This window comes from Lepidochelys kempii, chromosome 4 (assembly GCF_965140285.1).
Source record: "Lepidochelys kempii isolate rLepKem1 chromosome 4, rLepKem1.hap1, whole genome shotgun sequence".
Classification (NCBI taxonomy): domain Eukaryota; kingdom Metazoa; phylum Chordata; order Testudines; family Cheloniidae; genus Lepidochelys; species Lepidochelys kempii.
Genome location: NC_136383.1, coordinates 35,033,233 through 35,177,411, shown reverse-complemented (window position 1 = coordinate 35,177,411; position 144,179 = coordinate 35,033,233). Strand labels below are relative to the sequence as shown.

At 42.1% G+C, this 144,179-nt stretch overlaps 1 protein-coding gene and 1 long non-coding RNA gene across 4 annotated transcripts; one reads left to right on the top strand and one right to left on the bottom strand.

Moving 5' to 3' along the window:
* Window positions 1-29,537: 29,537 nt before the first annotated feature.
* On the bottom strand, window positions 29,538-84,458 carry LOC140910320 (uncharacterized). Of its 2 annotated transcripts, none has more exons than XR_012158533.1 (3): window positions 84,004-84,458; window positions 31,707-31,938; window positions 29,538-30,394 (listed from the first exon to the last, which is right to left on the bottom strand). It is a non-coding gene; the product is annotated as an uncharacterized LOC140910320 (long non-coding RNA). The 2 variants fall into 2 exon arrangements; XR_013635685.1 differs by lacking the exon at window positions 84,004-84,458 and adding an exon at window positions 38,801-39,256.
* Window positions 84,459-84,688: 230 nt separating this feature from the next.
* Window positions 84,689-139,027, top strand: ARSJ (arylsulfatase family member J). 2 transcript variants are annotated; one of them, XM_073340972.2, is made up of 2 exons: window positions 84,689-85,969; window positions 136,494-139,027. In XM_073340972.2, the coding sequence occupies exons 1-2, from the start codon at window positions 85,602-85,604 to the stop codon at window positions 137,887-137,889; spliced, it is 1,764 nt and encodes a 587-aa protein (XP_073197073.1). In that variant the 5' UTR covers window positions 84,689-85,601; the 3' UTR covers window positions 137,890-139,027. The 2 variants fall into 2 exon arrangements, with proteins under 2 accessions (XP_073197073.1, XP_073197074.1); XM_073340973.2 differs by lacking the exon at window positions 84,689-85,969 and adding an exon at window positions 106,992-107,030.
* The last annotated feature ends 5,152 nt before the right edge of the window (window positions 139,028-144,179 follow it).

Genomic DNA, 144,179 nt, shown 5'->3' with positions numbered 1-144,179 from the left:
ATGACTTAGGTCACAACTAAAATGGAGGCATCCGCAGGTCTAAAACGGAGATGAGGAGAATAAATTCAGAAAGGAAAAAGAACATCCAGACTCAACCACCTTTGAACCATTCACTCATCCCTAGAACCAAATTCATAGATAGGCTCTCTCTGGGAGACAGAAAGATGGAGCTGATGTAGCCATACATTACTGGGTGGCTGATTTTTCTTGGATGGAAAACCTCTTCCATGACTTCCCAGGGACAACTGAGAAGCCACCTTGCCTCCTGAGTGGAGCTGGCTGTAATACAAGAATTCCATTTCACAAACAAATGAAAAAGGGGTTGGAATGTCTTGGAAAAACTATGGGTGGAGGGTGAGAGACTCACCCCAGGACAGCCAATAGGCTAGTGGTTAGAGAATTCACCTGGAATATAGGAGAGCCATGTTCAAGTTCTTGCTCTGAATTAAGTAGACCAGGGACTTGAACCTTCACTTCCCAACTACCAGGCCAATGTTCTAACCACTAGGATACTGGCTAATCTGGGGTAAGTTTGTCCCTCTGGCTTTGACCAGAAATGACACTCTCGACCTGAGAAACCTTCCTGACAGTAGTTTCGTCAAAAATAATATACTTCTACAAAATTTCATTTCCCATGAATTGGCATTTCCAAAAAAAAAAAAGTTGAGTCTGAGAATTCTCCACCAACCCTACTCTTGAACTGGTGGTAAAGAGTTTTCTTTGGTTTCTAGGGATGGCCACCCTTAAAAACAGCTGCACAAACTCTGCACTTTTAAAGAGGGACTGACTGACAGACAGATTCTCTTTCCCTTGTTGGCAACACCTTTTGGGGAATTGGAGGGGGGATTTACCCCACACACACACGTTTGGAACAAAAAAGTCCCGGACACTCTTGGCTGAACCCTACGTCTTCTGGCCTTGTGTACCTAAAGCTCTTGGGCAAAACTATACAAACTTTGCATTTTAAATCTAGGCATATGAATCCATATTTAGAGTTACCTAACTTTTTGAGGCTCTGAGCAATACAACTGGTCAGACAAAATCACCAAAAAATGAAACCTTGACAAAAAGAAAGCATACTGCACTGGTGGGTTTGGGGACCTGCCCATCATTCATATTTTGTGATAAATTAAAAATACTTAGGAATTTTTAACAAGAATTTGGGATGGTTGATCCTGATCATACCTGAACTCTTAACTGTGGAGTGTTCACACATCACCAGTCTTATCCCCTCTTTTTCCCTGACGTCCTCCACACTTAGATCAGAATGAGGCATATGAGGATAAGGCTCCCATTGTGCCCTTCCTGTACTAGTCCTGACATGAGAAAAAAGGGGAAAGTTGCAAAACTGTCCTTTTCCAGTTCAGTTCCCCAAAACACCGTTTAGTCCAGGCTAATGCTCCTCCTCAGGTTCATAGCATGGGCGGGGGAGAGAAGGAAAAGAGGCACCACCAGCAAGAGTTTCAACTAGAGGGCAGATCTTCTGCTGGTGTAAATCAGCTTAGCTCCATTGACTTCAATAGAGGTACAATGGTTTGCATGAGCCTGTGTTAGTGGTAACCTGAGCCTAGTTTCTGGCCTTTCCTTAGGTTTTGGGTTTGTTTGGGGGATTTTTTTCGGGGGGGGGGTTCGGGGGGAGGTGCTGTTTATTTTGGTAATATAGTTTTTTCACATTTAAATTCTTTAGCACATTTTTTGGTTGGTTTGTTTTTTTTAAACAACTTAATTCACTCTTGGGCAAATGTGTATTTAGGTGGGTTTTTTTAGTGTCGTATTTACCTGAGAAAGACCAAAATGGATTGAAAAGAGCTGTTGTGTAAATATGTGTTCTAATAGTTTAAAACCACCTCCTATTTACCCAAGAGATTGGAATGCCTCTCAAGCGTCAGTTCTGGTCTGTGCAGTAAATGTGTCTCGGCAGCATTTTAATGTTTTATTATTTTTTTTAGAAACTTCTATTAAACTAATAAACCAGCATGCTTATAGGATGTGTAAGGTGTGTATTAAAATACAACAAAAACTACTCAGCAAAATTTTATATTATGACTATTTAAAATGTTTCTGTTTATAATATGCCAGGAGTAATCCAAATATTTAATCTGGGGTAAATTTCATTTGTTTTAAGTCCCAAACTATTTTTAATTATAAGAGCAAAAAACACCCAAGTAATTCTTGCATACATACTCCCAGAGCCTGAGTCACCACTGTGTCCTAAAGATTTCTGCCAGTGCAACTCCATTTGCTGATGTACCATGATGGTGAATCAGACTGTGACATTTTTGTACTTAACTTGCTTAATTTTTGTGTTAAATTTCAAAGAGCTCAGCACCCATGTAGGCATCTAGCTTCTCTTGTGGGTTCTGAACATATATTTAAATCTGGCCCTCTCTACAGTTTTGCATATATTCCTACTTTTTGGTGCTTACTACCATCTAAGATTGTTTACAGGTAAATCATACAAATCTAGACCCTGATTCAGGAAGGTAATTTAGCATATGCATAACTTTTAAACCCAGTGGAACTACTTTCATGCTCCAAGTTATATACTGCAGTTGAACCAAGACTAACGATGTGTTGTTTTTTTTTATTTACCTTAACATTATGAGCCAAAGTATTTTGTCAGCAACAAATTTTTGTGGTTAAATTATAATCCTTCTAAAAGCTTCTTTAGTGGAAACTAACTTTAAAGGTGCTCTGATCTTGTTTGTAATCACTTTTAAAGGAGCTTCCTAAAACAAGCAGTAGATTTATGGAGTGAACATTTTATCCTGTGGACAAATTTAATTTTGGTGAGTGCTTGGAGATGAAAAAACACTATTGGCATAGGCCAAAATTTGAAAGTGGGTGCCTAAACTCAGGAACCTACATTTATATTTGGGAATAACCACATGCACTAAATGGTTTATTGAGTTGTGCACATGACTTCAGAAGGTAGCTGCAGGTGCTCAATGCTTCTGGGATTCAGGCAACTATTTTATAAGATACCTAAATATAAAATTTTAGGCACTCCAAGTTTGAACTTGTTGCCTCTGGGTTTCACTATAGTTCTGTACACAGACATGACTACATAAAGTCTCCCAGAGTAGATATAGGGTTTTGGTTTTTTAAAGCACAAAATACAATAACCCTTTTGCGCACACAAGATATAAGATGAAAACCCAAAAGAAATATGAGTTTCACACCCAGCAGCAGAAACACAGCTACTGTAATATCCCTGAGTGTTTCCTGTTTTGTAGACAATTATCTTGTAGGGAGCTTATTTGAGGAGGTTTGCTGAAATAAATCATGAGTCATGGCCATTTTTCAGAATTACTGTATTTGGGGATTATCAGAATGAAAGAGTGCAGTATCCTGCTGAAAAGTAGATCAAAATGTGCAAGGGATTTCTTCCTTTTTTTTTTTTTTTTTTTTTTGCTATAACTTATTTGTTCTCTTCCTAAAGACATGCTTGCTTCTGGCTGGGCTTTCCTCATATAGCAGAGGTTAACTGTGCCTCAGTTAACAGCAAACTGTGCTTTGTGTATCATGTCATGCTGATGAGCATCATAGTATATGATGCTCTTTATAGTTGCTTGTCTTCCTCTACTTAGTCTTACTATATGATTTTACTTTTTTTTTTTTTCCAAGCAGGAAATCCACTTCAGACTTTTTGTCCTAAAAGTCCATTCTTGTCTGGCACATTTTCAATACAACCCTTTGAACTCCCATCATACCCTCTGCTTGGAGAGAGTGAAATCCTGGCCCACCATAATAAATTAACTTTAATTTAATTCAATAGATCCTAAAGATACTTAAACTTAATTCAATTAAGTCTCCCAAGGATATGCAGGAAATTGCCATATCTGTCACAATGAGCACCTAACAATCCCCACTGAAATCATTTGGACTTGTGAATGCTCAGCACTTTGGAAAATCAGGCCCCATTTATTGAGGAGCCAGAATGTGTATTTTGGAGCCTAAGGTTAGATGCCCATTTCTGAAAATCTTAGCCTGAAACTAACTATAGGAGAAGAATTTATATTGATCTCAGTTGAAACTACCTTAACATCTCTGAGAATCAATGTATCCATGTTTTAATGGAGTATAAATATTTATCTTCCTCACAAAGTGCTGTGAGGCTTAATTCAACTAATGTTCATCAAGCACCCTGAAACCATCTGATGAAATCTTCCACAGAAGTTTCAAACTTTATTATCATATTTTAATATTTTTGTTGCTGCTGTTCTTTTGTTGTGGAAAGCCCATCATAACAATGCTGGATTCATTGAATGATGGACTTGCACATTGGTAGAAGCCTAGAGCAAAGCAGGATTTTATAAAAAGACATGGCTTTTGTGGGTCCTTTTGCCCTTTTGCAGCTACTTTGGCTCAAGTAACAGTTTTCTCCCTTATGATCCTTTTGCTATATCCTGCTGTGAAGCCATATATTATATTTTTGATATATTGATATGTTACTAGGAAAATAATACTTAAATCGTGCTTTTCAACTGAGTCTCAATAATAATAATAACACAGTAGAACCTTGGAGTTATGAACACCTTGGGAACAGAGGTTGTTCCTAACTCTGAAATGTTTGTAACTCTGAACAAAATGTTATGGTTGTTCTTTCAAAAGTTTACAGCTGAACATTGACTTAATACAGATTCGAAACTTTACTATACAGAAGTGAAATGCTGCTTTTAAACATCTTAATTTAAATGCAACAAGCACAGTGATAATTTCCTTTCTTTGTCAAATCTTTTTTTAATTTTTCCCTTTATTTTTTCAGTAGTTTACATATAACACAGTACTGTACTGTATTTGTTTGATTCGGGGGGCAGAGGGTTGTTTGTTTTGGTCTCTCTGCTGCTGCCTGATTGCACACTTCAAATTCAAAATGAGGTGTATAGTTGACTGGTCAGTTTGTAACTCTGTTGTTCATAACTCTGAGGTTTTACAGTAGTAATAATACCTAGCTCTTACATGGAGTGTAGTTGTAACTGTGTTGGTCCCAGCTCTGTGTGGCTCAAAAGCTTCTCTCTTTCACCAACAGAAGTTGGTCCAATAAAAGCTATTACCTCACCCACTTTGTCTCTCTAGCTCTTTTATATGGTACTTTTCATGAATAGATCTCAAATCACTTACAGATATTAATTTAGTCTTACAACAATTTGTGAGGCAGGTAAGTGTTTTATAGGATACATGAGCATAGAGAGCTTGAATGACTTGTCTAAAATTACAGACTAAGTCTGTGGCAGAGCTGGGAATGGAATCCACATCTCCTGTCTCTGTCCATTGAACGAACCAATATTTATATCCAGTACAAATACCCACAAATGCTGAAACTAAAATATTTCTGTTAGTGAGATAAAAACATATTTAAAGGAATGTTAATAACTGAGTGGTCTACTATTCTCTTTCCCATTATTTTATCAAAACCATCTCATCTTTTTTTACAAATGTAGCTTGTTGGCAGACTCTCCATTTTTACAAACCACAAGTTTATTTTCAGGGGAGTGGAGGGCAGGCTCCCTTTCTTTTGGAGATCTTAATAAACCTTGTTTAAGCATCAACATATCATGGAAACCACAGGTAGAACAACTCTGAAGTGGTGGTGATTCTCCACTCCACCTTCTACTGCCAGGTTGTATTGATGTTGCATTGAAACTCATTATCAGACATCTATTCAAGGTCTTGTACCATTCCCATTACTGTGGTAGCTCAGTGCCAATATATAAAATACAAACACACACACCTAGTCTCTCTGGCTTCTTTGAGCAGGTAAGGCCTAATGTATTTGAAGGCCTTTTTCAGTGTGAAAGCCCCTCCTTCGGGGCAGATTTTCCCTTTCTCTTTCCTTCTCCCTCCACTAGCAAATCCTCTGGGAGGTAAGTTGCAGCGGTACAAGGCAGCAACAACCACTTCTCCACAGAGGTGGCCAGAGCCAGCCCGAGGAGTTTTGCTGACCACAGCAGAAAATATTTTTGTCGCCGTCTTAACACACAAAGAGTTAAATATTTTACACTTGACTCTTAATAAATATTACAGAATCAAGTATAGTCTCTCAACATTGTGCATACACGTTTGTACTGAAAATACACATGAATTATGATTCCCTCTCTGACATGTGAACTAAGAAGCTACTTAGAAATAGCACATTAGTAATATCTCATTTATTTGATGTCTCTTTTTTTTTTCTTTTGGATGATGTTGATTAAGCTTTGTTTTTCCATTTTTAAAATTTCCTTTTGTTGCTATGTAATTAATTTTTTTTTTATGCAGAGTGGGTAGGTGAAGCGGAGGAACAGAAGCAACCAGAAATGGATAATGAACAATCAACCTGACCATTTCAATTTCCCAGATTGTTCTGCATTTAATAATGTACCCTGTGGCAGAAACCACTAATTTTATTAATAGTTTACATTTGGGTTCCATGTGGGTGCTGATCTTACATATTATTAAAATGGCTAACATATGTTTTTCCCACATCTTCTACAGGATATTGGTATAGCAGTTTTTAAAAAATGGCAAATTCTGCCGGACAGACTATGATCATTTTGTTTAAGAGATTAATTCACACAGTTTTAGTAGCTAAATAAATGACAGCTTCTATCTACTCGGTATTCAACCTGGGATTTGGATAGTAAAGTAGTTCACTGTAAAATGTGATATTTTATATATTGCTCTCAAAAATAGAATAAATGCATAATCATCACAAAAGAAAATAATTTAAAATACCACATCCTAGTCTATTACCCTGTTCTCTTTCTGAGCAATTTATATTGCAAGCTTCTTGAGGCAAGGACTGTTTCTAGTGTTTTATACAGCACTGATCACACTGTGGGTGCTTTTAGACAATTAACCATGTGTGACAACTTCTAGCTGCACAGAAATTTAAAAAGAGCAAACATTAGGGATAGAGGGAAGTCAGTAAGAAGACTGAATGTTTCTGGGGATTGGTAATGGAGGTATGAGAGCCCTTTGATTTCTAGACTTCTAATTCAGCTCCAAGTGCGTAAATGAGTGAAGGGTGTTACCATTTCTAACGGCTGTTCAAAAGCCACATAAAATAAATTCGTAATCTCAGTTCAGTTCGTCATGATTCTGTCTCTACAACAGAAAAAACACCAAGGCAATTAGTACTAATTTGCACTTTAATTGCACTTCCATTGGTAGTTTCAAAAGAGCTCAACAAATGAATGGGCATGGACACTGAACTACCTTGTTGTTGGTTTTGGTCATAGTTTGTCTAGGTCAGGATTGAGTAAAACTGTGGAACATGGTGAGGAAATCTGTCCTGCTGTATCTGTTCTGTGTCTAAGGAAAGTATAGTTCAGTCTTTAAACTGTGAATCCAGCATCTTTTTCCAGTACTACATTCATTCCTTTTTTTAAAAGAAAAACTGCTTGAGTTGTAACCAGAACTATATGTACTAGGGAAGCAATTTTATTCCCTTATAAAAGGGACTTTTAAAATATATTCTAAGAATGTCAGCAGTGCAGGAGGTGAAATATATCCAAAACATTGTATAAAGCAGTTACAAAACATTATTTTGGCCTGAATCCAGGTAAAAACCTGTTAGCTATTCCGAGATGATATGAACATCTTCCCATAACTGACTTTAGAGAACAGAACTGAGAATATGCTTCGGGCTGGGAGAGTGATAATTTTATCCAGTATGTCATGACCAAATTTTGAGGACAGCATGTACATGTCTGTGGGGGAGAAACCTTCTCCGAGAGAGCTCAATTTAAAATGACCTCATCTAGAAGAAATCCAAGTACCATATGTTCAGCTGGCCTGAATTCAATTTCGTAAGGGTTTTAAAATGCAAATATTTTTGAGACTCAACCTTAGCGTACAGTGACTGCAAGAAAATCTCCTTCTGTGTCTTATTTTGTTCGTGCTAATTTTTAATCTGCTCCAGACGTTTGTTGGGATCCAAAACACAGTAGCCTTAGGCTGAAAAGAGACAAATATAATATCATAACAGCAATTTACTGTCCCTCTGCCAATTGCACACTGTCTAATGTGATACAGAAAGCAGGGGATGGAGAAGTATCGATACACCTGTGCTTTTTATAAGCCAGTAAAACAGAAAAAAACACAAACTTTCCTGGAATATAGAGGTTTTATGACATTGTGACTTTCAACATGTGCAATCTAGATATGACATACATCACTTTACATCAGTTATAGTGAATGATATATTTTTCATTAGTATCTTGTGGCCATAAATGCAGCTACTGATTAACAGCAATGGTAAATTAAGTGTTAATCCCCAATCCAAAATGTCCACATTGCTCCCTGTTTCTCACCATATTGCCAAAATAAAATAAAAAATGGGGGGGGGAGCTTTGTTTAAAACAAATGCTCCTGATGAGCCTCCTCCCAAAAAACATTAATACTGAACTAAGATGTGCTGGTATTTGAGAAAATAGGTGCAGCCATTTCAGTGAAGCCATGCTTAGTTACTCTCCTGAGGATCTGACCTTAAGTGTTCTTGATGATTCAGTACATGGTATTCCACTCTCGAAGGGCCTGATCCACAGCCAATTGATATTTACGTCTTTCCACCAGGTACTTTCAAAAAACTTCAGCTACTCTCATCCTTTTTAAAAAAAAAAACAAAAACATACTACTGTGTGCTCATACCCTGAAAACACACATTCAGATTTTATATTACAATCTGCAAGGGCCTGGAATAGTAAAGAAATACTTTCCCCAATTTTGCTCTTAACACTGACATTCACCTGTGCCCCCTTTGGTGGTGTGACAATTGAGCCTATACAGTTACCCTAATTGTGAGCTCAGCCATAAAAAGTTGACAGAATAACCTATAATAACAAATGTTAACAGGGGGAAAAGGATGACAGAGAGACTGAATTAGTCCAAACAAAAAGGCCTCCTGATATAACTCACAGCATGTTAAGATCATACTCAGTAAACAAGAAAAGTCTGGAACCAAAATAAGAAATCCAAAATTAGTGTGTTAGAAACTACAACTTATTTTGTGCACAAAATAATGAGGGGATGGGCTATTCAGCCCCCACACTACCACTCCTTAAAGAAAAAATTGGCTATTGAAGCAAGTTTCATGATCATGGCTGCCACCCCCAACCAATTCCTGGGATCGTACACTTGCATCATCATGATCCTGAGAGATGCCCTGACCAGGCCAGAGAGAAGGACCCTGCTGATGCCTCTACCACCTCTCACTAAATCCCAAACACCACCTGGGATGAAATAGGATTGGATTTTTGGACTGGGATTTCTTTTAAAAAAAAAAAGGAAAGGAAACCAAAGATGTTGTTAAATCTTTTATTTAAATAATTTACATTTCAAATGGTTTAATTCTTTTTCCTTCTTTTCTTTATCTTTAATAAAAGGTTGAAAAGATTTTTTTCTGTGGTGTTAAGCAAGCTGAGGTCGCTGAATACCAGACCCCAAACCTTATTTAACACTGTTCCATGTTGGACAGTGACTGGCTTATACTAATATCTTTGGGCTTCTATATTTGGCCCACATTAAAAAGGGGAGAGTTGGTGTTTGAAGTGACTACAAAATGATGTTGTTTTAAAGGTAAAGAAGTTAATTTTGCTCTGAATTCATCAAAAAAAACCCCACCCTTAAAATCCCCAAGTTTGGGTTCCAAAAGTGAGGATAACAAACTTTGGGCTATATCCACAAATATATCAGCACTGCAGCCTGTGCAGTTGGTGGGCCCAAGCCACCTTTATGACCATTTAAACAATCAGACCCTGCCTTAATTTAGAGCTGCCACAGGGCTACACTATGCTGTAGTTGAATGACACAGCCCCTGCAGGCTGTTCCAGTTCCCAGAGATTGCTAGGGTGGTGGGATGTTCCAGGAATATCCCAGCTCCCTGGACACAGCCCCACACCAGAGACTGTGGTGAGGTGCAGGGCACAGAACTGTTACGCCAACTCTACACCTCCCAGGGATTTTCCTGATGCTGGTGAGCCTCCGGGTAATTTCTTATGCCAGCTTTTCAGCTCCCAGGTTGTGCTGGAGTGGTTGGAGGTGGGACTAAAGACTTGGTCTCTCACATCAGGGCTTTGGTCTAGACCATGATGCAAGTAAAATCCATATCTTACCAGTATGGGGGGGGGCAGCGAAGGGGGGAGCATGTGACTAAGAACGTCCTTTCTTTTACAAAATTGGAAATACTTATTTAGCCTGTTTTTATCTGTGCTGTATTTATTTTGTAAGCATCTCTGCAATTTTATTTTATCCTCTCATTAGCCAGAGCTTCACCATAATATATGCACTGAGACCTGGGTTCAATCTCTTCTTTCATAAATGTAAATCCTTATATGGGATTGCATTACTTTTCTTTATAAAACTTTTCCCTACAAAGTAGTTGTTCCCTCAGTGTTGCATATTTGGGCATTGGTAGCAGTGTTATCACTGTCACTCCTTCCAATGTGCATCGAGTACTTTCTTTCCAATAGAATTTCATTTTTACAATATTTTCAAGGAAAGAAAATATCCAAAGATTCCCATGACAGGATTTCATTATTGGTGTCTGTGGAGCAGAGAGGTGCAGCTTGCACCAGTACTTGCACTCAATGTTTATTATTAGTTGAATAGTATTCGCGCCTAGAGGCTTACTCGGGGGCACACAGGAAGTCTGTGTCAGGGCTGAGAAACAAACCCAGGTTTTCTGAATCCTAATCTAGTGCCTTAATCACAAGACTATTCTTCCTTTCAGGATTATGGACTGAGGCATCAGAAAGGAAAAGTGATAAAGTCAGACCCTTAAACTGGTTTATTGAAACAAATTGTTCCCTTAGTACTTCAGCTAAACTCCATTCTCTCTGCCTTCCACAGTACATGATCTCTTCTCATCTTCCACACTTTTAGTTTGGTAAGCAGGAAGAGATCCTGTTGAGCTGAGTAGTAGCACGTAGGAGAGAAAGAAAAGAAGTAAGCAGATTCAGCTCCAAGAACCTAATACTTAAAAGTAATAGGCAAATTTGGTCCATCAGTTGTACAACATTGAAACCATTACCCTGCTGTAGCTGGGAGGGAAAATGTGGCCTGATCCCCTTTTTTGTTTTTGTTTTGTTTTTAGGCAGTACTGGTTTCTCCTTAGGCTGGATCTTTTCTTTCTTTCTCTCCTCTGCAACCCAACCATGTTTTAAGTGGTCTTTGTTGCCAGGGTGTGGAGATTTTTGGCCAATATTATTTTCTTCATGAGACTGACTTATTTTATATAATATTTTCTGTGTTGAAAATTCAAATAACAAGCCACTTGCAACCCATGAGAGCTAGATAGTCACCCAAAAAGGTGACTGCTAGCTAGCAGGTTGTGACTTCCATGGAGCATGCATGTTGGTATGGCACACAAGAAATTAAGGTACACAACTAACGACCGTGTGTAACTTTATCAGGATATTGAAACACTTTGGGTGTATGAGCATGCAGTCAAATATGATTAGAGAAGTGCAGGTATTCCTCTAGAGGTTCCCTCCTTGATACTGCTCATACTAATAAAGACACATGTATAAATAGCTTTCCTTTGTGAAGCTCCAACAGCCATCTCTGTCTCCCCAGCTGGGGATTCCCCCAACATAGAACTGACAAAAACAACTCCCACCCCTCCACTGCAGCCATTAGTGCATGGAGGAACAACTTGCCACTGACCTCAGTGGCACTACTGGTAAAGTAAAGTACAACTCAATGGGAGTAGCAGAAGATGATCCTAAAGCATTACAGTGACACAGGAGCTGACGTGCAAACACGCACATGCTTAGCTTTACTACCCTAACTACAAGTATAGTAATTATGGCTCCAATCCTGCAAACACTTACCCAAATGCTTAACTTTGCTAGCGTAAGTAGTGAAATAATGGAATTAATAAAGGACATAATTGAAAACTCAAATGCATACCATTGCATTTCATTATACTCACAGACACAGCTAGAAGCCACTTGAACAAGGGGAAGGCAGTTCCATACAATAAAATTCTGTGAAAGTCTCTTGTGCTGGCAGATTTTTTCCTAGTTTCATTATCCTTCTATATTTCTAATAGTATGCATGAGAGTTTTCTCCAGGAGTGCTTCCCCATCTCAGATAGCATAAACATGGTACACGGAAAAGTTTGCACTCTTGCATTATGTTTTGTACATGCTATTTAGACTATACTTTACTAATAAGATATCTTGCAAAATCGTAAATACGGTACAATTGCCATAATTATTTTTCTTCGACTAAATACAAACCAAATTAGACATATCCATAACATACTGTATATACTTGTTCAATAGCCTGTTCGTTTATAAGCCGATGCCCCATGATGGATAAGTAAAAATGGCAAAAACTGTATGACCCTTTCATAAGCTGACCCTATATTTCAGGGATTGAAAAACTTTGGCTCCCAGCCTGTCAGGGTAAGCTGCTGGCAGCCTGGGATGTTTACCTAATAAAACGTCTCGGCCCGCCAGCAGCTTACCCTGATGGGCCGTGAGCCAAAGTTTGCCAACCCCTGTTGTATATCACTGATGATGGAACATCAATTCTGGATTTGTTTCTTTAAAAATTTGCTAAAATTTTATTTTTACTTAAATTGTATATTTGCTATGTTATAATTGAGATAAAAGAAGTATTAATATAATAAACATATGGATATCGATTTATATAATTTTTCTCAGTTCATGTCCATGTCAACAAAGCACTTAAAAACATGTGCTTTCCTAAAGTTCAATTTTCCTAGTACTTGCTGTTTGCTTTTCTGGGTATTGTTCAACTACAGGACTATATTATAATTATTTTTATAGCGCATACTTATATTGATCGTAAAATAATTTATTGATATCAATACTGCAGCAGTTTAAAATCACAAAGGCTTTGCTTAGTGGACTAGATTGGCTTGAAATGAATGCTAAAAGAGCAGTGCTTCGCATCTGCATGACATTTGATCTGGGCATTTCACAAAATGCTACACCTTACAAGCCAATTAGAAAAATACAATGAACGATAGTACTATGGCACTGGTGTCAGTCTGCTACTGTGTAATTTAATCTCTTCATGCATTTCTACCAATGGACCTTATAAGTCTCGAGCCAATCTGAAAATATAACATGCAGAATCAATGGAATCTGTAATAAAATTTAAACAGCCTGTTATTGCCACAGACATGCCAATCTACAGGGCTGCTTTGAAATAAACAAAGAACAATAATAATTTGACAGTGATAAAGCAGGTGACAGTCTATATAAAGTCCTACAAAATATATAACTAAATTATTATTTTCTAAGATTTTCATACTAGTATTTAAAATGAATAACGGTGAAATCAAAAGAAAATGGTCTGCTTATCATGCAGCGTTCAAACTTAAAGTTGTTGAATATGCAGAAGCAAACAATAATTGCGCTACTGCTCATGAATTCTGTATCAATGAGAAGCAAGTAAGAGAATGGCAAAAAAATAAAACAACACTAAAAAACATGCCAAGAAGCAAAAAAAAAATATCCAATGAGGTGCGCTTCATTTCCTGAGCTGGAGAAAGATCTCAATGATTGGATTGTTGAATGTCGACAAAATGGGTACATCGTCACCTAGAACTGGAATTCATCTGCGTGCTCTGCAAATGTCGAAAGACAACAAATACAAGTCAGTAAAGCCACCAATGTTTGTCGCATCAGCGGGTTGGTGTCCTCATTTTATGAACCGTCAGCGAACAAAGGGAGATCTGGAAGAAAAAACTGAATCTTTCCAAAGGTTTATTTTAAAACATTGAAAGGAATATGCATTTGAGTTGTCACAAATAGGAAATATGGACGAAACACCGATGACATTCGATCTCCCAAGCAACAGAACAATAACCGGGGTTGGCGAAAAAACAGTTTTAATTAAAACCACTGGCCATGGAAAAAATCCATTTTACGGTTGCTTGGCCAATGGAACAAAGCTCCCTCCTGTTTTTCTTTTAAAAATAACCTTGCCTAAAAACATGAAATTTCCTGCTGGTGTCATCGTATATGTACACGAAAAGGGATAGATGGATGAAAGTGGGACTATTGAATGGCTGGAAAAAGCGTGGAATAAGAGATCAGGAGCACTTTTCAAGAAACCTGCTGGGCTCATTTGGGACATGTTCAGGGCACACAAGATGGATGAGGTGAAGAATGTGGCCAAAACCATGAAAACTACTTTGGCTGTAATACCTGGAGGCTTAACTTCTGTTCTACAACCACTTGATGTCTGCCTGAACAAACCCTTTAAAGACAGGCTACACAAAATGTGGTCTGAGTGAATGTGCTCAGGCTTGGCGAAGCTGACAAAAGGAGGAATCTTATGAACCCCAAAATCAGTCTGGTCACCCAGTAGGTCAAGTATGCGTGGGAGTCTATTCCCTCAGAAATTATAGAAAAACCATTTCGGAAATGTGCTTGATGGATCCAAAGACAATGCCATATTTGATGATGACCCAACAGAGGCTGATGATGAGACGGAATCTGAGTCTGAAGATGACATTGCCAACATCTACTATGACAATGTAGGTGCAGCTGTGACTGAAGCAGAGTTTAATGAACTGTTTGGTGAATTGGAGACTGATTTGGACTTTGAAGGATTTTAAGACTTTTTAAATAAGTACCTTAGAACAATATGAGACTTTAAAAATCAGTAAATGGATATTTAAAACATTGACTGTAATTTTGAAGGTGAATACATATTTGTTCAGTTATTATTATAACAACAGGTTTTTGGTAAGATTACATTAAAATAATTCTAGCAAAACTTTTGAGTGTTTCTTGTGATGCCAACTTTTTAAAATATAGCAGGGGTCAGCAAACTTTGGCTCCCGGCCCGTCAGGGTAAGCCACTGGCGGGCTGGGATGTTTTGTTTACTTGGAGCATCCGCAGGCATGGAGCCCCTCAGCTCCCAGTGGCCGCGGTTTGCCATTCCTAGCCAATGGGAGCTGCGGGAATCAGTGCAGGATGAGGGACAGCGAACTGTAGCCAGTGGGAGCAGGGCTCCATGCCTGTGAACACTCCAGGTAAACAAAACATCCTGGCCTGCTCATGGCTTATCCTGATGGGCTGGGAGCCAAAGTTTGCTGACCCCTGCTCTACAATGACAATGTATTAGATATTCAATTCAATAGAACTTAAAATTGTCAACTTTTGGTGAGATGCATTGATAAGCCAACCCCCGCTCCTTGATGCTTCACTCTTTTACCAAAAAAAATCGGCTTATGAACGAGTATATATGGTATGTACCAGAATTGAAGTTCAAACATGCTAAGATAATGGACTAAATTGTTTTTGCATTACTCACAGCAATAATCCCCAGATAGTGAGCCTGTCATGATAACAACTGAATCTAAGATGTAGTGCAGGCCCAAGCCATATAATATGTGGAAATATAAAACAATATATAAAACACTTCTGCTGTTTAACAAATGCAAAAACTAGAGTCAGAGGATTTAGGCCAATATGGACTGAATGATTTTCCTACCTGTTTTCAGTACAACAAACCTTGTTCTTCCTACTCAGGTGACAGTAACGTGCAGTATAAACTATGCAGTGCAGTTATACTTGCAAAACCCTCCTAGTGCAGAAGCAGCTTATAACAGCAAAACAGTACTTTTGCCAGCATAACTTGTACCAGGTTGGTGAGCAAAATAAGCTCCACTGACTGAAGCACTTTGATACTGATACAATCATATTTACACTAGAGCTTTTTCCAGAATAGAAATGTTGCACCTCCTAAGCAACATTTTTATGCCAGCAAAAGTTTCTATTGTAGACCTGGCCTGATTTGAAATTCCATATTTGTTTCTAAATAGCAGTTATTTATTTGTTTGCATGTCTGTTATTTTTTTCTCCCCATTTACAAACTGGAATATTGATTCTTAAAAGCAGGAATGTGGGGTTGGGTTTTTGTTTTGTTTTGGTTTTTTTTGCTCTTTCCTTTTTGGCATAGACAGTCTTTCAGGGTGTAATCAGTCTGTAACATCTTATGCACAATGCTCATAGTGTTTAGTGAATTCAAAATGTACAATAAACTTAGTATCTGAAAATAAATCATTCCACACTGATTCCAGAGGCATTTCATAAACTATTTTGGTGCTTATCTCTTTTATCCAAAATCTGATGTTAAGTTACCATGGAAACAATGATATTCACACAAATACTAAAATTAGTTTGATATATGGTACTAGTTAGAGCAACACATTATAATGAAGTAATGTTTAAAGAGCAGTTGAGTTCCTATGGAATTGTTACAACAAATGAAACCTGTAAGTAAGTAATAATGATAAATGCAATAACAGTGAGAAACAGAGAATTGCTGGCGCACTAAAAAAAAAATGTGACATGTAGGTAATGCCCAAAAGGTTAACCATATTTGTCAAGGAGATATTGTTGCCAACTTTACTTTAACTTGTTTGTTTTTATTGAGTGCTACTGTCCTTCACGCTACCCCCTCATTGTGTATAATTAGAAAGTGGTCTACAATTTGAAATTGATTTTTATAGTTCTAGACCACTTGCAGATGAAAAGCAGGCAAAAGAGATTATTGCTTAATAAACACTTTTAAAGGAAAATATGGGAGAATGGTCGAACGTATAAGGCACAATGTTTCACTTACTAGACTCTTTAGAAATGACCTCACCATACTCTCCAAAGAGCAAATCAATTTTTTCAAAGGGTCACCAGGGCAGTTTAGCTCTGAGGCTGAGTGTATTTTGAGTCACTAGGGAAGTAAATTCATTTTTTGTGTAATTCCATTGGTGACAACCTTTTGCAGGAATTTAGGGGATCAGTAATACTATCCCACAGCCTCCATTAACTTGTTTTTTTCCCAAAAGTAAGTAACTTCATCCCTGTCTCCAGATTTTGGGGGAAATGTACAGTGTGTGCACAAAGCATGACTGGCTGTATCAGAGAGGTAAGGTGTGCAAGAAACAAAACTTAAAGTGGAATGAGATTCCAGAGCTGCCCAAATTTTTATCCTTCTTCAAAACCATTGCTAAATGTTCTGAAATCTATAATACATTCCTTCCTATATCATTCTTTTAAATCATGTCAGTTAAATCTGGGGGGCAAAGGGGAGTCAAGCAGTGGTCTAGCTGCTCTCCAGGGTACACAAAAATGACTCAAAGGCCACTTTTTTCACAAAGACTTACTGACATCCATTCATTTTAACTAAGCTGTTTATTAATTACTTTCTTTCAAATAACACAGCAACACAAAAAAACTAACATCCATTCAAATGTTATAAATCTGCAGGAGAAAAGAACAGAGAAGAAATTACCATATTTTTCTGCTGAAAATGGTTGTGAATACGTACTGTCAGCCATGGCAATTTTTAGATACAGAGCTACTCTGTGTGATACACAGGAACTCTGTGGTTCCATATCCACAACAAACAAGTAGATTGAAGCCTATAATCTGAAAATCACTGGGACAAACTCATCCCATTCATTCAATATGCACGCACACATCCACCAACCTCGTACAGAAGTGACAGAAATGTCTTCACTGACACCAGATTGCTTGCTACTGTAGTTTAGGCTCAATCTTCATCATGATGAAATCACTGGGATTTTTTCCATTGGTTTCTCTGATGCAGTGTAGAGTTAAATGCTGGAGTTCTTAGGCAAGCAAAACTCCCATTTAAGTGGGATTTAGCCTACTGACAGGTCTGACATGACCAATGTCCCTACAGCACTTATCTCTTATTAGTTAATAGTAGATATTTTCACAAAGCCAGTCAATAAGTAAGGCAGTATTTATACAGTGGTGTTTATTTTATGCCTGTCTGCCAAGCATATCACAATACCCAAAAAACCACTGTATTTCTACAATGATGTCTTGGGAGGAGGAGGAAACTTTGTCATTGGTTTTTCAGTGGGGTTATTAAACCATCAGTCTGACAGTAAAAGCAGATTATTTGACCATTATTTTTAATAATTTTGGGGAGATTTGTTGACTCAATAGCTTCAAATAAACATTCTGTAAACCAACTGGACTATATCATTAAACCTTTTTCCTCAGCACCATTTAAAACCAGATTAGACATAGCACTAGAGAACAGAAATAATTTGACTGACTCTTGCAATCCAGTCATTAGGCAGACTTAGCCCTTTTTTATTTTTTCTGTTTTTGTGAATTGCCCGCATACAGATCACTATTTTTAAAAATCTGTTTGTTTGATGAATGGTTTATGGGAATACATTCTTATCTATAGAGTCTGCTGATGAAAAGTTTGTAACAAGTATTCATTCAATTAATCATCTAATTATTCAATATTTGAAATTTGTTTTTCGAGCTCAATTATTTGCCACCTGACTCATATGGTATTGCTTCTATTCCCCTACTGGAAGACCTAAACTTTATAATTTATTTCTACCTGAAATGAATTTCTCATTGTTGTTAATATTGGCTACAACCGCTGAATTTTGCTGCCTTTGAATATTTCTGTGAACAAAATTTTACTTGTGAGAATATGCTCCAAATGCAAACAGAAGTTGAAAATGTAGCTGAATGCAGTGTGGCCAACTCTCACAATTTTATCGCAAGTCTTTGGGGTTTAACTTTTAAAGCCCCAACTCATGGAGATGAGCGAATAGTTGAGGATCACAGCTTTCATGTTAAAATTAGTAAGATTCTAGCTCTTGTGATTGCTGAGGAAATGACTCAAATGCACCCTAGATGCTTCAAAATCCAGAAGGAAAATAAAACAGCCCAAAATTTGTTGGTTGGTTTAAAATTCATGGGGGTTTTTGTTTGTTTGTTTTTGGTTTTTTTAAATCATTATTTGGGGAGCCTGCCTCGTGATTTTAGATCATGTGAATTTGACAATACTGTGCACGTTCAGTTTTTTTAAACTGTTATCCGCTCTCTAGTTGGGTGGGAAATTAGAGGGAAATCCTACACTGGCAGAGAGGTAGACTAGGTAGCTTAATACAGTTCCCAAAATCTTCTCTCCAACAATAAAAAAAAAAATGGGTATGCCCTTATGTATATATGTATGCATGCATGTATACCATCCTCATTTCTGAATGTCAGAAAAATACTTGGCCAAATTCTGTCTTGATTCCTAAGATTTCGTGCAACCCTATTGACTTTAGTAGTATTTCACAGAGTGCAGGGCAGAATTTGCCAACTGTGATATATGCAGGCCATGGAATGGAAGCATAGACCACACATGCCACTATATCTATTCAGAAATTTTACATTTTTAAGGTTGCATAAGTTATTGCCCTTAAATTGCTAGTGAGGTAGGCCCCTTGGGGATAAAAGTATCGCAGATCAATGAAAATAACTTTTTTTTTAATGTGTTGATGTACTGACAGCTGGTAATTGTTTAAGTTTTTGAAGCTAGGTTTTATAAAACAGTTACAGTGTGGAGTATATTGTAGTGTGGAGTGCTTCCTAGAAAAATAATATAGCTTGTTGTTTAAATAATCTGGACTTTTTACACAGTTCATGGTTAATCAAAGTCACTTATACCCAGATGATTAAAAGAGAAAGTAACAGCCACCAACTTTGTGTCTCTCTTCTTTTTTATCTGACACAGATGTAAGCAGTGTCAGGATGAGCTCCACCCTGACATCTGGTGGTGAGGTGTGGCAAGTTGTGGAAAAGAACTTCAGGGGCCGATCTCATTTGCATAGGCACACCCACCACGCCTAGAATGAGACCATAGCTGCCCAAATGGTCACTTTGGCTGCTGTGGGATCCCCAGTGTCTCTGTTATTGGGGCAGGAAGAATAAATTGTTATTACCCTGATTATGGGAACTGTGCTTGGAACTGTACGTGGCCTTTTGTTATGATGGAGGGATTCACCATCAACTAAGTAGCACTCGCTAGGCAAGGGTCATGGGTTCCAAAACTGTGTGAATGGAGAGAGGCTGGGGACAAGTAGTAGTACTTGGTGGCATGGGCCCCTTGGTGAGGGCCTTACATGCTGATTGCACTTCCTCCTCTCTCCACTGTGGAATATCAGAGCTAATTTTGATTTCATTAGAAGTCTAGTTATAGGCTGCTGAGCTCACTTTGGGCTGACAGTGCACCAGCACTGGGGCTCCCCTACTATAAGCTGAATTCACCTAAGAGCTGAAATCACTGAGTGTTGTGTTAAGTAGTGGGGGAGCCTGAAGATATATTGTGGAGCAGTTTGCGGGACGGCTGGTGAAGCAATTCGACGCGGAGCAGTGTGTGGATGGCAGGAGCTGCTTGTGGGCCGTGGAGCTGAGTTCGTGGGGCAGCTGAGCGAAGGAGTTCGTGGGGCGGCTGGCGGAGCGGAGCGCAGCTGAGCGAGGGAGTTTGTGGGGCGGCTGGCGGAGCGGAGCGCAGCTGAGCGAAGGAGTTCGTGGGGCGGCTGGCGGAGCGGAGCGCAGCTGAGCGAAGGAGTTCGTGGGGCGGCTGGCGGAGCGCCGCTATGGAGCTATGGGGCGGTCAGCTTCAGATCACGTAAGGTGCCTCTTACCCCGTCCCATTTCCACCCAGGTTGGGAGGTAAAGCTCCGCCGATAAACTTTCGAACTCTGGGGCTGCCCTGACCAGGGACAGAGACTTTTGGGGCATTGGACTTTTGGGACTTTGGGTGATTTGGGGTTGCTGGACTCAAGAACCAAAGGGAAAAGGGCATGCCCCAATTTGCCTGGGGTGGGGTTGTTTTTGCTCATGGGTTGTGTTATGAATCCTGTTGGGGGTGTTTCCCCAACATAATGCCACATTGTTTCTCTCTGTTATTAAAAGACTTTTGCTACACTCAGACTATGTGCTTGCGAGAGGGGAAGTATTGCCTCTTGGAGGCGCTCAGCGGGGGTGGTATATATTTTTCCCAGGTCACTGGGTGGGGGCTCGAGCCGGTTTGCATTGTGTTATTGGAATGGAACCCCTAGATATTGAACCCGGCCCTTGTTGCTGCCAACTCTGACGGGCAGAAGGGTTACATTTTTGGGGGCTCGTCCGGGATCGCCTGGGTCAGTACCCCTCGCAAGCACCTGTTGAGTGATCCACTACATTGGGAAACAATTTATATTTTTTGTTTGTGCTTATATTTTGAGGAAATTACTGTTTGTATAATGGCTAATATGTCAGGTTTGTTGGGCCCTGGCTCAGCAGCTTCTAGCTCGGAGGCTGCAGCCTCGGCTGATGATTGGACAAAAGCTCTGGGGCAAATATTGGAAAAGGTTGTGCTGCCCCATGCTGAGTCAGACTCTTGTCGTAAGTTAAGATTATTTGCTGGGGAGGAGGAGTTTGAACCCTGGTTAGAGCATACCACTGAAATGCTGCAAGAGTGGGCCGTACCAGATGCAGAAAAGCGAAGATGCCTTATAGAGAGCCTTGGCGGCCCAGCATTAGATGTGATTCGCACCCTGAAGCTCATTGACCCTGGGGTCGGTGTGAAGGACTGCCTAGAGGCCCTTGAACACAACTTTGGGAGCGTAGAGGGCCCTGAAGACAGCTACTGTAAGTTCCTTAATTCCCGACAACAAAAGGGCGAGAAGGCTTCAGCCTACATACAGAGACTGGAGAGACTGCTTCAGAGAGCTGTCATGAGGGGAGCAGTGACTGCTGAGCAGATGGATCAGACCAGACTGGCTCAAATTGTAAGAGGAACTCAGTATCAGAACCCGATTCTACTTCATCTCCGGCTAAGAGAACGACGGGAACATCCCCCAAGTTACTCCCAGCTGATAAAAGAGGTCAGAGAGGAGGAAGAAAGGCAGGCTGCCAGTGAGTTTTGGGAAGCCCAAACATCGGAGCCAGCCAGCACAACACCACTGCAAATGGCCAGTGTACTGATGGTGAGCACCAGAGAGGAACTTGCCCAACAAATGCAGGTCCTGACGGAACGGATAGCTGAGCTGCAAAGTACCGTTGACCGAGTTAAGACTTCTAGGAATAAGAAGCCTCAAACTGTGGCGATTGAGAAGCCCGCACTTAGAGCCACCATCCCCCCCAGGCGAAGGGGGAAAGGTCAATTCTTCTGCTACCGATGTGGTCAGGATGGACACAGTGCTGCCAAGTGCCGTAATGAAGAAAACCCCTCCTTAGTGTATGGAAAGCTGAGGATCAGTTGGGAGAGATCCGGTAGCTGCCAGAGGGTCTGGGGACGGGGACCCCCCAGGTCTGCAGGATTTGAAGATTCCCCCAGAAAAGACTGTCCAGCTGGGATCCCTGCAGGACTGATAGGGCCTCGAGCAGAGGTCATGGTGAGGATCGAAGGGGTGGAGTGTAAAGCAGTGCTTGACACTGGATCTCAAGTGACTATTATATTTCAGTCATTCTACCAACAGATGCTTAGGCACCTGCCTATACAGCCACTGACTGGCCTTGGCCTATGTGGCCTCAGCATGGATGAATACCCCTATCAAGGGTATGTCATAGTGCACCTGGAATTCCCAGAGGAGGTTGCTGGGGTAAGAGAAGAGGTAGACACAGCTGCCTTAATATGCCCTGACCCTAAAGGGACTTCCGATGTGTCTGTGCTGATAGGGACCAACTCCAGTCTCTTCAAGGTACTCGCGGATTACTGCAGAAGGCGGGCTGGGGACCAGTACCTGAATACCCTGATGATCCATACGCTTTGTGCTGAAGCCTATAGGAAAATTGAGAGCGCTAAAAGGGACACATCTGAGCTACCGCTTGGGGCACTGAAGTACGCGGGCACAACCCCCTTAGTAGTGCCTGCAAGGACGGAGCAAGAAGTGCTTGTCATGAGTACCTGTCTGAAAGGCAGTAAAGGGACGTTAGCAATGATAGAGCAGCCGATGGGAGGAGAGCTCCCTGAAGGAGTGCTGGTCCCCAGTGGAGTCATAACCCTACCTGCTGAAGCCCAGGAAAGGGTGACTATACTGATTGCTAATGAAACGAGTCGTGATATTTTTGTGAAGCAAGGACAAAAGATAGCAGACCTCTTTGAGCCTGAGTCGATTGTAAAACCCCAGTATGAAACTCCAGTTTCGGCAATAGACCCAGCAAAGTTTGACTTTGGAGATTCACCAGTGTCCGAGGACTGGAAAGATCGCCTGAGGAAGAAACTTTGTGAAAGATCCAAGGTGTTCTCACTGCATGAGTGGGATGTGGGATGTGCAAAAGGAGTAGAGCACAATATCAGACTACATGACTCTCGACCTTTCAGGGAGAGATCTAGGAAGATTGCTCTCTCTGAGATGGAAGATGTGCGACATCATCTTCAGGAGCTGGCTGCGAATGGCATCATTACAGAGTCCCGCAGCCCATACGCCTCACCCATTGTGGTAGTCCGCAAAAAGAATGGGAAAATCCGGATGTGTATTGACTACCGCACCCTAAACAGCCGTACTGTGGTCGACCAGTACACTATGCCTCGAGTGCAAGACGCCTTAGACTGTTTGCTGGGAAGCCAGTGGTTCTCTGTGTTGGATCTTCGAAGTGGATACTACCAGATCCCTCTGGGAGAAGAAGATAAGGAGAAGACAGCCTTCATCTGCCCATTAGGGTTTTATCAGTTCGAACGCATGCCCCAAGGGATTTCTGGAGCACCTGCCACCTTTCAACGTCTCATGGAGAAAGTTGTGGGAGACATGAATTTACTGCAAGTGTTAGTTTATTTGGATGACCTGATTGTGTTTGGAAGAACCTTAGAGGAGCATGAAGAAAGACTTCTTAAAGTGCTTGATAGGTTGGAGGATTATGGTCTGAAGCTTTCAATTGACAAATGCCAGTTCTGCAGAACCTCAGTGAAGTATGTGGGTCACATTGTGTCCCAAGAAGGTGTGAGTACCGATCCTGATAAAATAGAAGCACTCACTACATGGCCACGTCCAAGTAACTACAGAGAACTCAAGACCTTCCTTGGATTTAGTGGCTACTACCGCAGATTTGTGAAAAACTATGCTACGATTGTAAAGCCTCTGAATGATCTTACCAGGGGACATCAGTCCAGCAAGAACAAATCTAAGTCCAAGAATAAGGGGAGGTCCCCAAAGCCTCCTGTGCAGAGACACAATGGCCCCTTTGCACCATTTGGGCCACGGTGGGATGAGAGATGTGAAAGGGCTTTTCGAGAAATCATTACTTGCCTAACTCATGCTCCAGTCCTAGTTTTTGCTGACCCAAGCAAACCATTTATCCTGCATACTGATGCCAGTTTGGAGGGTCTGGGAGCAGTCCTGTACCAGGAAGTGGAAGGCAAATGTAAACCGGTAGCCTTTGCCAGCCGAGGATTGTCTGATAGTGAAACTCGCTATCCCACCCACAAGCTGGAGTTTTTGGCCTTGAAATGGGCCATCACTGAGAAATTTCGAGACTACTTGTATGGTGCTCAGTTCCAGGTGTGGACAGACAACAATCCACTGACTTATGTGTTAACAAGTGCTAAGCTGGATGCTACAGGGCAGAGATGGGTGGCCGCCTTGGCTAGCTATGAGTTCAGCATTCAGTACCGATCAGGGAGAAGCAATGTAGATGCAGATGCATTGTCCAGGCGTCCGCAGGCTCCAGAAGTTGCTGTGATACCCACAGATGGAGTGAGAGCTATTTGCAGTGTGAGTCGCCGAGAGCCAGAGGCCCGTGAAGACTTTCAGGGATGTGTTGCAGAAGCTTTGGGCCTGCCCCCTGAATGCATGCCTTCTGCTTCGGTGAACTATATTGCATTAGACCAATCTCCTTTGCCCATGCTCAATGCGGCTGACTGGCAAGAAGCCCAGCGGCAAGATATTGACATTCGTGATACACTACTTGCCAAAAGGGAGGGGCGAAGCCCAGCTGCGGTTGTCCCACCTAACCCGGAGGGTAAACTACTATTGAGAGAATGGACCAAACTAAAACTGATTCAGGGAGTGCTACACCGAATGACCACTGACCCTTTACAAAAACAACGAGCACAACTAGTACTGCCAAAAAAGTACAGAGCCCTGGCCATGAGGGCCCTGCATGATGACTTTGGGCATTTAGGGATGGAGAGGACCCTGGAACTTATTCGTAGTAGGTTCTATTGGCCCCGAATGGCTGAAGATGTTCGCAGGAAATGTGAGACTTGCGCTCGATGTGTTCAAAGGAAAACTCTGCCCACGAGGGCTGCATATCTCAAGAACATCACCAGCAACAAACCTTTGGAGTTGGTATGCATTGATTTCTTGTCTGTGGAGGTAGACAAGAGGAATGTTGGAAACATTCTAGTAGTGACTGACCATTTTACACGGTATGCACAAGCATATCCCACACGTGATCAGAGGGCCACCACCATTGCTCGAGTATTGTGGGACAAATATTTCTCAGTCTATGGATTCCCGGCTCGGATACACTCTGATCAGGGGCGGGATTTTGAGAGTCACCTTCTGAAGGAGGTGCTGAAGATAGCAGGAATTAAAAAGTCTAGGACAACGCCTTATCACCCCCAAGGTGATCCTCAGCCCGAGAGGTTCAATCGAACCCTATTAGATATGTTGGGAACTTTGCGACCAGAGCAGAAGGCAACCTGGAGCCAGCATGTCGCATTTCTGGTGCATGCCTACAATGCCACAAAGAACGATGCTACGGGAGTCACCCCATATCTCTTGATGTTTGGGCGAGAACCAAGATTACCCATAGACTTGTGCTTTGGTGTATCAGAGGATGGAGATAGCTATGAAACTCATCAGCAGTATGTATCCCGACTAAGAGAAAAGCTGCGGGATGCTTATCGCTTAGCTACCGCTGCGGCTCGGAAGAACGCAGACCGCAACAAACATCGATATGATGCTAGAGTGCGTTCGCAGGAGCTCCAGCCGGGGGACAGAGTCCTGCTGCGAAATTTGGGTATTGCTGGCAAACACAAGATAGCTGACAGATGGAAGGCAATACCTTACCTGGTGATGGAAAAGCTGGGAGATCTGCCAGTCTACAAGATCAAACCTGAAGACGGTCCAGGGCAAATAAAGACGGTGCATAGAAACCTTTTGCTCCCTGTGGGGGAATTGGTAAGCACCCCTTGTGAGATGGGCCACGGCAGGGCCGCCGGGCAGAACAGAGGTGCTAGACCAAAGCCGCCATCCAACACAGACAGTGGGCCCCCTGCAGCTAACTTACCCCTATTCTGCACATCTGAGAGTGAGTCTGAGGAGGAAGACACAACCCTGGTGTATCCTGGGATGGAGACAAGATTTCAGTCTCGATCAGCTGAACCAAACGAGAGTTTTCCCTCTTCCGCCCTAAACCCAATGGCGGAACTATTTAGGCCCATTTCTGATACCCCGGTGCTGCTGATGAGACCCCCCTGTGATGACACACACAGGTTATTGGACAATGGGGACAGACAGGTAGAGGATGTCCTGGGCACCTTGGACCCTCCAGCGTTAGAACTAGGAGTGCAGGGGCCTACGCCAGTAGCCGAGGGACCCTCCAGGGAAGCCTCTCCATCCGTCACTCAAGAGGATGTTCCCCCTACCTCGGCAACAGAGATTCTCAATAGACGAGACAGGGTGATAAGACCAGTGAAACGGTTAACTTATGATGCACCTGGGGTGACTAGTGAGGAGCCAATACATATAGCACACAGGCTTGTGGAAGCTAAAGTGGGCTTCCTGAGGCCCTTTGGAGGAAACCAATGAGTTGGTATAAAGGGAGTGTGATTTGTCGGGACGACAAAGTCTCGGCTGGGGGGAGGATGTAAGCAGTGTCAGGATGAGCTCCACCCTGACATCTGGTGGTGAGGTGTGGCAAGTTGTGGAAAAGAACTTCAGGGGCCGATCTCATTTGCATAGGCACACCCACCACGCCTAGAATGAGACCATAGCTGCCCAAATGGTCACTTTGGCTGCTGTGGGATCCCCAGTGTCTCTGTTATTGGGGCAGGAAGAATAAATTGTTATTACCCTGATTATGGGAACTGTGCTTGGAACTGTACGTGGCCTTTTGTTATGATGGAGGGATTCACCATCAACTAAGTAGCACTCGCTAGGCAAGGGTCATGGGTTCCAAAACTGTGTGAATGGAGAGAGGCTGGGGACAAGTAGTAGTACTTGGTGGCATGGGCCCCTTGGTGAGGGCCTTACATGCTGATTGCACTTCCTCCTCTCTCCACTGTGGAATATCAGAGCTAATTTTGATTTCATTAGAAGTCTAGTTATAGGCTGCTGAGCTCACTTTGGGCTGACAGTGCACCAGCACTGGGGCTCCCCTACTATAAGCTGAATTCACCTAAGAGCTGAAATCACTGAGTGTTGTGTTAAGTAGTGGGGGAGCCTGAAGATATATTGTGGAGCAGTTTGCGGGACGGCTGGTGAAGCAATTCGACGCGGAGCAGTGTGTGGATGGCAGGAGCTGCTTGTGGGCCGTGGAGCTGAGTTCGTGGGGCAGCTGAGCGAAGGAGTTCGTGGGGCGGCTGGCGGAGCGGAGCGCAGCTGAGCGAGGGAGTTTGTGGGGCGGCTGGCGGAGCGGAGCGCAGCTGAGCGAAGGAGTTCGTGGGGCGGCTGGCGGAGCGGAGCGCAGCTGAGCGAAGGAGTTCGTGGGGCGGCTGGCGGAGCGCCGCTATGGAGCTATGGGGCGGTCAGCTTCAGATCACGTAAGGTGCCTCTTACCCCGTCCCATTTCCACCCAGGTTGGGAGGTAAAGCTCCGCCGATAAACTTTCGAACTCTGGGGCTGCCCTGACCAGGGACAGAGACTTTTGGGGCATTGGACTTTTGGGACTTTGGGTGATTTGGGGTTGCTGGACTCAAGAACCAAAGGGAAAAGGGCATGCCCCAATTTGCCTGGGGTGGGGTTGTTTTTGCTCATGGGTTGTGTTATGAATCCTGTTGGGGGTGTTTCCCCAACATAATGCCACATTGTTTCTCTCTGTTATTAAAAGACTTTTGCTACACTCAGACTATGTGCTTGCGAGAGGGGAAGTATTGCCTCTTGGAGGCGCCCAGCGGGGGTGGTATATATTTTTCCCAGGTCACTGGGTGGGGGCTCGAGCCGGTTTGCATTGTGTTATTGGAATGGAACCCCTAGATATTGAACCCGGCCCTTGTTGCTGCCAACTCTGACGGGCAGAAGGGTTACACATATGTTGATAGTTTGTTTCATAAAACATGTATGGGAGTGATCCAACTACCCTGTCACTGAACAGTAGAGTTGAAAAATTGTTTAGAGTGAATTAAGTAGCATTCTGTTCTACCAAAGGCTTCTGTTCACAGCCCTCATAAAAAGAAATAAAGTAAATATAACCCACAATATTCTATAAAAATGGTTTTGAACAACTGCAGAGTCACTACTCCAAGCTATAATTTTTTGGACTCTTTTTGCAGAATATTGTGGTATCTTTGTAAAAGGCTTGCAAGACCTCTGACTCTTAGCCCCTGATCCAATGCTCATCGGAGGGAGCCTTTTCACTGATCTCAGTGTACTTTGGATCAGGCTCTTAACTAACTGGATTATTTGACCCTTTCATTCCTTTTTCTAGCAACAGCAAGCATTGTACAATACAACGCGCTCAGTCACTCATTGATAAGCAAATTTGTTCCCTGAGATATATTTTGGATGTTACACTATGCTGCCACAACCCCAACACAGGAATACCCTTAGATATTTGCCCAATAATTTAACTCATCTTTAATTTATGGTAAGGGCCCAAGCATTCACTCTAGTAGTAAAGTAATGGCAAAGAAGTGAGAGATCTTTGTTCTAGCTTTTGGGCCCCAGTAAAAGATAAATAAAGGCTTGCTCTATGCACAAAGGCTTCTAACAGTGAATGCTTTGAATGTTCTGCCTATTTAATTTTTCTGCACAGTATAGGTGTTCACCATTCCACACAACATGCAATGTTAGGAACACCACCAAACTCATTTAGCAACATAAAACTTTTACTGTTCAGTGTGTAAAACGATTTGTCCCTGGTGGCACTAAGCTTAATGACACTGTCAGTAGCACAGAGTTGGCAATGAAGTAACCTACATGGGTAATTCATCCCAAATGGGGAAGCAAGGATACACATGAGGTTTTCATTTCAGTTACTGCCTATCTACAATAGAGGAAACACTAACCCGTCTGAGAGAGCAGCTTGATTTTATCGTGTGATCACATCTCTCTGAACTCCTCTCAGAAGAATGGGTTGCTACATAAATGTCTTATGCAAAGCTGCATACCTGGGGCGGGGGGGGAAAGCTTTAATGAATGATTGATAAGAAGTCATCCATGCTGGGGCCAGGGTGCAAGATAACAGAACAGTATTGATAAGTCCCAAATTTGTCTTCATAAGAGGGGAAGTCTTTTGTTAATGACCTTCCTGCAATGGAATCAGAGCCTTCACTTCCCTGCAGTACTTGATTACTTGTGGAGATGCTTCAGAATCCTTGAGTCTAATTGAAAAGACAGTTTGACGTGATACTTAACAGGAGTGTGTTTTTGGGAAATACTCTAAGGAGAGAGAAACAGCAGGGCTCAATGGGTGCACATGAAACTATGTCAAGGTTACAGTTACATAATTTACCTGGTAGCATGTGTAAAATATCCAAATAAAAGCACAGCTGTAAGAGAATTGAGAAAATTCTCAGTTTATTACATCTTCAATTCAAAAAAGAAAATTGGTGTCTTCACAAGTTACTGCCACGTTAGTTTGGGTTCTTACTTAAAAAAGTTAATACTTGCTAACTTTTGGAACACCTGTGACTTCCCAAAGTATGGTGGAAACACATTACTTGAGCAATTTAAAACTTTATTATTAATCATGTATATTACAATATTGCCTAGAGGCCACAACGAAGATTGGGGCCTATTGTGCTGTGCACCATACAAATAATGTACACATACTAAAAGACGGTTCCTGCCCAAAACAGTTTACAATCAAAAGAAACAAGACAAACTAAAGAAGTATTACTATCCCCATTATATAGCTGGGGAGACTGGGTTATGGATAGATTAGGTGACTTGCCCAAGGTCAGAAAATCTGTGGCAGAGCCAGGAATTGAACCAAAAACTCCGGAGTCCTAGTCCAATGGTAACAGGAAGGTCATGTGCCAGCAGAGGCCTTTAGCAGGGGTGAAACACTGTTAGCTGCCATAGTTACTTACAGAGTAATATAGTAATTAGAGATACTAATAGAGTTTATGGCCTTTAGCGATAAAACCATCCTTTCTCATAAACACATGGCTGGACGAGGCACTCAGAAACCATTGCAGGATTGTTTCCTGACACAAGGTTCTACAACATGAGCTTAATAGGCTTTTTCCACTGAAGTCCAATGGGAACTGAAGGAACTCAAAAGTTTTCAGGAGGAGCTCAACTCCTCACAGGGTTGAACAATTAATGAGGATTATATCCAGGTGATAGAACACAGACATTTGCTCCAATTTTGTTCTGACTTCATTTACATCCTTGCATGTTGGATTTTCATGTAGTTTAACCATAAAGAATGTCAGAAAGCTGTTTCCTCATTTCAGTTATGCAATACTGCAATTTAATGCACATCTTGGCAAGGTAGGCTGGAAAGAGACCCAACAGAGAAAGTGAAAACAAGGTATGTATTAATCCAAGCAAGCGTGCATATGTATTATCTTGAAATAATTTCGGAAGCTTTAAAAAACTTGATGCAAGGTTTAAGACGCCCTCCAACATCTCTAATTTATGTGGCTGGTACTTATAATGCTGATCTAGTCAGTTTCCACTGCCCTTGGAAGAATCCAAGAGGTCCATATTTCACCCTTTTAGGTTATTTACTGTATAGCAATTTTTATCAGATTTTCAGAATCTGTTGCATACAGATTTTGTACTTCTGCATGACAACTATCTTAGGTGGTATGCTAAATTTCATTCCATTTGGCTGTTCTATACTATACTATAACCGCATTCTTTTTCTGCAATATGTTTTGGATTTTGAGAAACATTTTACTCCCTGCCAAATTGCCGTATTACCCTGCAATCTAAATGTTAGCCTGAACGAAGAATAATACTTAGTTTAATTTAAAATGTATAGACCAAAAGTAAGACACCATATTGTGTATATACAGAAAAATCTCAGATGAATGGATAGTTTAAGGGCTCTGTAATAGGATATGGAAGATTTCACCTCTAGGTCTCAGATTTGGGTCTGAATCAATTTGAAAGTGAGCAAGTCATTAACATCTGATGCCTGTTTTATTGCCCTTCTGGAATTACTTGGTGATTTCAGTCTAGAGCCTAGTCAATAGGTGTCAACACCCCAAAAGAGCCCACAAAAGTGATATTCATGACAGTCTTACTAGCTGCTATGTGTAAGGTAAAGAACTGAATAGTTATAGAGGCTGAACTCCTTCTCCTCCATTAGGGTTTGATCCAAAGCCCACTAAACTCAATGGAAGAAGTCCCATTAATTTAGGTGGGCTTAGGATCAGGTCTTAGGGCCTGTCCACACCACAGCTCCGAAGTGAGTTTGTACCCAGCTACTGGTGTGGATTACTTTTGAATATGGTGTACACTCACATACCACATAGTTATTACTCAGTTAGTAATTGTGGGACCTAACAGTGTTTCCCTCTTGCCAGGGACATGTCTGTTGGCACATGTCCTTCCTGTACCATTTCAGCATGCTCTTAGTGGTTTTGGTCTGGCAATATAAACAGAAACTCCTAACTGTGCCTGTGTCAAGTGTTTGGCCAGTCCTCCCACCTATTTCCCTTTGCTGTTGGAAAAAAGAGAATACATTGCTTTAAACACTGCTGAATAGCTCCAACAGCTTGTATGTCATCCATGCACTGTACCATGCTGAGGCAGTATGGTATAGCATCCCACATTTTCTCTGGATCTACTGATACACACCTGGTTAAGCTCTGGAGTAGGTTTGGGTATACAAATACTGTTCAGTGAAGCAAATAAGCTGTAATGTAGATGCAATTTAAACTGGGCATGTTGTAACCAGGTCAGATGTCATGAAGTAGTTCCAAAATACAATTGTGGACAGGATCTTACAGGTGTTCTCTCCAGCTGGGATTGGAGAGATGGTGTTACGGGAGAGGTTTTTGGTCGCATGGTTCCCAGAACTGCATCTGTTCTGTGGATAAATAGAAAAGTTCATTTTCTCCGGCTGTCAATCCATCACTTTTTAATGAGCACTAAAGCCACTTATGGCTGAATGTGAATTTTAAAAAGCAAAGAAATTACTTTAAGGAAGAAAAAAATAACCGTTAGGTGTGATGCATGCTCTGTTCTCAAAGGCATAGGCAACTAACCAAACTTTCTTTCATGTGCCCCTTTGCTTCTACATATCAGAAGGGGCGTTACAGTGCATTCCACCTCAAACTGTGGATTTTCTTGCTTCTGTTTTGTTCCATCAAAACCTAAGTACTCTGTCTAAGGTTGATGGTTTGGGTTTTTTTTGTTTTTGGTGGTTTTTTTTGCTCTGTCTGTCTGTTCGTTCGTTTCTGGTTTTATTTGTTCTTTTTCTTTCTCTGTGTGACTACATATGAATATAGAGCTAAAAAAGAAATTATCTGTGGAGCAGCTATCTGTTTTCCATAAGGCTGAAGCTATGTTCTGGTTATAAGTACAGTTTCGTCCCCTCCAGCAACTTTTCCCCAAAAGAACCAATCCTCCTGAAATGTCACGTGCCACATCTCAATCCAGAGTACAGCTTTTTGGGGAAGTTGGCGGGTGAGACCAGAGAAGGAGTTTCATGCTTATTTTTAAAATGTCCATCTGTCAGTATTTTAGAGTGTATGTAAATGTGAAATAAACATACTTAATATGGGTGAGATTTCCAAAGCTGCTCGTTGTTGGGCCTAAATCTGCTCCCAATTAAAGCAATGGCTCTTACTGGCTTAAATGGGAGGAGAGGCCTATAATGAGTGCTTTTGACAATCTTATTGCTATAGTAACATAATCCATAAATCATACTGCTACTAGGGTGAACAATGGTTCAGTAAATGACGCCTTTTTAAAAGTCACCTTCTGTTGTATATTTTTTTTAAAAAGTAAACAAATGAAATAACTGAGAATTACAAGTCAAAAGAATCATAGAATATTAGGGTTAGAAGAGACCTCAGGAGGTCATCTAGTCCAATCCCCTGCTCAAAGCAGGACCAACACCAACTAAATCATCCCAGCCAGGGCTTTGTCAAACCAGGCCTTAAAAACCTCTAAGGATGGAGATTTCACCACCTCCCTAGGTAACCCATTCCAGTGCTTCACCACCCACCTAGTGAAATAGTGTTCCCTAATATCCAACCTAGACCTCCCTCACTGCAACTTCAGACCATTGCTTGCAATTTGTGAATACTATCACAGGAGAAACTCCTAGCTTTGCTATTTCTCATCTGAATATTTACTACACCTAGACAATGTATATGTGCCGGAGACTATGATTTTTGTTGGTTTTATAAGTAGATTTTTACTAAGAGAAAAATATGACTCATTGTTTAAATCTATATAGATAGCTATACTGTTTAAAATAGTCACATTGGTTGGGGTTTGAATTATTCCAGTTTACTGAAATAATGTTTGATATATTGGCTAGCATTTTGCTCGGCCAATGACATTCTAGCAGTCACTATAATTCATAGCTGAATGAAATGACCTGATTAGAACCAGAGAAATAAGGTAAAATATTTATATATTAAAAAAAGAAAGAAATCACCTGAAACTCCAGAACACTTTGTCTATTAAACCTGGTGATCTTTTCACTAACCTCATCCCCATATTTTTAGCATTGCTGCTCTTCATAGTTTGACTATTGAACACACAACAGAACAAAAACCTGAGAAAAATCACATTGCTCTGTTTAACACATCTGACTTGCATTTCAGCTCATAACTATAGCTGTTCATAACTGTCTTTCCATAAAATGTTTTACTGTACACATCTCCAGGTCCAAAGGATTTATTTTTCTTAGATCCCTATCTGAGGAAAGTTTGGCTGATGGCTAACACATATAGCTGTAATGTCTTCTGTGTATGAATCATCAAAGTTAATCCAGTAGTGAAGAAGTGCTCTGAAATTTTTTTTCTCCCAGTTCAGAGCTGCATGTCCTTGTTTGGAGCACAGAACACTGTCGTGAGTCCTAACAATTTTGCCCTACTAATCCATCTCAATCCTAACCTGTGATGCTGTAGCCAGCTAGCACCAGTTGGACAAAAAGTTCTTTCTTTACGTTGGAAGAGTCATATTCAGAAGAGAAGGGATGTGGGGAATAAAGCAATTGGTCAAATGTTACCAGTGCTTAATTTGTGTCAGGGCTTGCCAGGGCTGAGCCCCAGCACCTCTAGCTTTGGCAGTTCAAAGCCCTGGCACCTCTGGGCTTGTGCATCAGTTATGAATGTAAAAAAATTGCTTGAACCCCAGCACCTCTTTCATTGTAAATTAAGCACTGAGTGCTACAACTGTAAGAATTGCAATATTAGAACACAGGACCAGCAGATGTTCTCTCATGCTTTATAGTATGTTCTCAGAGAATTTTTTGCTCAGTTCATGCTACATGCCAGAGGTAAATCAAACAATAACATCTATAATAATGCCTAGAAGCTATTGCTCCATATATGTACACTCCACTCCATCAGTTTGGAAGTAGGTATACTAACTCAAAAGAGAAATTATTTTCTATGACACTAATTGCTCAACAGAGGGATTTCCTAGAAAGCAGGAAATCAGTTTGTAGTTCCTCTCTCTAGTACTGCCAAGGTCAAGAAACACAGCCATAGCTATAAAAAACTGGTTTCAGACAGACAATATGATGATGGAGGAAGGAAAGATGGTTTCAGAGGGTAGGTATGGGCCAGTAAGAATTGTGGGGTCTGAGTCCCCATTAAAAAAATACTGTCAATCTTCAGCAAGTACCACATTAATGGAATCTAAGCTTATAACTCCCATTATTGTTTATGAGAGGGTAATGGATATCTCCTTACCTTTTAGCCTGAAAATTCACCTGTGACAATACAGCCCTATTCAGGTCCCTGGGACTTTAAGCCAGTTAAAAGGAAATGGATGAGATAACAATAGCAAGATTTGGCTCAAACTGAAGAGTATTCCTTTAAGGTTGATTTTTAACTTTGCACAAAACTTTTCAATGGCAAAATGCTCAATTTAATGAACTTTTCTTTTTCTTTTTTGCAGTATATTATGGCATAGTATTTGCTAGAATTTAGGTATAGAGCAACCAGAACCCATCTTCAGATGTCACGGGACAGCAACAACACCATGAAAACTAGATACAAAAGACATGGAGTTAAAGTCAAAACAAAAATGCATTCTAAAGAGAGTATGCTTCAAGCCCTTCAACTCCTTCATAGGAAAAAACCACTCAGAAAAAGAAGCACCTGGCTATCTCTAAATCAAAGCAGAGTCAAGATCTAAACTCTGATTCTCCAGAAGGCAAAGTCTTATTCTTAAAATTAGCGATATGTGAATTGGAATTTTCTAAAGATCTGGTATATCATTTTGAGAGGACAGGAAGCTGGTACAGTCAGTCTATGAGGATCAAGAGGCGGAAGCATTAGAGAAGCTATTCTCAGCTCAGTTCTTGTCTATAATGGTATATGGGGTAGTTACCTCACTGAACACAAAAGTTCCCGAACTCAGAATAGAGATAAGGATGGTGGGGGGGAGTTCAATTGCCCAGGAACTACTTCCCCTCAGAAGTAAACAAGGTACGACGTCTGTTCCTATCCTCGTCACTCAAAGAAATTTATAAAAGCAGAATGGGTGTTTCTTAAAGAGAGCAGTTTTACAACAGTACTTAAGGTAGCTGCAACAGCAGATTTAAAACCCCTGTGGGAAGGAACCATTTTTACTTTATGCTTGGTGCTATACAATGCAATGAGAACCCAGTCCAGTCTAGGATCTGTGAGCACTACTGTCATGCACACTTAATAGCTACTGTAGCTTCATCAGAAGGGGAGTTTCTGATGAAGGAGGCTGATGGGTACTGGCCATAAAAACCACATCAGCTTGTAGGTGTTTTACCAACTTGAAGAAATGATGGATTTATGGCTAAGGCACTGGACTGGGACTTAGAAGATCTAAGGTTGTGTCCTAACTCTGCCTCAGATTTCATATGTGATCTTGGAAAATTCATTAATGTACAGAAGGTACTACAGTGCTGAATGCCATAGGAAACTTAGAAAAATGGCCCAGATGAGCTGTAAACACAAACTGCTTGGGGAAAAAAGAGACTTTACAAAGCTGGTATACAATATTTCATTAGCAGAATCACTTGTTATGGACACTTCTCCTAATGCTCTGATTCACAATGTTTTTTCGATGCCATCTAAAATCAGCTCTTAAACAAATATGGTGGCAGCATTCATGGAACACGGATTCAAATCATAAACAGCTCACTACTGTCTTATTGTGAGTTAGACTGTTCTGAGAGTGACTGGATAAAGCTGTGGTAGGGTTTATTGGTATGAAGGAGAAAACTCTACTGTCTTTAAAAGTACTAGACCTGCCCCTCCATAGATTATTTTATACAGGTGATAGCCATTTCACAGCCAGCAGTAGCACAGATACTGAAAAGAAGGACCAACCATGCTAGAAGAGAAAAAGGTAGAGGATTTGAAAAGGAAAGTTGTCACGGTTCCTCCCCCACTCTGAACTCTAGGGTACAGATGTGGGGACCTGCATGAAAAACCTCCTAAGCTTATCTTTACCAGCTTAGGTCAAAACTTCCCCAAGGTACAAAATATTACACCTTGGACAGGCCGCTACCACCACCAAACTAATACTGGTTACTGGGGACGAGCTGTTTGGACGCGTCCTTCCCCCCAAAATACTTCCCAAAACCTTGCACCCCACTTCCTGGACAAGGTTTGGTAAAAAGCCTCACCAATTTGTCTAGGTGACTACAGACCCAGACCCTTGGATCTTAAGAACAATGAACAATCCTCCCAACACTTGCACCCCCCCTTTCCTGGGAAATGTTGGATAAAAAGCCTCACCAATTTGCATAGGTGACCACAAACCCAAACCCTTGGATCTGAGAACAATGAAAAAGCATTCAGTGTTTTACAAGAAGACTTTTAATAAAAAATAGAAGTAAATAGAAATAAAGAAATCCCCCCTGTAAAATCAGGATGGTATATATCTTACAGGGTAATTAGATTCAAAAACATAGAGAACCCCTCTAGGCAAAACCTTAAGTTACAAAAAAGATACACAGACAGAAATAGTTATTCTATTCAGCACAATTCTTTTCTCAGCCATTTAAAGAAATCATAATCTAACACATACCTAGCTAGATTACTTACTAAAAGTTCTAAGACTCCATTCCTGTTCTGTCCCCGGCCAAGACGACTACAGACAGACACAGACCCTTTGTTTCTCTCCCTCCTCCCAGCTTTTGAAAGTATCTTGTCTCCTCATTGGTCATTTTGGTCAGGTGCCAGCGAGGTTACCTTTAGCTTCTTAACCCTTTACAGGTGAGAGGAGCTTTCCCCTGGCCAGGAGGGATTTCAAAGGGGTTTACCCTTCCCTTTATATTTATGACACGCCCCCCAAATCTCAGCTAGGGTGAAACACTGGCTGGGATTTCTTCCTGGAGCTCTAGGAAAACAGAGTTAATAAGACACATGCATCTCTAAATATACTACCAAGTACATAAAGACTAACAATATTTTCCACATCTCAAGGACGATTTTAACCAGTTGATTCTGGGAAACTTTCACGGGAGAGTGCATCAGCCACTTTGTTAGAAGCTCCTGAGATGTGTTGGATGTCGAAATCAAAATCTTGGAGAGCTAAACTCCACCGAAGAAGTTTTTTGTTAGTTTCTTCGACGGTGTGAAGCCACTTTAGTGCAGCATGGTCGGTTTGCAGGTGGAAACGCCGTCCCCAAACATATGGGTGTAGCTTTTCCAGAGCGTAGACAATGGCATAACATTCTTTTTCAGTGACTGACCAGTTGCTTTCCCTCTCAGACAGTTTTTTGCTGAGAAACACTACAGGGTGGAATTCTTGATCAGGTCCTTTCTGCATTAAAACTGCTCCCACACCACGCTCGGATGCATCTGTGGTTACTAGGAACGGTTTGTCAAAGTCTGGGGCCCTTAGTACAGGGTCAGACATGAGGGTCGCTTTAAGCTTGTTAAAGGCCTTCTGACACTTTCCGGTCCACTGAACAGCATTTGGCTGTTTCTTTTTGGTTAGGCCTGTCAGTGGGGCAGCGATTTGGCTGTAGTGTGGTACAAATCGTCTGTAATAACCGGCCAAGCCTAAGAAGGATTGAACCTGTTTCTTTGACTTTGGGACAGGCCACTTTTGGATAGCATCCACTTTGGCCTGTAGGGGGCTGATAGTTCCTTGACCCACCTGGTGTCCAAGGTAAGTCACTCTGTTTAGGCCTATTTGACACTTCTTAGCCTTAACAGTTAGTCCTGCCTCCCTTATGCGCTCAAGGACTTTTTGTAGATGTTCCAGGTGGTCTGCCCAGGAATCCGAAAATATGGCCACATCGTCAAGGTAGGCGACTGCATATTCTCCTAATCCCGCTAGGAGACCATCTACAAGTCTTTGGAAAGTGGCGGGTGCATTTCGCAGCCCGAAAGGGAGTACATTAAATTCATACAGCCCGAGATGTGTGATGAAGGCTGACCTTTCCTTGGCAGATTCATCTAGCAGTACCTGCCAGTACCCCTTGGTTAAGTCCAAGGTAGAGATGAACTGGGCCCGTCCCAGTTTCTCTAATAGTTCATCAGTGCGTGGCATTGGATAGTTGTCTGGGCGAGTTACAGCATTTAGCTTACGGTAGTCCACGCAAAAACGTATTTCCCCATCTGGTTTGGGAACTAGAACCACTGGAGATGCCCATGCACTTTCAGAGGGGCGGATTACACCCATCTGTAACATATCCTGGATCTCCCGTTCTATAGCAGTTTTAGCTTGAGGAGACACCCGGTAAGGGTGGACCCTAATTGGGTGAGCATTACCTGTGTCAATGGAGTGGTATGCCCGTTCAGTCAGTCCTGGGGTGGCTGAGAACGTTGGCGCGTAGCTAGTGCACAGCTCCTGGATCTGCTGTCGCTGCATATGCCCAAGGGTCATGGAGAGGTTCACCTCTTCCACACCACCAGCACATTTCCCTTCGTAATAGACACCTTCAGGCCACTCAGCGTCGTCTCCTCCCTGGGCTGTAAAATGACAAACCTTTAATTCTCTGGAATAAAAGGGCTTTAGAGAATTAATATGATACACCTTAGGCTTTCGGTTGGAGGTGGGGAATGCTATGAGATAATTAACAGCTCCCAGGCGCTCCTGGACCACGAATGGCCCTTCCCACGATGCTTCCATTTTATGGGCCTGGAGCGCCTTTAAGACCATGACCTGGTCTCCTACTTTGAAGGAACGCTCTCTGGCATGTTTATCATACCAGGCTTTTTGCTCTTTTTGAGCATCCTGTAAGTTTTCTCTAGCAAGGGCTAAAGAGGTTCGGAGGGTGTTTTGTAGGTTGGTTACAAAGTCCAGAATGTTAGTTCCTGGAGAAGGTGTAAATCCCTCCCATTGCTGCTTCACCAACTGCAATGGCCCCTTAACCTCACGGCCATATACAAGTTCAAATGGGGAAAACCCTAAACTGGGATGTGGTACAGCTCTGTAGGCAAAGAGCAACTGCTGCAATACTAGGTCCCAATCATTGGAGTGCTCATTTACGAATTTACGTATCATGGCCCCCAAAGTTCCATTAAACTTCTCCACCATGCCATTTGTTTGATGATGGTAAGGAGTGGCAACCAAGTGATTTACCCCATGAGCTTCCCAAAGGTTTTTCATAGTTCCTGCCAGGAAATTAGTCCCTGCATCTGTGAGGATGTCGGAGGGCCAACCTACCCTGGCAAAAATGTCTGCTAGTGCCTGGCACACACTTTTAGCCCTGGTGTTGCTTAGAGCTACTGCTTCCGGCCATCGGGTGGCAAAATCCATGAAAGTCAGTATGTACTGCTTTCCTCTGGGTGTCTTTTTCGGAAAAGGACCCAGAATATCCACAGCTACTCGCTGAAATGGAACTTCAATGATGGGGAGTGGCTGGAGAGGGGTTTTGACCTGGTCTTGGGGTTTTCCCACTCTTTGGCACACCTCACAAGACTGGACATAGGTAGAAACATCCTTGCCCATTCCCTCCCAGTGGAATGACCCCCCCAAACGGTCTTTGGTCCTGTTCACCCCAGCATGGCCACTAGGGTGATCATGGGCTAAGCTCAAGAGCTTGGCCCGGTATTTAGTTGGAACTACCAACTGTCTCTGAGGATGCCAGTCTTCCTGGTGTCCCCCAGAAAGAGTTTCCTTGTATAAAAGTCCTCTTTCTACAACAAACCTGGATCGATTAGAAGAGCTGAGAGGCGGTGGGTTGCTCCGTGCCGCCGTCCAAGCTCTCTGGAGGCTTTCATCTGCTTCCTGTTCGGTCTGGAACTGTTCCCTTGATGCTGGAGACATCAGTTCCTCATGGGATTGTGGACCTAGGCTTGGTCCCTCTGGAAGCGATATAGGGGATGGAGCTGTTTCTGTTGACTGTGAACCGCTCTCCGCTGGTGCACTATGTTGGGATTCAGGCTCCGGCTGAGCCTCTTGTGTAGGGTTATCGGCTGCTGCCAGTTCAGGTTCGGTGGGGCCCTCTGGTGTTGAGGTTGCAAGTACTGGATTCAGTGCTGGCACGGGGTCTGGTGTTGGTTGTTTGGCTGGTTCCGGTTCTGGGACTGGTTCCGTCTGGGTCTCCGGGACTGGATCCACTACTGCTGTTGCAGACATTGGCCTGGGGTCCAGGTCCATCACCTCTGACTGGGTCCTGATAGAAGTTTCCGGAACAGAGCTAGGCCTCACGGCTTGTTTAGCCTGGTTGCGGGTGACCATTCCCACCCTCTTGGCCTGCTTCACATGATTGGCCAAGTCTTCCCCCAACAGCATGGGGATGGGATAATCATCATAGACTGCAAAAGTCCACATTCCTGACCAGCCCTTGTACTGGACAGGCAACTTGGCTGTAGGCAAATTGAAAGAGTTGGACTTGAAGGGTTGAATCGTCACTTGGATCTCTGGGTTGATTAAATTGGGGTCCACTAAGGAAGCATGGATAGCTGACACTTGTGCTCCGGTGTCCCTCCACGCGGTGACCTTCTTCCCACCCACACTCACAGTTTCCCTCCGCTCCAAGGGTATCTGGGAGGTATCTGGGCCTGTGGACCTCTGGTGTGATTCCGGTGCAATGAACTGTAATCTGTTGGGGTTCTTGGGGCAGTTGGCCTTTACATGCCCCAGCTCGTTACACTTAAAACATCGTCCAGCTGACGGGTCACTGGGGCGAGGAGGGTTGCTGGAGAACGGGGTGGTGGGACGATAAGGGGTCTGGAGGGTTCTTCGGGAGGTAGGTGGGGCTTTGGGCGGCCCCCGGTAATAGGGTGTGGTCTGGGGTGGTCCCTTCTGGTCTCTGCTCCAACTGCGACCAGTTTTCTTCTTCTCTGCCACCTCCACCCATCTGGCTCCAATCTCTCCTGCCTCAATTACAGTTTTGGGTTTCCCATCTAGGATGTATCTTTCTATTTCCTCAGGAACACCCTCTAAGAATTGTTCCATTTGCATTAGGAAGGGCAAATTTACTGGAGATTCAACACTTGCTCCTGATATCCAGGCATCCCAATGTTTTACAATGTGGTAGGCATGTCGGGTAAATGACATGTCTGGTTTCCACCTTAGGGCTCTGAACCTCCGACGAGACTGCTCGGGTGTTATCCCCATTCTGACTCTCGCCTTGGATTTAAACAGTTCATACTTGTTCATGTGTTCTTTAGGCATTTCAGCTGCCACCTCAGCTAAGGGTCCACTGAGCTGCGGCCTCAGCTCTACCATGTATTGGTCAGTAGAGATGTTGTACCCAAGGCAGGCCCTTTCGAAGTTTTCTAAGAAGGCCTCAGTGTCATCACCTGCCTTGTAGGTGGGGAACTTTCTGGGATGGGAAGTGGTACCTGGAGAAGGATTGCTAGGGTTTGTTGGTATATTCTGCTGGGCCTTTATCCTCTCCATCTCCTCCACATGCTTCCTCTCTTTTTCCTTCTCCTCCTCCTTCAGCCGCATGAGTTCTATCTGTCTTTCATGTTCCCTTTGTTTTTCCTCAGCCTGAAATTTGGCTAATTCCAGCTGTAGTCGAGCTGAGGATTTGGCCATTCTAACCTCTCTGTTTTTAACTAACTTTACACCCGAGGTTTAGAAATAAACAAACAAAACTTGGCTGTAAAATTTTGCTGTGCTGGAATAGAATACCTATTCTCTGATAGTGATTGTCAGCCTACAGAAAAAGACAATTCCCTTGTCTCTGCTCTGGGCCCAAATTAAAGCAAAAAACCTCCAACTACTTGGAAAACTGCTTACCCAGCCCAAAGAAAAAAAAAATTTCTTTTCAAACCTGTGCTCCTTGTAAAACAAAAAAAAAATCAAAATCCTAAAAAAACCCTGCCACTTTTGTCTCCAGGCAAATGGGTAGAGCACACACCCCCTATTTACTTTTAGGAAGAAAAGAAAAAAAACCTCTGGGTTGGAAGACTGTGAATTTCCCTGCAGGAGTTAAGTACCCTGCCTCCAGGCAAAGAAAACCTGCAATTCACAAGATAATCCCCTTTTGTCTCTGCTTGGCCACAAAGCAGAGAGAAACCAAGCTGCTTTCAGTTTCAAAGCTGCTTCTGGACTTCCTAAAAATTCCTTTTTAAAATCTGTATTTCTAGTTCAAAAAATCTCAGCTGGATCTCAAAATGATTTCAGGTTAATCCCACCACTGTGCCACCATGTCACGGTTCCTCCCCCACTCTGAACTCTAGGGTACAGATGTGGGGACCTGCATGAAAAACCTCCTAAGCTTATCTTTACCAGCTTAGGTCAAAACTTCCCCAAGGTACAAAATATTACACCTTGGACAGGCCGCTACCACCACCAAACTAATACTGGTTACTGGGGACGAGCTGTTTGGACGCGTCCTTCCCCCCAAAATACTTCCCAAAACCTTGCACCCCACTTCCTGGACAAGGTTTGGTAAAAAGCCTCACCAATTTGTCTAGGTGACTACAGACCCAGACCCTTGGATCTTAAGAACAATGAACAATCCTCCCAACACTTGCACCCCCCCTTTCCTGGGAAATGTTGGATAAAAAGCCTCACCAATTTGCATAGGTGACCACAAACCCAAACCCTTGGATCTGAGAACAATGAAAAAGCATTCAGTGTTTTACAAGAAGACTTTTAATAAAAAATAGAAGTAAATAGAAATAAAGAAATCCCCCCTGTAAAATCAGGATGGTATATATCTTACAGGGTAATTAGATTCAAAAACATAGAGAACCCCTCTAGGCAAAACCTTAAGTTACAAAAAAGATACACAGACAGAAATAGTTATTCTATTCAGCACAATTCTTTTCTCAGCCATTTAAAGAAATCATAATCTAACACATACCTAGCTAGATTACTTACTAAAAGTTCTAAGACTCCATTCCTGTTCTGTCCCCGGCCAAGACGACTACAGACAGACACAGACCCTTTGTTTCTCTCCCTCCTCCCAGCTTTTGAAAGTATCTTGTCTCCTCATTGGTCATTTTGGTCAGGTGCCAGCGAGGTTACCTTTAGCTTCTTAACCCCTTACAGGTGAGAGGAGCTTTCCCCTGGCCAGGAGGGATTTCAAAGGGGTTTACCCTTCCCTTTATATTTATGACAAAAGTAAATCCAGGGAAGTCCCTCGAGTCAAGCCTGCTCATCTACCAAGCATTACTGGATCTAGCTCACATCAAAGGAAGCAACTCATCTAGGGATTTCAACAATTGTTCCATCAATGGCAAATAATCACTTTGGACTGATGGGTACTGGAAATAATTCCAAGGGGTATACTACAGAGTTCAGGAAAATACTAAGGAATGAGTTCATAGCGATCTAGCTTTCCCAAGACCCTCAAGAGTAGATGATGGTGCAAGAAGTAAGGTCTTGCCTCTTGTCACATTATAGTAATGGAGCCAGTTCCCATTTGAGTGGCTTGCTGTTGTTGAGAATAGACAATTTTCTTCATTGCTCCCAGCAGGAAGAATCTGCACTGTCTTAGAACTCAAATGTGAAAAAATGCACCAAGAAGATCAAATGCGGTATGGAGATAGACTCAAGAAGATCAATCTATTTCACTTATCAAAGAGATGATGAAGGGGTAACTTGATTACAGTCTGTCAAGCTTCTGTTCCCTGTAAGCCTCCCTGTAAAGGTGATTTGCAAAGGGCTCTTTCAGCCCTTGGATTTTTGTCTGCTGGATTAAAGTTGAAGCTAGATGAATTCAGACTAGAAATAAGAGACATTTTTAAAAGTGAGGGTAATTAACCACTGGAGCAATTTACCAACGCTGCGGTGGATTCTCCATCATTGCCAGTTAAGATGGGATGCTTTTCTAAAAGATCTGTTCAAAAGGGAATCAATTCAGGAAAGTCCTATGGTCTGTGTTATACAGGGGGTTAGACTAGACAGATAATCTTTAAAATCAAGATCGGATGTTTATCAGTGATGGAGAATCCACCACAAGCCTGTTAAATTATTCCAATAGTTAATTACTCACCATTAAAAGTTTATGACTTATTTCTAGTCTGAATTTGTCTAGCTTTAGTTTCCACCGTTGGATCATGTTATAATTTTTTCTGCTAGACTGAACAGCTCATTATCGAATATTTGTTCCCCATGTAAATACTTACAGACTGTAAAACTCCCCAGGCCTCCTTTCCCTTACCCCTGCTCCTCAGGGCCTTCCTCCAGAGGCAGTCTCTTGCTTCTAGGATGAGCTTACACTGACCAAACTGGTTGGCCCCTAGGAAGAGGGGAAAACTGCACAAGCTTAGCAAGGTTTCCCCACTCTAGCTTGTCCTTCAACAATTTTCCTCCAAACTCATCACCAGCAGCTCACAGTTACTGCCCTTCTTCGAGTTTCCTGCAACCTTTTCCCTCAAGCAACTTTCTGCTTCTACTCTACTGTCTTTTCTCTGTTTACAAGTACTCTGACCCACCCCTTACCCCCTTCACTTAAACCCAGTTCAGAGGCAGTTGATGTGTCACACATGCACTGGCCTCTTCCTTCTTAAAGGGTGAATGTCACACTTTGAGAGACCTGAAACCTGAGGGTATGATTAGGTCTCTGTTTCAGCAAAGTACCATTCTAGAATACCTCAGCCAGAGTCGTCATGCGTACCTGGAAAAAGAAAGGGCTTCTACAGCTAAACAAAAGATCTGCCAGGACTGAATATTCAATAGAATAGGTTGTTGTTAATTAACCTGTTTTAAAGTTGGCTAAACATCTCAAAGACTGTGTTGGTGCAGGTTGCATTTCCACTGAGTAATTACCATACGTTCTGCCTATCTAAAAGTTATCTTCCCTGCTGTTTCATTTGTCTATAATGGTCTTATTGTTTAAAGCTATTGTGTTGTATTGCTCTCCACTGCTAATTAATAAAGTTTGTTAGGAAAAGAATTGTCAGAGTTTGCTCTTTTGTTGACATTGAAACATTTTGCAGGACTGTATCAATTCTGACAAAATCCCAACGGAAACCAAGCATGTTTCCAGTGGAACTTTGCCTCCTAGGCAGGATTCCATCAGAAACCTGCTTGGATTCCTGACCGCCCAGCTGCCTGGCTCCTTGATAGACCATCTGGGGAACCTAGGCTTCCAAGCTTCCAGCTCCTCAGCTGCCTGCCTGGTGGGCTGATGGGAAGCTGGGAGCCGGAAAGTTGTGGGAGCCCCAGCTGCCAGGCTCATGACTCCTTGCCAGGTAGGGCACTTCAGATACATGGCTTCAGGACAGCCCACAAGGTGTACTTCCATGGAGCTGGGGTTTCTAAGGCTCCCAGGTTCTCCAGCTCTGAGGCAGCCCACCAGGCTGCATTAGAGCTCAGTGGAGATCAGTAATTCCATTTCAGAGAATTTCAAAAAATTTTGGTTATCATTCCAAATCAGAATGAAATCTGATTTTGAAATAGCAAAATCCTCTACAAAATAGAATTACCGTTCTCCCCCCAGTTCTCTATATTAACTTAATTAGTTGCCATGTTTCACCCCAGAGGTGAAAATATTTCAAGAACTATCAAAATGCTAATTAATGCCAAATTCAATTGTGGCTTCTGTGATCTGGACACCTGTCCATGATGAACTGGACTAGGACCATCTAACTTATTTCCTAAAAGTCACCTGTCGTTTTGATTTTTAGCATTCAAGGGAGAAAAGCAAAATGTATTTGAGTCTGGTTGCAATACAAATGTAAATAGCTGTTATTTACCTTGGACCAAAAACATCCTTGAAGCCTTACCATGGCTTAGTTTGTGCACATAGTATGCACTGTGATAAATGTCTTTATTTCCTTCTCCTTGTCAGGCTGCTACGTTGATCAACATACCCAGGAAAAGTGTACAAGTAAATCAGGGCTGTGGAAGTGATCCCTTGGATTAGGTTAGAAGAGAACAGAAGAGAATTCAGAGGATTGCCATTTGGACAGAATAAGAAATCATGTTCTTGTAATACCATGCAATTTTAATACTGAAGGCTAGCGTAATAAATCATTCCATAAATCCATTATTAATTATCAACCCATTATCTACAGTTCAATCTGAATTCTGCTTGGTAATATAACTGCAGAGTAGGTGAGCTAAACATAAGGCATTCTGAGATAAATTGAAGGAATTCAAAGCAGCACCTGTGGCTGTGTATTCAGCTGCTGTTTTCTAACCCTGTTTTCCACTACACTTGAGACCAGACTACTACTTGAAACAGGAAGGTCAGAGTTTGCAAACAATCTTGAATATGATTTTTTTAAAATGTAACTCCTTGTGGGGTTTAGAGAGTATGGCCGCTTTAAATCTTTGTCCTGATTGTTCCAGGAAGAGGAAGTGCTGTTGGGGTGGGGGTGGGGGTAGCTCGAGAGAGAAGGGATGCAGCAAGCAACCCCTCACAGACTGAAGTAGGCAAAAACCTGCCTAAAGCTTGGGAGGGATAGAGCTGCTGATTGGGGACACGCCAGAACAGGAGCCCGGAGGAGCACTGTGCCAGGGAAGAATGTGGCGGAACTGAACCCAGTATCACTGCTGCCCAGAACTGTATGGGGCCATAAGTGCTGGGGCTTGTGACTTTGCATTGAGAATAAGGGGGAGGCTGTAGTTAACTAGGGAGGTTGTCATTCTGTGTGGCTTTGCAGAGAGCAGCAGAAGAGGCCACTGAAGAGGTTTGTTGGGAAAAGTTTACTGGCACTGAAGACAACCAGGAGCACCCGAGACACAGCGATGGACTGGAACTTTGCCAGAACTCCTGAACTCTGATTGCAGACGCATTGCTTAGTGTCAGCCCTTTAAGAATGTGGTATCCCTGGACCTGTGGGGCCTTCTGTTGAATGAAGCCTGTTTTACCACTCACCCTACCTTTCCCCCTGCTGTTTTTCTCCTTTCATCTCTCTGCAAATAAATATTTCCCTTTCCTTTATTCTTCTGGTGTTTGTGTGCTCTAGGGAGCGGGGGTTGAAACAGATGCCCCTGGGATAGAAGGATCTTTCCCTGCTGCATTCCTGCATGCAGGGCCGTCCTGAGGCATACGCAGCTGCATAGGGCACCATGAAATTTGGGGCACCAAATTGCCCCAAATTTCATGGTGCCCTAGGCAGCTGTGTGCTGCATATGCGGCAGTACCAGCCCTATCCCTGGACAGAGCCGTCCCTAGGGGGGCGTCGGGCGCTGGACAACTCCCTCTGCCCCACCTTTTATCCTTCCACCCAGCTCCGCCCCCAGCCCACCTCCATTCCACCTCTTCCCCCAGCGACCCCATACTCACCAGCAGCAGCGGAAAGCAGAGAAACATGGCCCTTGCCCACTCCACTCTGCCAGCTCCCAGCCACGACGCTCTGCTTCCCACCACTGGTGAGTGCGGGGAGGTTGGGGAAAGGATGCCCCCTGCACTCACTGGTGGCAGGAATCAGAGCGATGTGGCCCCAGCCCCAGCCATGTCACTCGGGTTGGGGAAAGGACCGCCCCCTGCTCTCATCGACGGTGGGAAACAGAGTGCTGCGGCTGGCAACTGGCGGAGTAGAGCTGGCTGGGGCCAGACTGCTCCACTTCCTGCCGGTGAGTGCGGAGAGGGGGTAGGGGATCCCTTCCTCCAAGCCCCCTCCCCTAAGCGCCACGGCTGGGGCTGGGGCGAGGGAAGCAGAGCGGGCTGCTCCCGGCCCCCCCGCTAATCTCCCAGGCCACTCTGGGCCTGTAGGGCCCCCAAAAGTGCCCCCCACAGCTCTTGCCTCCCAGACCGTGGGGGGGGGGAAGACCTGGGGCCCCACACAGCCGCCTAAGTGGCTAGGGATGGCCCTGCCTGCATGCACCTTTTCTTGGCCAGAGCTGCCTGTGAAGCACACTCAATCTTAGCCTCGAGGGCGCTAAAGTTTACATAAACAAATCTACATACGTTCTCTGTAAACATTTATTCCCTGCTATCTGCTGGGATTATTGTGATAGTATTTTTGTGTTTTCATTAAAGAGCCACACACACATACAAACCCTATATATTCTGTTTCTTCAGGGGGGAATAAAACCAGAATTTCCATATAAATCTAGTATGGTTTAAAATTAAAGGTAGTGGATTATGACACTTGGTCTCTTTTAGATAGAATTGTAAAATTACAAGCTCTTTATTTTTCTGTACTATAAAACATATCCATATAGTGAAATCAAGGTTGTAAGTCTTTTGTCTAGAAGATTAATTTAAACCTCTATGGATAATAAGAAGAACCTTGAGAATCCAATATACTGATGTATTGATAGCACCTCAGCACATTTTAGTGAGCAGGTAATTCCCTTTCTGATGCCTAAGCAGGGGATGTCTATTTACACTAGAAGCTTTTGTTGTATGCTTTGGCTATATTGCCCAGATCTTCCAAGGTATTTAGCCATTATGGGAGTGAGGGGCTCAAACACCTTTCTGGATATGGGTCACTATCACCCTGGTTTCTCTTTCCTGTCAGTAGAGTTGGGCAGTGCAAATGGGAAGTCGCTACCTAAGGCTGGGAGAGGCCCAACTCCTCCCTGGGCTGGTGGTGGGTTCTGCCAAAGTGCCTGGGATGGCACCACGCTGCTGGGGATGAGGGAAGCCAGGGTGGGCTTGGTGCTAGAGCGTGAGCTGCAGGGATGGGGCCAGGTTTGGCACCGTGGGGAAGCAAGTGGCGGCAGGCTCTGTGCACTGCTGAGGGACAGCAGGGGATGGTTTGGTTCCCCCTACCCCATGGGAGAAGGCCAGGGCAGGCTCAGGGCAGGGACTGCCATGTGAAGTGGCCTGGAAGTGGGCTTTACCCCTCAAACCTCTGGAGGCAGCTCTGTGCATCGCTGCCCTGCTGCCACCATGGCACCAGGACTCCAAAACCTAGCCCCAGCCACAAGGGCTGGATGGAGCCCACAAAGGGCTCCACCAGGGGGCAGGGCTCAGACTGGGCGAGTATTGGTTCAGGAGGGAGGGCGTTTGGTGTGAGAGAGAGGCTGAGTCAGCGTGAGACTTCAGGTTAGAGGACAGCGGGCACCGACTGTGAGGTGGGCCTGAGTGAACCTCTGAGGCGGCACGAGCGGGGGGCAGGGCTTAGGAGCAGAGGGCCACATGCCCTGGTCTTCGAAATGCTAATGCTCCTCCAGGCCCTTAGGGAAAGGGGGGGCTCAACGGGGAGAAGCGGCACTAGGAGCTGCCCACAGCCGGCAGCCGACTTCCCCTGGAGCATCAGAATGGTTGGGACCAGATGAAACAAGCACCCTCAGAGGCGGGGGGCTAGGACCAGGCTTCCACATGGCGGCATGAGAGGGACTGCGGCTGAGGCTGGAAGTGGTGCAGGCACTGCGAGGAGGGCGGATGGGAAGCAGCAACAGGTGCTGCCTGACAAAGAGGAGCTGGTGGCCGGGTTGTGAGGTGGCAGGAGGGGCAAAGGCGAGGCTGGAGCACCGTGATGAGATGGCGGGAAGCAGCTGGCTCTGGTGGGAAGTCTGAGGTGGTGGTAGACTGGGTGGGAAACTGCAACACAAGGCAGGCAGAAGGCGCAGAGGTTGCTGTGGAGCGGGAAAAGGCGATGCCAAGAGGGTAGGAGGAAGCTGGGGGCAAACCCCCACAGAAGGGGCATGAGCAGAGGGAAGGGTTGGGCTTGAGGCAGGAAGCGCTGAGGGAAGGGTTCAAGTTCAGAAGGGAAATGCTGACGTCGCACAAGGGGGTGAGGAACGCGATTTGAGGCAGCAGGCTGGGCAAAGAGATGAGGTGGCACGAGATGGTGTATGGGGCTTGGGCTGAGGCAGGAAATGTCTGAGGTAGATCAAATGAAGTAGGGGGAAGTGCTGAAGTGATGCCAGAGGAGTGGGCTAGGCACCTAGGCAGGAAAGGCTGGGGTGACTGTGAAGGAGGCGGGGGGTCAGAGTCTGGGTGGGAAAGGCTGAGGTGACTCTGAAGTGGAGGTGCGGGGTGGAGCCTGGGCGGGAAAGGCTGAGGTGATTCTGAAGTGGGGGTGGAGCCGGGGCGGGAAATGCGGAGGTGACTGAAGGCAGGGAGTTATCGAAGCCTGGGCAGGAAAGGCTGAGATGACTCTAAAGTGGGATGGGTCAGAGCCTGGGTGGGAAAGGCTGAGGTGACTCTGGTGCGGGGGCTTGGAACATGGACAGGAAAGGCTGAGGTGACAGAAGGTGTGGGGTTGTCGAAGCAGGGGCAGAAAAGGCTGAGGTGACTCTGAAGGGGGAGGTAGAGCCTGGGCAGGAAAAGCTGGGGTGACTCTGAAGGTGGTGGGGGGCATCGAAGCCTGGTCAGGAAAGCCTGACGTTACTTGGGGGTGGGGGTCGAAGCCTGGGTGGGAAAGGCTGAGGTGACTCTGAAGGTGGAGGGGGTCGAAACCTGGGCAGGAAAGCCTGACTTTACTCTGGGTGGGGAGGGGTCGAAGCCTGGGCGGCAAAGGCAGAGGTGACTCTGAAGTGGGGGTGCGGGGTGGAGCCTGGGCGGGAAAGGCTGAGGAGACACTGAAGGCGGCAGGGTTGAAGCCTGCGTGGGAAAGGCTAGGGTGACTCTGAAGTGGGGGGGGAGCCTGGGCGGCAAAGGCAGAGGTGACTCTGAAGTGGGGTTGCGGGGTGGAGTCTGGGCGGAAAAGGCTGAGGAGACTCTGAAGGCGGGAGGGTTGAAGCCTGGGCGGAAAAGGCTGAGGTGACTCTGAAGTGGGGGTGAAGCCTGGACAGGGAAGGTTGAGGTGACTCTGAAGTGGGGGTGAAGCCTGGACAGGAAAGGCTGAGGTGAGTGAAGTGGGGGTGCGGGATGGAGCCTGGGTGACTCTGAGCCTGGGCAGGAAAGGCTGAGGTGACTCTGAAGTGGGGGTGGAGCCTGGGCAGGAAAGGCTGAGGTGACTGAAGTGGGGGTGCAGGGTGGAGCCTGGGCAGGAAAGGCTGAAGAGACTCTGAAGGCGGCAGGGTTGAAGCCTGGCAGGAAAGGCTGAAGTGACTCTGCAGTGGGGGTGAAGCCTGGGCAGGAAAGGTTGAGGTGACTCTGAAGTGGGGGTGCGGGGTGGAGCCTGGGTGGGAAAGGCTGAGGTGACTCTGAAGGCAGCAGCGTTGAAGCCTTGGTGGGAAAGGCTGAGGTGACTCTGAAGTGGGTGTTGAGCCGGGGTGGGAAATGTGGAGGTGACTGAAGGCGGGGTGTCATCGAAGCCTGGGCAGGAAAGGCTGAGGTTACTCTAAAGTGGGGTGGATCGGAGCCTGGGCAGGAAACGCTGAGGTGATTCTGAAGTGGGAGGTGAAGCCTGGTCAGGAAAGCCTGAGGTTACTCTGGGGGCGGGAGGGTCAAAGCCTGGGTAGTAAAGGCTGAGGTGACTCTGAACGGGGGTGTGGGGTCACAGCCTGGGTGGGAAAGGCTGAGGTGAATCTGAAGGCAGCAGGGTTGAAGCCTGTGTGGGAAAGGATGAGGTGACTCTGAAGGGGGGAGGCGGGGTGGAGCCTGGGTGGGAAAGGCTGAGGTAATTCAGGACTGGGGGGAATCACAGCCTGGGCAGGAAAGGCTGAGGTGACTTGAGAGGAGGGGCCTAGCGCCTGGGCAGGAAAAGCTGAGGTTATGCCGGAGGAGAGGGATCAGAGCCTGGCTGGAAAGGCTGAGGTGACAGCAGGGGAGGGGCTTGGGACCTGGGTAGAAAAGCTGTGGTGATGTTTAAGGAGGTGCTCTGGTCCTGGGTGGGAAAGGCTAAGGTGATGCTGGGAGGGGGCTTCGGGGTTTGGGCAGGAAAGGCAGAAGTGATGCCATAGGGCAGGCTCAGAGCCTGGCTGGAAAGGCTGTGGTGACACCGGGGGCGGGGCTTGGAACCTGGGTGGGAAACACTGAGCAAAAAGAAGGGATTGGGGTTTAAATGGGAAGCCTGCATATCATAGCTCCTTCTTTCTTTGTCTTTGTGGAGGTAAAATGAACTGGGAATTGCTGAGAATGCCCACACACACACACACACATACACATATCCTCTTGAAGGAAGTTGGCCTTGGGACAAATAAGGAGGTTGTGCCTTGTGTCCTCCAGGGTAACAAGAGAGTCCATTAATTAGAGGTGAGAATCATCCCACCATACAGGATCTGGGAGATAATTATCATGTGCGTGGGGGACATCCTTGTAATCACAGGGTTCAGATTTCTGCCTTTCTTTTTTTAATTTATTTTCAGTATTACAATAACATAAACAGGTTTCAGAGTAGCAGCCATGTTAGTCAGTATCCGCAAAAAGAAAAGGAATACTTGTGGCACCTTAGAGACTAACAAATTTATTTGAGCATAAGCTTTCGTGAGCTACAGCTCACTTCATCGCATGAAAGCTCACGAAAGTCTCCCCCTTACTCTCACAGTAAGAGGTGCTCATATTGTGGAGCACACAGCAAGCAGTAATAACAGTGGGAATATTGGTTTCGCTGAGGTCTAAGCGAGTCAGTAAACTGCGCCAGCGCGCCTTTAAACGTCCAAATGCACATTCTACCACCATTCTGCACTTGCTCAGCCTGTAGTTGAACAGCTCCTGACTACTGTCCAGGATGCCTGTATATGGCTTCATAAGCCATGGCATTAAGGGGTAGGCTGGGTCCCCAAGGATACATATAGGCATTTCAACATCCCCAATAGTTATTTTCTGGTCTGGGAATAAAGTCCCTTCCTGCAGCTTTTGAAACAGACCAGAGTTCCTGAAGATGCGAGCGTCATGTACCTTTCCCAGCCATCCCACGTTGATGTTGGTGAAACGTCCCTTGTGATCCACCAGAGCTTGCAGCACTATCGAAAAGTACCCCTTGCGGTTTATGTACTCGGCGGCTTGGTGCTCCGGTGCCAAGATAGGGATATGGGTTCCGTCTATGGCCCCACCACAGTTAGGGAATCCCATTGCAGCAAAGCCATCCACTATGACCTGCACATTTCCCAGGGTCACTACCCTTGATATCAGCAGACCTTTGATTGCGTGGGCTACTTGCATCACAGCAGCCCCCACAGTAGATTTGCCCACTCCAAATTGATTCCCAAATGACCGGTAGCTGTCTGGCATTGCAAGCTTCCACAGGGCTATCGCCACTTGCTTCTCAACTGTGAGGGCTGCTCTCATCTTGGTATTCTTGCGCCTCAGGGCAGGGGAAAGCAAGTCACAAAGTTCCATGAAAGTGCCCTTACGCATGCAAAAGTTTCACAGCCACTGGGAATCGTCCCAGACCTGTAACACTATGCGGTCCCACCAGTCTGTGCTTGTTTCCCGAGCCCAGAATTGGCGTTCCACAGCATGAACCTGCCCCATTAGCACCATGATGCATGCATTGGCAGGGCCCATGCTTTCAGAGAAATCTGTGTCCATGTCCTGATCACTCACGGGACCGCGCTGACATCGCCTCCTCGCCCGGTATCACTTTGCCAGGTTCCGGTGTTGCATATACTGCTGGATAATGCGTGTGGTGTTTAATGTGCTCCTAATTGCCAAAGTGAGCTGAGCGGCCTCCATGCTTGCCTTGGTATGGCGTCCGCACAGAAAAAAGGCGCGGAACGATTGTCTGCCGTTGCTCTGATGGAGGGAGGGGCGACTGACGACACGGCTTACAGGGTTGGCTTCAGGGAGCTAAAATCAACAAAGGGGGTGTCTTTACATCAAGGAGTATTTCAGGCAGGACTTCACGGAGGGTTCCAATAAGAAATGGTGCACCTAAGTTATTGTTCTTATTGGAACAAGGAGGTTAGCCTGGCCTCTGATTGATACATGGCTAGATTTACCTCGTTGCACCTTCTCTGTGAGTGACTGCAGTGTGACCTAGAGGAATGAGTCCCCTAGACAGGGGAGGAGGCAAATGAGTACACAACAAATCTGGTCTATTTCTTGTTTTGATCCACTCCATCTATCTTTTACATCTTTGGCTGGCAGCAGACGGTGCAGAAGGACTGCATGCCAGCCACATCTCATGGCTGCTCGGCAGAAGATGGTACAGTACGACTGCTAGCCATCCTCATCTCTTGCCTGCCTGGCAGAAGATGGTACAGTACGACTGCTAGCAATCCGTATTGCCTGCCTACTCACCATAAGACAATTCAATAGGACTGACTGCAGGACTAAAGAGAATGACCTGGTCAAGTCACTCCAAATTTAGTCCCTGCACCCATGTCTGCCCAGGCGCTCCCAGCTGACGTGGCCAGGAGCACCTCGGACACAACAAGGACGACTACCAGTCATACTGCACCGTCTGCTGCCAGAAGGCAATGGGTTGCTGCTACTGTGTAGCAAAGCCGTACCGCGTCTGCCAGCACCCAGAAGACATAGGGTGACGGTTACCTGAGCGGGCTCCATGCTTGCCGTGGTATGGCGTCTGCACAGGTAACTCAGGAAAAAAGGCGCGAAACGATTGTCTGCTCTTGCTTTCATGGAGGGAGGGAGGGAACGGGGGCCTGACGATATGTACCCAGAACCACCCGCGACAATGTTTTAGCCCCATCAGGCATTGGGATCTCAACCCAGAATTCCAATGGACAGCGGAGACTGCGGGAACTGTGGGATAGCTATCCACAGTGCAATGCTCCGGAAGTCGACTCTAGCCTCGGTACTGTGGAAGCACTCCGCCGAGTTAATGCACTTAGAGCATTTTCTGTGGGGACACACACACTCGAATATATAAAACCGATTTCTAAAAAACCAACTTCTATAAATTCAACCTTATTCCGTAGTGTAGACATACCCAGGGGTCAGGTCTCTATCCTTTGCTCTTCAGGGATTATGTCCTGTTCTCAGCCTGATCACTTTGACTGCCTGGAAATTAGGGTGCAGGTCATGTGCCTCTTATCTAGGCAGGACTAAGTTCCTTTTAGTGCTTTGGGCTGAGTGACGACCCTCTAAGTAGGGTTCAGGTCTTCTCCTTTTCTCTTTCGTGTGATGTATTTTCTCTTAATCAGCTAGTCCAAGGGACTGCCCTGTAACAAGGATACAGTCCTTTCCCCTTTGGCTCTTTTGGGTTGTTAGGCTGGTCACTTTGACCCTGCCTTGTAAGCACGATGCAGGTCTTCTGCCTTTTCCCCTTTATTTTTTTGAGGAAAGGAAAATTGGTCGAGTTTAAAACTGTGGGTCAAGTGACCTCTTCCAATGAACTCTCTTTCTGTTCTGGGAAGTCCCCCTTTATTTTGTATGCATGTGTTTGTGAGAGGATGTGATACATATGGATGTGAAAGTTTTTTATTTTTTATTGATTTATTTTGAGTTTTTAAGTTAAATTGCTGCAGCTCTTTTTCTTTACACTTCTCAGAATCGAAAAAAGAGCTCTAAATGTATTAATGTATCTGTCCTCCTACACCCCACAAAAGGTGAAGAGTAAGGACTCAGATATCATCTTTTAGTGCCTTGAACAGTGTGACCTCCGTGTAAACAGGGCTCTAGTCTCACCACTTCTGCTTTATTTAGATTGAGCTCATTTCAGTGGGCTGAAGGCAATAACTCGCCTTTAAGCAAGGAGTTCTAAGACAGGTGCTTCTAAATCACATGAAGTATACCATCCCCGACTATTTAGGATACATGATGACTCTGTACTGAGGGTTCACATATATTACCCTTCATTCTTTTAGCATCATACTGTTTCGATGGACTGCTCCGAGTCCTGATTCTGTAATTAGAGGAGAGTTTCTGTCCCTTTGGCTTCTGGGGGATATCGTGCTCTGTGGAATATCGTGCTCTGTGGAACCTAAGGCAGCGTGATGTCACTATCATCAAGGTCCAGGTCTGTGCCATTTTATCCTTTTGACATTATGCTCCATTATCTGGCTAGTGAGCGTGACTGCCCTGTAATCAGGGTGCAACTCACCGCCCCCTGTCTTTTGAGGGCCATTGCGCTGTCTTCAAACCCTGCTGCCAGAGACTGCCCTGTAATCAGGGATTGGCTCTTTTCCCCTTGTCTTTTGAAGGCCGTTCACTCCATTCTTAAATTGAGAAATGTGATCACCTTGTAACTAGGGTCTGGGTCTGTCAAGGTTCCTCCCCCACTCTGAACTCTAGGGTACAGATGTGGGGACCTGCATGAAAAACCTCCTAAGCTTATCGTTACCAGCTTAGGTCAAAACTTCCCCAAGGTACAAAATATTCCACCCTTTGTCCTCGGATTGGCCACTACCACCACCAAACAAATACTGGTTACTGGGGAAGAGCTGTTTGGAAACGTCTTTCCCCCCAAAATACTTCCCAAAACCTTGCACCCCACTTCCTGGACAAGGTTTGGTAAAAAGCCTCACTAATTTGCCTAGGTGACTACAGACCCAGACCCTTGGATCTTAAGAACAATGAACAATCCTCCCAACACTTGCACCCCCCATTTCCTGGGAAATGTTGGATAAAAAGCCTCACCAATTTGCATAGGTGACTACAGACCCAAACCCTTGGATCTGAGAACAATGAAAAAGCATTCAGTTTTCTTACAAGAAGACTTTTAATAGAAATAGAAGTAAATAGAAGTAAAGAAATCACCTCTGTAAAATCAGGATGGTAGATACCTTACAGGCTAATTAGATTCAAAACATAGAGAACCCCTCTAGGCAAAACCTTAAGTTACAAAAAAAATACACAGACAGAAATAGTTATTCTATTCAGCACAATTCTTTTCTCAGCCATTTAAAGAAATCATAACCTAACGCATACCTAGCTAGATTACTTACTAAAAGTTCTAAGACTCCATTCCTGGTCTATCCCCAGCAAAGACAGCATGAAGACAGACAGAGAGACCCTTTGTTTCTCTCCCTCCTCCCAGCTTTTGAAAGTATCTTGTCTCCTCATTGGTCATTTTGGTCAGGTGCCAGCGAGGTTACCTTTAGCTTCTTAACCCTTTACAGGTGAGAGGAGTTTTCCCCTGGCCAGGAGGGATTTCAAAGGGGTTTACCCTTCCCTTTATATTTATGACAGGGTCTCTGCTCACTTCCTCACTTGGCATTAGGCTCCACTCTGGCCCACTCGTCAGAGTGACAACCCTGTAACTAGGGGGCATCTCAAAAGTCTCTATAGAATGGGACATACTGAGCTCTTGCGTACTTTGAGCAGCTTGACCTTTCTGTAATTCAGATTATGGTCTCTGCTCTGTGGCTAATGCCTGTGACCACCCTGTAATCAGGGTACAGGTTGTATCTCTCTATTCCAGTCTGGGGGATTAGAAACATCTCAGGAACATGGGCAGCTTGACCTCCCTCTAAGTAGGGTTTGTGTCTCCGAGGCCCTTTGGGTCTCTTGGCTTTGTGCTTTCTTCACAGCCTGCTGAGAGTGACCACCCTGTAATCAGGGATTGGGTCTTTGCCCTCCAGTCTCTTGGCACGAGGACAAGTGTAGCCAGCTGGTCTGAAAGAGCACCCTTTAAACGGGGTACAGGTCTCATCAGACACCATTTACGGTACCCCCATGACACCTTGTCCAGAGTCCTGGCCCTTCACACTGCGCTTTCAACTTGCCTGGAATGCTGCAACCAACTCTCCTGCTCTCTTCCTCACTTACTGGGCTCTCGGAGACCCGACATCCAGCTGCTCTTGCTGGTAAGTTCAGAAAGGGAAAGTCCTGTGGCAGTTTTCGACTAAGTCCGTCCCAGCAGTATACCTTGTCACATTGCTTTTGGAATCCTTGTCAATTAATTCCTTACTGCCCTTAAACATCTAATTCCTCTTCATTTTGTGTGGAGACTGCCTGATGTAATAGTAGTTGTCAAGGGGAAACCTGGAGATTGTGCCTTTGGAGTAGGATGGGGTTGGTCATTTTCTCACTGAGTGGGGCTTGGGAGGAGGGGAAAATACTTACGGAAGTGTCTGTGGACCACAGAGAACTGTCTTGGAGCTGAATATTCAGGCTATCTGCAGACCCGGAAAACAACACTGTATCAGTAGTTTACACTGCGTTTGTGTGGGGGACATGGACATGGACATGGAGTTGTTGTAAGAGCCTCTGTCTTACACACGCCTCTGTGTTCCCTCGCTCTCTTTGAGGCAGCTTCAAGCACAAGCGGACAAGAAGGAAGTTTCAGGATTGTCAAGCAAAGATGTGGAAAGACAACAAGTCACAGAAGATGGAGGAGAAGGAAAGGGACTCTGAGCACAGTAGCCTCCCTCTAATCAGGCCTCAGCTCATGTCATGATACTGTATGGGGATCTCGAGCTTTCAATCCCTTGAGCAGTGTGACCGCCCTGTAAGCAGGGTACAGGTCTGTGCCATTTTGTCCTTTTGACATTATGCTCCGTTAGCTGGCTAGTGAGGGTGACTGCCCTGTAATCAGGGTGCAAGTCACCTCTCCCTGTCTCTTGAGGGCCATTGAGCTCTTTGTTAAATTGAGCAATGAGACCGTCCCGTAACTGGGGTCCTAGTCTCTGCCCACTTGCTCACTTGGCATTAGGCCCTGCTCTGGCCCACTAGTCAGCGTGACAACCCTGTAAGTAGGGTGCATGTCACAAGCCTCCATAGAATGGGACATACTGAGCTCTTGTGTACTTTGAGCAGCTTGACCTTCCTGTAGTTCAGGTTATGGTCTCTCCTCTGTGGCTAATGCCAGTGAGCAGCCTCTAATCAAGGTACAGGTTGCATCTCTCTTTTCCAATCTGGGAGATGAGAAACATCTCAGGAACATAGGCAGCTTGACCTCCCTCTAAGTAGGGTTTGTGTCTCCCAGGCCCTTTGGGTCTCTCGGCCTTGTGCTGTCTTCACACCCTGCTGACAGAGGCCACACTGTAATCAGGGATCGGCTGTTTCCCCTTTTCTTTTGAGGTCCGTTAAGTCCTTTGTTAAATAGAGCAATGTGACCACCCTGTAACTAGGGTCCGGGTCTCTGCCCACTTGCTCACTTTGCATTAGGTTCTGCTCTCGCCCGCTCGTCAGAGTGACAACCCTATAACGACGGTGCATGTCAAAAGTCTCCATAGAATGGGACATACTGAGCTCTTGTGTACTTTGAGCAGCTTAACCTTCCTGTAATTCAGATTATGATCTCTGCTCTGTAGCTTAGGCCCGTGACCACCGTTTAGCATCTCTCTTTTTCAATCTGAGGGATTACAAGCATTTCAGTAATGTGGGCAGCTTGACCTCCCTCTAAGTAGGGTTTGCGTCTCTGAGGCCCTTTTTACTTTCATAAAGTCTCTGTTGGCTACAGCAGAAATGCTGTTTTAAAAGGATACAAGAAAACTGAGATGTAGGCTGTGGGTGGCCATTCTGAAGTGTGTTGGAAGGCGTTTTCAAGTAGGCACACTCTTAACCTTTCTCCCAGCCCCATAAGAAAGCCCATTTTTTAAAACCAAAACAGTACCATAGCTATGATGCTGAAGGGAATTAAACTAAATTTCTACCTATCGCCAGTTAGAGATTGTCAAAACAACTGATAATTTGCATCTAAATGTTGATTTCATGTAGATACGTCACTAAATATTTAGCATGTGTTTTTGCATATTTTTATGTAAAACAGTTACACACATCTTAGAAAACGTGTTTCTTTGACTTAAGTGTGTGACTTTTATATAGCTGGACAACTAAAGTTGTGTGTACTTTTTGTTTTTACTGCACAGGTTTGTCGCTAGGTACCAAGGAATAATTGTTAATCTGAAATGCAGAGACCTTAAACACACAAGCATTATAGAATCATAGCTTACCATTATTAATAAGTCATAATTTCCTACTGGAAGTGCAAAGATGTACCTTAAGGGAAGGCATGTGTTTGTATTGTCCACTCACTCCCAAATACCCCAGAAAAACTCTTCAAAGAAAGTTAAGGTTGAAAAGATTAACCTTTAATCCAGGTAACACCTAATTTATTTTTTTAGCTCTGTTTCTCTCTTACACTTCTAAAAACAAGCAAAGAAAACAAAATGTTCTGGAAACTGGCAGTTACTCCCCCCACTTCACAACTTTCAAACACCTACTCTACTTAAACGGTCACACCAACCAAAGTGTACCAAACATTCAATTTTAACTTTCCACCCATTGTGTCCGAAGTTAGAGTATTTTTGGTAGTTGTGTATATTGATGTAAGTGGTAATAGTGGTGTTTTAAAAGTTTTTTTTGCTTATTGAATTAATAGGATGTTTGAGAATGATGATATGAATATTTTAGGTCGGTATTTGTTAAGTCTTGGTATTTGGGTGCAGGTGCAGTATTTTGTTATTATGACGGTTTTTAAGGTATTGGCTTAGTGTTGACAATTTTAGATGTTTTTGTATATGTACATTAGTAGAAGTACTTAGAGTGGAAAGTTGAGATTGTCTGTTTGGTGCAATTTTATTGGTGTGAAAGTTCATTTAGGGTTGGTGTTTGAAAGCCCTGAGGTTTGAATTTTAAGCTCTTAAACTCAACAGACTCAGGACCCACCTGGCTACCTCAGTTCTTACTGTCATTCCTGATTCCAAATCTGGCATGAAGATGACCATGCAGAATAAAAATATTTCCAGAGACTTTCAGGAGGTTTGCATTTAGGGGATCCATTAAACGTTATTTGAGCTTTTCAAAATGTCATAATTGTGGAAAACTTCTACTTCTGCCACTTAAGTGTTGAACAATGACCTTTATTAAAAGATTTACACTGGCAGTTAATTCTGTTCTGTACTAAGATAATTTTGCTACAATCGCCATTTTATGATGTGTGAAATGAATTAACTAGTTTTGATTATACCTATTTGATAACATTTGGAATACGCCATGTTAAATTCACAGATTTAACTTTGACTGTCATATCACCTTTCCATAACTCCTTATTTATGAATGTATTTATTATTATTTATGTAATTAAATTAATAAAAGGCATACATTCAGGTATAGTCTCAGCTGTGTCTTTGGCAAAACAAAAAGGAATCTGGTAAACTTGTGAAGAATTTTGGTATAATTAATTTTAATTTAATTATTTTTACCTTTTTCATGTGGTCGTTGGAACTAACTACTCTGTAGTGGTACAAATTTCATTTTTCTCTTGGATAATACATTTTTGGCACACTGCTGTGTGAGCTTCAGGATGAAGATCTCACTGCCACTTAGGTGCATAAACTTGCCCTCCTAGAGCTTCTAAGGTGCACAAGAATAAGACTTTGGTTCCTTCACTGTTCAGAAGCTTATAGATTGCTTGAGCTGTGCAAGCCCTAGAGCTCATTTCCGGAGCACAATATATGATTGTGGCCAATGTTCCCTCTAATTTTTGACAGGCTGTGTGTGCAAAAAATTGCTTCAGTGCAAATTGTTGTGCTTCTGTGCAAATTTTTGTGCGTGTGGTGTTTCGTGTGCGCGGGGTTTAGGATCTGTTTGTGCGCGCACAGCTTAGAGGGAACAGTGATTGTGGCTATGATAAGATTGGCCTGAAACTGGCAAGGTCCTCTGGTTTCTGCACCTTTCCAGTTCAGAATTTTTTTAAAAAGTAGATTAATGTAATATTTTTATATTCAATTCAATCTCATGTTTCTCAGAAATTAACTTTTACGATGTTCTCAAGTCTTAATATGCTTCTAAATGTGAGGTAGTGTGGTCTAGTGGTTTAGAGCACTGGCCTTGGATTAAGGAGACCTGGTTTCTATTCCTGGCTCTGCTGCTGGTCCACTGACTGTCCTTGGGCAAGTCACTTCACCTCCCTGTGCCAGCTTCTCCATCAGATTTTTTAAAAAGGGTGGGGGAGATGATTGTACTGAGCTCATTTGTAAAGTGTTTTGAGATCTACTGAAGAAAAGCACTAAACAGAATTTTTACTAAAAATGAGATTCCACAGGGGTTAGACAGAACTAGAGATTAACATTGGTAAGGGTGCATGAAGATATACACTATGTAAATATTAATTGTGCTAAACCTGTGAAGAAGACTGTCTTGATATATAATGAATTGAATCAGTCTCTCTTGGCATTTGTTAATTCATTTCTAGTGTACCAGATGCTGTCTGTTCCATTTAAATATGTATGTAGTGCGGATGTACTTTTTATTTATTACTTTGCCCTATGATTTATTGTTCAAAAATGGGCAACTTGGAAAGCAAATACTCAATATTAGGTGATTGTTCACGTGCTGTAGAAAAAGCAGATTAACAAAATCTAAAGTGTGCAGTAGCTGCACTCAAGGGCTGTGAGTTGTATGGGCCCCTGGTGCCCGGGCTCCAGCAATATTCAGGACCCGGCGGCCCAGCTCCACTAATGTTTGGGGCCAGGTCTCTCCCCCGGCCCCACCTGCCACCCCCACGCACCTCCCTCGAGTGTCTGCCGGATCCCACTTGCTGCCCCATGCATCTCCCCGTCCCCCAGTGTCTCTGCCTCTCCCCTGTAGCTCCACCCTGCCTCTGCTCCGCTCTGCCAGCTCCCGGCATCAACTGCCACCACAGGGTCCTAGTGCCCCCATCCACTAGTGGCAGGGCAGGCTGCCTTTACAGTGCCCTTGCACCTCGGACCCTTCCCTTTTCCAGCAGGATCCTCCACCAGCACAGCCCCCCCTCCTTCCAGTCACTGCTCCTGCCCCACACTGGGCAAAGGGCAGCCCCATTCCCCACCCCCGTGAGGCTACAGTGAGGGGCAGCAGCAGGAGAGGAGGTGCACATGTGATGCCCCCACCCAACATCCACCACAGGGGAGGGGAGGGGGCTTCCTGGACCTGAGAGGGGCCCTAGGAGCATGTGCAGTGACAGTGGTGCTGGGTGAGTGTGGTGAGGGGGTAAGAGGGGATCCTCCCACAGAGCTCACTGCTGCTGGTGGGGGGAGAGGGCTGGGGGGAACCATCCTCTCTGGCCCCAGACCCAGGACAGGCTGCCTGCACCCCAAACTCCTCGTCCCCAGGCCTGCCCCACCCGAGAGCCCGCACCCCCAGCCAGAGCCCTCACCCCCTGCACCCCAACCCTCTGCCCTAGTCCTGAGCCTCTCCAACACCCCAAAACCCTCATCCCCAGACAGCCCTCACTCCTCTGCACCCGTACCCTCTGCCCTAGCCCTGAGCCCCCTCCCACATCCCAAACCCCTCAACCCAGCCACACCCTTACCCCTGTACCCCCTCCCTCCGTACCCCCTCCCATCCTGATTCCCTCCCAGAGCCTGCACCCTCTCCCCCTTCCCACACACCCCCTCCCACCCCCAAACTCCGTCCCAGAGCCTGCACCCCTCCTGTGCACCCATCCCCTGCCTCAGCCCAGAGCCTGCACCCCTCACCCCCACCCCTGGCCCCAACTGGAGCCTGCACTCAAACTCTGTCCCAGAGCCTGCACCATTCACCCCTTCCTGCATCCCCACCCCCTCCCCGAGCCCTGAGCCTGCACCCAGCACCCAAACTCCATCCCAGAGCCTGCACCCCAGACTCCCTCCCCCACCCCAACTCCCTCCCAGAGCCTTAGATGGGGGGGTGCAGAGTTTAGGTAGACAGAATTGGGGGGGGGGGGTTTCTGGGCACCACCAAAATTTCTATAAACCTGCCACCCCTGGCTGCAGTTACACCAGGGGAACTCCATGACTTCAATCAATTTGAAAGAAGCCTATCTTCACGCACTCATCCAGCGGTGACACAGAAAATTCCTCTGATTCTCACACAACATTTCAGTCACCTTTGAACTACGAACTGTCTGTAGGGTATTCGTAGGTAATAATGCAGCTCTTTGAGAAGGGATATCATCTAAACCTTACTTGATGACTTGCTGATCAGACCCCACTCCAAGGAAAAAGCCAGTACCAACCATCCAGTCTGAACCGTTGATTTACAGGTGAAAGGATCCATATCTTTTTACTACTCTTCTGACCCATTCAGCCTCCCTTCACTGAACATTGCTATCCTTTGTAAGGAAAGCACTTCCCATTTCAGTGAGCGGTAGTATTTCAACAGTGTCACAATATTTTATTGAGAATGAAAACAAACAAGCCCTTTCTATGTGTAATTATTTCACACACACCATTAATCCACAGCTAATAGGGTTTATTTCTGTTCTCCAAACACATTGCATGGATCACTCTTTGGTCATGCACTTCCTACTCCACTACAAGAAAAGTCAAAACTCATGTCATTGCCTTGCTACACACATTCTGCTCATTAGGGGGAGAAATATGTTTAGTATGAAAATGATATTCCTCCTTGTTCTTTCTAGATGTGAAAGGGAATTCAGAAATGAAATTGTGCTACAGCTAGACAGTGAGATTTCACCTGAAATTTTTATTTTCCCTAGCCTATGAAATCGATCATGATATTCCACTAATAGGTGGTCTATAAATGAGTTTAGTGTTTCATTTTGGGTAATTTTCTGAACTATTTGTATGAAATTCAAGCCCTGTGATGTTTTCCATTGATAAAAAAGAGACATCTTTTCCTATAACACAGAATATCTCCAAACTGAATTCAGCAGGTTCATGGAAATTTCTTAAGACCATGACTGTTTTCTGATATCAGTGTTGAAAAATATTTATGCGTAACCTAGAATTTGGGTTAGTGGAATATAATTAGATAACATGAGTTGTTTTATTAGATTATATGAACACCAGAATTTGTTATGATGGTCACAGGCTTATTAACAATTTCCACCTTTACAATGTGCACAGCTGTGTGCTTTCAGTTATTTAGCACATGTACTCTGGTACTTAAAGATCTTCAGCAGTACTTGTTTAATCTTTCTCTCTTCCTAACTTGTTTACATGAGTGATGATTTACTATCTGTTTAGTTCTTTGCTTTATTTAAATCTGCAATAGACTGCAAAATGACTAGCTTTCTCTAGTTTTGGCATAACATGTAGCATGTGCTATCTTACACACTGCTTGTATCTGTATTCCCCACAATTTTTGTATTTTGAATTTTCTACTTGAGCATACACTTGTTTTGTTGATAAACCCTGTATATTGTGATTCTTTACTGAGTCCATGTTCATACTCTATTCCTGATCCTTTTACTTCAAGTAGAGCTACAGACTTTATTTCTTGAGGAGTCTGAAAAAAGTCAACAAAGAATCTAATCAAAAGCCCACTGTACTCAATGGAAAGACTTCAGTGTGTTGGATCAGGTCTTAGTTTAGCATTTATGCAAAACCAAATCTTGATACTTGTGTTTATATATTTAATGGACTCTTTTGTTTGCTCTTTCCTCAGGAGCAATTAATTTCTCATTATTTCAGCCAAATGTGGTATTTTTTATTAGTATGTCTACATTTAAGAAATTGAAATACCAAGAGAAAGCCTGATCTTGTGCAATTTTGACCAAATAAATATCTCTACAAGGCAAGGTGTTGTAAAAGCCAATGAAAAACATAAATACAAATAAACACAACTATTTAAAACAAAAATATAATTAATAGAACCCACACAAGCCCCCATCCATGACTATGTCCAAATGATGGTTTTTCTGGAGTCATATTTGTTGTATCCTTGGGGGCAGCAGTTTTAGGAAGAAATCACTTGAGACACAGAGAGCTGTAAACCTTAAAAGCAGCCATTTATTACCACACACTGAACTAACCAAACCAGCCAAAACTGGCTGGGCTATCCCCTAATAATCTAACTCAGTTGCCATAGCAACAACAAGATTCTATTACCATGACAACCAGATACACAACATATTCCTCCCCGCTTAATGAGAACATTCCCTAAATAAAACAAACACTAAACTAGAGAAGGAGGGTAGACTGCCTCCATTCCTGGCTAAACCCCGGGGATTATTTTGCCCCGTAACCATGGGTTTGCCCTAGCTAAAGATCCAGCCACTGAGGAGGCCTTTTGTCTCTAGGTGGATTACAGCAGACTTCTGGTGTTGTTGCACCTGAAAGTGTCTTGGGTGCAGGCCTGACAATGGGCTCAGGGTTCATAGCACGAATGGGTGATGATGTGGTATCAGCTCATTCCAGGCAAGGGTGTATCTCTGTTGCTGGCAGTAATGGAGGGGGAAAGTCAGAAACAGGTGACTCTTGATTTGGTGCCTTGCTGGAAGTGGTAAAGTCAGGCAACTCAATTGAAGATGTGTCCTGAGGACTGGCATGACCTGGCAACAGCTGATCTACATGTCACCACCAGGTGAGATCCCCTGCACTTGGACTGTGTAGGAAACAGGTCCTGTTTGAGCGATGACAGTGGCAAGGACCCATTTAGCTCCAGAAGTATAATTCCGAGTGAGAACTGGCTGTCCTGGGCTAAAGGTTCGGTCTTTTGCTTTGGGTGCACACCTGATGACTTGATCTTGCTGCTAACGTTGCACAGTTTGTCAGGGTTCAGAGGGTTTCAGTGGATCAAAGCAAGTGCGCAGCAGTCGTCCCATCATCAGAAAGGCCGGGGATGTCTTGGTCGTAGCATGAGGTGTGTTTCTGTAGGATAGTAAGAAGGTGTCCAGGTGCTTTTGAATGGATAATTGTCCCCTTGCCAATTTCAAAGCTTGTTTCATTGTCTGCATAAATCTTTCAGCTAATCCATTGGTGAATGGATGATATGGTGCTAAAGTGATGTGGTGTATCCCATTTGCCTTCATAAAATTTTGAAACTCCTGAGAGACGAACTACGGTCCATTGTCGCTTACAAGTTGTTCTGGCAGATCAATATGATTGTAGTTTTTGGATAGTACTCTCTGCAGTAGTGGACTGCATTAGAGAGACTTCTGGCCATTTACAATGGGCATCTACCACCACCAAGAACATGCTTCCTTCAAGTGGCCCAGTGAAGTCAACATGAAGATGTTGCCATGGGTTTTCAGGCCAGTCCCATGGGTGTAGGGGTGCCCACTAGGGTGCATTCGTCACACCCTGATATGACATACAAGCTCTTGCCTTCTCTTCAATACCACTGTCCAATCCAGGCCACCAAAAATAGCTTAGTGCAATTTCCTTCATGCTCACTATTCCACAGTGACCAGAACGTAGCTGTTCTAACATCTGATCTCAGTGGTGGTGGGATAATGGCGCGTCTCCCCCACAATCAACCACATTGGATTGATAACTCCGTCCTCCTGGACATGTAGATAAGAAGGTCAGGTGAGACCAGAGAGGTTAGTCGAGATGTTCCATGCAACACCAGGTCCATAACTTGGGACAATACTGGGTCAACCCGAGTTGCCTTCTTTACCTGAGTAGCAGTGATGGGTGTATTCTCTACCTGTTCAAAGAGAAAGATTTCCTTTTGGGCAATATGTTGACGTTTGACTGGCAAAGGCAGCCTTGAGAGACCATCCGCATTGCCGTGCAGAGTAGATTTCTGATATTTTATTTCATTTGTGTGCGCAGAAAGCAAAATGCCCAACGTTGCACACGACTAGCAGCTAATGGGGGAATGCCTGTGTGGGGCCTAAAAATTGAAGTCAGAGGTTGATGGTCTGTGAGAAAAGAGTAAACTTCCATCCAAACAGGTACTGATGAAACTTCCAAATTCCAAAAACCACTCCCAATGCCTCACATTTGATTTGGGCATAGTTAGTTTCTGCTTTTCTTAGAGTGCGTGAAGCAAAAGCAATAGGTCTCTCTCTTCTCCCGAAGGCATAATGTGTGACACGACCACTCCCACTCATAAGGGGAAGCATCGCAGGCCAACTGTAGGGGTAAGGATGGATCAAAGTGCATCAGAACTTCAGAATTTAGCAATGCAACCTTAGCTTTGTTAAATGCAACATCACAGGCTTCAGTCCACTTCCAGGCCTTGTTCTGCCCAAGGAGTTCGTGAAGTGGTTTTAGCAGTGTGGCTAACTGTGAGATGAACTTTCCATAATAGTTCAATAGTCCTAGAAACAAGCGAAGCTGGCTAACATTTTGAGGAGGGGGATCCTCCACAATAGCCTTAACTTTTTCAGGGGCCTTACAAAGATCTGTAGCATCAGTGATGTGTCCCAAATATTCAACAGAGGGCTGGAAGAATTCACACTTGTCTTTGCGAACTCGTAGGCCATACTCTTCCAGTCTTTGTAGGGTAGCCTCTAAATTCTTTAGGTGATCCTCCTCATTCCTTCTAGTGACCAGGATCTGACTTGACTCAGATCAATCTTACTGAACTTTTGTCCCACAGCGAAGCCCGCGAAGAGGTCATTGATGCGGGAAAGCGGGTATTGCTCTGCACACAACACTGGGTTGACAGTGACTTTAAAATCACCGCAAATCCAGAGAGAGCAATCTTTCTTCACTATTGGAACGATAGAAGTTGCCGATGGGCTATGGGTAACTGGTATTAGGACTCCATTTGTGACCAGGCACTCCAAGTCTGCTTCAACTTTCAGCTGGATGGCATATGGCACAGTTCTGGCTTTTCAGATATTTTGGTTGACTGTCAGGTTTAATGTTCAATGTCACAGTGATTCCCTTCATACTTCCCAGATCCTCTCCAAAAACAGCAGCATATTTCCTTACTATAGCAGTCAGACCGGTTTCTTCTTTAGTCATTCAGTGCACTTCTGACCAGTTCAGCAGAATCTTCCTAAGCCAACACCTACCCATTAAGGCTGGGTAATTACCTCTCCCCACAAACAGTGGCAATTTAGCAGCCTGTCCATTGATCTCCACCTTAACATCAGTAGTGCCCAACATGGGCACAGCTTCTCTCGTATACATCTTCAGAATAGTTTTTGTTGCTTTAAGCAGAAGATGCTGTAGCTTTTCTATATACACAGTCTCAGAGACCAGTGAGATGCTGCACCGGTGGCCAGTTCCATGCGTAAAGGTTTGCCGTCCAACAACGGGGTTACCCAGTATTCATGTGAGCCCACTGCCAAAGACAAAATGTGGAGTGGCACTTCTTGCAATGAGGTGTCTCCTTGGTCATCCTGGGTCTGCTCTAGGGTATGCAGATTTCCCTTTTTTGATTGGCCAGACCACAGGCCTCTTTTTCTTTTGTTTACAGGCACACTCAATGTGTCTTTTTGCCACAGTGTTGACACACCAGCGCATGGTGACCCAGCTTACCACAGTGGTAACATTCCTGATTCCGCACAGATTTTGTGGGTAGGTTCTTGTGACACCTTATGCACCCTGGGGGATGCACCAATGTATTCACCTCCTTTGTAGCCAGTTCCATGGAGACCACAATATCAACAGCCTTCTGGAAAGTAAGCTGAAACTCTGTCAACAGGCACTTCCGTATAGCTTCACTGTGCAGGCCACACACTAACCTGTCACATAGGGCGTAATCTAATACTGAATCTCCTTAAATTCATAGTATTCTGCAAGCCTTTTCAAAGTTGCTACAAATTGTACAACTGTTTCATCTTCTTTTTAGTCTCTTTTGTGGAACCTATATCTTTCAGCAATTACCAATGGTTTGGAGAAAAATGGGACCCTAGGATTTCCACAATGTCACTGTAAGATTTGGTCTCAGTCTTAACAGGGTGTAGTAAGCTGCATAGCAGGCAGTAGGTCTTAGCCCCTACAACACTTAAAAATATTGGCACCTTCTTCTCTTCTGTAATGTCATTTGCAATAATAAAAAGCTCAAAATGCTCAGTATATACGTGCCATTGCACTGTAGTCTCCTCAAAAGGTTCCAGGGGCCTCGTAAGTGTAGCCATGGTTTTAATTTCAGTTTGCAGTCAGTTCTCACGCCCTTCCAACAGCAAAAAGGTGTGAGGGGTTTTTTGTACCTTGACTTCTAACTCCTTCTGTTGCTGGGGCAGCACAGGTATCCCACCCCCATCACCACTTTGTTGTATCCTTGGGGGCAGCAGTTTTAGGAAGAAATCACTTGAGATGGAGAGCTGTAAACCTTAAAGGCAGCCATTTATTGCCCCACACTGAACTAACCAAACTGGCAGGGCTATCTCCTAATAATGTAACTCAGTTGCCATAGCAACAAGATTATGCTATCACGACAACCAAATACACAACAATATTTTTAGATCCCCATTAACTGATTATTTTTTAAGAAAGTCAATATGCGGGAATTACAAAGGCATTGGCCTCCTCTTCATTGCTGGAAAGATCCTTGCTCGCATCCTTTTGAATAGTCTCCTCCCTCTTGCTGAAGACATCCTTCCAGAATCCCAGTGTGGTTTCAGACACTCTCGGGGCATCAACAACATGATTTTTGTTGCATGACAGATCCAAGAGAAGCGTAGAGAACAACATCAGCTGTTGTTTATGGCATTTATTGACCTAACTAAGGCCTTGGAGTCCATCAATCGTGAAGTGTTATGGAAGGTGTTTTCTAGGTTTGGTTGTCCACTGAAGTTCATTCATGTTCTCAGGCTTCTTCATGATGGGATGACTACTACCCTCCTCAATAGTGGATTAGAGACAGACCAGTTCACCATCTGTACAGGTGTTAAGCAGAGCTATGCTATTGCCCAACCCTTTTTCCAACTATCTTGCCATGATCTTGATTCTTATTCATCACTGACTTTCTTCTGGAATTGGGACTGAGTATCGGATGGATGGCCAACTCTTCAACCTGCAGTGTCTTTGTTCTAAAACTAAGGTCACCAGGACTGTTATTACTGACCTTCAGTATGCTGACAACTGTGTTATCCTCACGCACACTAAGGCTGACTTGCAAACCACACTAGCTCTTTTCTCTGATGCCTATCATAGCCTGCGACCTGCCTTCAATATTGGGAACACTGAGGTGCTCCACCAGCCTGCTCCAGCACAAGTTGCCCCCCTTCTCCCACAAAGTGTCATCAGTGGTGAACTCCTGGAAAACATTGAGCATTTCCCTTACATTGGCTGTCTTGGAGAGGTGGCTACCAATCTTGATGTGGAGATTGAACATAGGATCCATTGTTATTGATAGAGATCTGTAGATGGAAACTAAGATCCTGGTATACCTTGCAGTAGTCATCCCCACTCTACTTGATAGGTGTGAGACATGGGTGACATACCGAAGCCATCTTAAACATCTGGAGTGGTATCATCAGCACAGCCTTAGGAAGATTCTCTGTATCAGATGGGAAGATTGTAGCACCAATGCCAGTGTTCTCTCTGCAGCTAACATCACCAGTGTTAAGGCAAAGATTATGAAACATCATCTTCACTGGGCTGGCCATTGTGTGTGGATAGCTGATACCCATCTTCCGAAGCAAGTCCTCTTTTCTCAACTTAGTTATAGTAAGCGGGTTTGCAGGGGACAGAGGAAATGCTACAAGGACACCTTGAGAGCATACCTTAAGAAGGGAGACATTGACTCCATAAATTGGGATGAGCAGGCTGGCAACAGACTGCCATGATGTTGCATCATACATCAGCTCTCAGGAGTTGTGCTCTCTCCAAGCAACGACCTGACATATGTGAAAAAAACCTGTAAAGCATGGATTGGCCTCCTCAGCCATTTTAAGTCTCATCAATGACTTCTTTCCTCCTCAGCCATTTTAAGTCTCATCAATGACTTCTTTCCCTCATATGGAGGAAAAGCTGCTGCTGCTGGTGAATTAATCATCTATGCAAGCTACTGGATGTTTAGTTTAGAACAATTTGCATCTGCACCTGTGAAGCTATGTCATGTCTTAGGTCTCAGCTGTCCTGTGTATCTGTGGCAGACAGACATTTGTATGTAACTCATTGTTTAGGAGTGAAATAGACTTTATCCAGACCATTTTTATCACCCTGTAGAGTGGAGGCTGGTAAAATGTCCTCTACTTCTTCAGACACTGACAGAAGCAAGTTAGTTGTTTGTTTCTTAAGGTCCTCAATGTTCAGAGCCAACAATAAATTCTTGAGCCTGATTACCCATTTTTCTATCCCAGTTTACTCTCTGCTTGGATCAAAAGTTGGAATACAAGTAAATCTGTTGACCATTTCACTTTTGTGTTTTCACCTCTGTGACTTTAGTCTTCTTCACCAATGTAATTATCTCAAATGAAACAGTAATCAACAATCAAAAGGGTTTTTTTCTAATTGCCAAATATAATTGTGACACTTCTCAGGGCACCCAGGGCTGTGAGTACTTTGTTGCCACCTGCCTATAGTGCAAGGGAGTCTTGACTATGCCAGCTCGATGTTAGGAGCTAACTTCCAAGTGGTTTCAGTGTTCATAGTTTGCCTTTTGATAATTTTCTGTTGACTTTTCTGGGTTGGTGGTAAGTTAGACAATTGAGCAATGCATTATATACGTTACATCAGCTAGTCCAGAAGGGGTGACAACTGCCTGCTGCTTTAATATGCCATCACCCAGACACATGATTCTCTGATGACTCATTTTACTCGAAGACCATAAGGGCATAATTTTCAATACAGTTACATTATTTCTGTTCACACTTCTCACAATGATTATGCATATCAATCAATTACAAGGTTTCAATGGAGACCTTACATGCTACCATGATTAGATATGTAGTGAGTTTGTCAGGTCTGAGACAGGAGTTCATTGTAAAGAACAGAGACCCCTTTTGCGGTTGGCACCAATGGATCTCTGTGTCACAATAACCCATCACTGCTTCCCTGTGTACTTCCTACTCCACTACAGATTCTCTAAAGCATCAAATTCATTTTTATTTCCTGTTACACATTTTAACTACTAGCATCAATATATTAAAGTGTTTGTGTATGAAGCCCTAACTGGCTTGAGTATTGGGACCTTGTTACTTGAGAGACCTCCTCTCTCCTCGTGCCATGCTGCTACAGTTGTGACCAGCAGAGGCACTGGAGCTAGATTCCTCCTTGGCTCAAAAGAGGGAATGGAGCAATAGAGCATTAACTGTGGAGGGAACCTTTGTTCTGGAACAGGCTTCTCCCCCAGTCTGAAATAGATCAAGTCTACTGCCCTTCAAGTTGCATCTGTTTATGTGGGCTGCTTTGAAGGTAGGCTTTTCAAAGATCTCAGATTTAGAAGAGGTGAGATTAGTATTCTGCAGCTGGTTTTATGTTTTTGCAATTTATGGCAGGGGTGCTGAAAGCTTTGCATAGTCGCCCCTTTTTATTTTTTGTATAAATCTAAATCAGTGGTTCCCAAACTTGTTCCACTGCTTGTGCAGGGAAAGCTCCTGGCGGGCCAGGCCAGTTTGTTTACCTGCCGCGTCCGCAGGTTCGGCCTATCGTGGCTCCCAGTGGCTGTGGTTCGCTGCTCCAGGCCAATGGGAGCTGCTGGAAGTGGGAGCCAGTATGTTCCTCGGCCCACGCCGCTTCCAGCAGCTCCCATTGGCCTGGAGCAGCGAACCGCGGCCACTGGGAACCGCGATAGGCCAAACCTGTGTGGACGCAGCAGGTAAACAAACTGGCCAGGTCCACCAGGGGCTTTCCCTGCACAAGTGGCGGAACAAGTTTGGGAACCACTGATCTAAATAAATTGCTGTAGTAACAGAAAATAGCAATAGTGAAGAATTCCTCCCCTAGAGAATGGATCCTTTTTTACTCCCTTCAAAACTTTGCCTATTACCCCTCCAACCTCTTTGATTAAGATACTCGGTTTCCTTATATGGTTTCTAAATTAAGACAATTTTCCAGTAAGAATTTAGCTGATGAATTCATCTGGATAGTTGGTAACAGTCATTGTGTAAACTCTGAAAACATGGTTCTGATATCATGCATCCCTCAGTGTCACACGATGGCAATGCAGAATAGATTTGCTTTGGGTTAGTGAAAAATGTAACTTTATGTGAAGGTTTAAGGTTACATTTGTGATATAAGAATTTTATATGGTTAAGTTATGTTACCCGAAAATGATTTGGATTTTAGAACTATATCACTTTATCATTTGTATAGTTTATGCCTAACTGACAGACTGAGCATTTTTCATGAAATCTGAGGGCGAAGAAAACACTTCATGAACTGAGAGGAAATGAAGGAGAACTGTTTAGCAGATAGTCATTGGTAATTCTGAGCATCTGTTCATTTGCATGTAGAAAGGAAAAGCCCTGCAGAGTTGAGAGAACCTTCAGAATTCAGGACCTGGAAGATTACAGAGTGTAAAGAGATTTAAAGAAACTCTTAAGAAATCTGAAGATGGCAACAATCAGAACTGTGTTGTGACATGATTTTAGTTCAGGGAATAAGGATCTTATGCTTTGAGAACGAAATATTAAAATTTTTAGAATTGTGTGAGTCAACCAAGGGAATTTTGATTTTGGCATTTGCACAAAACCATATTAATCCCAAGGTAAAATATCTTGATCTCTGACCATGTGATTTGACTGATTTTTTTTTAGTTGATTCTCTTTTCCAGTTACTTATGGTCAAGTTTAAAGTGCAATAATCCTTGTGGATATGGGCTTATATTAACAAGTAAGTATGACTCCTAAAAATCACAACCTAGGAGAAATAGATTACCATTCCAATAGCCCATAGGATGGAGTGAAGGCAATGGTTTTCTGTCACCTTTAATATATATGTGAGACCTCTAAGAAAGGTCATAAAATACCATAGGTTTCAGTGTCACCAATATTCCAGTGGCATCCAGCTGTCCTCAGCAAACAGACCCACCACCATCAACTGGATGGCCAAGTGCCTACAGCAATGGTTCTCAACCTATTTACCACTGAGCACTGACTATGCAGCTCTCCATGTGTTCTGTGGGTTGCATCCATACAATATCTATATTACCAGTATGGCCCTGAGGATGTCACATGGGCTGCAGCTGTGTGCTGATTGGGCTGCAAGAGGCCACAGGATGAGAACCACTGGCCTAAAGGATAATTATCATTTGTGTGTGGCTGAAAGGCACCTACATCAAACACAGACTGAACATGACAGAGGTAATTAATGCTGGCAGGAAGAGAAAAGTGCTTCAAGGAAGTACCAGGAGCAGTGAAATAACCCTTTGAGGGCATTTGCCCTTCAATTGTTAAAGTATGGTAACATGCAATACTACTGGGCTCATCATTACTATATGCACAAGCAGCAACAGTGGTGAAAAATGCCTGTTTCCATGTTTGCCTTGCAAAGAGATTGGTCCATTCATCTCAGTTGAAGACCTAGCTTTGATGAGCCACATGTCTGTCACCATGCTATATGTTGTAGAGCACTTTCCTTGGTACTAATGGTGAAGTCCATGTTAAAGGTACAGCAAGCTCAACATACAGCAGCCTATCCACCAGGCCACAATTGAACATACTGCATTAGTGATCTGAAGACTCCACTAGCTCTCCACCCAGTTCCAGATCCACTTCAAGATTTAAAACCACTAATGTGCTAAGGACGAATGGTTTTCAAAACTTCCTTTCTCTCTGCTACCCAAAACAAAATTTGGCTCAGGTTATCTGGGATAAAGAGAGCCTGGCTTTCTTCAAAAGCTGAGAGTCAGGAAAGAATACATCTCAGTTCATGTTAGAATGACAAGGGATGCAATGGACATGATCCTCATTGTTGCCATATATGGTAAATGAAACTAGACAGAGTTAAGGAGAGGGGTTAAATTTGGATATTCATATAAAGTGAATAATTGTTATTCTGTAGCTTCTTAAAGGCAGAGGAGGGGGGAATGTTTCTGCATCTGCATAGCCTGCAAACCTTGTAGATTTTCTACAGATCAGCAGCCACTGAAACACTGTGGGACTGAGCAAAGCTATAAATAACAAGGCAAATGTGGATTCTGCCAGATGATCTGTCATCATTTTTAAATACTTCTGAAAGGATGAAACCATTATATTGCTGTATTTGCAAAACAGAACTATGGGGAAACACTGACAGAAGATTAACATTAGATTCCATGGGAAAGAAGATTGAAGACCATAATGGATGCATCTGTGAGAGATCTTCTTTCCTGGTTAGCACAGGGCAATAACTAAAGGAAGCACTATAAAAAATGTTCTGTATACTTAAACACTGTTGCCTAAATTTTCAAGAGTGATCCCTTTTGGGGGGCACAGTTGGTTGGGATGAGGACCCTCTGAAAATTCAGCTATATATTTTTCTTTGCAGGTACTATAGCATAAAAAATATAACTGTGTAGTCCATGACATTGCAGTATGTAAAAATTTCAACATCTGTCACAAGGCTCATGTTATGTACCGTATATAATTGCCCAAATGGTGTTTCTAATATCTAACAGCTATTTAAACATAGAAACAAACAAAGCCTGAGAAGCAGCAAGTTAGAATTACTCTTCCTGGAGAATAGACATAATTCCAAATTTTAAAACCTCTTTCCCTTAATGCCAACATTACAGAAAGACAGCTTTATTGCAGCTCTGCACCCACAACCTTGAAATCAAATACCTCCTAGGAGACAAAATGTAATGCTCAGAACATATATTACGTTACAAGTGCAGCGTCTTGACCAATCAGAACATACATTGTCAGTTTGATTGTTTCCAGAAAAAATGTACTGTTTTGTGAATAATAAATGGTGGTAATATCACTTATTGGTGACATCCTTACAGCAGGCTATGCCTTCAAGTCCTCATAAATTAAAAATTCCTTTCTTTATAAATAAAATTGACTTTATAAAGCCAATGAATTGTATTGGAGATGTCAGTCTCTCAGAAAAGTAACACATTTTAGCAGTCTGGAGCCAGATTTTCAAAAAAGGAACTAGGTGCCTAAAGCACCACATAGATGCCCATGGTAACCATTTAGGTGCATTTGGAATTTTTAAAAGGGCATTTAAGCCCAGGCAAGCACCCAGGAACCTCCTTCTGTCATCCACCCTGTCAAGGTTCCTTCCCCACTCTGAACTCTAGGGTAGAGATGTGGGGACCTGCATGAAAGGCCCCCTAAACTTATTCTTACCAGCTTAGGTTAAAAGCTGCCACCACCAAAGTGTTACACAAAGAATAACAGGGGAAGTGCCCACTTGGAATCATCTCCCCCCCCGCCCAAATCCCCCCAAGCACTATACCCCCTTTCCTGGGAAAGGCTTGATAAAAATCCTCACCAATTTGCATAGGTGAACACAGACCAGAACCCTTGGATCTTAAGAACTATGAAAAGCAATCAGGTTCTTAAAAAAATAATTTTAATTAAAGAAAAAGTAAAAGAATCACCTCTGTAAAATCAGGATGGTAAATACCTTACAGGGTAATCAGATTCAAAACATAGAGAGTCCCTCTAGGCAAAACCTTAAGTTACAAAAAGACACAAAAACAGGAATATACATTCCATTCAGCACAACTTATTTTATCAGCCATTTAAACAAAACAGAATCTAACGCATATCTAACTAGATTGCTTACTAACTCTTTACAGGAGTTCTGACCTGCATTCCTGCTCTGATCCCGGAAAAACCATCACACAGACAGAGAGACACTTTGTTTCCCCCCCTTCAGCTTTGAAAGTATCTTGTCTCCTCATTGGTCATTCTGGTCAGGTGCCAGTGAGGTTATCTTAGCTTCTTAACCCTTTACAGGTGAAAGAGTTTTTCCTCTGGCCATGAGGGATTTAAAGGTGTTTACCCTTCCCTTTATATTTATGACACACCCCCTCACTGCCAACAACTAGACATCAGTGTTTTTTCAAACCACAGGAGATACCAAAACCATTATTTGACCTATGGGTATTCCAGTCAGGTTGCTCCTGTGCTCCCAAGGGAATTTTCAACAGGGGCTAATGTACTAGCAGTGAGCACCTCTCAACAACGTTTAGGTATTGGGGGTGAGCCAAATAGCATTTTCAGAATGGGCACGGGGGTGCCTACCATAGAGAAGGGGCCCAAAATGTATGTGAAGGGACCACATTAATTCATCAGGTGGCCTGACTAGAGCTTTATGATTGGTGCAGGCACCGCCATAAAGCCTCAAAAGAGGCAATGGGTGGGACAGGAAGCATGAAAGAGCAACAAACAGACAAGTAGAATAACAGACAGATTGGGAGTTAGGTTGGAGGGTAGGCAGACTGTCTGTCAGGGAAAGTGACTGGGTTCAATGTGCTAAAAGTCAAAAAATAGGGTGGGGCTGGCGCAGCCCCTTTGTAAATTGGGCACCCTAGTAGTAGGAGAATTTAACTATTGTTCTCAGCTATAGCACAGATACAATAAATTGAGGTGGGAGAGGGGAAAATATATCCTGTCTGCTCTTCATGGTCACTAGAAATCATATGCCACTTTTCGTTTTAGAAGGGGTTTGTGCTCAGTCCACCATCAAAATATCCCCTTCCCCAATTAATATATAGTATGCAATATATCAGCTGGTTGCTGCTTTCAGAAACAGCTGTATTTCAATGATGCTGTACAGCGTGCGTGCGTGTGTGTGTATATATATATAATATTGTTTAAATGCTTCAGATTTCTTTTAAGCAAAGGTGCTATATGAAAGAAAATAGTGGTATAATAGTAGTAGGCTCCTACATAAAGGCAAAAGACTCTCTACAAATTTCAACAGTTTTGAAAGTTTGAATCTCTGCAGGAGTTGCCATAATAGGAATATATAGGGCTTAAATCCAGTTGAATAACTCCAGATTTATACCATTGTATGCAACTGAGATCAGAATCGGGACCTTTTCCCATGAAATACTGCAGGGAATTGAGGAAAATCTGCATTAAATATAGAACAAGTTATTTCATAAACCACAGAGCAACTCACCGGTGGAATCTGGCAATTCATGGATATCACATCTGTGAAATAATTACCAGGTTCCCCCAATGAAAGCAAAGGGAATGATGTCACTCCCATAAATCACCAGATTTTTATTCATGTTTATAGTATGTTGTCTCCTGCAATGAGTGCCTGGCAAAAACATAGCATCCACTTAGGAAACAAAATGTTGCCTCACTTTGCAGTCCAATATTTTTCAGTATAAAGGAACACTGAAGACAGTGATGTGCAGGAATTAAATTGGCAATAGAAGCACTGTTAGTAGGAAAGATAAAATTACATTTCTTGTTATTGTAAACATGAAAATTACTGTGTTTCTGTATGTCAAAGCTTTTGTTCCCACTACAATTGTACTTATTAAACTAAATATAATAGTATAGTGTAGTTGCTCTTTAAACAAACAAAAAATAATCAGTTTTCTGGCCTCTAGTAGAACAATTGAAAAACCCAATGAAATGGGTTACACCCTTTGGCAAAGGGTCCCGTTTTTTGTAACTAGCTCTCACCTCAGCCCAGATAAATTCATGACACCAAACACATATCTTGTGGGGTATTTATCCATACGGGATATCATCTGAGGTGTCTACAGAAAGGCTCACTCTGAGTTATGACCTATTTATTTTCATTTGGTACAAAGACAGCTTTGACCTCAAGGTAAGAAGAGACCATGTTAGTCTCCATTAATGAAGACTGTCTGGCTACATGTTAGCAGGAACAATTATACTTTTATCATTTGAGTTTCTAACTAGTAGTTCCTCATAATTATTTCAAAATTATCTGCTTCCAGAATGTGATTTGGAGTTCCTACCCTCGCTTCCACCACCTTTTCTCACTATAACCTAGAGTGTCACTCACATTGTGCACTCATACAAGGAGGTATGAGGGAATAAGAATTCCTTTAATACGTTCCTGCATGGGTTTTCCAGACTGTAGGTCCATTCACATAGAAGTAAGCAGGGCTAGAGGTAAAGGATTCTTATGCCCTCACTAGAAGAGGTGAGGAATGGGTAGAGCTTTGACTTCATCTCCATACTTGCCTGCCAGAGTAATCACTGTTGTTAGAACAGGAAAATCTGAAGGTATGTTTTTGTCTTGTCTGGGAAACGTTCTTATGTACATTCTCCAAAGTAACTTGTATTGTGCCTTTCACAAGGGTAAGAAACATTTATCTAAATCTTTTTAATCCCAAACTCCTTATTATTGGTATCTAGTACAGGCCAGCAGTAAATAGCTATCCCCCTGGGAGCGAGAAGGAAACAGGAGAGGAACTGTGACTCAGAGGAGCATTTCGGAGTCACAGTGCCTCCCACCAGGGCTATTCCTGGGGTGGTGCAGTTTATACACTACCCCTACTTCAGAGCTATGCCTAAAGTCAGAGTCTAGCCATATTATGTTAATCCTTTGTGTTCTCTCTCAATAAAAACACATGGGTGGTATAAACAGGCTTTGACTTAATTTCATTTGATTTTTCAGCTGTCCTCCATTTTATAAAACTATCTTCCTGAGTGTGTTTGCGGCCTTGGGTATGGCCCATCCAAGCAATAGGGAGTTTGTGACTCCTCCCTAATCAGCCACTGAGGTAATGCAAGGCTCAATTGACCAGCCTTGCTCCCTCCCAAAATTATCAATGGAAAACTATCAGAGTCACCACCAAACAATCAAAACTTACAGGTGAAAAAGGAACATTACAACAGACAGACCTTTGCCCTGGCTGTGAAGAGAAACAAAAGATTGTTTTCTGTATAACAGAGTATAGGGAAAGATACTCTGGATCTAATCACTGTGGAAAACCCCTAGTAGAGGGATTTGCTTTAAAGAATGGTTTGAATCCTGATTATTGAGAAACTAGGCAGCTTTGCAACAGACTGAACTTGGGGTGGGAGAGAAAGTCTACTTTATTAGTTAGGAAACATTACTATTGATAAATGTCAGACCCAGGTTCACATTTTATGGTTTTGGTTTGTATTATAATCACTTGTTTCCACCATGCTCTTGTTTCTAGTTAAATCTTTATTCTCTCTTAAATAAACCTACTTTTTTTTTATCATAAGTGTTCACAAATGCTGTGTGACTTACAGGAGTAGTGGTTTAAGGTATAACTGGTAAATTGGGGTATACTGCACCTTTGGGTGCAAATGATATGGAATTTCTGTTAGTATCCCATATCAGGGGCTGGATATCAGAGGGGAATGACTCCAGGGGGTGCGGAGTGCATCTATTGTTAACCTGCAATGTGAATATAGGGCAGAGCTCAGTGGAGAGTGCTTGAGTGGCTGAGAGGTTGGCGATGCTAGGGAGCTGACTAGCTACCACAAGACAGACTCTTTCTTGCTGGAGGCAGGGGTAACAAGATGACTCATTCCAGGGAACCCCAAATATACTCTGTCTTGTCACAGTAACAATATTCCAAAATTGTACTTAAAAGTAATATATAAATACATTCACATTTTTAGTCTTTTTTAAACAAAAGACTAGCTGGTTGTAGATCTATTTTTCAATAAAATGCACATTGTGTGGCTAAACTATTAAGTATGCTAGTCTTGGGGCAGGGAGCTAAAAATATGAAATGGTGACTTAAAAGCTGATCCTGGTGCTGCTCTGTGCATGACCATTCCCCTGCACTGTGTCAAAGAAGAGTGAGGGCTGTTCTAATTAAAAAGGAGATGCAACAGCCACAACAACCATCATGAAGTTAGGAACATCTCACTTTCTCTAACTATTCCTCCTCCTGCATCAGAGAAGGAAGGTTATGTGGTGGTTGTCAGATGAAAAATGGTCCAGTGGTTAGATTATTTGCCTCGCACTTTGAAGACCTGAGTTGAAGGCCCTGCTATGCCACAGACTTTCTGTGTTATCTTGGCTATGACACTTAGCTTCTCAGTTCTGTTCCCCATCCCCCAAATGGGGATAATAGCACTTCCCTGCCTCACTGGATGTTGTGAAGGAAAATACATTAAAGATAGGGAGGTGCTCAGGTACAATGGTGATATGAATACCTTAGGTACTCTCTAGTTACAGAGCCCTTACCACCAGATGATAACCCTTACACTAAGGTGATCCTCCCTGTGCCAGTTAAATTAGTTTTATGGCCTTTCTATGCCAGCAGCGTGGCACAAAGATGCTGCACCACACTGGCTTCTTATAAAGTAACAATTATATGCTGATATAATTATTTTACATATGAACTGACAGGTAAATTGCCTTCAAATACAGGTTTATGTGAATGTTAAATATTTTTTCATAAAGTAAAAACACTTCATGTAGTTTCCCTTCTAATTCAGTTTCTTTGGGCATTCTGAGCAGATTGTATAAATCATTGTTTACAAATACCAGTTGCTCAAAGAATTTTCTGAAGTGAAATATTAATGAAAGCCAGGCAAACACTCTTACTCCAAGGTCAGTATAATGCCATGCTGATGCAAGCCTATTTTGTAAAAACCAACAACTGTTTAATCAAGCATACATAGAATAGCAGTCAGGTTTTTAGACCTTTGACAGTGACAGCCATAGAATGTTTTCATTTGTTACTGAGTGATGACTAACACCATTTTGCATGAGTAAGGGAGCCACTTTGATAAGGCAGTACAGGAAAATAGGAAGGTGTGTTGTGTTCTTGTTTGGTTATACAGATGTTCCCCTGTTCATTATCCAAAGATAAATTCTACTGTGTCTGCACAGTAGCGTAAAAACCTTTTCAACTCAGCTCTCTCTTCTCTGACCCTATAGTTCTGTTCACTAGCATTAATCACTTACTCAGCAACGATCTTGGGGAGCCAACTCCCTGTTTATCTGAACATTTTGGACGTTCCCGAAATATTTGGGATAAATCAGGGACAGAAAATAACTGATACTTTTAAATATATATGGTTTGTTTAAATGATTATAAAACTTGAGGCCAAAGTTTGCCTGGTCTTAAATTACTAGCTAAATTGCCTGCAGTATTTCGAGTGTTGTTAGGCCTGGTTAGTCTATAGGGTGCTCTAAATATCTGTCCAGGCAAGGTACACTGTTACATTTGTTTTCTCTTTAGTTAATAAATGATGTATATCCCTGAAGAATCAATTATTAAAAGTGAAAGAATATTTTAAATCCAATTCACATTTCACTGTATATACTTTTTGTTTGTTGTTCTTTTTTGTATATATGAGAAAGCTATAAGTTAAGGTGTGAATTTAAACAGATATAGTTATACCAGTAAAAGTCACCTTGTGGCCACTCTCATTCCAGTATAAAGGCCTTTTTTCAGTTAAGCACATATCTCTTCAGAAGGGGTTTAAGCTAAACTGATTAAAAAGACATTCTTATTTTGGAATAAAAGTGTCCACACTACGAATTAAACCAATATGGTTATATTGGTATTGTTACACTAGTACAGTATAACTGGCAAAACTTTCCAGTGTAGACAAGCCCTTAAATTGGAGATCTAAAAGCACTGAATCCAGTTTTACTTTCCGGTTATTACTGCTGCAGTACTTGGGTTTCAGATGTTGTAGTGGAATGTTTATTTCTTTAAAAACAACTGTTTTCACTGGAAATTTTATATTTCCTGTAGTGTTATCAGTGAATGCAGAGTTATGTAACAGGAAAGCTGTGCCAAACAAATAGTGAAGTAGCAAAATGTGTAGTCTAAAGGCATAAGAACTTACAGTGTGAAAGATCAAAATCACACAATGTGAAACAGCTGGAATGCTTCACAGAATAGTTCTGGTTTTCAGTAATTTTTGGAGAAGCCTCATTTTTATAAAAATATAGAGCAAAACATTCCCGTTAGAAATCATTAACTCTTAACCACCCCTTCAAACAGAAATCAAGATGTACCACACTTTTTTGAAGCACTGTTATCTTACAGTACCTTCATGTGCAGCTCTTAGAAACTCAAAGAATCCTCATTAAGGTGTGAATTGGTTCGTATTCCATGTGGAGGAACACGAACCAATTCATACCTTAATGAGGATTCTTTGAGTTTCTAAGAGCTGCACATGAAGGTACTGTAAGATAACAGTGCTTCAAAAAAGTGTGGTAAATCTTGACTTCTGTTTGAATGGGTGGTTAAGAGTTAATGATTTCTAAGTAATGTAATTTGGGTAAAAGTTGTTCATGGTGATTCATATTAAATAGCTTAAACCAGCACATTTGCTTCAATTTAACTTATTCATGTATGAATGTAAGTTTCAGCATGCTTCAATATTTTTAAAGGTTTCAGAGCAGGGGTCTGACACCCAAATCAAAAGGGGAGGAGGTATGATGTTTAACAATAATTTGAAAAACTGCTGCAAACACACATTTTAAAACAAACAAACAAAAAGAGAGTTGCTGATAATTTTAACAGCATTCTCCTAACATTTACCTCAATTGCACCAGAATTAAAGACGTGGTAGTAAGTAGGCCTGGCTTGTGCCCGACAAATTCTGTACCTTCATATTTTCCAGCTTTGATAGTGACTGAGAAACCTCTGCAAAGGAGAAGGTGGAATGAAAGAAAAACCCGTCCGCTAGGAGCCATGGAGTTGGCCCCGGGAATGTTTTAAGAAAGGGAAGGAAAAATCAAAACAAACGGTGCCCTGCTGAGGTGGCTGCCAGGAATGCGCTGCCTGAGCTTTGGCACCGAGGACGCCTGAGAAGCGCACCGAGCAGTAAAGCGGCAAGGAGCTGGGCCTGGAGCTCCTTAGTCTGGCTCTCCAGCAGCTGGGCCCCGCCGTGGGAGAGTTAGTTCAGTTTCAGGCCCTGAGTGGCATTTTTTTTCCATAGCTGCGCAGCTGGAGCCTGGAAGGAGGCTCCCGCCGTCCGAGAAGAGAGGCAAAGGGTAGAGCCACCTGGAAAGGGGGCTGCGGCCAACAGGAAGAAGGGAGGAGAGGAAAAGAAAAGTGAAAGTCTCCAGCTAAGGAGCCCTGCCCAAGGGCGGGAGTGCGGACAGGCTGGAAGCAGAGGGGCAGAATCGAGTCGAGTGGAGGGGACAAGAGAGCCCAAGGGAAACGGGGGCCAGGGGAAGGGGAGGAGGCGTGGGTGGAGAAGATGGGACTGCAAGGGAGGGGAAGGGGAGAAATGGGCGACAGCGAGGAGGGCGAGCGAAAGAGGGGACCAAACCGAGGCGTGAGGGGAGAGGCGAAGCTGGGCTGAAAGCGGCGGGGCGCTGACTCCGGCGCTCGGAGAAGTTCTTCCGCAGGGCTCCGCTGCCCTGTCCCCTTCCTCCCCCGAGCCTCCGCCCGCTCAGCCCCGGCCGCCCCTCCTGGCCGGTGGGGGGTTGTACCCGAGCCAGTCGGCGGGGAAGCGGCCTCGAGTGGGGCTGGCCGGGGCTAGTGCTGGGGCAGCTCCCTCCTGCCGGGTCCCTGCAGGGGAAGCCTCCGGCCGGCCGGCCGGCCAGCGTGTACTCTGGGAGGCGAGGGGGAGGCTCCCGCCGAGCGGGGAGGGCGGAGGGAGCTGCTCGCCAGCGCAGGCGGGCGGAGAGCGGACTCGCGTCAGGGTGCGGAGCGGCTTGTTCTCCAGACTCTCCCTGATGCCCGGCGTGACACAGGGGGAGCGCCCGGCCGAGCAGGCGGGAGACTGGACTGGGGGAGCTCGGGGGCTTCTCCTCTAGCAGCAGCCGCCCCCCAGCTGAGAGGGGGCGCCTGGCGTTGTCCCCGCGGGCGGCGGAGCTCCCCGGCCGGGGACCCGACGAATCGCCCCGGCATGGGCGCAGGGTCACGGCAGCTCCCCTGGCTCCAGCAGGGACACCGGCGAAGGATGCTCTGATCCTGGCTTGGGCTTCGGCCATCCTCGGGCTTTTGGGGCTGGAGGAGGGGCTGGGGGTCTGCGCCCTGCCCCCGCCCCGCCTGCAGAGGCAGCTGAAGTCGGGATGAGCTGGGCTCCCCGTGGCTCGCCCGGGGTGGAAACCCCTTGAGGCTGCCCTCGCCTCCGGTGCCCAGAGCCTCTCTCTGTTGTGCGCTCTCGCCAGCCTTGGCCGAAGTGAATGGCCCCCAGTGGATGTGCACCGCACCACTGGCTCTGCAAGGGGACAATGCTAGCCGGGGGGCTGCTGGCCGGCTTCTCCGTGCTCAGCTTCCTCACCTACGGCTACTTGTCCTGGGAAACCCTCGGATCTAGCCTGGAGACCACAAGGGCCGAGCTTGGAAAGGAGCTAGAGGCCAGCGTACCCACCACTCAGCCTCACATCGTTTTCATCCTGGCTGACGATCAGGGATTCAGAGATGTAGGGTACCACGGATCAGAGATCAGGACACCAACTCTGGACAGGCTGGCTGCTGAAGGGGTTAAACTGGAGAATTACTATGTTCAGCCTATGTGCACGCCTTCCAGAAGCCAATTTATCACAGGAAAGTAAGTTTACTGCTTAATTAATTCCTCTCATCTTCTTAAATTTAATGCTGTAGCCTCTTCCGTCTTGAAGGCAGCACAAGCTCTCCAGTGATTAACATAATTAGAAAGAAATTGATCTTATCTTGGGGGGGGGAGAAGAACCTGTTGATTCACTTGAAAGTTTAATACATTTTTTTACTTGGACAAAAAAGACTTTTCCAGATTACTTTTATAACGGAATAAAGACCTGCACTCTGTAATCTTGTTAGCCAACAAGAAGTCAGCTGAATTACCCACTTCTTAATATAGTAGGAATTGATTTTCCCTTATATACATATAAGTTCTAGTTGTCACTTAATATATTTTGGTACTATGCATTCAGTGATCATCTAGGACAGTTATGTAACTTCCTTAGGGCAGATTGAGTACATGAAGTGACTTAAAGTTAAATTATTTTTTGGTGAAGTAGAATGAATGTTCCAAGTTGTTTCCATATATATTGCAATGTGCAAATTGTTGCTCTTCTCACTGTGAACCTTTCCTTAAGTGAAGTCTTTCTGTGATGTTATAGTAGGGTTCCACTGAATTTGTGCTATACACAAGCAAGGGGAATGTAGAATTTTGCAGGTATCTGAGCTGCGGTATCTCTCTTCTTACAAAAAGAAAAGGAGTACTTGTGGCACCTTAGAGACTAACCAATTTATTTGAGCATAAGCTTTCGTGAGCTACAGCTCACTTCATCGGATGCTCAAATAAATTGGTTAGTCTCTAAGGTGCCACAAGTACTCCTTTTCTTTTTGCGAATACAGACTAACACGGCTGTTACTCTGAAACCTCTCTTCTTACAATGTAATTGCCACTGTACAAACAGTTGTCTACGGTGCCACCAGAAAAGCTGCCACATGCAAAAATGGGGCTAAAGCTGTCTGACTTGCGCTACCTGGTACAGATTTAAAAAAAATCTGTTAGGTAGGTAATCAATATAACCAATTTAATAGTGTTGGCACAACTGGAAATGAAAAAAAAACAAAACCTGATTTTTAACGAAAACAAGCAAGTGGCCTAATGTTTTTCTTTGCCATGTGAAAAAACTTGATTTGATTCCTGCTCCCAATCTTCCATTTCCCAAACTTGCCAGAACAGGGAATTCTGCAGGGAAATTCACCATCAAGGGCTCTCAAACTATGAACCATATCCTAGTAGAGTTTGTGTCTTGTGGATATCTACCCCCTAGCTCACAGTAATATAACATCCTTGTGGCAACTGAAGTAGTAGTTTGTACAGAAAAGTAATATCGGGTTAATCTTTAATGTGTTTTTAGCTGCCTTTGCTGTAAAGTAGCAGCTGGAAAGAAGGGGTAGAGCCAGCACCATGTGATCAGCCAGTTCTCTGTAGACCACCAGCAAGTCTTCTGCAGACAACAGTTGTGAAACTACTGCTTTAAGAGTGGAATCTCATTCTGCACAACAGTGACTCATCCAGTCATTTAAAGAATGGCGTTGTTGGGTTCTAAAGAAATCAGGGTTCTGTGCAAGCCTTTTTGAGATTCGTGGCAGTTAGAGAAGGAGAAATTGGCGCATCATCAGGGCAAAAGGAAGAAAAACTAAGGAGAGAGATAAGTAACTTAGTTTATTTTACCCTTCCTTTAAAATATCTAATGTAAATAACTTTTTTTTAGGTTAATGAAAAAAAGAGAAAATAAAATGGGTACATTTTTCGGAACCCTACTCTTTTAATCAGGTTGCAAGGAAAGAGAGATCCTGAAAATCTGCCTCTTTAATTTTGGAACCTTGCGAGAGATTTGCCTACACTTCATTCATTTCATTTACTAACAGTCTGCTGGACTACCACCATTCAGACTTTTTTCTTTCCATTCTACTTTCAGAAGAAGGAACAGCAGAAGGAAAAGACTGCTTTACACAAATGAGAAATAGGGGAAGGAAGTGGTTAGGAGAGGCTAGGGCTGGGCAAGATATTAACAATGTAGAGCCAGAAGAATATTGTCATCCCTCTTTTGTATAAAGATGGGTGCCAGAGGTGATATGTTATGATGCTGTCTGCATAGAGGTAAAATAAGAATAAATAAGGGCCAGGACTAGAATACATTAATGACAAAAGAAATAAACCAGTAAAAATTGCTCTCATAATTAAGCCCTTTGTAGTCCTCTTAGGGTTCTACTTTCCCTTTAAATTCTGTGCATAATGTCCCTTGATGTTGATGACTCAAGGTGAGATTGAAAGCCTGAGCCAGTGGGTTTAATGCTACAGGAGATCTGCTCCCATGATAGCTGCATTGGGGCCAAAGGAGGGAGATAAGGCATTCAGCTTTCAGGAAGCAGGCTGTCCCTAGCTCTGCAGCTGGGGAACCAGGATTGCAACAAAGGACTGGGTGGATCTTTGATTCATACAGTTTTCACTGACCTGCTCTGCTCTTCATTCAGCCCTGGAACTAATTTGATTCCTTCCAAAGGTCCCATTCCTAGTTTGAAATTTCTAAAGATCTCTGTCTATTCTTGCTTTGCTATTTGAGGTACTGTTAAGTTGAGTTGGACAGTAGCTTGTTTATGTTTGAGGTGTTGCCAAGTGGGTATAACTTTGCAGCAAATAAGTTGTGGCAGGCGGGGGTTTCCCCATTGGTATAAGGCTGAACACAAAGGTTTAGGTCCTCTAAAGCTACCAGTATTTCTATGGTGTTTGTTTGGATTTTTACTTTCTCCATAAAAGTAATATGGAAGCATCAACAAGCCAAAATCTCAAATAGGCAGGGCCTGATTAAATTCATTCTAGCGTACTGAAGGAACTAGTTGAAGCAATCTCAGTTATCTTTGAGAATGCATGGTGGATGGATGAGGTCCCAGAGAACTGGGGAAAGGGAAATATAGTAGCTATCTTTTAAAAAGGGAACAAAGAGGACCCGGGGAATTACTGAGTAATCCACCTAACTTTGACACCTGGAAAGATACTGGAACAAATGATTAAATCAATTTGTAAGCATATAGAGGATAACAAGATTTTAAAGAATAGCCAGCACGGATTTGTCAAGAACAAATCATGTCAAACCAAAGTAATTTCCTTCTTTTGACAGGGTGACTGGCCTAATAAATGGGGGGGGGGGAGCAGTAGACATGATATATCTTGATTTTTAGTACAACATTTGACACAGTCCCACATGACATTCTCATAAGCAAACAAGGAACACGTGATGTAGATGTAATTACTAAAAGGTGGGTGCATAAGACCTCAACTAAAGAGTAGTTATGGTTCACTGTCAAATGGGAAAGATTATCTAGTGGAGTCATGTGGGGGTCAGTCCTGGGTCAGGTACTATTCAATATTTTCATTAATGGCTTGGATAATGGAATAAAGAGTTTGCTTGTGAAGTTTGCAGATGACATCAGAATGGGAGGAATGCAAACACTTTGGAGGACAGGATTGGCATTCCAAATTACATTGACAAGTTAAAGAATTGGTCTGAAATCAACAAAATGAAATTCAATAAAGACAAGTGCAAAGTACTTCACTTAGGAATCGTTGGCTACGTCGCAGTACTTCTTGAAAGGGCGCGGGGCAGAGAGGGGGAATGATTGAATTGAATATGAGCCAACAGTGTGATGCCATTGTGAAAAAGGCTAATATCATTCCAGGCTGTATTAACAGAAGTGTTGGAAGTAAGACATAAGAGGTAATTGTCCTGCTCTGCTTGGCACTGGTGGGACCACAGCTGGTACTGTGTCCAGTTCTAGTCGCCACACTTCAGAAAAAATATGGACAAATCAGAAAAAGTCCAGAGGAGAACAACAAATATGATAAAAGATTTAGAAATCTGACCTATGAGGAAAGGTTTAAAAAAAAAACAAAAACCTGGGCATGTTTAGTCTTGAGAAAAGAAGACTGAGGGGGGATCTGATAGTCTTCAAATATGTTAAGGGCTGTTATAAAGAGACACTGATCAATTGTTCTCCATGTCCACTGAAGGCAGGAAAAGAAGTAATGGACTTAATCTGCAGCAAGACAGATTTAAATTAGGTATTAAATTTCTAACTGTAAAGGTAGTTAAGTTCTGGACTAGACTTTCAAGGAAGGTTGTGGAATCCCCATTATTGGAGGTTTTGAAGAACAGGTTGGACAAACTCCTATCAGGGATGGTCTAGGTATACTTGGTCCTGCCTTAGCACAGGCAGCTGGACTTGATGCCCTCTTGAGATCCCTTCCAGCCTTACATTTCTATGATTCTATGAATCAGAATATTTCAGGACACATAGCTTGCTGAACTAGAGCTAAGGCAGAAGAGGCGGTTAGGGACTATTTAGAAAAGCTGGACGTGCACAAGTCCATGGGGCCGGACGAGTTGCATCCGAGAGTGCTGAAGGAATTGGCGGCTGTGATTGCAGAGCCACTGGCCATTATCTTTGAAAACTCGTGGCGAATCGGGGAAGTCCCGGATGACTGGAAAAAGGCTAATGTAGTGCCAATCTTTAAAAAAGGGAAGAAGGAAGATCCTGGGAACTACAGGCCAGTCAGCCTCACCTCAGTCCCTGGAAAAATCATGGAGCAGGTCCTCAAAGAATCAATCCTGAAGCACTTGCATGAGAGGAAAGTGATCAGGAACAGCCAGCATGGATTCACCAAGGGAAGGTCATGCCTGACTAATCTAATCGCCTTTTATGATGAGATTACTGGTTCTGTGGATGAAGGGAAAGCAGTGGATGTATTGTTTCTTGACTTTAGCAAAGCTTTTGACACGGTCTCCCATAGTATTCTTGTCAGCAAGTTAAGGAAGTATGGGCTGGATGAATGCACTATAAGGTGGGTAGAAAGCTGGCTAAATTGTCGGGCTCAACGGGTAGTGATCAATGGCTCCATGTCTAGTTGGCAGCCGGTATCAAGTGGAGTGCCCCAAGGGTCGGTCCTGGGGCCGGTTTTATTCAATATCTTCATAAATGATCTGGAGGATGGTGTGGATTGCACTCTCAGCAAATTTGCGGATGATACTAAACTGGGAGGAGTGGTAGATACGCTGGAGGGGAGGGATAGGATACAGAAGGACCTAGACCAATTGGAAGATTGGGCCAAAAGGAATCTGATGAGGTTCAATAAGGATAAGTGCAGGGTCCTGCACTTAGGACGGAAGAACCCAATGCACAGCTACAGACTAGGGACCGAATGGCTAGGCAGCAGTTCTGCAGAAAAGGACCTAGGGGTGACAGTGGACGAGAAGCTGGATATGAGTCAGCAGTGTGCCCTTGTTGCCAAGAAGGCCAATGGCATTTTGGGATGTATAAGTAGGGGCATAGCGAGCAGATCGAGGGACGTGATCGTTCCCCTCTATTCAACATTGGTGAGGCCTCATCTGGAGTACTGTGTCCAGTTTTGGGCCCCACACTTCAAGAAGGATGTGGATAAATTGGAGAGAGTCCAGCGAAGGGCAACAAAAATGATTAGGGGACTGGAACACATGAGTTATGAGGAGAGGCTGAGGGAGCTGGGATTGTTTAGCCTGCAGAAGAGAAGAATGAGGGGGGATTTGATAGCTGCTTTCAACTACCTGAAAGGGGGTTCCAAAGAGGATGGCTCTAGACTGTTCTCAATGGTAGCAGATGACAGAACGAGGAGTAATGGTCTCAAGTTGCAGTGGGGGAGGTTTAGATTGGATATTAGGAAAAACTTTTTCACTAAGAGGGTGGTGAAACACTGGAATGCGTTACCTAGGGAGGTGGTAGAATCTCCTTCCTTAGAGGTTTTTAAGGTCAGGCTTGACAAAGCCCTGGCTGGGATGATTTAACTGGGAATTGGTCCTGCTTTGAGCAGGGGGTTGGACTAGATGACCTTCTGGGGTCCCTTCCAACCCTGATATTCTATGATTCTATGATTCTATCTTAGACGGGTACTGAGAGTGGTTTGTTCTTGTGAGAAGAAATCTTACGGGATATGTACATCCCATGTGTTGGAATATCAATAAAATATACAGAGATAGGAATGTGTCATCGGGAAAGGCTGCGGTGAAATACTACCATTTGACTGACTGCTACATTTAAGAGAAAAAAAAAGAAGAACTTGTGTAAACACCGTAATTAGGAAATGCACTGTGGCAGTCTGAAAATTGTTTCATTTTTGAAAATGTTTTGACATTTAAAAAAAATGCAGGCAGACTATGATGGATGGTATACAAGAAGGCCTTGATAGAATAGTGCAGATCACCCAAACATTGGAAATATTTGAGATACATTTTTGTATAAAAAAGTGTGTACATATGAGTAAGCTGAACAAATAGTACAATATGCAGTACTTGATTTAGTCACATGTGATACTGCTACCGACTTCCTATTAAAACCAAGGATTACTTTGAAACATGCAAAATACAGTTTGCCAATAGAGTCTTTTTGAGAAATATCAAAATATTAGAATCCAGAGAAGGAGCCTTTCTTTGGATAAAGTATTGCTGAGGTATGAAGCCTTTGGAGGTGATGAGTGTGATGAATGTCATCTGGTACAGCCAAGGGCAGGTACGTGCTTGAGTGAGGTGGTGATGCATCTGCTCTGTCGATAGCCAATTTAATAAAATAATTAGAAAATTAAAGTAATACTATAATTAGAAAAAAGTAATTTATGAGTATAATAGATTCATAAGCTATACATGTTTTTGGAGGCAAAGGTCAATAGTTGCATTTCCTGTGCTGTATCTATGTAGTTGGTTGAAGACCATGGCACTTGCCACCTTTGGCCTAGATAATGCATTGGAATATGCTAGTCTGCTCCCTTGAGAGTCTCTTGACATCCATAGGACTTGGAGTTCCCACTAATCCATTTTGAGGGTCAGAGAGTACTGTGGCTACCAAACGTTGGATAGAATGCCTATGAATCACAGAAACTCTGCACTGAGTTCAAGAATGAGCTTTGCCTTATGGAGGCTAGTCCTTTTGCGGACTTCTTCTGCTCAGTGGGTAGAGGTCTGTGTGCCTGAAGCCAAAGATGTTGAGGTCTCTTTTCTGTGTCCTTGTATGTATCTTTGGGTGATGACTGTAATGTCTATCTGTATGCACTGAGTAAGGGTTCCTGGAAATAAGGGAGGGAGAGAATTTTTTAAAAAATAGCTGAATTTAAAGAATTCCTTTTCTTGTGGTGTTTTGTCCCTCCACTGTCCTCTGTTCGTGCAGACAGTAATGTCCAGTTAATGGACTCCTAAACTCTAAAATGCAATATACTCTTAAGATATCAAAAGTCTTGTTGTATCACTTTATTTCTAATGCACCACCAATAAATAAATAAATAAACCAAATAAACACATAATGGAGCAAAGCATAGGGTGGCGTGGTGCCTGGTTTTCGACCAGAAAATCTGGTCAAGAAGGGGACTTGACAATGTCCAGTCAGATCTACTGACTGGACGCCCAAAGTCTGGGTACTGCGAGTGGTGGAGGCACTGGGTCATCACCTGCTCCAGCCCTTATTCAGCCAGGCCTGCTTACTACCTTGTCGGGCGACTGCAGCTCCCAGCCACAGCTCCACAGGCAAGTCCCTCCTGACCTGGGGGATGTGGAGGTCAGGGGAAAAGCAGTGAGCGACGGACGGGAGAAGAGGAGTGGATGGGGTGCGGACTCGGTGAAGAGGCGGGGCAGAGGCAGGGTTTTGTGGGGAATAGGTGGGGCAAGTGTGGCATCTCAGGGGGAAGAGGCGGGACGGGGAAGTTCCGGCGCTCCTGCTGGAGAGTCTGGTTTTTAAATATTACCCAGTTGTCAGCCCTACCAAAGCAGTGGGGAAATACACAACATATACATATGAAAGATTAGTAAGGATAGGGAAGGAGTGATTAGCAGAGTATGGAGTGTAATATGCAATCATATTTTTCATGCATCAGTTTTTAATTATACTTATAAGAACATTGTCTGGTAGTTTAGGCCCAAAACTTGCAACCCAAATATGGTAGCATTGTATAGGATGCAAAATCTGTACCTAATTAGAAAGGTGAAACTGACTGATCAAATTTTCATTGTCCCAGATGTGTGAAATTAAAAAAATGAATGAAACACCATACATGGTCAAACATAAATTATACTTTAGAAATATTCTAGTTTTAAACAAAGAAATTTATTGTTAATTACATTGGCAAGGAATTTTAAATTTGTGATTTTTAATTTGACTTTTTTTCTCAAACCTGGCAAAACCATTTTGGAAAAAAAGAAGGATCTTGTGTAATAGAGGTGTCAGCATAAAAAGTGCATTGTAGACAGTACATATGGGATCTATTAAGACTTGCAAATGCACTTCAAAGTCTATTAATTCAATACTCAACATCCCTTGCACATATCTGTTTGGTAATTGACCATGTGTACTTCTGACATTAATAGTAAGTAGTAAGCTGATGAAGGAATAAACATTGGTAGGCTCTCATGATCAAAACTCTGGTATTTGAATGCATCTTCCCTAAAAAAGACCCTCTGAAGTGAATCAACACTCAGGTTATTGAGTTATGTTTCCTGGGGGGAAAATGGCCTGGAAAGGACGCTGATTAGCTAGATGCAGAGTGATAAAGACACTCAGTTGTATCACCCAAAAGATCTAAGATAGTTTGGGGCTTAAAATTTGAGAAACTAAATTCAAATGCTAGTAGATTACTTTTCGTGTGATAAAAGTAGCTAGTGGTCAACCTTACATACTGCAGCTCAGAAGAGGAAAAATGCCCACTTTGCACCTCTGTTATTTCTTGTATTTTGTAACAATGATCTCAATCAAGATTCCAGATTTTTGTTTTTATTTTAATTTTGTTTTAAATCTGTTCTTCTGTTGTTTTAATAGTTTCTGTTTCCATGTCCAAGTTTGTAATATTAGGGCACCTGCCCATGTTGGAGTAAATTTGTGCTAAAATGTTTAACAGTGTATAGAGGTATTTGAACATATGGCACCCAAAATTTATGATAACTGTTGTGGAAATTCAGTTGAAACTTGCTTATATTTATTGCTTTCCTGCTGCCTATTTAGACCTGTTATATCTGTAAAGAAATGCAGTCTACAGAGAGATTTAGTGAATTAAGCAAATGGTTATAGTAACAATTTATAAAATATGCAATATATGTGCCCTCTTTTCTGGTTCTATTGGGAGTGTGTAAACTAATTGTCAGGAAATCACGTATTTATGTGTATAGGCTCTTGTCACCATAATATCTGGCTGCAGGTCAAAAAGGAAATCCCTGGTAGATCTGGGAAACAAATCTAGATTCTAGACTGTCTGAGTTGTAGTTCTGTGTCTTAAGTACAAAACTGTCCTTTCTTATTTAAAATGACTGTTTCAGATTAACTTTAAGTGAATAGGGATTATAAATTCCTTCAGTATACTATGCGCATGTAGGCCTACATTTTTAACTCAAAGGCCAGACACCAATATACAGAAACCACATGGACAAAATTGTACCTGCACAGTTTCATGATTAATACATCTATTTGTGTTAGATGTTCACACAAATAAGAATACACTGTTTTACAAATGGACTTCTGGCCTCCAGTTTGATACATCTGGCCCATACAACATATATTTATTTTGATTTATAAACATCCAGTGCCTATTACACATACTGGGCACTTTGAAAGTTTTTTAAAATTCATCAAACAAAAAAACCGCTCCCAGAAGTCCCATCTCACATAAATAAAAAGAAAATCCACCAAACTGGGAAAAAATCCTTTTCAGGTCTGACTTCCCCTTCACACTTCAGCCTTTCCCAAATCTTTAGCCAAAGGGATGGATAGGCTTGCAATGTGCCTGGAAGGTCAACAGTTTCAGGCTTCTCTTGTACCCATATGCACACACAGATGACCATTGTGTAGACACAAAGAGGTGCACATGCAAAAGGAAGACCCTTCAAAAATCTGGTTCATAAATGCTTATTGAGTTCTATCAATGTCCACCATATCATGATAAATGTTGTGTTAGAACTCATATTGTGGTGGCACTTGCATATTGTGGTGGCTTCAATGCAGCTTCCTCCTGAGAAGGAACACTTCTCATGATGTTGTTTCATTGAGGCAACCAGGCTTTGTTCCAGTTCTTTGTTGCACTGTTTGCATTTTGCACACATGCCTCTCTTACCCACAGGTAGAGGAACTTCATTAAAATATTCCCAAACTGGGTCTCTTTTACGGCCTGATGCCATTATAGGTTTTCCCTTCTAGGGAAAGAATGGTATGGTAGATCTCAAATCAATGAAGGCTACACTCAGAAAGACCTCAAGACTTCCGGAAAATGCTGCTCAAACAGTTTCACTTCTGTTTCTACTGCCTGTCCCTCCCTTCTCACATTTATCTCCAGACTTCTCCTCATCCAGATCTATTCCGCCCCCAACAATCTTCTAGTCACTGAACTTTTTGAAAATTTGCACTTTTAGAGGGAGGTAAGGGATTGACTCTGTACACAAATTTGCAGAGGGACAATAGGTTTGAGCTCTGTTATTTCTCACCTCTATATTTATTTTAAAATATTTTTGCTGTTAACAAGCATGCTATCTCTGGGGCCACAAATCCATAGTTTGAGAACTGCAAAATTAAGCATTCCTGATGGTATCTTGTAGACTGAGCACTGTGTCCTATTGGGCAAATAGAAAAATTAACCTAAATAATCTATACAGAAGCCCCTCGAACCCGATAAGATTGGCTCCCTAACCCATGAACTACTGGAACTCATTTACAAAACTTTTCTTAAATATTACATGAATATATTGTCTCATATTATAGAACTAGAATTTATAATCCCTATTCCATGATGAGATATCTTTGAGCTATAATGAATGTCAATTAAAACTATCTTTAGATATGTTTTTTGAAGAAAAAACTTCTTATCAAAAAATCTGATTTTAAATTAAAAAAAATATTTTTATCCACCCTTTTTTGTAACAATTGCAAAGTTACAAGTACCTTGTTTTGGAAAATAGATTTTTTGGTTTCAGTGTAAAACCTAGTTGCCGATACATTTAATCCTTTTTTAATATCTAAGATAACCTATATGTGTAAATGCCCCTTGAACTAAGAATGCTTTAATTTTTTAGCAGCAAGTTTAATTAGTTGTGCTGTTCTTGCTTTCAGTTTATGGACTACTCTCTGTTGCACAATTTAGCTGAGGCTTTTCAGAGTGTTTTAAAAGGAAAGCTTTTTATCAAATATATGGTGAGCATCAGAAACTCCTAGTTGCCTACAGTGAATTAACTCTTAAAACAGCCAGGCTGTTCCAGGTCCTCTGACTTGATTGCTTTTGGTTGTGGAAAATGGAAGAGATCACTAGAGCCGGAATTTGGGAAAGTAATATATTGTTGAAAATGGCAACGCCTCTATAAAATTACCAGGTGCCCATTCTTAAGTTTATCCTCTGCATTTCAGATTTATGTATGCTAGCCTTCCCCACCCTTCATGGTTATTCTCTAGAAGTGACCTGACTCTAAAAAATAACATCTAAAGTATGCTATGTTCCACCAGCAGCTGGATTTGGGATTGAGTTTAGGTGTGAATTTTATGTGTGTGCCTGGAGTATTCCCCCTTTCATTTGAAGATACAAACCAAACCTTATGCTGACCATACATTTTTTTTCATGATATCCAGGCTTTCCAAAATACTATGACGACATGTACTGTTAAAAAAAGAAACTGGAAAACTAGACAAAGCTGCACCATTAGCAGAATTATTGAAATTTCTTGATCTTGGGGAATATTTTCTTATTTTTAAATATTATTCCTCTTCAGACAGAGAGAGAGATTTTTCCTATATTATTAATACATACATCTTAAGAGGGGGGTGGTGGGGAAATTAATTAGTTATAAAAAGAAAAATCTATTGTCAAGTCTGGTATAATTTGTGCCTTTCCTGATCTGAATCGTTCTTGCTATTGTAAACCTTGGAGAGTTTCAGTTGTGTGTTCTATGCTATATGATAGCCTAGAAATGGGCACTATTTTGATTTATATGGATTACAAAGATTCTTTCAAAAAGGAGTTCAAAGCCATTGCTGAGGCTAATTAGATTGTATGCAAGCAACCCCCTTGCTCACATTTTAGACTAAGGAAAATGGGAATGGTGGACATGCATCTTACTTGCTTGGCTGTCAAGTTGGAAGAAGCCCTGATGCATTTTTTAGGCTGTGGGAGAAGACGAACTGCATTCAGGTATGCCGTGGGTAGTATTTGCAGCATAATCTTTTTCAGTTCTTGTGGTGCTTTTGGTTGTAATAAGCAAAAAGATAAGCTTATTTATAGTTATTGTTTATTTGATTATCTTTCTCTTTAATTTCTATCAACCAGTGCAGTAACTCAATAGGGAACATCTTATCCTCAGATGTTAGGGCCTGATTCAGCACTAGGCTAGTTCAGCTTTATGATAGAGTAAATCCAATTACATGACATAAAAGAGGAGCCGTCAGTTCTGAATCAGGTACTTGTTTATAATGAGAAAGAAATTAACATAATAGACAAGTATACAGAAAACTTCCAAATGAGAGGTTCAGCCCAGTTCTATAACCCCAAGATGTAGAATCCTAGCTTCTCAGACGCTTTCTCCTCCCTCCATCTCCCTAGCAGCCCTTCCTTGGTGACAGGTTGAGAGTGAAGCTGAGCTGGTATTTACTCTTTGTTTGCTGGGTGTTGTACTGTGCAACACTACCCTATATCTAACAATAAACTTTTATTTAAGAGAATTTTGGTTAAGGGTGTAGACACTTAAACTGGACACAGCTGTTATTAGGTGCTGTAAAAATGTGGAAACTGATTTCTGAACCATAAGAGAGAAGGAAGCAGAAATGGGTGAATTATTTGGACAAGGGTGGGAGGCACAAGAATGGAAATTGTGATTTCTTTTCCCCTTCACAAACAATACTGCAAAGAAGTAGTGTGAATTGAGTGTGGGCCAGTGTGCATTCCTGAAAATTTTCTGCTGCACTCCCTACTTGATGAAATTATACATTAGTGTTTGTGTTTTTTCTGTCTTCTTTTATTCTATTTTCATTATGGTGTTATAATAATCCAGAATTCATATGTAGTGGAAAACTAACCTTTCCTTCTGTGTGTAGTGTACATAGAGAAAAGTTTTCCTTGAGCTTTTTTTATTTTATTTTAATTTATATCTCCTGCTTTGATTTGCCCTATTTTTGTTACTGTAAGTAAGAGACTTCTGGTAAGAATAAAGAGAATTAGTCTTTCTGATGTAATGAAGAATGATTTGACCAAGACTCCTCAGCCATCAGTATTAAATATATGTATGCTGTAATGCTACAAACAATGAGATTTTACTGTAATGATTAAGATCATGTGTAATACTGTTTGTCACTGTTTCGGCCCAATTTGAGTTTTGACTCTCTTTGAGGCTTCACTTTATATCCTTTGGCAGTAATTGGCCCCACTGAAACTGCATATGGCAACTCTTAAGATTCTGTTTTGACTCTAATTCTTTTTTGTTTCTGTGTTGCCATCTGGTACAGTTGTCATGTGTCATGAATTAGGCTTCCATTGTAAGAAGAATTATGCTTGAATTTTTTTATCCCTTCTGTCAGATCCTGATATTTTACTGTCTGGTTGAAATGTTGTTTTGGAGGGCCCTGTCTGAATCTAGCCTAAGTTGAATTGCTGTAGATTGGCACAAGACAGTGGTGGTGAGGCATGATTCCTTAGCTTAGGTATAAATGGGTCAAATCTTTCGGTAGCTGATTCTGTTAGGAATATTTGGGGTCACTTTGGATTCCAAGCTTTCTCTGTTAAAGCATGTTTCCGCCACAGAAAAGCTTGGCTTGTGTCCATCAGGAAAACAGCCAAAGTAATGTGTTTTCTGTGACTAATCCCAAGACTCTTCTTATCCATGTTGCTATTACAAACCAACAGGATTTCTTCAGTGCTCTTTTTGATGGTTTGCCTGCTGTTGCTATTAAATGTAACCTTGAAGAGCACCACAATTTGACAGCCTGTATTCTTGCTGACAGTGTTACATTCTCTCAGTTGGCACAGTATTTGTTAGTGAGTTGAGTTAAAAATTTTGTTTTCATACATACAGCCTTTCCTGTGCTGTTCACTCTGAAAAATAGGTATGTGAAAATGGCACTTGCTTACTCAACAAACATTTCCTGAATGTGATCTAGTCATCTCTATTCACTTCTGTAACAAAAAATATGTTTTGCTATTGTTATCCCAACATAGATAAAAGAGAGTGAATTGGATTCCATTCCTCCTTCTGTGCTAACACGATTAATAAAATGTCAAATGCTCTGAAGACAATGCAGTTGCATCGGTATCACTGAGGACATAACCTGGCCTGCTGAATCGTTATTGCTGGTAGTGATATACAAGAAGGAAAGAACGTGGTTTTACTATGATAGCCCAAGGAGAATTTCAGGGTTAGCAGCTGGGTTATATACAGAGTGTGTTGTAGTGGTTAGAGCACAGTATTGGGACCTGGGCACCTTCATTCTTCTGTTGACTTGCTGTGTGGTCTTGAGTTGATCACCTAACCTGCCTGAGTTTTACTTTACCCATCTGTCAAGTAAGTGTAATGATATTTACCATACAGGAGCATTGCAAAGATAAATTAAGTGCTGCAGTAGTCATCTATTTTAGGGAATTATGGTGGTAAAGCTCCCAATCACTGCTTTGAAAATATACTGCATAAAATGTTTAAAACATTCTAGCAAATATGTATTAGAAATTGGGGGTGGGAGAGTTAACCTCCTTATTATTTTGTCTTTGCTACTACAAGTCAAATATCAAAAAACAGGGAAGAGAAACTAACTTATAAAGGTTTCAGAGTAACGGTAACTTATAAAGTAACTTATAAAGGGAAGCTGCCTTTATCCTAAGAGTCCTTGGCACACAGAAAGAATTCAGGAGCTTCTAAAATGAAGGTATCTGTCACACTGTATCTGTAATGTAAGAGCTGGTTCTCCTGTTGAGCTCATCTTCTCTTCAAACCAGTCCATGCTTCATTGATTTACTACAAGTTCTGGAATCAGTTCTTCTGTTGCTTCCAGCTTGTATTTGCTATATAGTGAACAGGGCCGGCTCTAGGTTTTTTACCGCCCTATGCTCCGAGAGCACAACTGCCCAAGCAAAAAAAAAAAGGGGGGGGGCGCGGAATGCTGCCCCTGGAATTGTGCTGCTCCAAGCACGTGCTTGCTTTGCTGGTGCCTAGATCTGGTCCTGATAATGAAATCTATTACACCTTGATTTGCAACCTGATATGAGAGGTGTTTTTAGGAAAGCAGATGTTTTATTCACATCTACAGTATCCTGCTGCAGAATGCTCTAAACAATGACCAGGTTTGTTGGACTTGGCTTGTATAGCCAATGTTCCATTAGCGGGGTGGAGCTTGTCATTTTATGGAAAGGAACTATTTAAACATCAAACTACTCAGCTTGGCTCTTTTTCTGTTGTTGTCTCTGTATCTCTGTTCTTGTTGCTCAGCAAAGTGAACCATTAAGAAAGCAGAGTGAATGGGGGCATGTGGCTATATGTATTTTACCTTTTAGATATATTCCATATGAAATATAAATATAAACCAATTGTCTTCCTTTCTTACTGCTCAGGCATTTATTATATTTTAAGCTTTGGATCAAGCTGTAGGTAAAATATTTTCCTATGTAGTTCTTTGTATTGGTAACTCTTTTAAGCTTCATTTCTTAAGCAAAATGTTTTCAGATAAAGGCCTCAGGGGATGGGGAAGATTGTTTTTTGGTTTACAGTTGGTTAGTTCTTTTTTCCCCCCCGGGTCTACGTGGTTCTTGTTTTGCAAACACAGTAACAAGTAACCCATCCTCTTAGCTCGTGGCATTATAGCCTGCAGAAAACGGATGGCATAGATGCATTCTGACATAACATGCTTCAAATGCAATCGTTCTTCTGAATTAATAGTATGCATAGATAGTTTGACAGTACTGATAGTGGGTGTTTTAAATATCAGTATCGTCTTTAGATGTTAGAAGCAACTCTATAGTTCAGAGTAAACTTTGTTCATTTCCCAACACAAACAAAAATACCCTCATTTACTTAGGGCCAGTTTGTGATTCACTTTAATGACCTCCCCTCTCTCTCCCATCCCCCCGCCCCCCCTTCCTATCGTCAGCGCTCCAGCCAGCAGAGCTGGGTGGGCACAAAGTAAGGAAGGTAGATTGAGTGAAGCTGCAGTAACTTATTTCCTCCAACAAGCAGGGCAGGATTTTGACTCTGACTCATTGTTTATTCCTGGGGCTTCTCCTGGGACAAGGACTCATTCTGTCCCTTAGCGATAAGGCTGTTCAAATGTATTTCCTCACAAAAATGCAAATGCTAAAGAGCAAGAAAATCATGAATCACTTGCAACCACTGCTAATTTCCATATACTAGCCCATTATTGTTCAACCACATTAACACACCAGTGCTCTGGTACTCTCAGTTTTAATTCATCCGTGCTATCTGTCTCATCATATCAAACCACATCACATCAAAGCAAGCCATAAGCAATGTATAGGTGCTGGCCCTTTGCACAGAAATGAATTTCATCCTTAATGAGCACAGAACAACTTCAGGGACCACTATCTCAATAGAAGGAGGGGGCTTCCATGGAGCAACATCCTGAAAAAACTCATAAAAGATCTTTTTGCAGCTGGCAGTTCTTCTTGCAAGCAGCTATCTATGGAGATTTAAAAGATAAGAGTTTTTGTCAAATGTCTATTGGGTCTCATTAGATTTCCAGAGATTAGGGATCAGACTTAACGCAGGTGTTTCCTCTGCTCCAGTGGTTCTCAAACTTTCATACTGGTGACCCCTTTCACACAGCAAGCCTCTGAGTGTGACCCCCTTTCTAAATTAAAAACACTTTTTTTATATTGAACATTATTATAAATGCTGGAAGTGAAGCAGGGTTTGGGAGTGGAGGCTGGCAGCTCGCAAACCCCATGTAATAACCTTGTGCCCCTGCCCCCCCCGAGGAGTCACAACCTCCAATTTGAGAACCCCTGCTCTACTTTAAGTTGTCACTGTGTTTATTAGCAATGTGACCTTTGTCTTCATTTGGACTGTGTCCCTCAAAATGGCATCATCACCTGTCATCAGGAAGAAAAGCATTTGACTTAAGGAGTAAGTAGCAGACCCCACTTTAAATGGTGCATGGTGGGTTCCCCTACTCACTCTTTCAAAGAGTACATTTTCTACCTCCTATCTCATAATAAGTTAAGTCTTTTGCAGAAATGAAAACACCAACGTTATGTCATGATAGACTTTTGAAAAGGAATTCTTCAACCTCTTCCACTGCATCCACCTCATTCAAAGAGGCCAAGAACTACCATTCAGGCAGGAATTCCCATTTCTGGATCACAGCGTTTTGTCTTTATTTCTTGTAGGGTCAGGGGTGAAAGTAATATAAAAGACTTATCGCTACGGGGGGCCAGCTCCGGGCCCTCAGAAGGGGTGGGGCCTCGGGAAGAAGGGGCGGGGCTGTGGGTCAGCTTTCACCAGCCAGCCCTTCCATGCTGCCCGGCCCATGCCACCTGGGGCTCTGGTGGTGATTTAAAGGGTCCGGGGCTCAAGCCGCTGTGCTGGTCAGGAGCCCCAGGCCCTTTTAAATCGCCGGGCCCTGGGACAGCTGCCCCTTTAGCCCTCCTCTGTCGGTGGCCCGAGGGGGAGGGGCAAAAGGGGCAGCAACGTTAAAGCACTGCTGTGGCAGCTCTTTAACATCAACTGTGTATGGGCCGGTACCGGAGGCCACTTCTTACTGGTATGCCGTACTGGCCTATTGCCTAGGGTGTTCTTTTATGTTAATTCAAAATATCCAGCTATTGGGCCAAAGTCAGCCACTCGGTAATTTCACTGAAATCATTGGTGTTACTCTAGATTTATGTTGGTGTAACAGGGTAGAATTCTTAACATTATTATTCAAACTCACTTATATAGTACTGTAAGGGCATGGCTACACTGGAAACTTCAAAGCGCTGTTGTGGGAATTCTTCCACGGTAGCACTTTAAAGTGCGAGTGTGGTCACACATGAGCACTGGGAGAGAGGTCTCCCAGCGCTCCTGGTAATCCACCTCCACTCCTTCCTAGGCATTATGTATGTGTGCAACTGATTCTTCCTAAGTGGAGTACTTTGCATTTGTCCTTATTGAATTTCATCCTATTTACTTCAGACCAGTTCTCCAGTTTGTCCAGATTGTTTTGAATTTTAATTCTATCCTCTAAAGCTCTTGCTACCCCTCCCAGCTTGGGATCATCTGCAAACTTTGTAAGTGTACGCTCTATGCCATTACCTAAATCACTGATGATGATATTGAACAGAACTGACTGGACCTAGAAATGATCCCTGCAAGACCCTACTTTGGAAGGTCATGCCCTTCCAGCTTGACCTTGAACCATTGTTATGGAATGCTTTTAACAACAAAGGGCCCAAGCCTGCAAAACCATTGGTATGTCCCTGGAACTAGGTGTATGAGTAAGTAGTAATCATCTGAGGAAGGGTTTGCAGGCTTAGGTCTATAACCACTAGTATATTAAGTTCTACATTCACCAAGCAAAGCAGGAGTTTAAAAAAATGTGGCCTAGTTGGCCTTCCTCCTGAATGTATTTACTTTACATCCTTGACGTACGTTTCTTGACCTTGATTTTGTATGTGTAACTTTTACACTTCCTCCAATCAACTGCGGCTTTTACAAGAGTAAATACTGGAATAACTTTGCATCTATACTTTTCTTCTAAGAACTTCACTGTCTGTCTGGATGAAGTATTCGATTCAAAAAGTGCAAACACAGAACTATACAGGTGCAGCAGCTCTGTGAAGGGCTGACTCTATTCAGATGACATACTCATCTGCTGGACTGGGAACCACCCCCTCCCCCACGTACACACACACACACATACCATCACCACCACCGCCCTTCATTAGGTATAAACAGATGTGGAGGATTTGATTTTTCACTGTATCTGAGCTCTGCTTCAATGCGGTGGAGAGTGAAGGCTTCCACAGAGCTGTCACAGTGCCTTGATTCTCAGTTGCCCAGGACAGCTTTAGCTTATGCTGCTGGAGAATCAAGTATAATAGAGCTTCCTTCCACCACCCCTTGCCTCTCTCCTCTTCTCTGCAGTCACGATGCCCTCTCCCCTTTCTCTCTTCTGCTGGAGTTGAAGGTTCTGGCACAAGAGGCAGCAGAGCTGATGCAGGAGGCAGGGGACCCACCTCTGCCAGCTATGTACTGGTGGAGATTCCACCTATATGGGGACTGCTTCAGGCTAAATCTCAGGATGCTTTAAGTTCACAATGAGCCATATAGGTGGTGCATCATGAACTTGGCAGAGCAGAGAATCTATCCAGAGAGAATTACCTGCCTTTTTTTTTTTTTTAAATGTATCAACTATCTGGCATGTATGACACAATCCTAATTATGATGTCTCTGCAAATGATGATGATCACAACATCTGTATTTCTCTTTCTGCTTCTGAATCGGCACCACCTCAAGGAAGTAATTATTTCAGAAAGGGAGGAAAAAATAGGTCATGACTTACTTTCCAAAGGTGGGAGGTAATGCAAGGGAATTCGAAGCAAGAGGGGCAAGATTGAGACTTTACATCTCACCATTTGCAAAGAAGGGCATGTGGATGCACTGGCCCAGTAACAAGGGAGGGCATGTGAGTTGGAGCCTTCCTCCATTAGGGAAGTAATGTGATACTAAGCCTTTCTATAGTAAACAGCTTTCCCGCCTGCATGTTGGTGAATCCAGCCAAGATTCCACTCTACTCCCTAACCTCCAACGTGGAGGAGAAGTAGCAGCCTCTCAGAGCTCTCTCCTCACCTACAGAATAGTGATGCAGCTAAACTGCACAGTTGGAGGGCTGATGCATACTCCCCTTATTCCATTTTGCATCATCGAAAGGAAAGTCACAAACTGGGACCTAAGTAAGGAAGATTCTGAAGTCATTTTCAGGGGGATATTGACAAGAAAGTATATTATTTGTGACTATTTAATAGAAGTTTTCAGAATAGCATTTGAAATTGTGGAAGACAAGGATGGTGAGGTAATATCTTTTATTGGACCAACTTCTGTTGGGTAGAGAGACAAGCTTAAGAGACACACACCGAGCTCTTCAGGTCTGGGAAGGGAACTCCCAGCTTCACAGCAATGTGCAAGGTGGAACAGATTGTTTAGTATAGGTAGTTAGCACATATTATAAGGGACCATTTAAGGTAGAGTGGCCCATTAACACCTGTGCAGGCACAGGACAAAAAAGAGGGGGTTATAGATTACAGGTTGTTCATGATTTTTGGTGTCCAGCAGAGTAATAAATTTAAGCTCTTAGGCTCCTCTTTTGAATGTTTCAGAGTAGCAACCGTATTAGTCTGTATTCGCAAAAAGAAAAGGAGTACTTGTGGCACCTTAGAGACTAACAAATTTATTTGAGCATAAGCTTTCGTGAGCTACAGCTCACTTCATCGGATGCTCACGAAAGCTTATGCTCAAATAAATTAGTTAGTCTCTAAGGTGCCACAAGTACTCCTTTTCTTTTGAAAGTGTTGCACTGATTTCCTTTTGAGGAGGAGGACTGATAGGTCAGATATAGAGAGATCACTTTTTGAAAAGTGTTCACCCACAGGTGATTGAGGTATTGTGTAAATCATGGCTCCTTTGGTGTTAAAGTAGATCTCACTAATAATATTTGAGTCTTTTATGGCACCTTCTCAAACATGCCACAGAGCTTTATAAACATCAATAGACTAAAACTTACAACACTGTGTGGGGAAAAAAGTAAATATGTAGTCTCCCCAGTCCCAGATAGGGTAACTATGGCACAGAGAAACTTGCCCTGGGTCACACAGAAGGTCTGGCAGATCCAGGAACAGAACTCACATTATTGCTTTAACTGCCAGACCATCCTGACACAGAAAACTGTAGTGTGCAGACATAGCTTTGTTTCCTGTAGCCTCCAGAAAATAAACTAATTGCAGGTAACACCAGGCTATCAAACACTGTTTACAAAAGCAGCTGGAAGATGTCTCCATAATTGGAAAGAGTTCTGAAGTGGGAGTTATTGAGTCAGAAGAAGTGGAATTTTGAAAGCACATTCCTCAGGGAGTGAGTGGAAGCAGGCATTTCGTCTGGTGACAGGATGAGGTACTGTATGAGATACCATATATATTTTTAAAAAAAAAAAAAAAAGGAGTACTTGTGGCACCTTAGAGACTAACCAATTTATTTGAGCATGAGCTTTCGTGAGCTACAGCTCACTTCATCAGATGTTTACCGTGGAAACTGCAGCAGACTTTATATACACACAGAAATCATGAAACAATACCTCCTCCCACCCCACTGTCCTGCTGGTAATAGCTTATCTAAAGTGATCAACAGGTGGGCCATTTCCAGCACAAATCCAGGTTTTCTCACCCTCCACCCCCCCACACAAATTCACTCTCCTGCTGGTGCTAGCCCATCCAAAGTGACCCAACACTCTCACAAGTCTTGGGAGACAGGCCAGTCCTTGCCTACAGACAGCCCCGCAACCTGAAGCAAATACTCACCAACAACCACATACCACACAACAGAACCACTAACCCAGGAACTTATCCTTGCAACAAAGCCCGTTGCCAATTGTGCCCACATATCTATTCAGGGGACACCATCACAGGGCCTAATAACATCAGCCACACTATCAGAGGCTCGTTCACCTGCACATCCACCAATGTGATCTATGCCATCATGTGCCAGCAATGCCCCTCTGCCATGTACATTGGTCAAACTGGACAGTCTCTACGTAAAAGAATAAATGGACACAAATCAGATGTCAAGAATTATAACATTCATAAACCAGTCGGAGAACACTTCAATCTCTCTGGTCACGCAATCACAGACATGAAGGTCGCTATCTTAAAACAAAAAAACTTCAAATCCAGACTCCAGCGAGAAACTGCTGAATTGGAATTCATTTGCAAATTGGATACTATTAATTTAGGCTTAAATAGAGACTGGGAGTGGCTAAGTCATTATGCAAGGTAGCCTGTTTCCTCTTGTTTTTTCCTACCCCCCCCCCCCCCCCAGATGTTCTGGTTTAACTTGGATTTAAACCTGGAGAATGGTCAGTTTAGATGAGCTATTACCAGCAGGAGAGTGAGTTTGTGTGTGTATGGGGGTGGGGGGGATGTGAGAAAACCTTGATCTATGCAGGAAATAGCCCGACTTGATTATGTAAAGAGTTGTCACTTTGGATGGGCTAGCACCAGCAGGAGAGTGAATTTGTGTGGGGGGGTGGAGGGTGAGAAAACCTGGATTTGTGCTGGAAATGGCCCACCTGTTGATCACTTTAGATAAGCTATTACCAGCAGGACAGTGGGGTGGGAGGAGGTATTGTTTCATGATTTCTGTGTGTATATAAAGTCTGCTGCAGTTTCCACGGTAAACATCTGATGAAGTGAGCTGTAGCTCACGAAAGCTCATGCTCAAATAAATTGGTTAGTCTCTAAGGTGCCACAAGTACTCCTTTTCTTTTTGCGAATACAGACTAACACGGCTGTTCCTCTGAAACCATATATATTTTTGTCTTTTATAAAGAATAGAGCACTCTTTAGGTGCTTTCTCTTGTTCAGAAAACTGATTTAAAAGGCTTCTTTTCAGAGCTGTTTCAGGAAGCTCTGTGGTAGACACCCATTTGTGATCCTCTGCTTTCAAACCAGGTTATGTTTTGTTCTTATTTACTTTTGCTGTCTCATTAACATTCTTTAGAAATTACAAATACAGTGAGTGCAACTTTGGGGAAAGCTTAACAATATCTGTCTTTTTTTCATTCCAAGAGATCATAGCCTAGAAGTATCAGAAAGATATTCTGTTATGCTGATATTCAGTTAGAAGAGCACGAAATGCAGGAAAAACATATTTTTCATTTTGTTGGCTGCAAGAATTTTGTGATGTTAGTGTTGTCAGAATGCCAAAATATCTATATTCAGAGACTGCATAAATGTACCCTGCTGGAGCTCCCCAAGTTGTCATCAACTTTCCTCTCCCTAAAAATAAGTTACTGTGACTGTCTGAAAAGTGCTTTTAGCACATTGAGCAGGTATGGCCTTGGGGGAAAAGCACCACCACATCTATCCATTATGTAGTGTCTATCTTTAAAAAAGGGAAGGAGGAGGATCTGGGGAACTACAGGCGAGTCAGCCTCACCTCAGTCCCTGGAAAAATCATGGAGCAGGTCCTCAAGGAATTCAGAATGATGATGCACCAGAACGCAAAAACAGAGAGAGAGAAATAGGCTGCTCCCTAAGGCAGACACATGATGCACCCCCATCTTGCTTTAAACTGGCTCTGCTCCTATGCTTTGCTACACTGGCCTTCCCCAGGCTCTTACAGTGGTACCTTGCAATTCCAACACAGTCCTCAAGATACCACATTTACCTTGATTCAGAGTCCCTCTGTATCAGGCACAGGGAGGCTGTATCTATTATTTCACCCCATAAGCTCTTCAAATACAGATGATGTGTAAGTTTATAAGGAAATTTGAATAGTAACAAACCAGTTTTGAGCGAGAGGGGTACAAAGAAGTGTTGGAAACAAGTCAACACATCCAATTGGAGGCGTGTTTAATCATTTTGACCAGTTGTTTCATACTTTGTTGAAGAATGCTACTCGGGTTCAGGTCATACCAGTGTTGCTGAGTTAGGGATGTTATAACGGCATCTGGTTGTAACTTCTAGATGTGCCTCTTCAATAAAGAAGGTATGATGATGATGATAGGTGGGGGAAGATGGGAAAAGAGAGCTTTTTAGAACCAGAGAAGAGCAGAGCATTCTGTGAAGTTTAGTCAATACGGATCTAATTTACCCGTGCAGTGCTCAGAGACTATGGTGATGGACTTTATCGAATACTCTGAGATACACACTGCTGTTTTTGCACAACATCCATAGGACTTCATCACTTTAAAAAGAAATGAAGAGTGGGAAGTGAGAAGTGAGAAGTAGGGGAGGAATCAAACGGCCTCAAAACCATTGTTGTGACCTAAAGCTCCAGTCTGCATGAGATCTGCATGAACAGATCCACATACCCAGATGCTTTTCACTGCAGAATCAGGTTCTAATGATCGAGGTTCTCACCCCAGGTAACAGGGTGGACTATTGCTCCTGTCTTCTTGCCTTGCAGAAACTGCATGGACTCCACTGGTTGTGCATTCACAGTGCTATTTATTTGAGTTCCCTCCACCTATACCACTAAAGTCCCTGTGCAACCGTCTGTTTAAAATATCCTCTGTGCTTTCGGACCTCCTCAGGACCAGAGAGGAGCAGAGGTCCTGAGGAGGTCCTTTAACCTTCTAGGTTGATGGGCTAATTGACTCTTTATGTCATCCAGCCTGCCAACCTGATTATCTAATTATCTCAATCATCTTTCTCTGGGGAAACTAATTGGTTTATGAGTGTTCAGAGTGCAGTGTTCACTCCTGTGCTCTGTTACACACCCTTTTTTACTGTCTCATTAAGGAGAGATGACCCAAAGCACCTGAGAGGAAAATCTTTCTAGGTTGCTCTAGCTGTTCTCACTTCTAAGCCTTTCATGAAACATGCACAAACACGACATATACAGTGCATCTGCAGCTGTTTTTTATGCAAACCATATATTAACACCAGCAAGAGGAGAGTTTATTGTGCTGCAAGTTGAGGCATCAGAGTTGGCTTGGTTTTCTTTTGTTTTGGTTTGTTTTTTTGTGCGGGGGGGGGGGAGAAGGATTACTGTCTGTTGACAATAAAGGATAATGAGTCTGCAATAGCACATGGAGTATAACTGCAAGAAGACAACTGAAATTCATTTAATGGATCAGGGAAATATAGTTCAAAGACTTTTAATTCACAAACAGTTATGTACTGCTATAAAAAGAGGGGGGGAACTATGTGACTATGCTGTGTTCCTAAGCATAGAACTAAGGAGTCAGCATGAAATGTTTTCACTTGCAAAACGCACAACCAAATCCAGCTTATGTATTTCAAGAAGAAATATGTCAGATCATGGCTTTCTTTTTTTAATTGTCTCAGGATGTACTATATTTCTCAATATAATAATTTAGTGTTCCACTTTCTTGTTACTCCTAGGCTTCTTCCTTCTTCCCAAACCACAAAGACTGCAAGTGCTGAAAGTTAGTGTGACACCTGGTATTCTCTGCATTTGGTATATTGGATGGGGCAAGTTTTTGATATTGCAATCTGCAGCTACAGAACATTTCCATTCTCTGAGAGTGATTAAAATTCATTAGGACTCTAGACAGTAATTTTTTTTTTTTAAAAAAGTACCTTCAAGGGATCATGAGATGGTGAAGTAATTATTTCTCCCATCATGCAGCATTATCATTCTTAAGTCAATTTTTTGAGAATTCCTTCTCATCTTGCATGAAACCTGTAGAGTGCATAAAAGCATATACAAATACTCTTCTTATTTAACAAGGCCAAATACAGGTGAGTTGTCATGGAGGTAAGGTGAACTAGTCCCCATCAAAATTTATCTGGAAGAAGTCAATAAAAGCAATGTATAAATTCAGTTAGGACCTGATCTAATGCTCATTGAAGCCAGTGGTAGATGGATCAGGCCCTTATTGCATTTCCTCACTGGAGTGTCCCTCTGACTCTATCTTAAGCCCAAGAGTTCCTGTGGTTTTTTTTCCTTCTTTCTCCCAACCCCTTTCCCATAAGCTTTGTTTTGCAGCAACCATCCCTCCAGTCAGAGCTCAATGCAATTTACTTAAGAGATTAACAATGCTGTTGCTGTACTGGCCAGGTGGGTTGCTTGCTTCAGAGTGGTACAAGAGTCTTCATTCTCCCAGAGTCTGAGAGCAGAGTTTTCATGACACTTCTCATTCCTTGCTAGTCAGAAGCTTGAGTTAGTCTCAAATATCTTTTGTGGTATCTCAGTGTGCTGCTGCTAGACTTTTGGGCCAACCCCATTTTGGCTTATAATATGCTTGTTCAAGTATATTTAAAAAATAATGTTTAAGCAAATAAAAGCTCTGAATGCTGTGCTGAAAATTGTAGGACTCCACTCCTTGAAAAGTTGAACCTTTAAATATTTAGGAATCCGGTATGCATGCATTAAGAGTATGTTGTTAATCTAATTGTATTATATACTGAGTTTTGTAATGATGATCAAATGAGACAGCCATGAAAACCCAGTTCAGTTAGACAACCAAACTCACAAAGGGCAGGGACAGATTCCAAGATGCCTCAGTGACATGAGACTGTGAAAACGTACTCATTTTACAGTATGTGCCCACTTCTGGTGAGAAACATGGTTAATTGATTCTTGAGAAAATACATGTCTCCTGTTGTCAGCTACTATTTGAATACATGACAAAGATCACTACTTAGCTCACGCTGTATGTACTGACTATACCAACGTAGGTAGTTTGGGGCGAGGGGTGGTTGATTAATGCAGAACTATAGGACACTATCTCTATAAGTCTGTGAACATAAGCACATAAAAATGTCCCTAATGGATCAGACCAATGTTACATCAAGTGCATTATCCTGTCTTCTGACAGTGGGTAATGCCAGGTGCTTCAAAAGGAGCAAAAGAACAGGGCAATTTTCAAGTGATCCATCCCCTGGCAATGAGTTCCAAAGGCGGACTGTGCATTGTGTGAAGAAGTATGGCTGTTTTAAACCTGCTACCTATTGATTTAATTGGGTGACCCCTGTTTCTTGTGGTGTGCAAAGGGACAAATAACATTTCCTTATTCACTTGCTCCATACTGTTCCTGATTTTATAGACTTCTACCTTATCCTCCCCCAACTTCATCATCTCATTTCTAATATGAATCTAAGGGAGTAGTATGATTGCTCAGAGCTATAATATGAAACTGGAGAAAAACTTGTTGAGTCTTTGAGTTAAGTTTAGAGGTGAGAGCAACAAGGGTGATGTTGTGGTGGGCATTTGCTGTAGACCACCAGACCGGGAGGATGAGGTACACAAGGCTTTCTTCGGACAACTAACAGAAGTTTCCAGATCACAGGCCGTGGTTCTCATGGGTTACTTCAATCACCCTGATATCTTCTGGGAGAGCAAAACAGCAGTGCACAGACAATCCAGGAGGTTTTTGGAGAGTATTGGGGACAACTTCCTCCTGCAAGTGCTGGAGGAACCAACTTGGGGCCATGCTCCTCTTGACCTGCTGTTCCCGAACAGGGAAGAACTAGTAGGGGAAGTAGAAGTGGGTGGCAACCTGGGGAGCAGTGACCATGATATGGTTGAATTCAGGATCCTGACAAAAGGAAGAAAGGAGAGCAGCAGAATACGGACCCTGGACTTCAGAAAAGTAGACCTTGACTCCCTCAGGGAACTGATGGGCAGACTCCCCTGGGAAACTAATATGAGGGGGAAAGGAGTCCAGGAGAGCTGGCTGTATTTTAAAGAAGCCTTATTGAGGGTGCAGGAACAAACCATCCCGATGTACAGAAAGAATAGCAAATATGGCAGGCAAACAGCTTGGCTTAACAGAGAAATCTTCGGTGAGCTTAAACACAGAAAGGAAGCTTACAAGAAGTAGAAACTTGGACAGATGACTAGGGAGGAGTATAAAAATATTGCTCAAGCGTTCAGGAGTGTATTCAGGAAAGCCAAAGCACAAATGGAGTTGCAGCTAGGGGGAGGATGTGAAGGGTAACAAGAAGGGTTTCTACAGGTATGTTAGCAACAAGAAGGTGGTCAGGAAAAGTGTGGGATCCTTACTGAATCGGGGAGGCAACCTAGTGACAGATGATGTGGAAAAAGCTGAAGTACTCAATGCTTTTTTGCCTCAGTCTTCACAGACAAGGTCAGCTCCCAGATTGCTGCACTGGGCAGCACAGTATGGGGAGGAGGTGAGCAGCCTTCAGTGGTGAAAGAACAGATTAAGGACTATTTAGAAAAGTTGGACATGCACAAGTCCATGGGTTCAGATCTAATGTATTAGAGGTTGCTGAGGGAATTGGCTGATGTGATTGCAGAGCCATTGTCCATTATCTTTGAAAACTCATACTGATCAGGGAAGGTCCTGGATGATTGGAAAAAGGCAAATATTGTGCCCATATTTAAAAAAGGGAAGAAGGAGAATCCAGGGAACTACAGACCGGTCAGCCTCACCTCAGTCCCTGGAAAAATTATGGAGCAGGTCCTCAAGGAATCCATTTTGAAGCACTTGGAGAAGAGGAAGATTATCAGGAACAGTCAACATGGATTCACCAAGGGCAAGTCATGCCTGACCAACCTAATTGCCTTCTGTGATGAGATAACTGGCTCTGTGGATATGAGGAAGGCTGTGGACATGATATATCTTGACTTTAGCAAAGCTTTTGATACGGTCTCCCACAGTATTCTTGCCAGCAAGTTAAAAAAGTATGGATTGGATGAATGCACTATAAGGTGGATAGAAAGCTGGCTAGATCATCGGGCTCAATGTGTAGTTTTCCAATATGCATTACTTTTCATTACTTTGTGCAACAAAATGGCAGATGAAATTCAATGCTGATAAATGCAATCACCCAATTTTGTGAGATCCCTTTATAACTCTTCACAGTTTGCTTTGGACTTAACTATCTTGAGTAATTTTCTATCATCTGAAAAATTTGCCACCTCACTTTTTATTCTTTTTTCCAGATCATGTGTGAAGATGTTGAACAGCACTGGTCCCAATATACATCCCTGCTATTTACCTCTCTCCATTGTGAATACTGACCATTTATGTCTACCCCTTGTTTCCTGTCTTTTAACCAGTTACTGATCCATGAGAGAATCTTCCCTCTTATCCCATGATTGCTTAGTTTGCTTAAGAGCCTTTGGTGAGGGACCTTGTCAAAGACTTTCTGAAAGTCCAAGTACAATATATCCATTGGATCACCTTTGTCCACATCTTTGTTGACCCCTCTCAAAAAATTCTAATAGATTGGTGAGGTATGATTTCCCATTACAAAAGCGGTGTAGACTCTTCCCCAACAAGTCATCTTTATCTGTTTGTCTGATAATTCAGTTCTGTACTATAATTTCAACCAATTTACCTGGTATTGCAGTTATGCTTATCAACCCTTAATTGCCAGGATCACCTCTGGAACATGGGGTTTTTTTTGTTTTATTTGTTTGGGTTTTTTTTTGTCACATTAGCTGTCCTCTAGTCATCTGGTATAGAAGCTGATTTAAGTGATTGGTTACATACCTCAGTTAGTAGTTCTGCAGTTTCATATTTGAGTTCCTTCAGAACTCTTGAATGAATACCATCTGGTCCTGGGGACTTTACTGTTTATCCATTTGTTCCAAACTGGGGAAGATTTGCAAAGGCATGAAAGGTATTTAGGCTCCTAGTGAAAGTAAGTTGTGCCTTTGTGAATCTCCCCCGTGTTATATAGAAGGCTGCCTGTTGGTATACAAATTTGCAGTGTTGTTGTAGCTATGTTGGGCCCAGGATATGAGACAGAAGGTAGGTGACGTAATATCTTTTATTGGACCAACTTCTCTTGGTGGACAATACAAGCTTTCAAGCTTCACGGAGCTCTTGCTCAGGTTTGGGGAAAGTGTCACGGACTCACAGGTCACGCCCACTCTTGGCCCCGTACTGTCCGTGGGGAAGAACCCCCTCCAGTGTGACGCCCTTCTAGGGGGTCCACTCTCTCTTGGGGGTTAAGCCCCTCCACCTCCTGGAGCTGCACCACTCTAAACCTTTAGCACTCCTGTCTCTCACCGTGGGGCCCCTCAGGGAGTCCACTCGTTCTGGATCCCCGGGGCCTCCACTCCCAGAGGGAATAATGCAGTCCTGTTCTGTAGACTGGAGCGACTCTCAGCTAGTGTAAAGCAGAAGTGTTTATCGAGCATCTGAACACAGCATAGGAGACTCTCAGGGCCCTCAGGCCTGGCCTCCCTCAGCACTGTACATCTAAGTCTCCCCTGTTCTATCTCCAGTCCAGCGACCCTGCGCTTTCCAGCTGGGCATCCAATATCACCTGTCCCCAAGCCCCGTCTCTGTTCTTTATCTTCTGTCCAGGTAAACAGTGTTGCCTGGGCCTCCTCTCCTCTCAGCCATCCTTTGTTCCCCACTGGCTGGAACCGGCTGGTCAGGTCACCAGGGTCCTCTGTCTGCAGCTCATTGTCCTCCCAGCTGTGGTGTCCGAACTGGGCCTCCCAGTCACCAGTCGCTGGGGTATCCGTTCTCCCGGCCTTTGGCCAGGGTCCCAAGTTCCATCTCTGGTCCTCTATAACAACAAACTCCCTCTCCCATCACCTTGTTAAACCAGGAACTCCCAGGGAAACCCCTGCTAGTTGAAAAAAAATGCATATTTTCTTCATTTTCCTCTGCAAAAAAACCTGATTTTCTGAAAGAAACTGCAGCTGTAGCATGTTAAACTCCATGGGATTGAGAGGGTTAAAAGCTAAAATATAGGTTGGTTTCTTTCTCTCTCATGTGTAAATGTTTGGGACAACAATTTTGCTGCGCCCCCCCCCTCCCCCCTTATATATAATATGAAATGTTTGTTTCCCTCTCTGTTGTGTTTTTTTTTAACTCAGAAAATACAAATTAAATTACATCACAACATATTCAGACTTTTCACCTGGATATATGCATTAAATCCAAATCCAAAATTATGTGACTATCACTCTATAAAATATTACAGCTTCATCCTTTTTCCCCACTATATTAATCCTTGGGGATTATATGGGACAATATTTAGATATGTGACTTGCTTGATATTTCTGGGTTTTGTATTTTCTACCTTCTGTTCGTGAAACTTTAAATGCATCGTTTATTGCTTTTTGGGTTGCGTATAGTGTCAAATCATTCAATCATAGAATATCAGGGTTGGAAGGGACCTCAGGAGGTCATCTAGTCCAACCCCCTGCTCAAAGCAGGGCCAATCCCTAATTTTTAGCCCAGATCCATAAATGGCCCCCTCGAGGATTGAACTCACAACCCTGGGTTTAGCAGGGCAATGCTCAAACCACTGCATATCCCTCTCCCTCTCTATTACCCAAGGAGATATAGTAATTTTTTAGTGTTTTAAAAAAAGTCTTTTTAATAGAAAATTTCCATGATTAGTTAAACTGAGATGAAAGAAACTTTAATCTGAAAAAATAATACAGATGACTAATTGAGCCAGCATGAACATAGAGTACAAATATTAGAACATGGTAAGGATTTCTTAACAATCATTAAAATTTTATGAGAAATAAGTCTAATAGGCAGTCCTCATCAACTTATAAAAATAATGATTATTTTATTCACTACATAAAAAAATAAAAATATTGAAGTATGAGGCTGCTGTGAAATATGTTTTTCACAGTAATTACTGATGGATAAAAATTATATTTTGCACTTGCAGTCCTGGATTCTTTCATCCAAGGATCTTAAGAGGTTTCACAAACATTAATTGAGCTTCACAACATCCCTGTGACGTAGCTATTATTATCCTGGTGATACTGGGGAGGGGCGGAGGAGGGAATTAAGGAATTGAGGTTACAGGCCTGGTGTTCAGAACTGCAGCTGAGGTTAGTGGGAACTGCCAGTGCTCAGAAAATCAGGCTGAATGTGATGTGACCAAGGTGACAAACAAAGTCTGTGGCAGAGCTGGGAATGGAAACCAGGATGCCCATTTTGCTCCAACCACTGGAAAACTGCTGTTCTTAATAATGGAGGTAGAAAACCTCTCATCCTGATTTTTAACCTGAATTGTAGAACTCCAACTAGCTCTCAAATAAATTGTTACAATATTCAAGTAAACAGAGGGCAAGCTACCTGGCTAACAGGTTTCTTGCTCTTTCTTTTTAAACTGTAGCTGTTTTATCTTAAACTACAGAACAGGTTGTAGTTGGGCCAGGACAAGGAGGATGGCATAGAGGGAACAATGTTTACACCCCTGTATAGGAACCATAGTGTGGATGAGGAGCAAGGGCAGACCTGCCACTTGCCTCCCCATTCTTCTGCTTCCCGCTCCTTACATAGGCAAGGTACAGAGGAGAATGCATACTGAATTCCTGTTGGAGAGTGTGTTACCCTGAGGACCCAGAAGTTATACTCGCAGGGCCCCTCCACATGCACACATCTTAATTTGACTTTATAGTAAGGGCTGACAAAAAAAAAGACTCTGAAGGGACAGATTTTTAAAGGTATTAGGTGCCTGAAGATACAGATGGAAACCTAGTGGGATTTTCTAAAGTACTTCACTCCCATTTAAATCAATATGAGTTAAGCACTTGAGCACTTTAGAAAATCCCACTAGGTGCCTGTTTGTATCTTTAGACAGCTAAGTACCTTTAAAAATCTGCTCCTAGACTCCTACTGTGTTCGGAATGCAGAGGTGCATCATCAATTCAGCGAAAGCACTTCAGCATATGCTTAAATCCATCCCTCTTCAAAACTGCACTTCAGCACGTGCTTATCTTCAACAGGTTTAAGCACATGCTAAAGTGCTGTCCAGACTAGAAATGCTTTCGAATCAGAGCCTTAGGTTCTTATAATTAAACCTGCATTTTACTAGAACACTGAATGTGGGTCCTTTTTTATGTATTTATTTATTTAAAGCTCCCAGCTTCTGTTATTACCCGAGGATCTCTGCGTTCATTTAAAAAAATAGTTTCTAGCCCTCATAGTTGCAAAGGAAAGCTTGAAAACATGATTCTTACACGTTCCACCACCAGATGGCAAAGAAAAGTAATCCCCGTTATTTTTAAAAATCTGATGATTTTTAAGGCAATCTCATGATATTTTAGGGAGTGACGTATGATAGTTTAACATTGGAGGTTAGCAATATTGTGTTTGGAACTTGGTACTACATACAGGTTTTTTTAGTGAACACATGTCCATGTATTATGATAAATTTTCTGTACCATATACACAACCACTAAATAGTGAACATTTTATGAGGAGACATACCCCAACAGAGTGGATTTGATTTAAATGACTAGTCAGGAAGACTCTATGTAATCGTGGATTTCTACATAAAAGTGCATTCTTGTTGGTTGTTATAACCTTAATGCATATTCTTCACAACTCAGAGATAGATTAGGTTTCATTTTTAGAAGGTACACACTATACATTTTTAAAGTGATTTATTTTGAAAACTTTTCAGATTAGTTTTACAGCTATATCAGAAAATGAATGATTGTTTGATTATTTCATTTACCAAAGGTAATTGAAGCAGATATTTATGAACTCACTGGGAGGTGAACTATCTCCAGTTCAACAGGTTAATCATTAATAGTTGGAGGATGCTCTTGCAATGCTGTATTAGGAGGAGAACATCACCAGACAGACATTTAAATTGTTTTATTTAACTAAAAAAGCAACGTGTTATATTCTGGATTTTTTTCTTCAACAGCAAACATAATATTTTAACAAAACAAGTATATGAATTTTTGAATTTAGTTAAACATTCAAGTTTTTTAAAATCAGGTTTGTTTTTGTAAAATTGTTTTTAACTAAAATAGTTAAATGAAATATTTAAAAAAAATTATACAATACAAAAGTTATATATAAAACAACTATGTCAGGCAGGTCAGCATGAGAAACTTAAAATATTGGCTTCTGCAGCTAACTCAGTCATCTTCACTTGTTCATAATCTGGAAAAGAAAAACAAGCTTTCCTTCTTTTTCAGGTCCCAAACGATTTCTCAATTTGGAATGAATTAGTCCAAAGAAAGAAAATATTCTTTGTACACCGGCAGAAGAAGCTACTGCTGTTAAAAGTGAGATTATCACTTCAACAGTCTCTGAATCCAAGTGCTTCAGGGACTTCCATCAGTTCACTGGTGTGACTTTCTTTAAAACATCATCAACAAACATATATTTCTTGAATGGTTCAGCCTTAGATCTGAAGTTTATTATAGTTGGCATTATGGAGGGATGATTGCTGGATGTCCATGTCAGAGCCATCTCCTCCTCTTCAGCAGTTGAGGTTTGACCCTGGTACTGAGTATTGAGAATATTTGCAAGAAAATGAGCTGGAGATCGTGCTTGTCCCATTTGTTTTTTTAATGCTTGTAATTTAACTCTGTCATTGCATATTTCTCTTTTTAAGATCTATCTCAGTTCCTTCCAGATTCAACAGCGTCAGCAACAAAACAGCTATTTTCCTGCATTTTGTCCAAGGCTACAGAAATAGGCTTCAGGGTACTCACCATGTCTTCAACATTTCTCTGAAGCCCAATGTTGAGAACTTTGGCTGTGACAGTGCCGTCTATTTTTTCACAATTTTGTTCACAAACTGTCATCAGATTAGGCCAGTTCTTGATATCATGCTCAAAACAGTCCACTCCTCAGTTCCAGCACACATCTTGTGGGAGAGTTAGCTTGGTTCCTCCACTTTTTTTCAGAGCAGCTGCTGCAAAGTGGTTGTTGGGGAAGTATTTTGCAATTTCAACAACATTAGCCTTTTCTTTCTGGAACACTGAAGGCTTTGGCTTAGGAGGTGCATCAAATGAGCACTGCAACTGTATGTTACTAGCTTGGGACTCTCTTCTAAATAATTTCTTCTCATCTTGGATACATTTGCAGCATTGTCTGTGACCAAGCTGCGTACTAGACATTTGCATTTTTTTTCAGTTTGTTGTAGCTTTTACTTCTACTTCTTGTAAGTATTCTGCTGTGTGTACATTTCCTGATGTATCAATTGTTTCTGTAAGGAAGACATTCCATTCTTCTGTTGTCAAACAAGCATATACAACAGGATCATTGTGGACATTGCTCCACCCATCAAGGCTCAGGTTAACAATTTCACCCTCTAGACCTTTTGCACACTGCTCAATTTCTCTTTCATACACTTTATCCAGCAATTTGCCTGCGACATCTGCTCTGTTGTGTGGACTGTATCCTGGTCTTAATGACTGAACCATCTTAATGAAGTGTGGGTTCTCAATCATGCGGAAAGGAGAGTCTGTTGCATAAACAAACTGGGCAATTTTTTCATCAATTACCTCTTTTTGTAATCTGCTGGTTCTTTTCACAAACTTATGTATGGTTGTTTCTGGATGATGCAGATTCTTTTTTCTACAGGTGAGGTATACTGTGACTATGTGACACACATGATGTGACTGAAACACTATCGTTGGCAGATAACTCTGAAACTATAGAAAACGATGGTGATCTAGAAGGTGGATAGTCTTCAGAATCCTATATGTTAAGGATGCATTCCCCTAAACAAAATAAGTCAATGCAGTTATTTAATTACTATTACCATACTGCTCATTTAGTATTACTCCTTGCATTCACTCACAGTCAGTACTACTATCAAGGTTCCTTCCCCACTCTGAACTCTAGGGTACAGATGTGGGGACCTGCATGAAAAACCCCCTAAACTTATTTTTACCAGCTTAGGTTAAAACTTCCCCAAGGTACAAACTGTTTTACCTTTTGCACTTGGACTTTATTGCTGCCACCACCAAGCGTCTAACAAATATATAACAAGAAAAGAGCCCGCTTGGAAACGTCTTTCCCCCCCAAATCCTCCCAAACCCTACACCCCCTTTCCTGGGGAAGGCTTGATAAAAATCCTCACCAATTTGCATAGGTGAACACAGACCCAACCCCTGGGATCTTAAGAATAATGAAAAAGCAATCAAGTTCTTAAAAGAAGAATTTTAATTGAAGAAAAAGTAAAAGAATCACTTCTGTAAAATCAGGACGGTAAATACCTTACAGGGTAATCAGATTTAAAACATAGAGAATCCCTCTAGGCAAAACCTTAAGTTACAAAAAGACACAAAAACAGGAATATACATTCCATTCAGCACAACTTATTTTATCAGCCATTTAAACAAAACAGAATCTAACACATATCTAGCTAGATTACTTACTAAGTTCTAAGACTCCATTCCTTTCCTGTTCCTGACAAAAGCATCACACAGACCGAGAGAACCTTTGTTTCCACCCCCCGCCCCCCTTCAGCTTTGAAAGTATCTTGTCTCCTCATTGGTCATTTTGGTCAGGTGCCAGTGAGGTTATCCTAGCTTCTTAACCCTTTACAGGTGAAAGGGTTTTTCCTCTGGCCAGGAGGGATTTAAAGGTGTTTACCCTTCCCTTTATATTTATGACAACTACTTTAAAGGTGAAATTGTAAAAGGAAGATCTGCCTATTTCAGCTATTTATTTTTAACACAACTGCATCTAAAATGATAGTACCACAGAGTAACACTTATATTTTTTGATTAAACATGAAAATTCAAGAATAGTCCAGAAGGAAGACAGGCAGTCTTTAAGAAAGAAGTATGAAATAAAAAAGTTTACCAACCTGAAGATCCTGTATGTTCAGAAATATTCCTTTCATCATCTTCAGTGCAGCTTCCTCCTGAGAAGGAACACTTCTCATGATATTGTTTCATTGAGGCAACCAGGCCTTGCATTTCTTTGTTGCACTGTTTGCATTTTGCACGCATGCCTGTCTTACCCACAGGTAGAGGAACTTCATTAAAATATTCCCAAACTGGGTCTCTTTTACATCCTGCTGCCATTATAGGTTTTCCCTTCTAGGGAGAGAATGGTAGGGTAGATCTCAAATCAATGAAGGCTACACTCAGAAAGACTTCTGCAATATGCTGTTCAAACAGTTTCACTTTTGTTTCTACTGTCTGTCCCTTCTCACATTTATCTCCAGACTTCTCCTCGTCCAGATCTATTCTGCCCCCAACAATCTTCTATTCACTGAACTTTTTGAAACTTTTTGCACTTTTAGAGAGAGGTAAGGGATTGACTCTGTGTGTACACAAATTTCCAGAGGGACAATAGGGTTGAGGTCTGTTATTTCTCACCTCTATATATTTATTTATTTTATTTATTTATTTAAAAACATTTTTGCTGTTAACAAACGTTATCTTTGGAGACACAAATCCACAGTTTGAGAACTGCCAAATTAAGCATCTCTGATGGTATCTTCTAGACTGAGCACTGAGTCCCATTGGGTAGATAGAAAGATTAATCTAAATAATCTATATAGAAGCCCCCGGAGCCCCATAAGATTGGGTCCCTAATCCATGAACTACTGGAACTCATTTACAAAACTTTTCTTAAACATTATATGAATATATTGTGTCATACTGTAGAATTAGAATTTATAATCCCTATTCCATGATATCTTTGAGCTATAATGTATCTTAAATAAAACTATCTTTAGATAGGTTTTTTCCTCAAAAAGCATTTGATCAAAAACTGATTTAAATTTAAAAAATCTATTTTTTTTAATTTTTAAAAATCATTGATTTTTATCCACCCTGTACCCCAATAAGATTGACATGGATGTAATAGCATTGTTTGGTTTTGGTACGAACCAAAATGGAGCATGAACAAGTATCCTTCTGAGTCTCTGCGATGTGGAAAGAGAAAATCAGAAATATGAGACTTGGTCCAAAGACCAGTGAATGGGAGTCTTTCCTTTGACTTTGACGGGTTTTGAATCAGGCCCATAAATTAGGGTTACAATATTTCAGGTTCCCAAAAAAAGGACACTGCTGGAGGGGAGCTGGAGGACATATTTTGGGGGTGTGGGAGACGTGTGTATGTGTGTACTCTGAGGAGGTAGTAGGGGTACGGGAGGGGGTGTACTGTAAGGGGGTATTTGGGAGGTACTGGAGGGGTGTATGTGTGTACTGGGAGGAGCACCTGAGGGGTTTTTGGATGGAGTACCTGTGACCTCACTCTCGAGGTGGAGGTAGTCAGCACCTTCCTGCGGGCTTCTCCCCTTCCGTAGAGCAGGAAGCCAGGGCCTGGGTGGGCGGGATCCAGCAGTTGTGTCTGCAGGGAAGGGACCGATTAGCTGCAAGAAAGGGACTAATTGGGGCACAGAAACAGCTCTTTCTAACCTGCAATGCCTGCTCTGCAAAAATCCTTCCTATTTGCCTCTTATTTGAGAAATCTGCCCGGACAGGGGGCAGAGGATCAAAAAAGAGGTCACGTCTGGGAAAATCTGGGCGTATGGTAACCCTACCATAAATCCCATCTACTTCTTGAACATTACTGTTGCACTGATGTTTTCTTTCCTGAGTAATGCATTCCCTTACTTTGATGTGCAGCAGTCTATATTTTCAAAAGGGCATCTGACTTGTCATCAGCTATCAGAGCATGTAAAGTGTTAATATCACTCAACTACACAAATGCTTTTAGGTAGAGAAAAATATCCACAGAACGCAGCCATATAATACAATTAAGTGAAACAAAAAAACAGCATATAGCATTAATTTGTAATGGATTTATTTGTATTCAGTGCATTGAAAATTTACCACCAAGACCTAGGTAACTGATTCAAGTCTCATTTATGCCTGTGTAACTCCACTACCTACTGTACAGTTATTTTTTATATATTTTGGTATGGGATCAAAATCAGCCTTTTAACTCCCTAACTAAGTACAGTTTAAAAATATTAAAAATAGTTATTGTATGGCTTATGTATATGTTTAATATTAGACATAATCTTCAGACAGTCACTTGATTGAAAGTCTTATTTTTACAAAATGTATAATTATAAAATGATTTACATTTAAGTCTGTCAAATTATTATAGGCCTAGGCAAAAATATTGTAGAACCAAATCTTGTTGTTCTTACTCAGATTTAGATTGTACCCTCCACCTGAATTCTAGCACATCTCTCCAGAGTAGGGGAGACAACTCTGAAAAACCGGGATCCTGTGGAAGTCTCTCCAGTGGCGTTCCATGTGGACATGGCTTTGTGTTGTCATCCCACTACTCTTGAGAACAAAGTAGTGGGATTTTTAATTACTATACTGTGAGCAGAGTTCAGTTTTCCTACTATCAAAAGTTTAAAAAAAAAATTTACTAAGTATTAGCGTCCTGAGGGTTCTTTCATTGGTTCCCTCTACTAATTCAGTCTCTGGGTCAGGTAATGCCACTGCCTGAAGCAAGGCATACAAAGGGGGAAAGGATCATCAGATCCTGAATTAGAAAATGTGGTTCTAAAATCTGTCTTTAGGTACAGGTGTCTTTTTTGTTTCGTACTCAGACCTAATCTGAGCTAAAGACCCATTGGCATCAGTGACTAAGGGTTGAATAGGAACCTGTTTCCCTTCATGCCTTTGACAATCTTTAGACTGGAAACTGATCAGGCAGGGACTGTCTCTTACTAGCTGGATGTGTCTATGTACCAAAGCCACATTACCTCTCTCAATCCCAGCATGTGGATTTTTTAAAAAATAAAGAATATTGGTCCCACACAGCATTCATGGGTCAGGGGAGAGGACAGTTTGCCTCCATGTTTTCATTACTCTGAATAAATTTTAAAAAAATCTTAGAATAAATAAAACATTGTGCTTTGAATGATGACATTCTGTGAATTTGATTTTCCTTTTCATGCCATTTAACAGTCCATGTAACATTTGATGTGTTAATTGAGAATTGTCAAATGACTAACAGTAGTGAAGTAGAGTATACGCTGCTACCCACTCATTTCTTTGTTTGAGATACAAAGGCACACCCACCTGCATAGACTTCAGATCAGATGATGGTAATAAGGGTGTTTAAATTCCATGTTGAACCTGTTCCATGAATAAATAAAGAACTTTAGTTTCCCCTGCTTTCAATCAGGCACTTTTCACCAGGGTGAAGACTTCAATTAAAGAATAAAATTAACACTTTGCTCTTTGTTTTGGCTTTTATTGAAGCCTATGCCCAGCAACTTCAGTCATTTTCTTAAGCAAAAATGTGTAAGAAAATAATTGCAAATGAAATAGCTGATGGGTTAAATGACAGGCCAAAATGGTCAAAGATGTATCCACCCAAAGGAGTGGACATCCTCAGAGAGGGAGTTCCATAGATCAGTTCTGAATGGCTTAAATGCGAGGAACAGCAAGGATCAGCTGGTCTATTTCAATCGCCTAAGAGGAGCGAGCAAACCATTCTAAGAAAGAAGAAATACAGTTTGTTTCAGAAACAATCCAGGTTATCTCTGATGGTCATGGTGCCCGGTACAGCCACCAACAGTCCTTGAATCAGATGCATGCAGAAGAGGATCTGTAGTTAGCAATATGTGACAGGATTTGTTACTGTTTAATTTTATTATTTTTCATTTAGTACATAAAAGCAGGAAAATCATATTTTGCAGATTCCATGCAATGTTTAACAAATCAGTATCACACCACCAATTCATATGATGTTGCATTCATTTGGAGGAGCAAAAAGCATTTTAAAATATTAACATTTGTGTTAACATTAATAACCTTCAGCTCTTGGCTCTGCTGTGAAGAAAAAGTAGTATCGTCCCCATATAACAAATGAGAAATATTAAGTGCTAATAGACTAGGACTGACATTTTTCAGAGGGGCCTAAGAGCATTAGGTGCTCAGCTCCAGTGGTCATGCTTCAGGTTGTGGAGGAAGTCTCTGCCAGAAACAGGAATAAAACCTGGATATCCAGTTTCCCAGTCCTGTATTTCAACACAAGATTATCCTTCCTGCTTCTCATATATTGACACCTCTGTTGACAATATACAACAGCACACCAAAGTATGTGTGTTGTTTAAAAGTCAAAATTCCTTTTGGTTTCATCCGGTTAAAACTATTGTTCAAACTATTAGGGCTGTAGCTTTTCTTGGAAACAGAATTCAGTTCTGTCAGAAGCTCTGGGATTGCATGAACCAATTTCTGGCATGCATCCATCCCAGAGCACCTATTGTATTAAAAATTAAAATTAAAAAGAAGGGGGGTGATTGGTGGACATTGCAATCTATGTGGTGAATGGTTTTTATTTTGTGCTTAATGCTCTCACATTTTCTTTCCAGCTTTGAATTAAAGATTTATTACATTGTTAATTTATTATTTTCAGGCCAGTAGTATTAATCAGCCCATTTTCTGTGTTTAAATGCTGTGCAATATTTTTGAGAAAAAGGGGAAGTTGTCATTTTAACAGGTCTGTATTAAAATATATATATATTTTACATTCTGTCACAAGAATGCTATTGTATAATACACTTAATGATTAGGCAGAACAGTGGGAATAATAAAGATTAGATGGCATAGAAATAACGAGTGTCCCTGGGTATTCCTACACAAAGCAATTCTGAACTAGGAAAGGGCTACCATTATATTAACTTATGGCCTGATTCTGCCACCATTACTCTGACTGAGTAGTATTTTATTCCTAAAGTAGCCCCATTGGAATCAGGGTCTATTCAAGGGGTAAGCCATAACTTTATGCAACTAAGGATGGCAAAATCTGTCCCTCATTTTCTGTAATTCCTACCTTTGCAAGGCAGTCCTAGGCACCTGTATATCCAGGTAATAGGTATCAATAAATATCAAAAAGAGGCTGCATCATCTTCACTTGATTAACATATTCCCATGTCATTCCTGTAAGTGTCACATTTGTGTAGTTTTTGCATGGATGATGAAAAATGGTGACTGGTAGGCTTTGCAGAATTTGGACATAGATATAAGTATATGTTTTATATACCTTTCCACTAATCACTTCCAAATAGCCCCAACTTTCAGATATTACAGTGCTGTGATAAACTGATTCCACTTATGTTTTACACTAGCAGGACACAGTATTGGTTGTCCTATATTACATCTGTTGCTTTTTGGATTTTTGACGTTCTCCCCCCAACCCCAAACCAATCTTTGCTGTCAAGTTAAGGTCCTCCTACAGCATTTAGATTCATACAGACTCTTAAGGGGTGGGTATATAAATAATACACATGGATGAAATTAATTCAAAGTGATTTTGCATGATTGAAATGTGTATTTTCATCGAACAATTATTTTCACATATTTTAAAGAATGTCTGAAACATCAATAAATATCGGTTATTTTATATATCTGTAATGTTTCTTTATGAAAGGCAACATATAGATACTTTTCATGTTTCGTATGAGCCATTTGTTGAATACGTTACTTTTGACTACAGAAAACCTTAATAGTTATTTACCTGAGTTTTTATGAACATTTCAACCATGAGATACTTTGGCTGAACGAATTTTACACGTGTGCATAGTAATTTACTTTTATTTTGGGTGTGTAAATAATGCAGATTTCATAACTGATTGCAGTATTTCATTACTCCTTGAATTATTCAGGCTGAAGACATTGACTAATGACACTCGACATGTTGACATTTCTCTGTCTGCAGGAATGGTTGGCTCAGGGTATTAGTGACTTGAGATAGCAGAGCATAGGTTAACAGGTCAAATCCAATCCAGCTTGGTAGTGACAAAAGTCATTATGAACTATTTGATGGCTCTTTGGTGGCTTATGAAGAGCAAGTTGCCAGTCTATAGTTCCTGGAAGACATGAATCTGCATCAGTAAAGCTATCAATGTTATCTGGTCCCTTTGCTTGAGGACTTGGCAGAGAAGGAAAGATTGAATGGAAATGAATGTTGACAGTACTCTTGCTTGGAATGGAATCTGGGGCCTAGCATAAAACGCACAAGCAAGGGGGAACATCAGCTATGGTGGTGGTAAGCCATATTTACACCACCTCAGTTGAGGACTGATCCAGAGCCCTGCAATGGCCCTTGTGTAACTTAGAGAACCTTCTCTGCAGTGCCTCATCCCTGTGCTAGTATTCCTCTCCTGTCCCAATCCCTAGCACACCCATACACTGCTCCTCAGAAGACAGCCTGTGACTGTCTCTTTCTCAAGTTTTTATGATGGGGAATTCTCCCCCATCTGTATCTGGTGTGTCACTGTGGCCTTTTTCTTGGAATACAGGGCTGGCAGTGGGGTCACAATCTCATGCACTGTGAATAAGCTGGCACTGCCATTGTCCTTGCTTATGTCCTATAGATAAACAGAAGAGCTCAGGTTTCAGAGTAGCAGCCGTGTTAGTCTGTATCCACAAAAAGAACAGGAGTACTTGTGGCACCTTAGAGATAACAAATTTATTTGAACATGCTCGGAGGTTGCATAGCTCAGACTCCAAAATTTGAACCTATATTGAATTGAAAATAAATATATTATTTCTCTGCAATGTCTGTACTTACAGATACACGTGTGCACACAAAAGTAAACTGAAGTTCTTCTGAATTAATTTGGACATAATGACAGCATTCCTTTTACGAGACTGTCTCGTCATGCCATTACAGCCCAGTACATGTTTTTTTCTTCATAACATGACATGGCTCTGCTTGAAGAGTGAGTCTGCTTTCACTGGTGGAAAGGACTGCATCTGTGGCAAGCAAGCAAATTATTTTGTCAAACTTTTTTCTTTTCATGTCGTGTGTGTAGGTTTTAGTAAATTTATGCAATCCATTTTTTTCTTTAAAAAATATTTGTGATAAAGTTGGGGATCTTTTGTTCTGTTCCCAATAAACTCAACACAAAGGAAACAATAACCATATATATGTACACACATGTTGTTTCACACTCCCAGGTTCACCATTGTCCTTTTTATTCCACCCATTTTAAATAAACAAATTCTCTCAATGAAGGAAAAGGTTGGTAGGAGCAATAGTGGGAGTTTAATAATGGTTTGTTTAAAATGGGAAGTGATATATGACTACAGTATTTGTTGGAATGATGGTAAGTGAATCTGGCAAAAAAAAATTCACTAACTGACAAAGGGGAATGTAATTTACATGTTCCTGCACAAGCAATTCCCCTTACACCCAGAGACACACGCCCCCAGAAAATGCAAGTGAAGGTTTCTGCTTCCTGTCTTTTCTGATCTTCTTTTGTAGACAGCCATTATTCTTTAAAAAACAGGTTCTCCAGGGACTGCATTCACAGTCCTGCCACCCACCAATAAGTTGTTCAAGGAGTCTCTTGTCTCTGATGTCACAGTTCCACCAAGAGGAGAAGGGAAGGCAAAACCGTGCTTGGTTTGAAGCACATGCTTGATACTGCACAATTGTGAGCAATAAAGGCAGCATAGGGAAATCGTTTTGCTGACTTGATTCTCCAGCTTTAGAGCAGCTGCTCATCAGAGAGGTCTGAAGCAAAACTGCCCTAATAGACTGCAAAATCTGGCTTAGTTGCCACTCCAGAGCTGGTGAGTATTCATAGGAGTTACCTGAGATACCACAGATTAGTAACTGTCAGTAAAATTTCTTCTTTTTTTTTTTTTTTTTTAATGGCAAGAACTGGAGTAACAGGCTGGGATTTAAAGTCTGTGTGTGTTCTGGATGCTGAGAGGATGTTCACAGTTAAAGTGATACGGTGGTAGATTGAGTACTTTTAAATACCGCAAAATTAATCAAATTGCAGCAATGTGATGTAAGGCTGAGATATCCCAAATGGTTTAAGCACCCAGTGCCCCATCATCTCAGGCATTGGCACCCTGACAGCAGGATTGTCTGGCTATGTGGACTCTCTCCTCAGACCCTACGCTACCAGCACTTCCAGCTATCTTCGAAACACCACTGACTTCCTGAGGAAACTACAGTCCATCGGTGATCTTCCAGAAAACACCATCCTGGCCACTATGGATGTAGAAGCCCTCTACATTAACATTCCACACAAAGATGGACTGCAAGCCATCAAGAACAGTATCCCCGATTAATGTCACAGCAAACCTGGTGGCTGACCTTTGTGACTTTGTCCTCACCCACAACTATTTCAGATTTGGAGACAATTTATACTTTCAAGTCAGAGGGGCTGCTATGGGTACCTGCATGAACCCACAGTATGCCAACATTTTTATGGCTGACCGAGAACCATGCTTCCTCAGCTCTCGTCCCCAAGCACCCCTGCTCTATTTGCACTACATTGATGACATCATCATCATCTGGACCCATTGGAAGGAGGCCCTTGAGGAATTACACCAGGATTTCAACAATTTCCACCCCACCTCAGCCTGGACCGGTCCACACGAGATCCACTTCCTGGACACTACAGTGCAAATAAGCAATGGTCACATAAACACCATCCTATACCGGAAACCTACTGACTGCTATACTTACCCACATGCCTCCAGCTTTTATCCAGACCACATCACATGATCCGTTGTCTACAGCCAAGCTAAAATACAACCGCGTTTGCTCCAATCCCTCAGACAGAGACAAACACTTACAGGATCTCTATCAAGCATTCTTAAAACTACAGTACCCACCTGGTGAAGTGAAGAAACAGATTGACAGAGTCAGAAGGGTACCCAGAAGTCACCTAGTGCAGGACAGGCCCAACAAAGAAAGTAACAGAATGCCACTAGCCGTCACCTACAGCCACCATCATAGGACCTAACCACATCAGCCACACCATCAGGGGCTCATTCAGCTGCACATCTATCAGTGTGAAATATGCCATCATGTGCCAGCAATGCCCCTCTGCCATGTACATTGGCCAAACCAGACAGTTTATATTCAAAAGAATAAATGGACACAAATCAGACATCAAGAATTGTAACATTCAAAAACCAGTAGGAGAACACTTCGGTCTCCCTGGACACTCAATAACAGACTTAAAAGTGGCAATTCTCCAACAATAAAAACTTCAGAAACAGACTCCAATGAGAAACTGCATAACTGGAATTAATTTGAAAACTGAACACCATCAAATTAGGCCTGAATAAAGACTAGGAGTGGATGGGTCACTACAAAAAGTAATTTTCCTTCTGCTGATACTCACAGCTTCTTGTCAACTGTTGGAAATGGGCCATCTTGATTGTATTAGCCTTGTTAGCACTACAAAAGTAATTTTCCCTCCTTTGGTATTCACCCCTTCTTGTCAACTGTTGAGAACAGGTCACTTCCACCTTAATTGAATTGGCTCGTTAGCACTGACCCCCCCACTTGGTAAGACAACTCCTATCTTTTCATGTGCTATAATATATATTCTGCTTACTGTTTTTTTTCCACTCCGTGCATCTGATGAAGTGGGTTTTAGCCCACGAAAGCTTATGCACAAATAAATTTATTAGTCCCTAAGGTGCCACAAGGACTCCTCGTTATTTTTGCTGATACAGACTAACACAGCTACTACTCTGAAACTGCAATGAGTTTCAATAGGATTTAGCCTCCTTAACTGACTTATGACCCTTTGAAAATCCCAGTCGAAATTTCTAAACTTAGTGAATTATGGACAGACTGTTTTATGAGTGTTTGGGATTTTTGTTTTTGTATTGTTTTTTGTAACATAACATCCTAATCTTCCTATGGAAGAATTGATTGTCTTCTCCTGTAACACAAAATCTGAAACTTTTCAAATGAGACCAAAAAGTGAGGCTGCCTACATAATAAAAGTTAATAAAAGTTGACTGTTCTTCCTACACACATACTGTGTTTTAAAAAAAATAAATCTTTGTTACAATTTGATTCACAACCACATAAAAATAGAAGAAATACAGGTGAAGCTACAGTATATGTGTGTTGTACTGTCTCCACAGTGGTGTTTTATGTGGGCAAACACCGTGATTGCCAGCAGAGGGCTGTCTTTTTAAAGTATATTTGCTGCTGTGAAACTATCCTGTGGTGTCAAGTTGTGGTTGTGTTGTGCTTGTTTTCCATGAATGATCACTGCAAAATAATAGAAATCTAAACCAGAAGACCTGAATGATAAAACACTGAACCAGATTCATATAGGGTTTTTGCTGACTTATGTCTGGTTAAACTCTGATGGAGGATCCCAAAAGTGGAAAGTCCACCAAATTTGAGAGACAGTTCCCCAAAACTGGCCACGAAGTGAATGTGGCTTATGCAACACATCTTATCTGTAGCCTTCTCCACCAGGGTCTGATGAAGATCCAGCCATAAGCTGAAGCTGCTACCCACCCATGGGAATGACAAGGGAGGACAGTGGTGGAATAACAGCCTCTTATCGTAGTAGTAACTCCCCATGGTCCTGTGGCATAAAGGGCTTCACTGGTGCAGGGTGATTCATAGATTCCAAAGCCAGAAGGGACATTGTGTTCATCTAGTCTGAACTGTAATATCATTTTCTATGCATTGATGAAGATTAATACAGTATCTGTTTAAAACTACAGGAAGAGTATTGTGGGTAGGCAGAACATATTACCCACTATCTTGAACTGGCAGGAAAATAGATTAGATGATCTAATAGGTTTTTTCCATCTTTAATTTCTCTTATCCTAAGGAATTCTGCATGTTCTAGGAAGATCATATTCTTACATATAACATTTCCATGATTCCCCATAGGATCTCTTATAAGTTAAACAGGTCTGTCCCTGGACAAAATGCCACATGCTCCATTTGTACAGTTATTTTCATACATACTGAATCTTTTGTATTTATGTACCAAATTTGATTGCGTACTTTTGGTCCTGAGTCAGCAAAGTACCTGGTTGACATCAATGGAAATACAATTCAGTGCTTTGTTGAATTGAAGCCTGTTAGCTGTAACTCATGCACACTATGTTGGAGTAAAGCATCTGGGTCCTGGAGCAATATAAACCATTCCACCAGGCTATTGTGGTATCCACTATTTTTTAAAAATAAGAAATATTGTAGTGCTCAGCATTTACAAGGATGTGTCCTAGGATTAGTCGATAGTGTATGGGGTAACTTTTAAAACATTTTGCTGACATTTAGAAAATATAAGACTTGTTGAAATAAAAAAGCACTTTATCAGTAAAATTCTACTTAGTTCCTCTGTCAGAGTAGAAATACTGGTCTGTTCTGCAAAATTTAAATGTGTAGAAACCAGACAGTTATGACCTAAAAATTGGATGGGGGGGAATGGTACATCGTAAGCACTTATAAAACAGCACAAATCACACTATTACCTTTATGTAAATGCTATTTATAAAGATGAAAGTCAGAAACTGTAAAATTAGATTCTGCATCCCAGTCTGTCAGCATTTATTTGTATATAATTGGTTACTAATGCTGAAATTATGATCATGAATTCCAGACTTTTTAGCATAATACTCCTGTTTTACATATGGGATTAAATTCAAGCAATTTATTCGTAAGATTTATCCAGTCTTGCAATGGAAAGTCATAAAGTGTACAGAATTTATCTCAGAAAGATTGCAAGATAGTCACCATGAGTAAAGCTGCTTATGAATTTGCCTTCCACAGAACCAAATAATTAATACCTGTCACTTATTGCCTTTGTGGTTTTGTTCTTAAGTGGCGCCTGTGGGCAATACAAATAATAAATAATAAAAACTGCAGAGCACTTATGTTGAGAAACCTTTCCCATAGCTATTGGTGCCATTTTCCTTCTATATTAATCTGTGTCTTAACTGCTTTGCTTTGTAAGAACCTGAAGGCTCTTTGAAAATTGAATATGTTCACTGAAAAGATAATACTGGTACCATATGGGTCAATTAGGAAGGCATGGAGAGAAGGAAAACTCTGTCCATCTTTGCAATGACAAAGAACACCCTGATATTTCTTTGAACTGTTTCTACAACTGGAACATTTTCACATACAGTTGATTGTTTTACAGATATATTTAAAGACACAGACAGAAACAGATAGTAATAATCTGTCCAGTGAATAGCTGAAGACTCTACACACATGATACATTTATCCTAAACAAGAAAATAGAGGATGGAAAAAAATTTATGGTTGAGGTTAAATCCTGGTACTGTTTGGTTTAAGATCTCTTAGATTAATGCTATAATGGTACTAGGTTATATATTAGCATAATGAATTAAGAACACCTAACCCTAACCCCCACACAGCATTAAAGAGTTAATAGAAAAGCAGCATTGAATAAGATATGACATGGGCCTAGTGGTTTCATCCAGTTCCTGGAATTTCATAAATTTTTATCCCCGGGGAAAGACTTCTTTAGATTTAAAGGATTAACTTACATTTTATTTTTTAATGTTGTCACGGTTCCTTCCCCACTCTGAACTCTAGGGTACAGATGGGGGGACCTGCATGAAAGACCCCCTAAGCTTATTCTTACAGGCTTAGGTTAAAAACTTCCTCAAGGTACAAACTTTGCCTTGTCCTTGAACCCTATGCTGCCACCACCAAGCGAGTTAAACAAAGAACAGGGAAAGAGCACACTTGGAGATGTCTTCCCCCCAAAATATCCCCCCAAGCCCGACACCCCCTTTCCTGAGGAAGGCTTGATAAAAATCCTCACCAATTTGCATAGGTGAACACAGACCCAAACCCTTGGCTCTTAACAATGAAAAAGCAATCAGGATCTTAAAAGAAGAATCTTAATTAAAGAAAAAGTAAAAGAATCACCTCTGTAAAATCAGGATGGTAAATACCTTACAGATATGTAATCAGATTCAAAACATAGAGAATCCCTCTAGGCAAAACCTTAAGTTACAAAAAGACACAAAAACAGGAATATACATTCCATTCAGTACAACCTATTTTACTAGCTATTTAACAAAAGGAAATCTAATGCATTTCTAGTTAGATTACTTACTAATTTAACAGAAGTTCTGAGCTGCATTCCTGATCTGTTCCCGGCAAAAGCATCACACAGACAGACAGACCCTTTGTTTCCCCCCACCACCCTCCAGCTTTGAAAGTATCTTGTCTCCTCATTGGTCATTTTGGTCAGGTGCCAGTGAGGTTATCCTAGCTTCTTAACCCTTTACAGGTGACAGGGTTTTGCCTCTGGCCAGGAGGGATTTTATAATTCTGTATACAGAAAGGTGGTTACCCTTCCCTTTATGACAAGTGTGAAACTGATATTAACTGATTTGGCTCTAATCATTAGTAGTGCTAGTCACATTTACTTCATTTTCTAGTCATGTGGGTATCATATGTATTTTATAGGAATCCGCTATAATCCAGAATTTATTATTGTACCATTTAAATAAAATGTTTCTAATTGTTCGCAGTACAGGACCGTATATATGCACTCTGTAGATTTGTTTGCCATGGGAAAATATGAGGCTTTTAACACATTTACATAAATATATCTTCTACAATATAATTTTCTCTAAGCCAAATGTGATGGGGACATGGGGTAAGATTTCTGTGGGGAAAAGAATGGTGCAGCAAATTGGGGTGTTATCAGATAAGTAAATATTTTGGGTAACTAACTAACTATTTAGAGATGACAGACATCAGGAGATGTTTATTTGAATAGTTTGGCAAGGTGACAACTTGGCTGTTGAACAGGGTCAGAGCTTGCATGCTGAACTCTAATGCTGTATATGTGACCAAGATAATAATAAGGCAAGTTAGAAATCTGTTGATTAAGTTTTCGTTCTTATTTTTCAATTGCCATATCTACATCAGCTTGTATAGATATCCACTGTTAAAGGCTACAGTATATTGTGAAAGACACCATAATGCTCCACAATGCCTTCTGAGTAGCATTAATGTTGGTGGATTTATAGTTATTTATTATTTATATAGTAATTCCATACAGCGCTGCATAGACTAGGTTAAAAAAACAGATCTGTGCTTTCAAGAGTTTACAGTTTAACTCAGACAAATACTAAGGAAATGCTTCAGGCACAAGAAGGTGCAGAACATGGTCAGTTTTTCACAGGTCCTAGTGTATACAGAGTATACTGAAAAGATTGACTACTAACCTTTAAACATTTCTAAAGTAAAATATATACCATTTCCTTGTTTCGACAAATGTCTTGGCATGATATCATTATTCTTTGAGATTTACACTTTTAAAACATTTCTAACAAAGGCTGTCTTGTGCAGGGACATTTGTAGTTACTATTTATTGCATGTGTGTTCTTGTTTGTGGATGTGTCTGCATACATTTCTTTTCTCTCCCCTCTGTCTAATATGTATTTCTCCTTTTTTGTCTTTTTCAGATACCAGATACACACAGGCCTTCAGCATTCTGTCATAAGGCCTACTCAGCCTAACTGTTTACCTCTGGATAATGTGACTCTACCTCAGAAGCTGAAGGAGGTTGGCTACTCAACACACATGGTTGGAAAATGGCACTTGGGATTTTACCGTAAAGAATGCATGCCGACACAAAGAGGATTTGATTCTTTTTTTGGCTCACTCTTGGGCAGTGGGGATTATTACACTCACTACAAATGTGACAGCCCTGGGATATGTGGCTATGACCTGTATGAGAATGACAATGCAGCTTGGGATCATGACAATGGCATATATTCAACACAGATGTACACACAAAAAGTACAACAAATCTTAGCCTCTCATAATCCCAGGACCCCAATCTTTTTATATATTGCTTACCAAGCTGTTCACTCTCCACTACAGGCACCAGGCAAGTATTTTGAACATTATAGATCAATAAATAATATAAACAGGCGGAGATATGCTGCCATGCTGGCCTGTTTGGATGAAGCCATCAACAATGTGACCCTTGCTTTAAAGAGGTATGGTTACTATGACAACAGCATTCTCATCTACTCTTCAGATAATGGTGGGCAACCAATGGCTGGAGGAAGTAACTGGCCTCTCAGAGGAAGCAAAGGGTCATATTGGGAGGGGGGAATCCGTGCTGTTGGCTTTGTCCATAGCCCCCTTCTGAAAAACAAAGGGTCTGTGTGTAAGGAGCTTGTGCACATCACAGACTGGTTCCCCACTTTGATCACATTGGCAGAAGGGCAGATTGATGAGGACATCCAGTTGGATGGCTATGATATATGGGAGACTATAAGTGAAGGCAGACGTTCCCCAAGGGTGGACATTTTACACAACATTGACCCCATTTACACCAAAGCCAAAAATGGCTCATGGGCAGCAGGCTTTGGGATCTGGAACACAGCAATTCAGTCAGCAATCAGAGTAAACCACTGGAAACTACTGACAGGAAATCCTGGATACAGTGACTGGGTCCCTCCTCAGTCTTTTAGCAACGCTGGCCCCAATCGCTGGCACAATGAACGAGTTTCTTGGATGGCTGGCAAAACAGTGTGGCTTTTTAACATAACTGCAGACCCATATGAGCGAGTGGACCTTTCTGGTAAGTATCCGGATATAGTGAAGCAGTTGTTGCGGAGACTTTCACAGTTCAATAAGACTGCAGTTCCTGTTCGATACCCAGCTAAAGACCCTAGAAGTAACCCTAAACTCAATGGAGGAGTCTGGGGCCCATGGTTTAAGGAGGATGAAAAGAAAAAGAAGCCAGGTAAAATTAAGGGAGAGAATAAACAAAAGAAGAACAAGAAAAAAACAAGTCAGAAAAAGGGACACTCCTTAAATTGCCATTTGCACCTTGCTGGTGGATAGGATCAACTACTGTCATTGCATAAGCCTAAGGCAGTCTGCTCCAACTTTCGGGAGCTGCTGACATTCCACCACAGTAGAAATACCAGCTCTGCACTATGACTGAATGAAAAGTCTCCCCTTGTGGTTGGTTCTCACATTATACCAGCACAAGTTATCCTGATGCTCTACCTGAAGAATATATAAATGCCCATGTGGCAAACATCGTTCTCTTCAGCACAAATGATGTTTTTCCATCACAGCTACATTCCATATAACAATGGAAATAACTCTGTTCCAGTATTTCTCTGTTTGAAGGATACTTGGTGGGGTTATTCCATGCCCAAAATAGAATGTATATTTCAATAATGGTATGGAAAAGTTACTAGTAGATATTCCAAAACAGATAAAGATGATCTATAGAGAGAAATAAAACCCAAAATCTGACTGTCATTTTAGGTTATATTGGGTTGTAGTCACCATGTTGTGATTTTTTTTTTAATTAAGCACAGCAAAAGTTTAAGCCCCCTAAGAGTCTATATGCTTTTTTAAAAAGCTGCTTTTAATTAAACTGTGTCTGTCTTACATAAATTGGAGATTTTTTTGTGCTCAGTTTCCAATAAAAACAAAAGCACACACAAGAATCAGTCAGTGCATGTCTCATATTATTTACCATAGGGATAGGCAGAGATGAAGTCTTTGAGCACACCACCAAAATGAATGTAATGTTTATACACTTTAAGTTAACTCTGCTACAGTACACAAAAAAACATAATTTATTTTACAACAGAAGTCAATTCTTTCATCTATGTTAAAGCTTTCACAGTGGGTGATGCAAGCCACCTTTTTGTTTTATTTGATTTGATTTGCTCTATCATTAGAGATTTTATTTTACATATCCAAATCTGCATAGTACTGTAAAAACACAAATTACTGTAAATACAGCTAAGATGCAAAAGAAGAATGATTCAGGTACATAATTTCATTATATATTTGCCTCCAATTAATTTGAATGTATCAAAGTGATTATTTGACTCAGTGGTCACTTGAAATATTGTTGTTCAGTTTCTGTATGGAAGCTAGACTGGCTTTGTTTTTTTGGGGGGAGTCTACTCTAAACCTTTTATTTATATATCTATTAAAATATTTTATTTTTATGGCATTCATAAAAGTATTATGTCTCTCCTTTGCACTGAAGGTCATAATTCAGTTCTTGATTTTTTAAAATGATCTTGCTAAGCTTTGTTTTGGTTTTTTTTTAAATGCAGGCTTGATTTGATGACATTTCATTTCTGTGATACGGTTCTGTCCTTCAAAGAGTTACTGAATTCAGGACACTATTAAAACTGTCCTTATTTACAAGGATGCTAATGAAGAATTCTCCAGTACCCAGATGGATGGTTACACTGGCTTTTTTAATCTTGTTGTATTACAGTGGATAATGTAATTCAGAGTTCCCATGAAAAAAACGAGGAGTGCTTGTGGCACCTTAGAGACTAACAAATTTATTTGGGCATAAGCTTTCGTGGGCTGTAACCCACTTCATCAGATGCATGGAGTGAAAAATACAGTAGGTAGGTATAAATATGAACACATGAAAAGATGGAAGTTGCCTTATCAAGTGGGGGGTCAGTGCTAACGAGGCCAATTCAGTTAGGGTAGATGTGGCCCATCACAAATCTGTGTCTTGTTATGAATTACACCTGATAGGTCACGCACAAGAACTGCTACGAATTATACCTGATAGGTCACTCACAGTTCGAGTCTAGGCTGAGGCACACGAACAAAGTCGACAACTGCAGAGTTTCCAGAGACACTAAGTTTATTACGCTCAAGCGTGGTGCCCCCCTGTTAGTCAGGAGGGTACCCCGAATGCAGGTTATACAGAGATTATATGCCTTTTAGCAAAGCATGTTGCCCTCGTGCATTGGAAACCTTAGCCAATAGACAAACCCTTCCCTTATCTACCACCTATCCCTGCTAGGTACAAAGGGTCTGTGTGTAAGGAGCTTGTGCACATCACAGACTCGTTCCCCACTTTGATCACATTGGCAGAAGGGCAGATTGATGAGGACATCCAGTTGGATGGCTATGATATATGGGAGACTATAAGTGAAGGCAGACGTTCCCCAAGGGTGGACATTTCCGTGTTAAACCATTACTTCAACTACACAACATGGTCCTAAAGCAATGCACCAGTAGCCTTTTTTATTAGGATGGGAGGCTCACATCAAGGCCAGGAGACAGGGAGTTAGGAACAGACAAAGAACAGAAACCCGGAGTTGAGAGGCTGGAAACAAGGGGGAGGGTTTTCACAGGAATGCAGTATCTAAGGAACACTCCTCCTGGTGCATGATGTGCTTGCTTTTAGACAATGGTGGGCCCCAAACCAAAATGGAGTCACATATGCTAACTTTTCCTTAACAGTCTTAATATAACATATAGCAAATTAAATTAATGCCAGCTGATTAACATACTAGATAGCCATCACCTAACTTATGGTAAAAATTTAAATGAGAATACCATTTCAACAATTAGAAACAGAGGGCCTGACATCTGTGTAAAGCCATGGCAGTCGATGGAGTTACACCAGTTTAAAATCAGTGTAAACTGAAATCAGACACAGGTCCAGCATACTGATAAAAGTACAATCTATTTTTTGAAATTGTATCTCTGTAGATAATATAACTGCTAATATCGTCTAACAAAAATCATTAGAGTGCAAATTTATAAAATTTCATCAAAATCAAACCATCATCAATACAGCATTGGAAGCAAGTGTAGTTTGTTTTCTGCCTTCAGGGATAGATCTGAAATATTTTTAAGGCAACCCTGAGAAGTTCTCATAACATATGTCCAATATGTAAACTTGAATGACGATGTGGACATTTAAAAAATAAAGAGAGTAAAATATTGGCCAATGAAGTGAGCTGTAGCTCACGAAAGCTTATGCTCAAAGAAATTTGTTAGTCTCTAAGGTGCCACAAGTATTCCTTTTCTTTTTACATGTACTGAGAGAATCTGGATTTGGGTAATCAAAATTATAAGGTAAATCAGGAAAGAAGATGATTTTGAAACACTGTCATGCCAGGGAGATTTCTTAACACACACAAATCACTCTTTGGTTTCATATGGAATACCCCTGCATTGTGACCTGAGCCCAGCATTAGAGAAAACAGGTTTCTCAGTGTTCCTGTAGAAAGGACCACAAATATGTAATCTATAGGGACAGTTTGTATATTTGGCAGGACTGAGATGAGCTTATCTCTGAATGGCTAAAGCACATAAGTTATTCTCTCAATTGCTTAGAACACAGCTCTTCAATAATAGTGCAGCGGCTAATTCATTTTATCACACCAACTTCTAGCAGACAGAAAGGACGGCTCCATCAATTTCCTTGGCTAATATAAATAAAGTCCATGGTAGTAAAATGCCATCATCATACAATCAATGACTTCCCCTTTGAAAATAAGTTTTGTGGTTGCCTTGACATTTACTGGTCAGAAGAAACCAGAGACCATTATTATATGACAATGTTTTATTCCATTATTATTTCTTTTTGTTCAATTACAGAGCAAAGAAAGAAATCCTTGAATGTAATCAGCATAAAGTATAATGGTGGATCAGAAGTCTCTATATTCCTATATATATTCTACATATGCCACAGGAGAAAACATTTATAAAACCAGAGGATGCATACTTCCTAAAGATTGCATTAGATTTTAGTTCTGCTGTCCTATTAAAGTCAAGAGGTGAGGTACAGTTAAACTAGTGGGCAAAGCTCAGCAGGATTGGAAGTTAGGTTTTAAAAAGCCTTGAAAATTTTGGAAGCATATCTGAATGTTTTATCGAACATTTCAAAACCTTTACAATCCTATCACTTCTAGATTTTACTGTCTTTACTCACAGTCCAGCTTGGTTCTTCTCATTTTCCCAAGCATAGAGCTTATTTTCCAACCTGCAATAGACTCTTTCAGCCACAGCTCCCTCTCAATGTTCTTCAACCACACGTGTGTTCAATAGGACATTCTCTTTACTGAGCTGTTGTGTGATCGTGAGTGAATGAGCATTGAATACACTAAGTCGTATGTGCCTCAGAATGTATTGCTGATACTTTCGGAAGTCATTAGAGTTGAACACAGCAGCCAGCTCAGCAGAGGTAACCACAGTTGCTTAGACAACAATGCCATATTCCAAAGCAAAATTGGAAGGCTGGTTGGATATTGTACAAGAATAAGGAGAAAGGGCATTACTTTTTTGAAGCTGAAAAATGTGTGCAAACAAAGGCCTGCATTAACATTTTCAGGAAAGAAAGTCTTGCACCCTCTCACCCTTCAAAACAGTTTCATTACCCATTTTTGAAGTGTTTAAAGGAACAATAGGGTTTTTTTTTAATATAGGCTGCTGTGCACCATATCCTATCATGGGCACATGGAGAAAATAGGGCTGGCATCATCTATGTGGGCTGGTCCTGATGTCCTCACATGGCATCAGCACTGTCTGCAGGAGCCTTGGAAACACCATACTGAACACAGGTGCTTCTTTTCTTCCTCTTCCCATATACTGTTGGTGACTGTTTTTGTGAGAGATGAAAGCTACTCTCCTTCCTTAGCCCCAACTCCGCAGTTCAGTACTTCCTCACTGCAACACTGCAGAAGGAAAAGCAGAACCGGCGAGTAGGAGAAAAGAGAGGAATCTAAGGGAAGGAAAATAACTGGAGGGAAAACACCCCCTGCCTCCTGACACATCACCTTTAGACACCCTCATTTTCACTGGAAAAGCTGGCAGATATGAAGAAGCTTAATCCTGTCCTTTTCTGTATTTTGTTTCTCAACCGTCATCAATCCTTACCTAAAACCCCATTCAATGCTTTTAAAATTGCTAAATGGTTTTATTATCCACTATTGAGAGTTAGTTTTTTTGGATTTAGCATGACTAAATTTAGCATGGAACTGGAGGCATAAGTTTCCTTGCTGCAGATAAAACAAAAGTAAGTGGAAGTGCATGTTATGAATGGTAAATGATTCTAAAATGACAGTCTCTGTATGTGACTCATTCTGTGGGATGAGGGGAAAAGACCATCGTGTACGGAAGCTCAGGATCTGAAGATTATTTGTCATCACTAATGGATGCATTAACAGCCAAAGCAATTCAACAGATCTCTTTGGGACATGAGCCTTTTTCAAAAGGGGACTGTGCCAGTAAAGCAAGCAACTTTTCCCTTTCATATTGAGAGAGTAGATTTGAGATCAAGTTGGTAAAGAACACTCATGTTTCTATCTGTACAGAACTAAACTTCATGAGGAATTTGAGGCATTGTCTAAACAACACCAAGCATTGAAACTTAATTATTTTGTGGTTTTGCTGCATGTTTCTAACTTCCCCCTTCTTTTTCTCTCCCTCACACACTCCATATACAAACACCCTCAGGAACCCCATGTATATTTGGATAGTTGCCCTTTAAAGCCAAAATTTAAAAAAGCCTGGCTGTTGTTCAATTTTAAAAAGAGCTAGAAACAACCACGTTACATTTTTGCAATAAAATTTTCATGCATGGAGATCTTGTTATGAGCCAGGGGACCACACTTTGATTTAACATTATTGTCCTTTATATTGAATTCTTGAAAACACTCCCTGCACCTGCTTTGTAATTTTCATAGTTTGTTACATTCACAGAACAATACAGGCTCCAAAAAATAAAGGGGTAACAATTGTTTTATAGCAATTGATAATTTGTCTAAAAACTTTTTAACAAATGTTTTGATTTGTTTTCCCATTTTCTTTTGTTAATTTTAATGTTTATAGTTTGTAAATGGTAATAACGTCAAAGTTTTAATGTAAAGAATTTAAAAAAAAAACAAAAGTAGCAAAAAAGATATGTTTTAAATTGTTGAAGATTAAGGTGCTAAAGCAAACTTTTATTGAAAGAACATCTTGGGTAATTCCCCATGTGAGCAAAATGCCAGCTTAATTCAGGGCTGCTACTGAAGTGACTCTGAATTGAATTTCAAGGCACCTGAACCAAGAGCTGTTGCAGTACCAAACATTTTGTGATTATTATTTTTTGGGGGGTATCTTTTAATAAAAGGTTAAAAAGTGTGTTTGCCATGGTATTACACAGGCTGATATCTCTGTATACCAAACCCAAATCTTGTTTAAAACTGTTTAATATTGGAAAGTTAGGATCTTCTTACCACTTTTGATTTTTTGGGTCCATTTAAACCATCTGAAATAATACAACAGGCTATATGATTCCCTTTTTTTTAATTAAGATTTGCTTCTGCAGGGGAAAAGTAGCTAATACTTAACTGCAC

Excerpts from the sequence above, each read along its gene's own strand:
- ARSJ (XM_073340972.2), top strand. The coding sequence starts at position 85,602 with ATGGCCCCCAGTGGATGTGCACCGCACCACTGGCTCTGCAAGGGGACA. Across the intron at positions 85,970-136,493 it reads AGCCAATTTATCACAGGAAA|ATACCAGATACACACAGGCC; the intron begins GTAAGTTTACTG and ends TGTCTTTTTCAG.